General features: G+C 43.2%; 2 protein-coding genes across 5 annotated transcripts; one reads left to right on the top strand and one right to left on the bottom strand.

The window, feature by feature from the left end:
• The first annotated feature begins 61,655 nt into the window (after positions 1-61,655).
• On the top strand, positions 61,656-122,100 carry sema3fb (sema domain, immunoglobulin domain (Ig), short basic domain, secreted, (semaphorin) 3Fb). 4 transcript variants are annotated; one of them, XM_041947110.1, is made up of 19 exons: positions 61,656-62,029; positions 63,969-64,133; positions 98,208-98,368; positions 98,738-98,800; positions 99,344-99,463; positions 100,773-100,862; positions 102,576-102,669; positions 105,536-105,655; positions 105,931-106,070; positions 107,268-107,382; positions 112,950-113,019; positions 113,159-113,303; positions 113,534-113,756; positions 114,901-114,989; positions 115,154-115,195; positions 115,840-115,997; positions 116,413-116,480; positions 116,773-116,906; positions 119,364-122,100. In XM_041947110.1, exons 2-19 carry the CDS (start codon positions 64,016-64,018, stop codon positions 119,814-119,816), a joined length of 2,403 nt encoding a protein of 800 aa, XP_041803044.1. In that variant the 5' UTR covers positions 61,656-62,029; positions 63,969-64,015; the 3' UTR covers positions 119,817-122,100. The 4 variants fall into 4 exon arrangements, with proteins under 4 accessions (XP_041803044.1, XP_041803034.1, XP_041803062.1 ...); XM_041947100.1 differs by having other exon boundaries at positions 116,398-116,480; XM_041947128.1 differs by lacking the exon at positions 100,773-100,862.
• Positions 122,101-131,069: 8,969 nt separating this feature from the next.
• On the bottom strand, positions 131,070-138,577 carry LOC121623542 (caM kinase-like vesicle-associated protein). Its single transcript, XM_041960857.1, has 10 exons — positions 138,483-138,577; positions 138,226-138,357; positions 136,773-136,847; positions 135,439-135,577; positions 134,123-134,243; positions 133,932-134,007; positions 133,592-133,728; positions 133,346-133,424; positions 131,619-131,706; positions 131,070-131,420 (listed from the first exon to the last, which is right to left on the bottom strand). Exons 1-10 carry the CDS (start codon positions 138,575-138,577, stop codon positions 131,070-131,072), a joined length of 1,293 nt encoding a protein of 430 aa, XP_041816791.1.
• Positions 138,578-144,179: the final 5,602 nt, after the last annotated feature.

Raw genomic sequence — 144,179 nt, 5'->3', positions numbered from 1 at the left:
GCTGCCTCTCCAGAGCAAGAGGCTCCGTGCATTCCGGCAGCGACTGGTCATTGAGTCGTTTCCATTGAGGTGGGAGAGCATGGGTCCAGCTCTCTGTCTCCGGACTGATGGATGGCCTGTCTGACTTTATCTGAGCAGGACGGACGCTGCGTTGGCTGGGGCCCAGAGATTGTCACTCCTGACTGCTTTATCGGGCCCTGACTTATAGAGCTGTCATCCTTTTGGAGCAAGGTTCCCAGGCACCTCGTCCAGCCAGCACCCCCCCTCCTGTCTGTCATGCTGCCATCCAGGGGCCTTGGCCTGCCTGCCTGCCTGCTTGACTGGCCTGACGCCTGCTTCCCATTCACCCAGGGACAGATACATTAACAAACTTGTCTAGATTCATCAGCTCCACCCTTGGGTGTTAGGCAGCCTGTTGTAAGAACCTCTCTTTTGCCAAGTAGTATTAACTCCAGATGAGGCGTGGATGTTGTTATTTTAGATACAGATAGGCCCCTAGTGTGGATAAATGACGTTTCTTATGCGACTTTCACAACATGTCGTATCTTCCTCATCTTGTACACACTCAAACACTTTTTAATAGCACTGCTGATAAGTCTCGTTCTCTTGTGTTCACGCTGCAAACCCTGAATAAAAAAAAAGGGAGAAAGATGGCAATTTTTCAAACATCTTCTCAAAGGCTGAGCCCATGTTTGAGCTTGCCATGAAACCACAGCGGAGTTCCTTCCTTATTCTCACTTTGATGAGCCATCGGAGAGCTTGGGGAGAAGCCAAGTGAAGTCTGGGGCCTCTTGCACATTCTGATGTTTTGTTTCTGACAGAGCAGCTTTTGTTCAACTGTCAGAAAGGGAGCGATTCGCAGTGTGTCAGAGTGTGTTTGGTAACCACAAACACACGGCATTTGTTAATTTTCATTTGATTTTAAGGTTATGTAGACATCATTACACGTGTGTTTCATACTGTTTCCATGGGCATCAAGTCAGAAATTATGGGATTTTGAGTGTGTATAGCTTTCCAGTAAGGAGTCCAGTTCACTTCAGCTCAGTTCAGTTACTTAGACATTAGAAAGCTTTTTTCACGTTCCCATTGTCAAAAGATGTGGATGGTCTGTCCTGTGGTTTTGTTGCCCCTTTGTTGAGGCACTTAGCACACTGAAGAGGCGGAGCTAGAGATACAGTTGTCTGTTGATTGGTCAGAAAGAATCAGAGCAATCAAGTCTTCTCTTCATCGACGCTGGGACGCAGGATCCCCACACTCTCCTGTTGTTTTTTGTCTTGCTGCCTGCAGCCTTCTCTCTGAAGACCCTGTAACAACACCGCACACATTCACGAGTACTGTGTGCGGTGGGAACACAAACAGGTCGGGTTTAGGTACATGCAGGTATGGGTTAAGTCCGGGTTTAAAGGGCACTTTACCGAAAGTGTTTGGTTGAAACGTGGCTCAGTCTGTATCTAGTCTGAGTATCATTACAGTGAAATGGTTGACGTGATGAAGTTAAAGGATCAGATAGAAATTATCATCCCCAGATCTCACTTACTCGACTCCTCTCTCAGTGAAATAAATACAACAATGGCGGGGTCACACTTTAAAGATCGATCCATAAAGAACTACTAAATAAATGAATCTCAGTGTTGTGTGTCTCCTAGAGCTAGACTGGGCATGGCCATGTAATTAAATTCAGTGTACTTAAACTGTGTATTTTTCGGTCATTGGTGTGGCTCAAGGGGCTACAGTGTTGGTTGGTTCACCACGTTAGCGGAGACCGAAATATCTCAACAACAGCTGGATGGATTGTCATGAAATTTTGGAGTGTCGTCGTCTCAAGAGCATTAGTCCTATGCCTTTGGTGATCACATGACTTCTCCTCGAGTTCCAACATGAGGTTGATATTTGTGATAGACACATTCATGTGTTCAAATTTACTCCCTATTTAATATATATTGCACAATATTTACTTAATTTGTTTTAGTGTCCTACATCTGAATGCGAAATTCATGCCTTCAAAAATTCGAATCGTTCAACAGTCATAGTGGTCCTCTGAGACAGCAGCCCAGTGATCATCAGTATTTTGCATTAATGCTGACTGTGACCGTCAAAACTGAGACATCAGGGACTTGTTAAGACCACTCAGCGTTTTTCATCCAGATATCAGCTCATCAGAGTGCTTTCAGAATAATTTCCTCAAGAGGCTTCAATGTTAGAGTGCAAATGGCTAAAGGGTGTACCTGGTGTAGTGCAATTGGACAACAAAGCTATTTTTCTGCCACAGATCAGTGAACACAACAGCTGTGCATGCAGCTCGCACCAAAGTCTTTGGTCGTTGTGTATCTTCCACGCGCCATGTACAGCTGATCACTCACTCACAGGTCTACTGCACATGAAAAACACAGTCTGTTTAAACTTATGCATCACTGACACACACGTTAGATCTAAACCAGTGTGTTACTGCTGGTGTGTGTAAGTACAACAGGCTGGAGGATGATCTGAATTCTACTCTCACTTGTCTTCAGTAAACTGGGACCCTTACCATATGTGTGTATGTGTTTACTGTTTTACATCCAACATGCAGTTGCTGGCCAAAGAGTTAAGAGTTGCTTAATTTTAGTTTGATGACGGCTGTTTGTTATCTCTTAGATATTCCAGCTATCTGTCCTTCCATCCATCATAGTCATGGTCACGCGTGTGTTGATCTGTCACTGTGTTGCTCCTTTATCAGATGACACAATGATGTATTTCATATCTAACTTGATGTGTGAACACCTGAGAGCACAAACACAAAAACTGATCCTCATGTCCAGTCCTGTTTGATTATGTGGGTCAATGGGGCACTACATTATCATACATTTATAGATACACTACGACCTTTACTTAAATTTGATACACAACATTAGATTGGATTTTAACCATCAGTAATCAAATACACTGGCAGGACTCCAGCGATAAACCTGCTTACAGGGCTGCGAATGGGGCACAGAATGGGGCCAGTATGTCAGTCAGAGTCATTCCAGGCAAGCTGGAGCCTTTCCTGTAGCCCCCTCGACAGCTCTGCTTTCCATCCAACCTGGATCATATGCCTTTAATAGTGTGTAATCTCTTAAGGGGTGAGATTTATGCCCCCCCTCCTCTCTCTACAGTCGGGGCCAATGATATTTGGGAAGAGTGAGCAAAGGCACTCCTGGAAAAATATGATCAACCCTCAGCGTATTTATGTGAGCTCTATACAAAAATTCAGTATTCAGAAATGGTTCTCAAGTGAAGTAATTTTTCATTGCTCTTTTTCTAGGACCTTCAGATTCTAAATATCACCGTGCAGGTAAGAAAGGTAACCGATGTGGACAGCTTGGCTAAGACCCTGCAGCCTTTGTAACCATTCTCAATAGCTGTATTGTACCAGTTTGTTCCCTGTAATTGTTGCTGTGATGGTTCTGTGAGACTCGGTATTGTGCTAGAGGATGGAATTTGTTTGGAGACTATACACATTTGTTGAACTTATGAAAGAGCAATAAACCCTGTTGATGTACGATATCTCTCCTCAGTGGGTCGATATTGCTCATAATTTTGATAGACTGGCTGGTTTCTCAATAAGCTGCTGTGTCACTGCCGCCCCAGGGCCTACCGGACAAATTAGCTCTGGGAAACCAAGGTCAAATGTAAGCCAAGCGAAGAGTAAACAATCCTTTAGTGTCTGGTTTGCTGATAGGAGGAATGCAAAATGAATGTAGTCCTACCTCCAAACATTGCACTTGACGCGTCATTTCAATTTCACTAATAGTCAACCGGTTTTTAAAAAATGCCACTTTCAAAGACAAAACGGCTAAAGCCCTGCTAGCACTTTTGTGAGACTGTGCCGAAGCACAGCAGTGCTTTGAGCTAAATGCTAATGTCAGCAATGATAACATGCTCACAAAGCTAACATGTAACTGTTTAGCAGGTAAACTCTCTACTTTTCAAGATCTTATTTTAGTGAGTTAGCATGCTAACATTTGCAATTTAGAGCTACACACAAACAGCGGGTGCAGGTCGACGCGAACGTCATCGTTGTGCAGGTTTTTGGTCTTACAACAAAGCGCTGGATGAATGAAAATGTTGGCCTGATGATGGCGGGATCCACGATTCATCCAATAGTTGTTGAGATATTCCAGTGAGGACCAAAGTGGTGGATAGATATACATACAATGCAATACAATGACAGCACATCTACGGAATGCATTATATTGTGAAGATGTTCCTGTTAATTTGTCCACTCCTTCTTTCTGCCACATGCCAATAGCTCTTTTTTCTTGTTGGCAGGGCACCTCATCTCCACGCCGCAGTATCTTTCTTTGATCAAGCTAGGCTCAGCTTTCTCAGTAGAACAAATGAAGCACTTAACACACTAATCCAAGCCAGCCTGTCGCACTCAGCCAGTACAATGTTCCTTGTAATGTCAGCCGACAGCCCATATAAATCACTCCAGGCAAATTTCTGGACCTGCAACATTAACTAGGATATTCCGAGCATCGGCCTGTCCTTAATCGTGTTTCCTTGTGAAATTCTAGCCTTTCTTTATTATAGCTGATACATAAATCAAAGATTTCTTTATCTTGTGAAAGCAACGTAGCCCTGATGAACTGAAAAGTTACTGGATTGATGGTATAGGCAACAGTAAATATAACTCTGCAATGTCTTTGATGTCTCACGTAATGAAACAATGAAGTCCCATGATGAACGACATACACCTCGGGGTTACGCGTTTATCTGGCTGAAATATCGAAGCCATAAGATGACAGTGGCCAGATTGAAATGAACCGACCTTATCCTGTTGTTCTTGGGTTGGGGTCGATCAAGCTGTTAAGCTGCTGCAGGTGTTGTAAGATAAAGGTAAGAAACCATGTTATCATTTTGACTGATTTATCTGTAGGTCCTTTCAAAGAAATAATTAGGATTCACACTGGGAATCATTGCACTAGAATGGTGCCGTCACAGGTGCTTGATAGAACAATTACTATGTGAATAAATCCAGTTTTACTAAATTCAACTGGGTATAGTCACTGGTGAATGCATGTGCCCCCAATAAAGTACAGATACATTAATGTGTCTGTCAGTATTTTCCTCAGCAACTGTTACAATAATGCCTTTTTGTATTTAGGTTATTATAATCTTGTCACATGTAATTTAGACGTTCTCAGCTGGGCAGTTGGCCATTATATATCGAATAAATATTTTCGTGATCAGACTCTGAGGGGATCATCATTTGAAACCTGGGAAACGTTTATATCTCTGCTTTTATTCAGCTTACAGAGACACAATATTGACCTCAGTGAGAATTATTTTTTGCATCCAGTAATAGTGTGAAAAAAGGAAGGAAGTGCCTGCACTACAAGATCATGTACAATTTAAATCTAAGATTTGACTTGAGATGTTGTGATGCGAAGGAATTGCAGCCAGATGTGTGAAACTATGTAAGAATGTGTTGGCTAATGTGAAGTCAGGATTCTTCTCAGGGGAAAATGTTTGACTCTCAATAGTGATGGTGACGTCTTTTAATGTGTGAGTTGAAAATTAAGATTTGTTAGTTAAATGGTGGAGTGTTTTATTTTGAATTATTTTATTAACAGCTGTCTCAACCATTTCCATGCACTGCGATGGTTGTTTCATACTCACCCACCTCAGCTGCAGCCACATTCTACCCTGTTACAACTCTTAAATGGCAGTGACATGCCAGCTCCAGCTCCACACTATAAATATGTAATTTCACAAAGCTGTGGCTGAGTTCAGAGATTCTGGGTCTAAATTTCCATCCAGCGTTCTTTTTTTAATCACGGGCCATTATATCTTGACACTAAGAAATCTGTGAAATGATAATACAGTGCTTAGTGTAAAGGGTAACTAGACACACACCACCTGTTTGTGTGATTCTCTCCAGCAGCATCTTGATGCCCAGGGTCTGTGCCTGTCGTATTGACCCGTGTGACCTGGCGGAGCGCCCAGCCAGACAGTGCCACCTTCTGCCAAGGTGACCTGTCACCACAGGCTTTTACACAGGCCTGTCATAGGTCTTAAGTTGCCCAGGGGAGCAGTAAAAGTGTTAACACCGTGCTCACTTGGCGCAGTGATATTAGGGAAAGGCCTGGTTACAGGAATAGCCACCTGTTCCCTTCTGGTCTGGGATGTTTGCCCCGACTGTCCCCAAGGACCCCTATTCCTACCACAACCACCACAGTTACACACTGAGGGGAACAGCAAAGCAAATCAAACACGCCACTGTGGTCCACAGTAGACTTTAATGTGTAGATTGTGACACAGTGTAAGTGTTTCAGTGCAGTGTGTTAGGCTTCCAACAGAAAACCAGACTTATTTCGAAACCAATATTGATAAAAACCCACTGTTTCAAGAATAAAAGCATTTCAAATTTACTAACATTTAGTTGCTACAGTCAGTCTTTTGCGAAACCCATCCCTCAAATAGAGGATCGTCCAATCATAGCATGGCAACTGTACTTCATATAAGAAGCAGTGTGCATTGAGCCAGCCTATAGTTGGACTGGTATTTAAAGATTTTCAAAGGATATTGTCTTTTTTTAACCTCCAAAAAAAAAAAAAAAAAAAACAAAATCACAAGAGCAAAAATGCATTGAATGTATTAAACTCTGTTGTAAGCTATCATTAACCTGTCTGGCAGACTAGTTTACTGCCCAACATTATCAGGGTAAAGTTAGGCAGGCACAGCAGCAGTAACTCAGGTGACCTCAGCGAACCTTCAGTTAAGAATGTCGTACACACAATGCTGTAATTCTTACTTTTTACACTAAACCGTCCCAACTGGCATCAGGTTAAACCGGCAAAAGCAGATAATGTTTAAGTCTTACGCGCATTAAGAGAAGCCTTCTGTGTTAGTGTTTTCTGTGGCCCGAGCGGCCGGTATCACACTCCTCCACACTCACATTAACACACAGATGCGCTCATCATGTTTCATGAGGACAGCTGCGACAACATACAGATGTTGGCACAACTCCTGGCCACTGAAGCTCCAAGTTAATTGTTTCCATTTACTTTTCAAAATAAAGGCTGTGCGCTGTGTTTATTTTATGCATCTTGGCTGATTCTAACATCGCTAGTGTGTAATGTATATTTAGATATGACCCGACTGATCCGAGACTAAAGCAGGATTTCCTGAGTGCTCTTTTTATTTATTATCTCAGTCTCTTAACTGTGCCATCAAGCTGTTTGTCAGATTCAATTAAGGGTTTATTATGGGCTAATTGTTCTGGCTGTTTTTCCACTTCAGTCATTTATAAATCCAATACTTAATGTGTGCATTTTTCATGAAGGGCAATGCTTTAATCTTTCTGTCATCACTGCTGTTTTCCCTCTATGGGTCTTTCTGGAAAGTATTTTTACGGAGGAAAAGAAAGCACATTTTCTATGCCGCCACTACCTTCTTTCTTTCTTGCTTTCTTTCTTTCCAAACTGTCAGCTACATCTACTAGACTACACCTAAACAACACCTAAATGAATGATGACAAAGGATAGATATTTATCCTGTGCTTCTGTCCTTTCTGTGTGAATAAAATGGATTTCAGGGCTTAGGTGTGAGGAAAAGGGTGCAGTCCGTTTTAGATCCCAGGGTCTGGGGCCAATGTCATCCTCACTGCAGCTGTTGGTGGAGGCCTTCCTTTATAGCCTATTACCTCACCATAACCGGGTTATGAAAATATCATCAGTCTTTATGCATGTGCGTAAGGACAGAGGGTGGCGCTTGACTCAGTGCTAAATTGAGAGTAATGATGGATCTTCATAGTCACAACCAGCTCACTATTTTACTTATATGAGTTGAACAGCGCTGGGTAGTGATTATGTTTTTTGTGAAATCTTTGTATTTTCATTTGTTTTCCTCATTTCAAATTAAACAGTCCGAGCAATGGATTTGCAATTTTTTCTGGTTTAAGGTTTTTTTGGGTGTTTTTCTTCCTTCCATCCTTCACTTTGACATGCATCATTGAAAAATTGATGTCACTCCCGTTTTCTTTTCGCACTCTCATTTTTCCTTCCCCAATATTGGAACACAATGCAGAAATCCTCTGCAGCACTTTCAGAAACAGCTTATTTACAAGAGCAGAAGGTGTAGAAAGTGAGTCTCAAAGGGGGTCCGACCCAGTTGCTCCCTTTACAGAAGTAATTACGTCAAAACAGAGGATTCTTTTCTAAATTAACTTCCACTTTTTCCAGCAGCTGTCGAGGGTAATTATGGCTCTTGAAAAGACGGACTGAGAGGGAAAAGGAGAGAAAGTAAAGGCTCCAGGAGTCATATTTAGACATAAAACAGAGAGGAGTGCGACTGTTATGATATGTGCCTCTTGAAGAACTTGCATCCGTTAGTTATAGTGTGTGTGTGACGGTGCCTTGCTGCTTTTCTCCAAACCTGGAACGAGCCTTTCAGATCTTTTAAAATGCTCCAGATCCTTGCCTCCCTCACTAATTAACGTCAGTAGCATCTCCTCAATTTGTCTCTCTGTTCAGAGCATAACCATCCTGAAACTCAGCCTGAACCTCAAAATTATACACTTAACCTTCACTTTCTCTGTTGGAAGACGTTCAAAACAGCTTTTTTCTTTAAAAAAGAGATTTAGTTTGTGCAGGACCTCAGAGTTCAGGAAAACTAAGAACAAGTGTCAAACCTCTAATGCCCTGTCAGCGGCGACCACATAAACAACATGAACAGGCGCGTGGCCACACGGCACAGTCGAGCATAAATTAGACAGAGGTTGTGATCTGGGGCCCTGAGGCCTGCCAGCCGAGGGAGCGAATGTGTGCTGGTGGGGAGGTGAGTAATAGATTGTCCAAAGGCGGAGAAGGAGGGGGGGTCAGATGATGCTGTAGATGCATGAACGAAGGAGTGTGTGTGTGTGTGTGTGTGTGTGTGTGTGTTTGTGTGTGTGTGGCCATGTATTACTCACGTTGTGGGGACATAAATTTGTTTACACAGTCACATTGTGGAGCCTGGCCTTCCTTAAGGGGACAAAAGGCAAGTCACCACAATGTAAATCATTAAATTTTAGGGTGTAGACTTGGGTTAGGGTTAGGCAAGCAGTGGTTATGGCTGTAGTTAAGGAAAGGTAAGTCACCAGGAAATTAAGTCTATGTAATGCCCCAAAAAGTATGGAAACATGACTCTCTCTCTCTCTCTCTCTCTCTCTCTCTCTCTCTCTGTGTGTGTGTGTGTGTGTGTGTGTGTGTGTATTGAGTAGTTAGCCCATTTGTGCGGCTATGTGTGCGACTGTGTGTGTGTACAGCGTGTCTGACTGTGTGTTTGTGTGGCTTGTTGTTTGAATCAGTGTTTCTCTTTTTGACAGAGCACACTCTGATCTCCTGCATTCTGTGTGAAACAGATGTGACAGAGGTGGACATCAATGAATGTTTCATTTACTCTTCTTCATCCACTGACACACACACACACACACACACACACAAACACACACACACGTCACTCTGCTAGCTGACCCCAGACCCCGTAACTGTCCTCAAACCTGATTCGAGGATCCACTCTTCCTTCACTGTCCTCAAGCTCACTGTTAGAGGGAATGACACTAGCTGCTTGTTCCTTCTGCCCATAAAATGCTCTTTTGCCATTTCCGGTATAAGTATCAGCAGACAGCAAAATAAAAGTCATAATTGTTCATACTTGTGTATCATACTGTCCTAACAAAAGTGGTCTAACTGCATGAAGTTGCAAGAATGTTGTCCCGAGGCAACAAACAAAAAACATAGAGTGCATGAATAAAAACATTTTCTTTAAACAATGAGTCATTGAAACATTCTTTACATTCTCATGCACATGTATATATTTGTTGATTTTTTAGCGTCCAGAAACAATTATCAACAGAATGTGAAGATGCAACAAGTTTGACGCTATGTCAGAGATATCTATGTCGCAGAGATTTCTACGCCAGCGTTTCCTGTCTTGTAATGCCACTTTGTACCTCAAGAGGGGATAGTGAGTCACTGTAGCATGCTCAGTCCAACATGACTGAATGAAGAAGTTGCGCTGACCTGCAGGCGTTTTATAACCTCTTGTCAATCATGTTACTGTCACTGTTAGTCAGTGAATGAACAGGTAAAAGATCATTATCTACACCACCCACTCCCAGCAAGAAAACATTCATCCGCAAAGAAAAGAAGTGACAGAAATAGAAGCAGAATAACTGTTGATGACAGCTCTTGGCGAATGAAAGGATGAAGTTTGATGCTGAACTTGCAACATTTCTTCTAGATGGGTAAGTGAACAGCTTTTAATGCTAACATTGGCTATTTATACAGCTATAGTATATAGTATAATGACACCATTCAGCGTGGCTCTATGATGATAGAGTCTGTTTCAGAAGACCACCCACTCAACAGACTCACTTTTAAGCAGTATGCCTGCGCCGCTGTAATCAGATTGTGGCTATATGATTTCTATGTGCCTCCACAATGTGACATTGTTGGTACATTATGTCACCGACCACATGGAAGCCGACCATGACGACATAATGTAATGTCATCACGGTGGCGTCTCCTAACCAGCATCATGTGAACACAAGTATAATAGTATAACTGGTTCTATTTGATGTCAGGGTGATTGTGTCGGGACAATGAGCTGCTCAAGCGCCTCTTTCCGCTTTTGTTGTGAGAAACAGACTTCAGGGAAATTGGAGTGGATCACAGTCATGCATCCAAGCTGAGCGTTTGTCTGATGCATTCGCTCAAAATGTTTGTTTTCATGGCAATAAGCCTAAATAAAAGATGAGTATCTTTTTCTCATGATCTCATCGCAGTCCAAACTGATTAGACGTCTGTGCTTTCTTCGGTTTCACCCTGGAGACAGAAGGTTACATATTTTAAATGTTAGTGTGCATCTTGATTGCAAAGAGGAAGAATCCAGTCTTTTATCTTTTTGAATGATATGAAGCAGGCATCAGTGTCCGTAAGCGTCTCCATAGTGGTATGACAGTTTTCCCTGTCTGTCTGAGTGTGTTTGTGTTTGTTTATCTAAACCTTTGTCTTTCTGTCTCCTGCTATCATTTCACTCCAGTGTATTACATGACAACGTCTAGTCCACTGGATCTGAGGCGTCCACAGCTGATTAAATGTGTCACCACTTTAGACTACAGATAAAAGTCACAATGAGTAAATAAAATGTTATTTGAAATGTCTGAAGTATGATCCCTGAATAGACATGCCAACACAGATAAGATTTTATTTAGGCAGCCGCACTGTCCAAACATGACTCTCAACTTATGACAAATAAAGTCATGAAAAGATAATAGATTAAATATTAGTCACTTAGGCACAGCTTGGTGCTTTGAGCTAAATGCTAACAACAGCATGCTAAGATGCTCATAATGGCAATGCTAACTTGTTAAAGTTGAACGGGTCCAGGCCTGTGAATATTCTCATTCATCCAGGTCATTGTAAGCTTTAGGGCATTCAATCGTTCGCAACTGGACCTCGTCAGTTTGTCTTAGAAGACGTTTCGCCTCTCATCCGAGCAGGCTTCATCAGTTCGTACGCAACCAGACTAGATAGGACAGCTCTAGTCCAATGCAATGGTGTTAGGTTCAAGTATTTATCCCCTGAGTGAGACCAACCCACAAAAAACAAGAATGGTATCACTCTATTGTGAGAATCCGCCATTTTACGAGCCAACCTTTCATATTCCCGCACCATTTTCAGGGTAGCCAACCCAGTTCAGAAACATGCCTGTGAATATTCTCATTCATCCAGGTCATTGTAAGCTTTAGGGCGTTCAATCGTTCGCAACTGGACCTCGTCAGTTTGTCTTAGAAGACGTTTCGCCTCTCATCCGAGCAGGCTTCATCAGTTCGTAGAATGGTATCAAAAACAACAATGGTATCACTCTATTGTCTCACAATAGAGTGATACCATTCTTGTTTTTTGTGGGTTGGTCTCACTCAGGGGATAAATACTTGAACCTAACATCATTGCATTGGACTAGAGCTGTCCTATCTAGTCTGGTTGCGTACGAACTGATGAAGCCTGCTCGGATGAGAGGCGAAACGTCTTCTAAGACAAACTGACGAGGTCCAGTTGCGAACGATTGAATGCCCTAAAGCTTGAACGGGTCCAGTTTGCCACGTTCACCATCTTAGTTTAGCGTGATGGCATGCTAACATGCTAGCATTTGCTCCTTAATCAGTAAACACAAAGTAGAGATGAGGCTGATAGGAGTGACATTAATAATTATTTCTTCGTAATCTATACCACTGGAGAAATTGAAATTTTGAATTTCTGTGGGCACGCCATGAAGTGACTCCGAGTGAGAAATGCCACACAGCAAGGATAAAAAAGCTCCAGCAGTTGAGCAGCCAAGCAATCATATAGACTCAGTTGGACCTATTGGTGTATGAAATGTCATTTTGTTTGTCCCCTGTAGCCTGTGATTACATACTCAGAGTGAGGCATTGAACAGGACCTGCTTTAAAAAAGGCTTTTTCTAGAGGGGCTCAGCAATTTTCCTTTATTAAGCCTCAAAGTTAGAGAAGAAGAAGGATTGTATTTCCCTTATATTGGGGGAGCAGTGCCAAGCATGACTAACTTTGCATCGTTTGAAGAGTTCCTTCAGTGTGTGCACACAGTATGCATGCACACATGCACGACCTGGCACATGTGCTCTGTATGTGCAGTGAAACATAGACGCTTGCACACACACAAGAAGCAGCGTAGTTTTCTTTCTCACACAGTCTGCACGCACACCCCGAGCACTTGTGTTCTCTTGAAAACCTAATTAGTGTTGTCTAAAAACTGCAGTCACTGCAAGTTAGCGAAAAGTTTTCATATCCATGGTACAAAACAAAAGTCACCTTGACCTTTTCAAACTGACAGGCTGTTTCAGCCGCACCTATTACGTGAAAGGATGCCAGCATTTTCCTGCCATGTTTGGAACAAATCTGCCATGCTCTCATTTATGTGGTATTTTAACTGATATAATGGGAAAAAAATGAGATCTTGCCACTGAGAAAGGATGCATTGAACACTAGATTTAACCCTTGGATTTGATCTTTTAATACAGTACGTTCAATTTTTTCCATTTCAAAGCTGCATCGGGAATGCTTGGGAGGAAAGGAAAATTCAAACCAACACATGAATGATGCTCTCCCACTCCTCCCAGCCCCCCTGCTGGCTAGCTAATACGCTAAGGGTGATTGACAGGATGGAGTCACGCCTTCTGCCTCTCAGACGTCTCCTTGTTAGGATGCATGGGTTTTTGCACATTTCAGTTTAAAATTAATGTATGAGGAATGCAGCGAGTAGCTTTAGCGACATTCTGACATACGATCCTGTTCATTTTTTGCAACCAAACATTGTCCAATTAATGTGAATCCATAAATTATATGTACTGCAGCTTTAACAATATCCTGGTGGATAACCATGGACAGATTTAAACTACAAGTACTGTCTTCATGCCCTTTTACCACTCAACTTGTCCTGTTTAGCACCATACCTATTCTTATTCCATCCCACATGTCCCTTTGTTTCATTCCCTAATGTTGTCCTCCCTGCAGAGGCCAGTCCCAGGAGGTTTGGTTGCTCCACACTCTGTTACCTGCTGACACTAATCTACACTGATAGTCTCCAGCCGCTACAAGACCCAACAGCTAGCTGCAAAAAGCTTTTCAGGTCCCTCTATACGTCCATTTCTTTCCAACTGAGTGGACATAGACAGGGTTGTTACATTCTCCTGCGATGTAGCTTACATGTACTTTTGGAAATTCTCACTGTGTGCATGAGTGCATTGGCAACTAGGGGTGTTTTTCCTGCAGTTTTTTGGTTTTAGAGCACCAATAAACCATTGCAATGGTATCAGATGGATCTTCATGCAAGATATGTGTGAATCAAAATTAGGATTTAGATGTGCATCTGTACGCAATACAGCCAATAAACAACATTACTTGGATGCAGACCCTTGAAACGCACAACTGCTGAACAAAACTCAACAAGGCTCAAAGAGCAGAAGCATGATTTGTGTTTGCACTTGGGACAGCTGACAGCTGGTTATGTTGCAACTCCTTGTCCCCAAATGTCTTTGTTTTAAACTTCCAAGAACGCTCCAAAAACTTTCACGGAAGTAGTAAATATGTCAGCGCACACAAGTGGTACTCACATGCATCAGGGGGAGAGGCCACACTGATCACAGAGCAGAGAACATTGTTGTGAAACAGGAGAGCTTGTAGAGCAAACTGATGTTATGTCATCGCTATTTGGAAAGATCCTGAACGTCTGTTCACAAACACTGTGTCATCCAACTCAGGTCAATTAATCTCTACTTTGTCAAAGATGGCTTGAAAAAGTCCTTTCTGTCATCACTGAGATAACATCAAGTCAGCATGGGAACAAAATGATGATGATCCAGTCATACTGAATTAATCAGTGATGAGTCCAAAGTTCGGTTCATGACCATAACGTTCACTTTTTATTTGTTGCTGTACATGCAGGCTGATGTGATGACAGTCAGAAGTTTGCCAGAGGACCATAACTCTCCATCATCAGCCAATTACATGTCCACATTCCTTGTTTCCTGTTGGGTTCAAGTTTTCTATTTATATTTGAAAAAAAATAAAAAAAACAGTAGTAATGGATGAAGACACATTTCCCCCATTCTTCCATTCCAAATATTTAACTCTGAAATTGTTGAATTAGTGTATATTTTAAGTCAATGCTACGAATTGGGGAGATGTAAACATTTGTGTTTGGATGTTGCTTTTAACTTGATTTTATGGGCCTGTCATGCTGATAGATAGATTTATAATGGGTGCTAGAACTGACTGGCTGTGCTCTGCTGCAGGCTACATGCTAAAGTGCTTCTTACTCTAAATAACAAGACCACAAAAGAATCAAGACATGAAGTGACACTTTGTTTGGTCTTTTGAGGAAAACCAAAATAAAGTGATTTTCAATGCACTATGGCTAAATTCTCCTCTGTCCCCTGTACTAATAGTCAGTTATCAGTTGAACCTGCATCCAAAACCTCTGAATGTGTGCTTCGCAAAACTGTGTGATTGGATTTGAGGAAAGTCTTTATGTACAAAAATGATTCCAAAATATTAGAAAGCTGGAACAAAGCGTGAATGTGTCGGGCATTGGAGCCTAATTTGTCAAAGCGGAGCTCAATCAAGTCAGAGCAGAGGTAGTGCCATGTATGTACCCACTGCTAATAATCAAACGCTCCACCTTTCTTTTCAGCCAAAATATGAAAAAAAAAGGTCCCTTCAACAAGCGGTCCTGGTAATTAAAAATGATTGACAAGCAGCCAGGTTAATCCAGCAATCCCAGCCTTGCATAAAATGTCCCCCTGAGCTGTTTTGGGCCCTGGCTCCGGTCCACCCAGGTCTTGAGCACATGTGGCCTCCAGATGTGGCTTCTGGGATGGATGCGGTCAGGCTCGTGGATGACTCTGTGAAGAGAAGTACTCAGCACAGACACAGTGGTTAAAACACTGACACACTCACATCGCTCATGTGTGTCCCTTAAGGGACAGTCCTATTGGCTAGACCTTGTAGTTTTCTATTCGCAGACACTGTGGACAGTAAGAGGAATGACGTTTGGCCTATCGACCCCTGACAACTGTGAACTGAAGGAATATAACTCATTTGAATGAAACTAATAAAATGTCATGTAATTATACAGATGACACAGTAGACCCTGGATGAAACATCTTTAAAGTCATTATGAGTGATTTGTGCCAAATTGTGAACTCCTCTGGCTAAAAGCAAATTAGTGGGTACTGACATCAAAGGCTTCAAGTAAATCTGTGGCCATAGCTCTTCACTAAACATGACGTTTTTTTATTTAAGGCGCTCCACACAACAGTGGAGCAAATAATGATGCAGTGTAAAGAATAATCAATCTTGTTGCTGTGACAACACGGTATGAGTCTGACCTATGACATTGCATTAGCGTACTGCTAATGTTATACGTTATCTGTAATTGATTATTGCATTTAGTCCCTGCTTGCTAACACAAAACACAGTCTGGAAATCATTCTCGGGCTGTTGCATGGATTGTGGGATGGTTTAAAACTGCAGATATCTTTATTTAACACAGCCAACCAACATTTTAGGGTTTATTTGAAGCCTATGAATATGACAATGCATGTAACTGTAGTAGCAAAATAAAGCTGACACAGCGTCCAGAGTTGTGCAGGCTACTCTATCTGCGTAGTCTTTTAAAAAAATGAACATCAATAGTTAGACCTCCGTGAATCCCTTGCTATACTGTAATTTGCATTGCAGAGGAAAAGTCTTTCTGCAGGCCGACCTGGATATGTACCACTAGTTCCTTCACAGTGATGAACATGTGATGCGTGTGATCCGGCCTGAATGAAGGACAAGTTGTTTTTCTTTTGTTGACAAAATTGATTTCAGACTCACATTCTCAGAGTTTCTAGCTGAATGCTTGCAGTACCACATAACTGCAAAATCCACAGATTTTGACCTTTGTTTCAGCTCATTCCTTTTATTCCTGAAAAACACTTCTCATATGATGCACATGACATCTCGGTATTTTGGGTTTGAAGATTTCACTCCATTTAGTCATCATAGCCTCAAAGGATTTGTGGATACATCATATATATTATATGTTTATATATATTCTGCACAAATGATCGGAGTCAGATCTGTAGGGAGGGCATTTTGTTCACTGGCCTCTCTGGTTTAAACACTACCAAGCTCACACTAAAATACAAGGTAGACCACAATTTAAGTGTGTGTATTGGTGCAGTACATGCTCGCACTGCCTGTGGTCTGGTGGTCAAGGTTTTAGTCATTTGGGAGGTTAGTGGTCACACAGGGATCAGGTTTTGTCAGCATCCAAACTCTTCACAGGTTTATAGGGAAATTATTCGATAAGTTGATGAATCTGCAGCCAAAACCTCTGAATTGGAAGAGTATGGGCTGCTCTCATGATATTTACCTGTGGTTTGCCACAAGAAATGCTCTGCCACCATGAGAGTTTGTGGATTGAGGGTGACAGTATATACTTATGGTTAAATCTTACCAGACAGAGTGGTTAAAAAGAAAAAAACGGGATTGTGAGAGGAAGGAAGCTTTAAAGAATTTCAAAAGGGAATAAGAATTGAATGTTTTGGGAAGCTACTCGGGTATAAAGTCTTGCTGAGAATCCTTTAAAACATTCTTTGCTGTTATATTCCTTTTGGGCCAAGATGAAGGACGTTGCAGGAAGAGAAAACTTTGCTGTCATTCATCCCGGGGATGAGAGCATAAAACGCTGAGGCACTTTCCTCTCATTCAGACTTCAGAGTTTGGACAATTGGACAGCACTCTCAAGTCAGAGTCTGTAGCTCTGTTTGATCATTTCGCGCGGTTTTTGCTCACCCTGAAAAGACTCAGAGACATCCTCGCCACGAGGGTGCATCCGTGTTTCAGAGAGTGCAAATATCTCTGATCTTGACAGCAATCCCCAGAGAACAGGTTTTCATCTCTATTCCTGATAAATCTCTGAACAAAAACAAGAGATTCTGATATTCTTCAAAGGAGGCTGAGAAAAATCTATAACCCGTCTGGGCGGAGCCTTTCATCAATATCACATGAGGATCTCACAGTGTTCTCATGTGAAGCTGGCAGTGGGGTTTTGTTTTTCTACTGCAGCCTCCGCCGACCACAGAAGGCTGGGTTTTTGTGTGGAGCTGTGGGAATGTGGCAGTAGGAGACATAGTGTGGACACAGAAAACAAAGTAGGTCTTGACAGGTTGAAGGTCCTGCACAATGAAGGGATTGTAGGGGTTTGCCAGCAGTTGCAGTTGTTTTAATTGGCTGAAGCTGGACAGCAGTAAGTAGTACTGGTAACGTCTCCTTCAAAGAAATAGATCAAAGTTTTTACCACTACCTGCCTGATGGATGGATAGATGGATGGATGGACCAAAATAGTGAAGAGTCTCCTTCAGATCTATCCTTTCTCTGCTTGTTTAAACACGCTGAATTAGAGTTAACTAATATCAGACACACAACATCAAATAACATCAGATGGCATCACTTTCAGTCTGTATGACCTTTTAGTTCTTAGTTGTTTGCTTGAACTTTGTTTGATGTCTGGGATTTGTCTCCACCCTGCATCCCATAAACATTAGCTGTTTGTGGTCATATAGCAGGGAAGTCAGCACTGTGTTAAAAGAGCGCTCGCTCCCAGTGGCTCCCTGTTGTGTCTGGAAGTGATGCTGATGATGCTGATGAGACCAAGTTGTGTTAATTTTTCCTATAGTGTAAAAATACAGAGTGCAGCAGCTTTAAAAAAAAAAGCCACTTGTTGAGGTTGTTGTCTTTTAAACACGTTGCTGCACTTTAATTAATTAAATTAATTATTTAATTATTATTTTTTTTACAATTACATGGGACATTTTCTAACTTTCCATGTCGCAGTCATACCTGTCGGCCCTCCAGAGGTCAGTGAGGTTCAGACTTGGCAGCCGCACCTGTGCGTCTGTCAGTGCTCTGACCTCTGTGCGGCCCCTCAGGTATACACAAAGACATGCACTGTGTGACCCAGCACACACAGAACAAACAGCTTAATTCAGCTCTACTCGTTCTTCACCTTTTTGTTCTCCTTCCGCGCCTTCGCCCACTTCACAGGAGACACACACCAAAAGGCTGCCATTATCTGGTGGCGGGCTAAATGAGCCATTGCTGACAATGATAAAAATGACAACAAGTCTCTCTTGACAGGAAGCAACAGTCCAGTGGACTAGTTTGGGTCCCGACGGCAGGACATTCTGCTCGGTTGGTCTGGAACTGATACTGTTCAGGGGACAGCGTGGAAGGAAATCCTTGAGCCTTCCAGAAACAAAGTGAGGGAGAGTAGCGTGAAGACCCCTAGAGTCAGATTTGCACTGTGATGGTGGAGATTTATGTTGGAAGAGATCCTTAAGTTTTCCTGCTTCACAACACTTCCTGGCATAATCTTTATGCTCCGGTACGCACATTGTCGCCTTGCAGATTAAGCATGGAAACAATAACAGCGCCTGACCACACATTACATCCTGTATCACTTTCTTGGTAAAGCCTATTGCTCCCTCAGTGTTGTGTCCCGTTAAAGGAGAGGGAGCAGAGTGCTGTTATGGACGAACAGAGCTTGATATGTGCACAAGGTTTCTATGTCTGAGCTGCGTCTTGACCTCTCTGGCTCCCATCAGGCGTCTTTTGGCTTGAGAAGAGGAGGCACGAGGGGACCGGCGCTTCACCCTGGAAGAAATGAAAGAGGCAGAGGTATCAAGTCCCCGCTGACTCCGACCCCTTTACATTGTCACTCATAATGCCCAAAACTTGTATGTCTGTCAAAGGGGCCCCCTCTGCATGTTTTAAATACTTAACAGTCGCTCATTTAAAAACGCATGCAGCACACTGCCGTGCATTCAGATGAACGGGATGGGAGGAACGAGTCTGCTGTCTATCAAACTGAACATTTCCTCTCTCAGTTTGACACATGACAAAGTAACACCTGTGTGATGCAAAACAGACCCCACAGCCTTTTCAGACCGTCAACTATTGAAGCTGTTTGGATTTAACAGTCATATAAAATGCACCTTCAGTGGCACCAAGACTCCTCTGCCCAGTGAGCAAGAATAAGACTGAGTGGAAACCAGTGTATCCAGTTCTACTTAACACATCACATGTGCACACATCATGAGATCTTGACCCTTTGCCAACCTCTACCCCCCTCCTTAGCTACCATGCAGTTTAAAATGATAATGGTGGGAGATTTACCACTCGAAATGTGCAGTCACTTTTGAAGCAATGGATCCTTGATTTCAGACAGCAGCAGACAAACGTCACATTTGTCATCCGTCAGCATCCTGGCCAGTTGATGACCTATGCGGAGCAGCTCCTGTATCACAGGGTAGAGCTAATTAACCCTGCTTTTATAGTATAGCATAGAAATATCAATAAAAATGTTATCCTTTCTACCGTTACTCTGTTTGGATGCTCGCTACAGTAAAGCAGGCTGGATACAAACTTTATTGGTTCTTGCATTCAAATAGTATGATTCATATAGAATAGTCAAATGTAACACAAGTTCAGCTGGAGCTGCTGGACAGAGCTAGTGGAACTCAGAGATGGTGGCATCTTGGCTCAGAAAAGGGTAAAAAGTATTCTGATAACACATGTAATAACTCCACAAAACAATGTTGTAATGATATGCTCCTTTGCCTCGGAAGTAACATTGGGTTAGCTGACTCCTGTAGGTGGTAAGGTACTACGTTTAATAATAAGTAATACTATTAGTACATAAATATTACTTTTACTACAGCCCCATGTGGAGAAATCCGAAGTGTAACAGGTTTAGCGAGGTTTGTTGGAGGGATTGATGAACGGTCAGTTGCTGTTTAGAGGCACAATGCTGAGCAAAGACCTTTAAAACGGTTGTCATGGGTCTCGGTGTGATGAAGTAGCAGTTCTCGGCATTCTGCATGAGTAGCATAGTGAGTCAGGTTAAGTAAATATACTATAAATGGTTCCTGTTCGGTGTCATAGGGTTAGGGTGGTGCAGAGAAGGTATGAATCGAGCCAATGGTCTTGCTGCGTGCGTCCCTGTGTAAACATGGAGTCATTAGCCACTTCCTCCTGTGTCTCTTCTGCATAGCCGTGGCCACTTGACCCTCATAAAAGTGATGAACAGTGTGTCTTGAGATGCTTACTTGTGTTAACACTCCAAAAAAAAAAAAGGTTAGACTTTCCCCTTATGGAGCACCTTTCACTGCTGGCTCACCTCAGATTGACAGAGACATATAATAACTTCTCAAACTCACATGACCTGTCTCTCAGTGCCTCCTCCAGTCAGCATTTAAAAGCTCTCGTGCCGTCTTAAAGTCGTGAACGGGTTTTAGGACGTCTCAGGGCAGAACGGCCCATCGCTCAGTAAACATATGACATTGGTTAATGCGCAGCCAGCATGGTTTCATGGGGTTCACTGTAATGCTACACCACAAGTTGGAGGGCATTAACTCTGCTTGTGTGACTTTAATGGAAACGAGGGAGAGTGGAGCCTCCACCTTCGAGCCTTCGGTGCTCCAGCGTGCTGGCTAACAAGTCTGTTCAAACATTTTCCTTCCTTGCTCACAAAAGACATACGTTTCCCCTCGGTGTCCGCTAACAACGACTTTTATAGATTATAGCTGTCAGGCCGTTCATTGGTTTATATGTTGCGTTGCCTCAGTTTTCTTGCTTTAAAGCCTGTCATGTAGTATAAAGGGATATGTATAAGCATGGGTGGACATGATGTATGTTGTGTATTCAAAAGGGTTTAACTGACCCTTCATTAAGCCCTGACCCCCTTAGTTAGTGTTGCCGGGCCTGTTGTTTATGTATTTCACAATGATGCTCGTGGCAGATTTACCAGTCAAAATTGCTGTATCTCCATGACAATGGGATGCTAAGGCAGCAAGCGTCTCACCTCCGGCCAGCAGTCATACATTTGGTTGGCTGAAATGACAACTGACACTGGTGGAATCATCTCCATGCATCGGTTTAACTTTGTCTCCAGGTGGCTCATAGACCAGAAAATGAATGACTGTAAGTGTTTAAGCATTACACTGGTAAATAAATAGTCTTAAGTATGTATGCATCCACAAGATATTGATAAAAAACGGATGCTAAAGTAAGTGCAGGATAGTGCCGTTTAGGTCTGGTATTATATGGTATTAGTGATAGTATTTATATTAAAATGACTATGACAATGGATTAATTCCAAGACATGGTAATAAAATAGCAGCATTATGACAGGGTGGAGCTCGTTATCCTAAAACGAGAAACAACCTGTTTCTATTCTCATCTCTGATTTCATTGAAAAGACGGGGTGACAAACACTATTGAACCTGGATGGTTGGGGGTTTTGCTTTTTTGTCTCATCACTGATCGATTGATGTATTCAATATCACTGGAGAAAACAAAGGTGTGATCGTGGTTTGAACATTGTCAATGAACTCTGACCTCAGAGTTGCCATATCTGCTTTGTATGATCAGCATTGCTTTACATCATGCATTTCACCCTGCATACCTCTGCCTCGCTGTGCCTCCAAATGCATGCTTGCACGTTTGATGAGAATCTTGTAAATTGATAATTAAAACCATCATCCTGCCTTGTACATCGGAACCATTTTCATTCCCTCATTTGAATTTATCTTTGGGTGGCAGTAGGCCAGCGCGGTGTCAGACAGCCTCCACCATCCGCACCTTAATTGCCATCTATCACTTTAATGGCAGAGTAACTTAACACTAAACAGCATACCCAATAAAGACAAAACCCTCACCTGATCCAGTAAGCAAGCAGTGGTAGGAGGGCTCATTATGGCTCACACGGGGCACAGTGTCATACCACGACTCATAAAGAAACATGGTCGCGGCAGCTGTGGGGGCGGCACAGCTCACTTACACCGGCATTATTTATGCTGGGGGTGTGCAAGGGGGTGGTAGCAGCAGTTTGGTGCCCTGTCTGTCACGCTGCTGGAGGGGTCCAACCTGGGCTCCGTTTTATAAGCCTTTGGTGCCAGGGGCCCCAGCTCACACCGCGTGGGAAAGGAGGATAACCATCAGGTTATGTGGGGGTTCTTTATGGCGCATTGTCCAAAGTAAGAGTGGAGGTTGGAACCCCAGAGACCATGACCTTTGTAACCTCCATATAAACACAGAAAAATACAGTTCAAGTCCACATATTATCAGTAACCACAAACTCAAATCCTCCAACTCTTCTGTTAATTGTACCAGAATAATTTATGTGCTTACTGGACCTCTTGATCATAAGCTTTAGCGCTTGTTGCTCATCTCTCTCCGCTGTCGGATGTACAGAGCCAGGATGTGTGTGTGTTTGTGGTATGAGCGATGCGTCAGCGGGCTTGATGAATCCACATCTTAGAGCCTCAGTTGATTTGTTCCAGTCCACCACTGATTCATCCTTCTCTTGGTGAATGATTCTGTGGTGACCAACACTGAGGCATATCAACCACATATCCGCATTGTCACTACGACTACAACTACTGAAGTTCAGCATCATGAGCAGCAGGTTCGGGTCCGTTTTCTGTTTTTTGTACAGAGCGGGAAAAAATATAATAAATGACAACTTCTGCTGTCAGAGGTATTTGGTCTCCCCACTGCTGGGGAAACAGGAATATCCATTCAAGCAGTGCATTAATGATTAAAAGGACAGGACACTTAAAAAAAACATGTTTAGAAAGCTGCATTAGCGCTGTTGTGTTCAATTTTACAGCTCTGTGACATCCTTGGTCACCTACGACCTTCTTTTTACCCATCTTTCCAAACCTAGTGTACCCTGTCTGATATTTCCAGCTGTGAGGGCTAACCTTGCTCTTTCATCAGCATTTTAACAGCATTTAAAAATTAGCATATCTCTGTGTTTGGCAGACCGTGTCACACCTGAAGTCCTCTTTTTACCTGCAAGTCTCCAACACAGTGTACAGCAGCTGCATATTAGCTTCAATTTTGGCTAATGCACACTGTAAAAGTTGGTGGTGCATGCTGTGTATGTGTGATTATGTCTGTAAGTGAAAAATATTCCAAATTGTACTGGTCCAGTACTTCCTGGTAATTTCCTGTAAGGATCTATAAAGCTTGTAATTGAGTTGTTTTAGTTTCGGGAGTTGTGTTGAAGAACTTAAAGACATATAGAATAAAGTGTTAGGCAGCGTGTCCCAGTGACTGTCATGCTGAATGAAATGAGGTTCACATCTGAACTCCTCATACTTACAGTAACTGATCTACATGCAGTGTGTTATGTTCACAGCAAAAACCTGTGATTTGCACTGGGATGCTAAATGAAGTTAGAAAAGACAGTTTTGCAACAGCAGTGCAAAGTGTGGCTCTAACCAGGAATATTTGTATTTGCCAAGTGATTTTGACCACTTTGTTTTGGTTGTTTTAAGGTACTGAGTGAGAGTTCAATTTCAATATTTGATGCATGACCTGCTGCAGTATTTCCTGCAGCAATGATTAACCAATTATAAACATTCACCCTCTGAGTTAATAGGAAGCTAAAGCAGGGATATGAGACAGAAAATAATTCATGTGGTTACATTAAACGTATAATATGTAACATATCTGCATTACAATGTCCCTTTAAATGACCCATGCTATATATGTTGTTGAGTTGTGTAATTACATTATCCAAAATGTTTCCAACAGCATGAATTGCATAATTTTATTCATGGTTTGTTTCAAGGTGTGTTTCATTTGGTCGCCTGTCAGTGGCGTCATATCCTATATATATCCTATATATATGCCCCTCTAGTTGCCATAACTTCTGGGGAAACATGAGAAAAACAGCAGATGATATGTAAGAGAGGGAGGAAGGAAGTCGACAAACACGGCTAAACGTAACTTGAATAAACTTTAATGCATTACCTCATCTGTGAATGTTTCTGAGTCAAGTCAGATGGATTTTCATCCGCAATGTTGGTTGTTTAACAATGAAGACAACTCCCATCAACCAAAGGTACAAAGAAGTACGAAACCTTAAAGAGTTTAAATCAGCAAAGCGCAACTTCATCTTTACCCATGAACATACATACCATATAAACGTGTGACACTGTTTTTAAGCAGTGATCTATATGAGAAAAAGGACATTTTATTGGTATGTGTAGAGACGACAAGCATAGCTTGTCTTCTAGCTAATGTCTCCTCTTCCAGCAGTTCCATATGTTCACTCCATCAGAGCTGAACATTTGCTCATAGAGGTGCACAGACACAGATAGGTTCCCAGGGTAGAGCATGAGAAAGCCTTTAGCAGGCTGTGTTCATGCACCTGTCAGTACATTGAGGTATTTGTGTGTGTACTGCTGCTGTGCGTATGTGTTCATGTATTCATTGATGCAGTGTGCTGGATGCACAGGTCTAAGACAGGTTGAAGGCTGATGTAGACACACATCTGTTAGATGTTTTTGCAGCTGCTTTTAGAAATACTAATACAACTGTCTTGTAGTAGAGAACATAATCAAGAACATTTATCGTGTGCATTGATATACAGATAAAATAGATCATTGCATTCAGATTCAGAGATTTGTTGCAGTTTACATATACTGGAATTACATTTCTGGATACCTTTTATTGCAGATTTTCAAGATTTATAATTCAAGTCTAAGCGAGCCTCATTCCTTCACCATGGAAAAAATAATTTATAGCTAATCTGCAGATGTGTTTTGGCAGTTTCACATGCCTGCCTATGAGAGCTTTCATTTAAACATGTAACATTGGTGGTTGTAAGAAAATGGCATTGTGTGGCACACTCTCAGTTTTCTGTTGGAATTTTCTGTATTATATTATTTTATCAAATCTTGCTCAATTTTTTTTGAAGTTGCCACACACATGCTTCATTTGTGAGAGTGAAGGAAAAAGCCTTTGTTTCCACAGATGTTTCACATGAGTCCCATCTGCTGATCTATATTACACTATGATAATCCTGCCAACTGCCACTTATCTATTCCTTACGCTAAACAATCAAAGATAACCCTCGAGCTTTTAATTCGTCTGTGTTACATCATGGCGTACATCTGGGACCAGTTGTTTGTGGCACTTGAAGCCTCCCGATGAGTGGATGGAACCTGAGACCATGTACGTTCCCATGAGTTCATGATGTGCTTCATCTCCCCTGCTCCACCATGCTGCTGAGCCCAAACCGCAGCAGATGTTATTGAGTGCACATTTGTAAATATTTACTCTGGTCGGGAGCCTATGAAACTGAGGGAGGTGCACAGTCGATGGCGACGCTGACGGAGCGGCAGATATTGGCCTCTGAATCAGCCTATGTTTTCAATCTCAGAGGTCATGTTGAAAAGGGGCTGCAGCAATACAGCACATTCCAGTTTCTCAAAAGACTTTGAGGAAGTTTAAATCTAAACTATTGGAGGCTGCTATTAGGTTGGTTGCAGAACTGGCAGTAATATGCTCTGAACTCGAGCCCGTAGCTGGAGGGGCTTAAGTGGACGGAGTAATAAGCTTCAGATAAGTACTTTCATAGTGCCCCCTGCAATGATTTCACATTACAGAGTCCCCTGCTGAGCTTTGAGTGGTTGAGATATACTGATATACACTTTATCATAATCTTTCAGCTGATTAGGCTGATTTGAACAGCTAATGTTGGTTTACGACTGTTTAAACGAATGGAAGGGAAACGAATGGAAGGGAAATCTTGGGGAAGCTCAGTAAAAACCTTTATTTAACCTCTCCCAGGAGAGCGTGTAGGAAGCATGTGCTTTAAGAACAAGGAAAGGAAGGGGAAAAGGGGAATTACTTTCAGTCTGATATAAAGTCTGACCTGCTGCCAAGTCATGTATCCCAGGAGAGAGGGGTCAAAATGTGCCTCACTGCTCATAGCCCCCTTCATTCTAATGAAGATGAAACAGGCATGCTGCACTGCAGCCCGCCTGGATGCAAGCCATTACCACAGCTAATTGATAATTACAAGATTAATCAGCAAAAGAGGTACCTTTCAAGAAGTCACTCAAAGGCAGGCTTCTCCATTGTGTGAGCTTAAATACTTGCTGTGTCTGGACTCTGGAACATCGTGCTCTTGTTTGATACACTTTAAAAAATATGCAAAAGCAATGTGCAATATGTCTTGTAAGCTCATGTATACGCAAGCATATGCTTACATGAATGTTGTTTCTGAGAGGAGCATTCTGCATGCCTCAGGAATGTTCAGAGCATTTCTGAAGTGCCTACATAGTGTCAGACATGATATTGCATGTTGTGTCCATGTAGCTGGCAGAATTCCTTTGCTTGCCTACATGAAGCTCCAGAAGGGAATAAAAGCATTAATTATACATTATCTGAATGATTATACAAGCATACGAGATTAGGAAGTGCAGTGATCTTCCATGTTGCAATAACAGCCTGTCGATGTTGGTACAGCACCCCTCATTAGCACCATTCCCACAGCTGGATCTGGGCTAACCAGATAGCCGACATTCACTCTCTAATTAGCTCCTCTGGTACCCCGCATTCCCCTCTCGAAGCTCACCACCGGGCTTCGCTATCAGGGCCTTGCTTTGCTTTGCCATGCAGGGGGTGAGAGATATTGATTGTGCTTCTTTAATGATAAATTCCCTTTGTGCTTCGGAAGCCAGTTAGTGAGGTCTGTAGCACTGGGCAGACCTTTTCTCTCTGAAATGGATTTGGCTAAAGAAAGTGTATCCTTGGAGTTCTGAACCTGGAGAATCAGAGGCACCTCTCTGCATGTTGTCTGGAATAGGCCTTGAGTCTTGAAGCAGAGCAGCACTGTAGGGAGGAGGGTCAATCATTTGCTTGTAGACAGCAGGCAGTAAATTTTTAAAAAAGTATTGGATTTTAATTCCTGAACTCCAAGACTGAGATGTGCATACTAGCACATTTACAGTACCTCTGTCTCCCATTCTTGTCATTGACAGGTGTCCATTCCCTACAAGCTAGAAAGCAATTGTTGGCAGGTCAGACATGACAGGGGCAGCAATGGGCAAGAGAGGGATGATAGGTTGCATAGAGGAAAGGGAATGAAGGGGTTCAGAGGGCATATGGAGGGTCAGGAATTGGCTGCTGTGAACAAGCCTGGGTGAGCAACCCTTTCAGCCAGGGTGTAGGGTGTCTCCACGCAACATGCCAGCGTTTATTTAGCACCAGGCAACAAGTTGTAGGGACACCCGATCTCCTTGCCGGCAGTCGGCTGCTCCTCCTTCAGAAAGGGCCGCCCTGATCTTCATGGCGTCTCCCCGCTCTCTTGTCTGTCTTTCCCTGCATGAAGTCCCCTGTTAGGTGACGTGGGATGCCTCTTATAGCTCACCACTCCAGCGGTCAAGTCGCCACCTCTCCTGTTACACGGGATGGTGGGTACTCTGTCAATGATGGCCCAAGGGCAGATGCAAAGCTCTGTGTAAAGTTGTACGGGGGTTGGGGGGATGGACGGGTCATCAGTTACTCTCCAAGTAAGGCAGTTTGAAAATGCTCCAAAGAAAGGGGAGCCTCCGGTGAGCCTTCCTGTTCTATGTGCTGCTATGTTCTGGACCTGCTTCAGCATATGCAACCAGATCGTGTACATGTGACCATAAAATCAACGCTCTTCAGAGTAACACTGACCTCACATACTGATTATAGAATGTTGTATAGTTTCCAAATGATCTGTGTTTTGTTTTAGACGTTAGTCATTGATTTCTCAACAGCATATTCAATATCTAAGCTGTTCACATTGATGTGGGATGACATAGTTAATTAAAAAAAGTCTCATATTTGTAAAGGGAGAAAGCTGAACCTCTAAATGCTGTTTCCCACCATATAACGTTGATTATAAAGTGGACACAGAGGCTATGTTGGCCAGTCGTCACCCAGAACTTGGACAGGCGTGACCTTTTGGCTCACTCATATCTCATTAGTATGCTAACATTGATTAGAGATTATCTGTGTGGTATTTGAAGGTTTGACTGTAGCATGGTGTTGTTTGGGGCGGCATGTCAGGCACACGCAGAGTCGTGCCTGGTCTAGTTGATTAATGATGGGAAAGGTCAGCCAAACAAGCTCCCTGGCTCTCCATTTCCAGACAGCAACCAGAGGTGTAGGGTTCACTGTTTTCAATCAGCGGTGGATTTATCAGGACTCTGTTATCACCGCTGCATGTTGCAAGTCACAGGACCAGCAGCGAAGCCGTAGGTGTTATCCCTAAATGGACTTTTAAAATGAAATTTGATGACTAAAATGAAACTTGAGTGACCTGATATATTATCTTAAGACTCTCAGGTTGTGATGTATTGCAGTGTTTTGAGTGAAGAACAAATGCACATGTACCACATGTAAAACTATGTCAGCAATAACTTTTATAACTTTTATACAGACATTCACCTTCCCCAGACTTTTCCTCTAGCTGCACCATGAGGTTGATATTTTTAATTGTTAGTATAATATCTCTGTAGCTGTTCAATGTCCCCAGAGGATGAATAATCATGATTTTTCTGATCTCTGGACATTTTCAGCTGGATGGATTGCCATGAAAACTGGATATACCAATCAATCAATTAAAAATGTTCCGCTAAACCCTATTCCACCGGGCGCATAACGTCTGTGTTCCTTCCAACACGTGACAGAGCTGATCCATTTCAGAGGTGTCCCATAACCGTATCTCCTCTGCGCTCCGTGTAGAATATGCACCGAGTCTACATTATTGTCTGACAGGACGTCAGACGCAGGAACAGTGTAGGGAATCTGGTACATTTTCTAAATGAAAAAAACGTGTGCAGACTCCTGATGAGCAATAAATGCAATTAAAACAGACAAAACTGAAACTGTTTAATTACAAAGCCTATTTACTCATGGTTGAAGCACAAATATCAAAGTCAATAAGATCCGGCAAGCAAAATGAAGCTCTCCATGGTGTTTGCAGCCGCGTGGAGGATGGAACAAAAACACGTTGCAGTCACGGAGGCACGCCCGGTGGAATCCCAGGGTAGAATGAGTGACTTTAGTAAACTTTCCATCTTGTCTTGGCTTGTGTCTGTTGATGTGTCTGTTCACGGCGTCATGTCTTGTTATGCACTTCCTGTTTTATTGTGAAACCCTAACTCTCCTCTCGTTTCAGACCCTTGACTTCCTGGTGTCCTTCCCGCCTGTCTGATTGTCTGCCCCGCCCTGATTGTCTTCACCTGTTCATCTTTACCTCGTGTATAAATAGTCCGCGTCGCCCTTTGTCCTGTGCCAGATTGTCTTGTACATTGTGTGCCTCTTGTAATCCCTGTCTAGTGTCTGAAACCAGCATTATTATCTAGCGTACTATTGTTTGCCTTTTTTGAGATCCTCAGTGCCTTTTGTTTTGCGCGTTTTTTGAGAGACTTTTTGTTAATAAATTCAGGCTTCGTGCTCGCCCTTTGTTAAAGTTTTTTGTGTTCTGCATTTGAGTCCTAAACCCTCGAGCCCAACAGGCCTATCACATCTAGCACCATCATCAAATGCTTTGGTTTAAGACCAAACACTTGCAACACTAATGACATTTCCATCAACCTCAGCAGTACTTTGTGTTTGGTGCTAATTAGCCAATGCTAGCATGCTAACCCTGCGAACATCAACATTTTAGTGTTATCCCTGCGAGCGTGTCAGCATGCTAATGTTAGTGTTCAGCTGAGAGCACCGCTGTGCCTAAATATAGACTGTCAAAACATGGCGGCAGCGTACTCTGTCTTCTTGTCAGAAAGCAAGCTTCAGGACTCTTCAGATTGGGGGGGAGGCTAACTTTTTGACATTCTCTCCCATTTCACTCCATGACTGGCCAGCTATGAGAAGGTTAGGACTTCCTCAAGCACTCTTCACTTGTGATGCAACTATTTCTGTCATTTTGTGAACAACTGACTTGACGCTATGAATGTCTTCCAAGAGAGACAGTCAGACAATGTGCACCATTATCCCCATATTTGAATGATACTGCATCTCCCCACAAGGTCGGACAACATGTCACGCAAAATGTATTCAAGTATAACGCGACCCTTCAGGCCCTTTTACACTGAGCAAAATCACAGCTTCAAACGTTGTGGGAGAAATTTGGAACAAACTTTAGTCACCAAGATACTAGATCTTGGTCCTACATCGTACCGTGAGACACGTCCACCAGCGGCCAATTCATCAGAATGCAACATGAAATGACAGAATACTATTTCATAGTTCAAAACAACACACACACACACACACACACACACACACAAACACACACACAAACCAAAATGATGATGGCAAAATTTTCACCGCACCACTATTCACCAAGTATTCATTGCACGACATGCCTCAAACGGATATGGTGCAGTCTGACACTGATTGTGACCAAGGTACTATTAGACACAACTCGTACAGTGTGACATCCAATAAACATGCACAATTGTAGCTGTTGCACAGTCTAAAGGTACCTTTACTCTTGTTGACCAATTTGTTGTCTGTCAATTATCATTAATTATGAGACATCAATAAGGTCTGAAAAATGTATTAAAATAGAAAAAAATACACAAAACATCTTCACCATATGCAACAGCATGAACCAAAGCTTGATCAGTATCGTTTATACTCTGGCTGAAAATATTTAAGAGTAGTTTAGTATATACATGCTGTAATTAGTGCCACATTCTAAGTAAACTCTTAATGATCATATTTTTATATATTTTTTTATTTCCCATGCCTGCAGTGATGGTTGCATAGCAATAATCTTGCACACATGAATGTGTACGTACTAAGAGAAAATAAGAGACAGACATCTAACATCCTCCCAACTTCCAGTACAATTCAAGAGTGCCTTTTCAGTGTTTTTTCTTGCTTAGAAGTGACACTTCATCAGCAGTTTGTTATGAACAACACATTTTCAATCACTAGCCCCATATGAATTCTATTTTCACCTGATAATCTGTTAAGCGACAAGCCATTTGCGGAATTTGAATGGAGACCTGATACGGCGAAGGTCTGTGAAAAATCAAGCGCAAGCAGTTGTCTGATGAAAAGCAGATGTACAGAAACATAACAAAAACTAAGCTGCAGAGATGATGTACAATGTGGCAGAACCCTTGTGGTTGTATGACCCATGTGACTAACATACAGTCATGGCTTCAGAGGCAGGTAACTGAAAGGCTGTGAGTTTACGGGAGGTATGCAGCCTGTGCGTGAGCGGTTTGGTCAGACAGGCTCCATGTGCGAGTGATAAAAGTGTAAAACCATCCAAACAAAAGGCATATGAGATGACATCTCTATCTGTGAGGACCTCAACATTCTCACAGTAATGATAAGGCCAGGCCCCATGTGTGTCTGCAGCAGTGTCTGACAGACTGGGGTCTGTCGCAGCAGAATACACGAGTGAAACGCAAGCAGTTAATAGTAAGAAAATAATAACCACTCTGAAAATACAGGGTCATTTGAAACAGTTAGAGGCCTATCTTTGCTGATTTTCTGCATAATAAAGATTCATTTTTGTGTAACCGTTCGGAGAATGAACATCCCTCTGGAATATAATTGTCCTAATCTTCTCAGGTTATACTGTTGGTGAGGATAAATTATTAATGCTTGTGCTGAAAGCAATGCTGGCCCATGCATTCCCCCACAGAAAGCTATTGAAAGCTGCAGCCAATGGTGTGTAGCCACAGCCCACAAGCAATCATGGAGATCTAAGTCAAATACCCCTATTCACCATCATGGCACAACAAAGGTTTTCCCAGCAGCCACTTGGTATTCCGTGCGGAGAACTTGCGTGAAGATGCCTCGACCCACAGCGGGGTGAAGCCTCCCCTCGTTTATATCAGGCATTGTTTTACATATGTCTGTCCTTTGTTTTGAAGTCCAGAGATTAAGACTCACCAGGAACAAGGGAGGTAATCCTCAAAGCAATACAGGCAATTAAGGTGATTAAAAGATAAGATCAATTTATGAAATATGGTTGTTTGATGGCAGTTATCGCTGGGGATATGAGTGAAGGCTCGGGAGACATGCAGGTAATTAACAGGGCATGATGGGTGTAAACACCGAGCGGTCACAAGGGAGTCACGCTCATATGGAGCCTTGCTTTGTTCATTTACTCACACACGCTGAAATCACAGCGTTTTGACATACTGCAGACCTAAGATATAGAGTGGATTGCTTATTTGCCTTGAGCAGACGCTGTACAAACATTTGCATCTGGTGACAGTGGGCATGCTCAACTGCCGGGGGAGACTGTTCTTGGTAAAGCCTGCTTTCAGTCTGCTGTAGACGGTGGGATGAAGCTGTAGCAGTAAAAGTGCCAGAAGTTTGATTCCCTGCTAGTGTAGCCCAAGAAAGCTGGGTAGGCTTTGTCTGGTGGTCTGTGCAGAAAGATGCAATTACATCCATTGCTTTATTATCAGACAAATCTACAACTCACGGTTTGGCAGCATTAATTAACACCTAATTCAAGGAGTGGTGTGCTGTTTATGTGGCACGGTGGAGAGTAAGTGTGTAGAGGTTGGTTCAGTCGGCTATATGACTGCTCCTGGGTGTCATACTGTCCTACTGGATGCTACCACAGTTGTAGGGTACCTGAGATAGTGCTGTTTGCCAGACAAACTGGTTAGTCCTCATCCTAAAAGCCTTTGAAAACATACGGTTGACGAACAAGTATGTACGTTTCTAAACAGCCACAAAGGGTGATTTTAGAATAATAAATAAGTCCAGTCTTACAAATTTTTATCTTATCACATGCTAGGACGAACTAGCGCTACACTGTACAATGTTTCTTTATTTTTGGGTCTTCTACCTGGATCATCAACTGATGAGGATACTTATGTCTAGCCTCTCAGCAACAGGGGACAGTATTTTTAACATAAACTGTATAAAACATGGATGTAGTCTCTGAGATGTCGCCCACAGGTTTCCGAAGAGCCATTGTGAAGCTCAGGGACAGTGGCCCCAGCTGTCAACATGTTTGTAGTGCCTGGACTCCACCAAACTGCCAGCTAATCCAAAAATGGACAAAGAGGTGGAGCGTGGATGGAGCAGAGGCAGGTCGTGTGAAACCTAGCACAACTTAAGCCTTAATACAAGTTAAACGAGTGGTATAAAAATTCACCCCATACAGCTGTCATGAACCGTGAATTAGCTTTAGAGACCCAAACTGTTTTTAACTAGGCTGTAAACATGTGTATTTCTGCTCTGAAGTTGGGCATTTTAATATGGAGGTCTATGGGGATTGACTCGCTTTTGGAGCCAGCCTCAAGTGGCCATTTGAGGAACTGCAGTGTTGGGCACTTGTGCGTTGGCTTGATTTTCAGCCCTGGAGGTTGCTGCTTGGTTTTTAACCAGCTGATGGAGCAAACACTTCATTAGCTTAATTAGCATGTTATAGCTGATGAATCTGTTAGTGTTAGCTGTCATTTCAACCAACAAAATCATCAATGAGAAATGGTAAGCCTGTTAAGTTATTATCTCCATCAAGGACCCACTGTTTCAAGGACTTTGGTGGTGGAACATTTATCATTCTGAAGTGGCTTTGTGCCATGCAAGAACTGAAAGCTTAAATGTGTAGCAGTAACAGTAATTAATATTTTTTATTAGCTGTAACAACAAACGTCTTTACCTATTAATTTGGTGCTTTACTTGCCTAACCCTAACCATATTTTATTTGCAATGACCGTTCCTGAACCTTAAAAAATACTGCAATTGCAAATCCACAGATAAAAGTGGGAATTTAAATGTGAAATCTGTCATGGGAAATAATCTAGTTCTAGTCTGTTTTTTCATAATGTAATATTGACTGGCAGTAAGGTCGCCCATACACGCTAATGATCCTACTTCACAGAGAACCTCTGGTCTGAGCTGTCCAGTACAAGTCTGAACCAATTATAGAGAAAAGTAGATATGGTTAAAAATCACTTAATCTAAATCTAAACCAAACTTTAAACCCTTATTCTGTTGTGTTGCCAGTACCTCCAGTAATGAAACCCATCGGGTCTACTGGCCTGTTTTAAAACTGTATTAAGAGCAGAAATCAATATTCTAGGTCACAGGTTTATTAGGAATCCTTGTATCACAAGAGCACCAACTGGTTTTAATAAAGTTCAGGCCGAGGCCAAATTCATTCAGTATGGGCTGAAAAGTTCAAGAGCCCCTAATATGGAGATTGGATTCCCTCGCTGTTAACGATTAACATTTCTGAAGTCAAACTTGGGGAAACAGTCCAAGCAAATTTACTCACTGTACACAATCTCTCATCTGATGGAGATATGCTGATTCCAAAGCATATAACACACACACACATGGCTGTATGTGTGCATTGCTTTTGCATCACAGATGAATTTTGCAGTACACACGTGGTAGGTATTTGATTTTCTCCTGCTTTCACAACAATAAATATAAACTGAACATAACGTTACAGTGAATCATGCTAAAACACTGACCTTCCACCTCTCTCTGTTTCATTTAAGGAACTGAGTGAGAGGACATTTTTTTTTCCCACACAGTGGCCACACACACTGACATAATCCTGAAGAGTCAATCGTAAAGAAATCACAAGGCTACGCTGGATATAACCAGCGTAGCCTTGAACACATGATGGAATGACTCAACAGGCCCTGCACGCCAAACTTTGGTTCAGTTTGGTTCAGTTCTTGAAGAACTTGCTCTTCTTGTAGTCTTTCCAGTTTTTCTTATTTGTCAGAGGAAACTGATATTTCTGTGATAAAACAAGCTACATTGTTGAAAAGCATTCAGACCAGAGGCGCGGGCAGCCCAAACTGCCATATACAGAAGAAATGTGAAGCAGCGGAGGTGACTGAACTTTGCATGCAGAGCACTAGCACTAGCGTGCCTTGGATTCAGTCTTGAGTTGTTTTGCCTTCAGAGTACGCCTGACTGATAAGAATGGAGAGATGATAGCCACGATAGCAAGTCCTGTACTCCCAGTTTAGGATTCAGCAACTGCAGCTGAGCTATAGAGGCTGATCTGGGCAGACTGGGAACTTTTACTGCCTCCTCAGCATCAGCCATTAGTATTTCTTCAAGTTAGACCCACGTGGTTAAGTAAGTACAGTCGGCAAACAATGAACCAGAAATTAGTTCTGTCAACGCTATAGCTGTGTAAGAACCGTAGGCGCCAAAGTTATTGTTTCCCATGGCGTGTCCACAAGATATAAATATCTACATAAAGACAAACTGCACAAAGACTATCACGCTGCCATACAATATTAATTTATGGTCCAACAAAACCAGCTCATAACCTCACCAGTGGATATAAGTACGATCCAAGTAAAATAGAAAACAAAGAAAATATATGGTGCAGAAAAATGCAGATGGAGCAGATTTCACCAAACATACACTGAACCAGGCTCACACACACTCACTCCACACATGCTTTTATCAGATCTGACGTTATCTAAAGCAGCAGAACAGTGCAATCAATCATAAAGCACAACTGATGCAGACACTTGAACTCAGCGAGCATTACCGGCTCACTCACCACAGGTGTCGACTGGCTGGAGTTGTTGATGACAGACGGCTGCAGAAGCCTTTGTTTGATGATTTGTGATTTTTCAAAATGCTTACTGAAAGTTATTATTGAGCAGAATGTGTTGTTTGTTATCTCACTTTGCAGTGGCTTTAGTTTGAAAGTTATTGGTTCAGGTTTACAAGGTGATGCACAATGACATCGCTTTCAGAAACCATGTACTGCAGTTAAAGATAGGAAGGTTTAGCTCCCAGCTAAAACTGTGCTTTGACATTGTGTTCATGCCTCTATTTATTCTCATTAGACGTCGGTCAAAACAAAGTCACAGGTGCCCGTGGGTGCCCAAACTGCAGAGCACCTATGGAATCAGCACCTGTATTAAGGTTTTCGGCGAGAATTGTATTTATATGTAATAATATTGTTATAATAATAATAATGATATTAATGCAATAATGTATATTCTTTGACCTGTCTGACTTATTTTGTGTTTCTCGTGCCGACTATCACTTTGGTGAGCATAATGTTAACATTTAGATAAGAATGATGGTTGAACACACAGAAAAAAGACCCAAGTTGAAACAAACAAACAAAAGCAATTCCCCTTCAAAGCATCGGTGGAGCTTGAGAAAGGACCAGAGTCCATGAGGCATCGCATATTCTACACAAACTTAAACAAACTTAAACATGTATGTTTTAGTTTGTTCTGGGAATGTCATGAATTCATCCCTGATTGAAATATGCATTATTTAGTTGAACACCACCATCTAAGCCTTTGCAAATATTTCCAACGCAGAATAGGAGACATGGCGATTTGTTTAGCTTGACCAAAATGGTGTTATCCATGTAGTGAAAGTGGTCTTTGTGTGTGTGTGTGTGTGTGTGTGTGTGTGATCCTTGGGCTTAACAAGTCTCCTCTGCAGGCTGGCAGCAGAGGGGCGGGGGGGGACCAAGGCCTGTCAAAACGCATTCAACTGCCACCAGCTTACTCTGAAATCGGCCAAGCTCTGCTCCACATCCACTGAGTTTAACGCTGGAGACGGCAGCCAAAGGTCAGCGTTTAAAAGGCAGACATCCGCTTTACTGTAATATGATGAACTAAAAAGAATGTGTCCACCTTTTCAGTAAATGTAAAACACAGAAAGCTGCTCTGGCTCCTCTCTGCAGTCACACGGTGTGGAATTCATGCTTATTCCCTCATGAACGTAGGATGCGGCGGTTAACTCATCTGAATGCTCGGTCAGGCCTCCACCATCAGTGCTGCGTTTTGGCACTTTCTCAGGCTTCACTTCTTTAAAATGCTCCACTGAGCCTCTGCTGGGGCGAAGCGATTGGACCTGTGCTCCAGATCACACAATGTTGCCTGTCCTGCAAAGTGTCCATTTATAGGTTGTGGGGCCCCTTATGTTGTCATTCAACCTCTTTTCCTAATCACGCTGTGTTGTTTTGCCAGCGGTAGTGGTTCTCTACATCTGTTTCTGATTCCTCGGGGGAAGCGGGAAAATAAATGCAATTCTATCAGAGAAGATTTAGAGGGAAAGGGTAATTGAGATATGGGGATTTAGGCATCAAATTACTCCTGTAAAGGCATTTATTTCAAGAAAGTGATGAAATGCTTCAACTCATTTTCTCTTCATTTTGATCTATATGTGATGTTCGAAAATTTATTTTGTTTTACTTATTTTTTGCTACACTTACACACACTTACGCTCACAAGAATCACAGATCTACCCTGTCAGTCGTCCCTCTGTTTTTAAAGGACTTCACAGACGTGTTTGGGTTTTGGTCCACTGGTCATTAGAACCAATATGTAATGGAAAATCACAGGTTTGATTCTGCGTCTCTCATTAATCGCTTGGGGGCAGCAGAACAAGCTGTTAACACAGCATTGACATAGCCTCACCTTGTAAAGTTGACTTGGCAGCAAACAGTTGCCTCTTTGCACCTACGTTAAACAGAGCGAAATTAGCTAAAGGGAGACTTTTAGCTCTGTTTTGGTCCCCATCAACTCCTAAGGGAAATATCTGGCTCCTTAGCTGCTAAATGCTCCACAATGTTCACCGGCTAGTTGCTAATGTTGTCTGTCTGCCATTTATTAATGTTGGGCAGGTAGCACACAGTGGGTTTTTTAGAGCTTTATTGCTAAAAGCAGCTGCCTGTTGCTACTGGAAACGAGTTTGATGAGCGTGTCTGTGAGAGTGAACCAAAACAATGAGCTGAAAGATGCTAAAACTCTCAGTATAGAGCTGAGGGGAACTGCAGAGTTTGGAGCAAATTCTATGGATTTGTCAACTTGTAGACCTTTGTCATTTAAACCATATATTATCCCATAAAAGTACGTGCACTGTTTTTTTAGCAACTCAAACTCATCAGGGGTAAACAGTATATTTATCACAGTCACATTCACAGCTTTGTTGAGCTACAGCAGGACAATGAATGTGGGACTGACAAAGTAAACTGCAGTGCCTGTGCTCATGAGGGAACATCCAGTGTAAAGGTGTGGCTTGTAGGTTGATGTGTTCTTTATAGTTTTTTGGACATCAATGGAGCTCCGTGGCACAGAGGAATAAGCTATATCAGGCTTTGGATACACAAAAAAGCTTGTTGGTGGGATCAATTAATTGCTGTTTTTGGTCTTTTCATGAGATTCGTATGAAGTAACATACAAACCTGCTCAGTTAACTGCTGGTTCAAGCTCTCAAAACAATGGTGTAGTTTGTGCTCTTCAAGTTAGGAGTATAACACAGTGTATACAGTGCCACTCCCAGAGGGAGACCTTCGCTTCTGCAGCTAAGTGCTATCTGGACGTTCTCATTCTAAAAATTACTTATGAACTCACTAACAACAGAAATGATGGAGGTCAAGGGTGCTTTGCAACAATCAGCATGAGGGTGACTGGGAATAAAATTAGGTCTTTCTGATGCCGACCCTGTTGTGCATCAGCCAAAGTGATGGTGAAATGTTGTCGCATGCTGAAAACAAGGCAGCTTCCTTCACTGCTTTTGTTTGATCTGGCTCAACTCCTCTTCAGTCACTGACCTTTGACCTGACACCCAGCTGTGAACAACCATGACCTTATTTCTATTTCTGTATTTAATTGTGGGTCCTGCCGATTGAATTCTTTGCTTATAATGTACACTGGGTGGTAACGAGCTTGCTACACTGGTAACATTGTTGCTCATAATTGTACACAGCAGTTGTTGCCCTGCAACACATGCACATCTGTATTTGATGATGTTTTCAAGCTGAGTTCAAGGCAGGGTCACTACAAATTACAGGAAAGGTCATTTCATTTTATTACAGAATGACAACTGGTATTTTAACTGAAGACAGTGAATTACAGCCATGCCTCCCGGAGAGGAGAGAGGGGCATTCCTGGACTAAGATATTATCTTTTCTTGGCCAATAGATATTTTATTTTGAGACCAAGCACTGATTTGAACTAACTACAGCTCTGCTCACATTATTTCAGCAGAAGAAGTGCTGCAGTCCACAGAGACTCCAGCCAGTCACCACAGTATCCTGTGCGGCTTCCCTTGTGGAACAAGTGTGGCTTCTAATTGCACTCAGGAATACTGTATGGGTGAATGAGGGGATTCAATGGAGCAGTGTTAGCTGGTGCCCTCCACTAAACAAGTACATTTTAGATGACATCAGCTTGTTCGTTTTAATTATCCTCTAATCCTCTCTGCTTTGAACAAGGCTCGTGCTAAGCCTGGCGGTAATGGGCTGTCATAAGCGAAAGTAGACAAGGTTCGGGCTTGTTCGGATAATCAACCAGCTGGTGAAGAATGGAAAATCTGGGAGGAGGAAGTGGGCACTTTCTTTTTGTTTCCAATTCCCAATGAGGCCTGCAGACTCAATAATTCTGAGCTTGTTTTCTCAGGGAGGGAGGCTAACGAAGGCGCCGCATGTTATGAAAAATCTGTCCATTCAAGTGTTTTAACAATGTCAGTATATAACAAGCGAGATGCCCCTGCTACCGCTATGAGCTGAAAGATCGATTTAGAAACTGTTTTGGATGTGAAACAAGTGAATGATATCTTTTTTCCCCATTTGATTGAAGAAAAATACTTCAAGATTTTGAGGTCTAGAACAGCTCATTAATTTGACTAGTTGAATGGATTTTAAAGCCAAGATCCTTAAGATTTCAGTTCTGGTTGCCTTTGGAAATGACACATTTTTTAATCACTGGGTGCAGGAAGTGTTCTCTGAGCAGCTACTCTGTCTGTTTACATTGCACTCAAATCCAGAAATGGGCAAAGAGGTGGAGCTGAGGCGGGCTGATTGAACCAAGCAGCTAACTGTCCCTGGTGGCCAGGCCCATAAGTGTGCATAACCAAAACCGTTTTATGCACCAGGCAGTAAACATGTTTATTTCTGCTGTAAAGTTGGGCCTTTTAATATGGGGGTCTATGGGGATTGGCTTGCTTTTGGAGCCAGCCTCAGGTGGCCATTCATGGAACTGCAGTTTTTGGTGCTTCTGCGTTGGCTTCCCCAGAGGTTGCTGCTTGATGCATTTTGTTTTGTTCTTTACACTTTACAGCTGCATTTTTTTTCAATCTGAGTACTGTGAGAAACTATTTAGTGGTGCATTCGTATTCAGATTGTATGTAAACGATTTATTAATTTTAATGTTTGCCCAAGGGTGTAATAGGTTTAATTACAGAGCCTTGCTCAGTTCTGTTGAACAACAGGACAAATGAGCATTACCAATGAGGTAATAAATGTACAACACATTTAAAGAGTTGTGTTTTTAGACGGCTTTACACACTATTGCTTTGTAGCTATGCAGCTGTGCATACTGAAAATGAAACTGGAAATCGCAGGAGGCAGGCTAAGTGAGCGCCTGCTGCAGCACACTGCTTACAGTGTCTTACCTTTGATAGATAATGGAAGCTTTACTTTTAATAAAACAACTTTGTAAGCGTCATGCTGCGTCTGTGACTGGTGAAGAAGAGGGCTTCTAATTTTACTCTGCCAAGGCCTGGGATGAAAGGTACAGTAGCTACGGGGGCTCAAATGTGAAAGCTCTTGTGAATGGGCCATGGTTTAATAAGACTGAATACAATTTACATTTCAGTATTTTAATTTCTATGTTAATTGTACTGTTGGTGAAATTCGGCTGTGTTTGATAAATCTTCACTTATGGAAGCAGGCTGGGTGTACAGATCTCCAAAAGGTGAGTCTGTTGTGTGGATTTTCAACACACGGTAATGCATTCATTACATGTTCTAGCTGACCTCCTATGCACACACACCTGAAGCTCTTAAAGGGATAAAGACTGCAAATATGCTGCATTGACCAAAGAGCCAGAAAAAGTGCACTAAGTAGGAATAGTAGGAATTTGACCTCTTGGAGGTGTTCACCTAAGATGATATTGTAACAGCTGTATTCATCTTCACAGTGACTGTGTGAGGGCTGCTCTTGTTTGAAGTGCGTAAGGTAGAGCCAGTTAGTCTTTGCAGGTCAACGTAATTACAGAGCAGCTTGAAGTCAGAGGCCAGAGAGGTCAGAGGGAAGTGTCTGTTCAGGCCTCAGATTACTACCTGCTCCAGCCTGACTGTGTTCATACTGGTTAACACCTTTACGTTTTACAGTGTCATCATGCAAAAGGCAGCAGTTTTAATTTACACATAAAGGGCTGTTTAGAGTAAAATACCTGGAGATATCTATATTACACAGTGCATCACACAGTTATGAGAGTTTCAAACTTTTTGTATCTATTACAAATCCTCCTTCTGTGGAGAGTGACAGCATTGCCTGAAGTATAAGCGGACAGAACTCCATCAAGTGCCGATACTGCCGCTTCATAATGACTGCAGAGTTCCTCTACAAAGCTATAAAAACAGTGTAGCATCATAACCAGCAGAGAAAGTGGCCTTTACACTTGTACACTAATATCTAGATTCTGTAATGACCTGATCTGCTTGTAATTTAAAATTTAAGTTGTTCCACATCAGTGCAGATCTGCTCCACAGTGCATCTGGAGAGTCTTGCTGTTGATTATTTTGGACAGAGCCCTAATACTCCCCAGTGTTAGAAAATGCTAAAAAAAAAAAGAAAAAGTTTAGTTTTTTTGCACCGTTGCACTTGATGGTTTGGTACTTCTGGGTGCCACTTTGAAGTGAGGTGTCACAGCAGAATCAAGCATCAGAAATACAAGACAGATGTTTTCTTCTTTTCTCTGGAACCTCTAACTACAAGGCTCACAGTCCCGTCCAGCTCACAGCTACGATTTCAAAATACTCGACGCCAAAAGCCACATGAGATCTGCAGAGAGTAGTTATTACGCAGTATTTTCTGTCGTTAAATGTGTGTTTTCATTATGGTCTTGATTTGGAAAACAAACTATAATGAAAACACATTAATTGATGACAGCATATGATGATGATTAACAGTTTAACTATTCAAATCATTTATAAAAAATAGATTTAAAATGTAACAAATGTAACTACCGCTAATGCCAGTATTTTCTTGCATATCCTCCACTTAAAGTCACTGTAAACTGAAAACCATTCTGTTTCTACTGGTGGCCACTGTTCATTCTTGTTAGATTAATCAATGATGTATCTATTTAATACATTACTGCATAAATATTTGATTTCAATTCACAAAATGCAAAGATTATATTTTCCTTGATGATTAGATAAATTCATGCAAGTGCAGATGGTGGTGAGAGTGGTTGGGACGAGGTATAAATAAAAGTTGAAACCTGTGATTTATGTCTACCTCATGTTTTGTGTGGCGGTGCTTGTCAGTTGTCCATGCTGCTGTCCTGCTGTGCGACAGAGCTGCTGCTGCTCCACAGCTGTCTCCTGGCTCTAGGACTCTATGATAAAACACTGGAACATGTGTGGCAACCATGAGGTCAGAGTGTGGGAAAGCATGTCAGTCTGTGTGTGAATGTGTGTGATAGGTCATAACCCTGGACTGCCCCAGATACCATGACAGGATGCATTTTAACACATTCATAAATCATTGCTAGATCAATACAGCACACTTTGTCCTGGCTCTAACACCATTAAATGTTTTCTGAAACATCATGTACTATAAATAGTGCTGTAGAGTTTCTCTGGCCCAGCCAAAGTGCTATTGAAGAAACACGAAAACACAAAAACTGAATGTGTAAAAAGCAAGGCGACATGTGTCACTATTGCGAAGATGTTATGTAGTCTCTTTTTCTGCAGCTTTATCCATGTTAAGCCGAAACCCATAAAAGAAATCGCAGATCTGGGCCTGAGATGAAAGGGGATGTCAGTCAGCATCCGCCACAAGGCTGCCCACCTGCTCCAAATACCACATAACCAGACATTTAATGAGATACCTGACTGGATTAGCAGAGGGATGCTGGAATACTGTATTTCATTAAGGGTCACTGCCGGTTGGCAGATTTCACTCCAGCTCTGGTACTGAGCGGCGGCCGGGCATTGACGCAGCACAATGAGGTGATTATCTGTCACTCCATAACGCTGCCAAATACCAGCAATGTCATGTTGATTGAGCTGCTATCAAATGCCAGGATCTGCGGCTCTGGGGAACAGGTGGTAAATTCTTATCAGAGCTTCAAGGGACCCCTCCCAGGTCCCCCCTGCTTGCAGATGCTTATCTCGTGTAATATGTAACTACTCTTTTATCCTCTTGTGGACTTTTGCTTAATTTGCTGTGCTTACCTGCACAGGAAGGAAACACAGGTCTGCATGTACTACAGGTAAATAATGAGCGTGATCATGTTATTCCAAGTTCAAAAGAATGAAAATGCAATATTTTCACTGCGTTCTGTGCACCGATTCCTTCAAGGCCACACAAAGGGAATTAATCCATAACTTCTATGGCAGTGCCATATCTGCCAAAAAAAAAGCACCAGCTGTAAACACATCTTGTGTGCCTGATTCTGACAGAATTCTCAGTGCGTATTCACATTTTTACATGAAACCAGTCTACATTGGTTATTTAATTAATTTTAAAGGTTGTACAAAGAATATGACAATTCTGCCGGACGTTAGTTGTGTGTATTCTAACAAGTTCACATAGATCTCTTTGGGACATCTAAGGTGCTTCTGCTATAATTTGGGGAAAAAAATGTAACTTTCTTTTCAGCGTTCAGAAGCCAAATAGGTGACAACACAGTGCTGACACACTGTGATGGCTTTAGTTTGCGAGATGAGTAGCTCAGCCTGCAGACATGAACAGGTGCTCCAGACTTTGAGACTTCTCTTTTCCCTCAAACCACAGGAAGGCAAAACTCACTGCTTTTTTTCATGTGATAAGGAGCAGTTGTGCTGTCAGATTTCTTGGAAACAAAGCAGTTTAGTCTTGTTTCTTATTTGGAGTAAAACTACATCAATGAGCAACTGTAACCAAAACAGACTATGTTTTATTATTTGAGCCTTTTGGCTGCACTGATGAGCTCTATAAACTGATGCTTCCCTGGAAGAAAGAATGAATAAATCTCCATATTACAGTAATTCTCTACTGCTGTCTGGTTGAATGTAGAGGTGTTGCAACTTGTTTCATACTGCATCAATCTCAGAGAAACATAAATGAAGAGTCCAATAGTAAAATTAACAGCAAATTTATATATTTTTTGACATCATTACAGTGTGTTGTGCATTGTGAGATTTAGTTCCCACAGACTGGAAGAAAGTTAAAGAAACATGACATTTATATATCCCAGTGAAACAAGATGTCTTGTGTTTCTCATAAAGTGGTTATGAGCTGAATTAGTCTGGATGCTGCCTTGAATAGCTCACCTAACACCATTATTTAATTACTGTATAATACTGTTCATAAAAGATCTCAAATGTAAGTCGTGGTTCTCACACAGCTCTGAATAGGAATGCCATGGATGACGTGTTTTACCCATACTGTGTGTTTCATGTCAGTTTTCATGTCTTCATCTGTAACAGAAACTATGAAATAAGATAAAGACCACGTGTCTTCATATACAGAAAATCCTGCAGAATCTATCCTATCTGCATGTTCCCTTTATCCAATAACACGGCTGACTGAATATAGATCACATTTACCCTTCCATTGCGCCCACATATCTATTAGTATCTCCTTTGCTTCAACACACACACACGTTTAGACATCATGCTCCCGGACATGTCTGCTCACGGTCAGGCTGAATGTTTGGCAGACTGCTGAGATGACAGGGTGGTGAATAATAGCCGTTTATGAGAGAGACGAATCAGCTCTACGAGGCACAAGCAGTAAATTACTATTATCATTCAAAGGGCTATAATGTGGTTATGATAGGACAGACTGTCAGATCTGACGAGTCAGAAGCAAAATGAATCTGTGATTTCAAGTCAAACATGTTTGGAACTGTAGGTATACAGTGTGATTTACAGAGCCGGTCTGTTGGTGTGTATCAAATCAGGCATGTGCATGAGGACATTTATAAATACTCATAAACCCATAAACCCTCTCTGATAGCCTCTTATGTTTACAGAGAGCCACCGGCTATTTATGGGAGCTGTTTCTTCTCACTAGTGAAAGTTTGATTTCTCTTTTAAAGATGCTTTTTCTTACTGTCTTCACTTCACTGTCTTCACAAATGTTTCAGTCATTGATAATTCATATGCGATTCAGTTCAAGTCAGCAAATTACCAATTAAACTAATGACGGTTGTCAAATAGCAGGAAACCTGTTCAATTTTTGAATTTAATTTCTAAATTTGGGTGTGAAAATCGCAATAAAAAAGGCTGCAGGTTTGCTGACCTGCTGATTTTGGCATTGCTCTTACCAACAAATAAAAAGGCAGCAGTGTTGTTCACAATCACCGGTTGCTATGGCACATGACAATGAAAGCGAGGCTGAGCTGAGAGCTGCTGATACTGCTGAAAGTAACATTAGCATGGCTCTGATCTAGCACATGAAAGCGAGACACCCCAGACTTGCCTCACCCAACTGGAGACACTTACATGGTCTAGACACACAATGCTGGCAGAGAATCCCTCCTTTTAACTATGGGGTGGTCACCATGGATACCACATACTCAACACCAATTTCTATTACTCTCCACATTGCTCTGTGTGAAGGCCGCGCTAGCTCAGAAATTCAACTCAAAGCATCAGAAATAAAAGCTTTGACTTCATGCCTGGTGAACTATCTCAGGATGGAGGTCATGATCAAACTGACTCTTATTAACTTCATCTTGTCATGCATGAGCCACGCGCATGGCTTTGAATACAGTGAAAAACTGGAGGCGTAGCTGGATTATGAGGGATTTGAATTTGACTCGATCAGAGACTTTGCTAACCCCGCGGCACACCTTCAGTGTCAGAGTCCACATCCATTCATGAGGTCTCCCACATGAAACACAATCCTGTGCACACACTACAACCTCGAAATGCCTCAATAATTCAAAGCCCAAAGTTTCTCTGCCTGTTTCTCCTCTCTGTTTTTATCAGATATTCCTTTTGCTTGGTTGCTCTCCTGGGAGCAACAGTGCCAGGCTGGAGAATTTCAGTCTGGTTTATTCATTTTCCCCCCCTCCATCTCCATGTCAGTCTGGATCAAACAGTGGCATCTCGTCAGCTCCAAATCACCTCACCTGCATGGTCAAAGTATTTCTTTTTTTGTAAGACTTGGCTTGATAGTTTAGAGTATGTGAGATATAACAATTTGCCTGAGCTTTCTATGTTACATCTGGAGGTCAAAAAGACAATGGAGATGTTGGAGAGTGCTGTGATGAGGTTTGGATTCTGAATATGGCGTCTTTTCGCCCGGCAGGGATGCTCTCTCGGAATATTTCTGAATCACATCAGTCAGCGCAGCCGTTGGGTTGAGTGCAACACCGTCAAAGGTAGGATGGCTTTCAAGCAGCTGTCTCTGCAGCGTAGCAGGCTCCAGTCGCTGGCCACTATCAAGTCAAATTTTGAGTTTAGTTGGTTCTCTTGTTTGAATTTTTTTTTAAGACAGCCTGAATCTGCCATGACTGTGACCAGTCAAACACGTCAAGGCGGCCGGCCGTGTTGTCGGACAAGAACTCCTGTCAGTGCTGGAAATTCAGCAATATTTTCCTTATACGATCTGAAAAGGGCTCTGACATCACCGTGCAGAGTAAAGCTTGTTCAAATGGGTCAAAATCAAAATGCTTGATGCCACACTTTCATGAAGCAATTAAAACAGTTAGATCACTTGTCACTGTTTTACAGGGTAGTAATCTGTATCCTATTACATTCTCTCAACACTGCATCTACATAAACACCTGCTATGTGTTCAACTATTCAGTTCCTTTGAGTGCATGAGCACAAAGCCAGCGGCAGCAGCACAGAGACTGTTTGTTTGTTTTTTTTGGCCTTAGTGTTGCATTTGCACTTTTTGCACTTGTTTTATGTGTGTCAAATGAATGTGTGCTACTGCTGAATAACCAACAGCCCCACTATTAAAGTTATTGATTGATTGAACAAGAGTCTATAGTCACACCATCAGCTCTGTGAGGCTGTACTTAGGCATCCTAACACTTTGAGCTCAGTGCTAACACCCGTAACTCACAATTTCAATATGCAGCATGCTGATGTTTAGCAGGAAAAATTCTGACCATGTTCACCATCTTTGTTTAGTGTGTTTCCTAATAGCCCTAAACCCAACGTACAGCTGAAGCTGTTTAGAGTGTCATAGTTTTACAGGTATTAATAGGTATAAATTATTGGATAATGTGAGGTGAAGTTAATGGGTCACCAAAGTCAATAGGCTTCATCCTCTTGGCACCATGAATGTCTATGCAAAGGTTCATGGCAATCAATGCAATTGACCTGACAAACCAACACATCTCCAGAGCCATGCTACTGGCATGGCTAAAAATAAAAAAAATGTACCTCTTCAAATAAATATCGATGGTATATAGGTAAATTGGGTCCAACTACGTGAAGTTTGGCTATTGGTTCTGTCAGTTACGATAACATAAGATAAGATAAAACTTTATTTATTCCCAGCCAGAGAAATTTGGGCAGTTTGGTTCTGAACAAGCTGTGATGAAGTGTGCACCATGGGCAGAGTCTGGAAATCTGCAGTAAGTGAGGCCACTTGCAGACTGGATGAATTGCACATTTAAACAGCCCCTGTCACACAGTCTTTGTGGGCATATCCCCACAGGGGCCGCAATTCTGAAAATGTCATAGTGGAAGAAGAGAGAAAAAAAAGAAATAAGAGGGACATCCCATTCCCGCACTAATTTTGACTTGACTTCCTCTGCATAACTTCACTTTATTGTCCCTTCCAGTGAAACTCACCTTGCAGCAGCTGTAAAAGAATACAACAAGAGACCCGACACATAAATGCACTTATTATGTAAAAGCCAGCAAACATCAAAAGCAAACAAGCAACACACCTCGAGGCAGGAGGCCACTCAGCAACGGCCGTGGAAGTAAAAGAAAAAAAGGCCCTTGTGCCACAGTGAGCTGCTGTTCCTGGAAAGACACTTTTACTGATCTCTGTGTGTGGCTGTTAGTGATAATAATAATAATAATGCACTGTTTCCTAGTGACAAGCACATTTCCCTGTCAATGGACCGCCAGCAACCTGCCACTGATTGTGATGTAAATACACACAGCAGGAGAGCCTAGAGGTGAGGTACAGGTAGTGCTAAAAAGAATGTGTGTATGCATGTTTCTGTGTGTATGCAATGGGAGCACATCTGTGCGGAGTTGTGTGTGTGTGTGTGTGTGTGTGTGTGTGTGTGTGTGTGTGTGTGTGTGTTTCCATGAATGCGAATCGGAAAAAGTGAGAGATGGAAGAAATGGGTCAAAGAGAGAGAACATGACCTCTGTCAAACATGAGTTGTGTCAGTCACATCAGGCCAGGTCAGAGTTCACTGAGCCGCATCACTACAACCTCTGATGAGGTCTGAAAGTGTTTGTTTGCTCAGGCTGAAAAACGATGGCTGGGTTTGTTTCTGTAAACTCATTCAGTGACTGGGCCACATGTTTTATGTAACAGCACTCATGCGACACATAATTGGGACATGTTTAAAATATCGTGGGTGTCAGTTTAATCTGCATGTTCGATGATAATTAGGCAAAACGCCTGCATCTAACTGAGTTTGCCAACAGTGCGTTAAATTCTGCTTATACCAGAAACATATATGACGACGTGATTTTAGCCATAACAACTTTGGTCCAGACTGAAATAACTTGAATAATAAATGAAGTCCCCAATCAACCTTCACTACATATACCAGTTCACTTCCTTTATTCCCTGCCAGACTGTTGAAGTGTGTTAACTTGTCCTTCGTGTCTTGGTTCTCTGGCTTCTTTAACCTGAAACCAGCCTGTTTTTAGCTTTTTGCTTGATTTTGGATTTGTTTGCCTGTGCTAGACTGCTGCCTTCTGGTTTTGACCTGTGCCTGCCTCCCTATCCCGTAGCCTACTGATTGATTTTCACGTTGAAGTGCACCAGCTCTTCCTCAGAAGTCTGCATTGGGGTCCTTCCCCTGTTATCCTGCTTATACAAGCTGTGACAACAAGTGTTGTTTCCCAGCTGCTGAAAAAGTGAAGGGGGCATGGGGTCGCTATGACCATCAGTTCAGAGTCCTGCCTGCTTTGAGGGAGAAACATCTGCAGTGGAAAACAAAGTGGAGAAAAAAGAAAAAACCTGGAAACAAAAGAAGAGTGCGGTCAAGCCATACCATGCAGTGGAAATGCAGCTTAATACACCATCACAGAGTTGTTGTCAGGGCTGTAGAGTCTTTACTTATTACTCAAGGGATTAAATTATATGCCGGGTTCAATAAATTCTATCAAAACAAATCTTTGTTACTCCCCTCATATAATACGAAATATTATATATATATAATATCATTTCTTTCTGGCTTTTCTTATTGTTAAAACCACCATGCAGTTATTTCACCAGTAGATTTCACCACTAGACTGTACCACATAAAGTACCACATAAAGTGGTACAGTCTAGCCAAAATACGTCCATCTCTTGCACCTCTTTTGTTGTGAGACATTATGTTTAATCTCCCTGTTGCTTATCTCTCCTCTCTAATCTCAGAGCTGTGTGTCACTATCCAGACCTCCATCAGAGAGGTGCTTGCTAATACTTGAGTATGCTGCCAGGCTGCCTGCTGGGATAGGGGGATTATCTGATCACCTGTTCCACACTGCATTCCCTGGCTCTCTGTCTGGGAGAGCTGCAAGCTTTAGTTGCAGGCAGGTAGTGTTTTCCTCTCCAGCCCTCCCTGCATGACATATTCCCCCATTACCTTTTCTCACCTGCTAAGTGGGGACAGTCCTCCATTTACTGACCATTGAGGGTTGCTATTGACACCAGAAATTTGCATGTATCCCTGCAGGTGTTTCTCACGGGAAGGCTTCTTATGCAAAGGTAAGGAGTCCCTCCACGGTCAGAATTGTTCCCCCAGCCCAACAAAAGATCCTTTCTTATGCGAGAGGGAAATAGTCTGTATGCCCTGGAGATATTCACTAACAAATTCCTGTAGTGGGTCATTTCCTACTGTAGTACTTCCAATAAAGACAAGCCAGTGGTATAAACATTTCAGCCAGATGGCAAACTATTACACTGGAGCCATAAGAATAGCACTGTCCTCTATTTATGTCTAAATCAAAGTGATGATCTGAATGTTGCAGTCTAAACTTGGACAGATCTTTTAAATTTGCACCCCAAGACGTGCAAACCACAATCCTCCCTTCAGTGAGAACCAGCACAACAAGCGCAGCCATTAGCTCTAGTCTGTGCTGTTTTGAGCTGTTCATCAATCACGTAATGGATCAGGACAGTCTCTATACACAATGGATTTATTTTTTCCTTTTTGTTTTACTTTTTATGAAGCGTTTATAAAGAGCGCTTTGCCTTTCATCAGCATTGCCTGCAGAGAAGCGACAGCAATAGAACCACCCTTGGAAATAAGTAGTGTTTTTGAGTTTGTTCCATCTGTGGCCTGTTTTAATGACCTGGCAACAGTCCTGCTTGGTGACATGCTTACATTGTCCTCAGAATCCCTTCACACTGTATAAAATAATTTGACATAAACTCCTGAGGCAGTTGCACAAATATGTTTTCCTTATGCAAAACCAAAGAGGCCGCTTTGAACTTCCAAGGAAAGTATTTTCTAACTGTGGGTGAAAGGGTGACTCTCGAGTGTGAGTCATGCTAACGTGCCAAGAGTCTTAGTAAATGTTGTGAACCCGGCTAATGTTTGATGCCAGGGAGCAGATCCATGCTGGAAAACCCTCTTGAGGTGGCACTGCCAATAGGTCATATAAGTAGAGCACAAAGGGTTTCAGGGAGGGATAGAAATCCAGCCAAGCCTAGAAACCAAAACAGTTTGTGGTTCAAAAGGTTCATGCAGAGTACCGTTTGATGAAGTCTGCTCTTGTTTTGAAAGAAGTGAAAGCCAGTGTCGTTTCAAACAGCGCATTACTGACAGTATTGCTGCGTTAATGCTAAATTGAAAACTATTAAAGGACATGACAGATGGTGTTTAGGAGAGTACGGGGGCCTTTTTGGCATGGTCCTTCATGTAACTTGCTCATAAATCATGCTACTAGAGGGCCATCCACTGTGGCACTCAATAATTAGAAGTGCATAAACGCTGATGGCTTTGTCACCTGGAGCCCTGGGTAAAACATCTGTGGCACACGAGCACAGGATGACATCTGATCATGATGTCTTCTCCAGCTGTCTGCTTGGTCGTCCACTCACATCTGAACTAACCCTCACTGACTCCTTTTTATTGTCGTTAATGGAAAAGAATGAAAATCAGCCTCTGATGGAAAACGTACGCTTGGTTGTCATTCAAAGCTTGGTTTATCCAAATTAGGAACAAAAAGAAAATAAAAAAATAATCACTTTTTCCAACTGTAGTGGTATCAGCCCATGCAGATGGTTTAATTTGTAGAGCTTTTGAGATTTCTGTTGCTACACCAATACAATAGAGATGAGATCTCTGTGGGGCTCACAGCTTTCAGAAATTCTATTTAAAAGGTCAGCGTCCACAGAATATTCTGTCAGGTTTAGGCCTGTGTTCTGGGTAGAAAGTAATTCCAGTAGATTGACTGCATTCTTGTGGCTCTTTTCAAGTCTACCGACCACTCAAAGCGCTTTACAACACATAAGACATTCGCACATTCAACATCCTGCCCAAGGACACTTTAACATGCACATTAGAGGAGCCGGGGATTAAATTGCCAACATTATGATTAGCGGACGACCCACTCTACCTCCTGAGCTCCCACAGCGAGCCACGGTGAAAACTGTTCATAGTGAGGGCTGTGGGTTATCTTGAGCACCTGGATCATTGTTTCTTTAAAGACACACAGTTGTTCAATTTCTTAAATGTCATTTTTAATGCTGGAAATCTCAGAATATCTGCTGCAAGCACACACATTCCTGGTAGATGTAAGATTCACACAAATATAAAACATGAAGAACAACTGAGCTTTTTTTGCTATACCTACACCAACACAACGTCTCACACTTTTTAACGCAGTGCTGTTTTAAGTCTGGCACTTGTCACGTCATTATGTGTTTTTAGAAAAGACATTCAGGGTCACACTATGTTCACTTCGGCAGCCACTCCCATGACATCATTCAGTCCCAGTGGCTTTAGTTCACACCCAAACACAATTAAGTATTAATGTATTATAAAGGATTGATCGTGTTTGTGTGAAGTCCGCAAAATTCTATTGTAGTGATTACAGATAAATCCAAACTTGAAACTGTTAAAGTATGGGTATCCTTGAGTGATGTTGACAGTGTTACTCAGTTCCCAAAGAAATTAATTCAATCCAGGCTTTGGCCTTTAGCGCTGCTGGCGCTGTGTAGTCTGCACACTGAGAAGCTGAGCGGCCCAGACATGCAGGACCCACAGACCCTCCAGCACTATGGCAGACAACACAAGTACTTCACATAGAGGTGGATGTACTTAAAATGCACTGTTTTTAAGTCTCTTGTCACCCTCAGAACTCCCATACAGCCACGTGTCTATGCAGTCCAACGCTGCAGTGGAAGATGGTTATAAGATCATTCAGAACATGGCTGTGCAAAGCCTCTCTCCTTCTCCGTCTTTATTGAAGACTTGCTGAGAGATTTATGGGTGATACTGAAATGCCAGTACGTGTGGTTTTTGTTGTTTCCTCAGGCTCACACCTACAGTATCTCAGTCACAGTAGCACAGCAACAACAAGATAACATGAGTCAGCATACTCAGATCTGGCACAAGAAGGGAACAACTGGTTTCGGGATGCCATGTCAGAACAGCTCATCCCCTTTATAACAAGAAGTGAGATTCCATCAAAATTGGGCGGTGTGCACACAAGTCTCCCGCTAATATGTGTGTGAGGCACACCCATGAATATTGGAACTGTAACCATGGTACTGGCATCCTTTGAGCTGGTGAAGAGGAAATCAGCCAACGTCAGCAGGGAAGGGGAAATAAGGAGGGTACTCCAGCATCCTTCCTTTATGATTTCACTGTGTGATGTGATGCATTTCCACAACCATTCTCCTTAATAGGACACATTTCTATTAAACATCTTCAGGAAGAGGAAAACCCATTTTTGGCTCCAAGTAGATGCAGCCCATTCATATCATGCAACCTGACAGTGAGTGCTGTAGTGTGACAGGGACAATACATGTCATGGCAAAGTTGAACTGAAACTAAAAGATTTCTTTGCTGAGAAATCTACATCCTTGGTGTTTGTTTAGATTTGTGTGCTTAACCCGAACCCCAAATACTATTTATCACAACAGAAAATTAAGTTTGATCTATTTTCTATGTTGGTCTTGTCCACTTTGTTCCAGCAGACAGTGTTAATAAGAATATCCCTTCAATTCAAACATGACACAACTGAGGACCCGTGCTGTTGGCCAATTTGAGCACTCCTTATGTTACTCTGTGACTCTGTACGTTGGCATGTGTCATGAGTCAGATCACAGAGTTACATGCAAAGTGCTGATGCACAGCAAGCAGTGTGCAGGAAGTGTCTCAACAAGTGTTGAAATAATGTGAACAAACGTGAATGTGTAGTGGGAAGGAATCAGCGTTAGCTCTGCTTTCTGAGTGGAGTCCAAATGGATGGATGACTTCCTTTAAAGGTTTCTAAAGCTTTGTGAGCTTGTTGTAAAAGGGGAAAAAGTCTTGTATAATGCTTGTAGGCTATATGGAGTTAGCTCTGGGCAGCGGTGCACCATGGAAGTTGACAGCAGGTCTTCTGGCAGAAGCTGGCCAGAGCTTTCCTTTCACCAACTCCCAGAGCGCACGCCTGACCTTTCCTCCAGCCGAATGATCAGGCTCTGCATTCGGGGGGGAAGCAATACTAAGAGCTAGACAGCGGGAGGTTTACCTGGTGAGAAAAGTTAAGCCCTTTATTTGAGGCTTATTGCATTCTGATCTATTGAGGCTGTCGTACTGTAGGAGAAATGAAGAAGTGAAGAGAGCTGTGAGGCCTTTCTCGTTCTGTGATTTTTAAAATATATATGACAGTTGAAAGTGAGTGTAATGTATGCTGCAGTACAAATAGACCCAGAAATGTTAACTATAATAATAAAAAAGTTGCATTTGCATTGTTTACTGGGCTCATATCATCGGTAGAGATTCTGGGGTTGACTTCATGGTGGGATGGGTGAAGGTGTGGGAGAGGAAGGGAGTATCCTGTCCCTGCAGGAACAATACCGCAGTTGTACAAGCCAGTAGTGAGAGTTTGCAGGATTAGCTCCCATAGAGGGTTTAAGATAACCTTTCAGCTCTGGCAGTGGCAACTCCCAACACATCAACCGGGCCAGTTTACATGGTCGGCATGGAAATGGAGACACAGAAAAACAAAAGTGGCACCACACTTTCCCTGGGTGGGTTCACTCCGCTGATTGTTGCATTGAGTATCTATAAGATTCCACTGCCACCTTTGCTTCACTTCTTTTAGGAGGATATCAGTGGACGTGTAGATAAACTAAAGCACAGAAATTTAAACGATGCATGGATTTTTTTCATGGTTATATTGTATTTTCGAATAATTAATGACTATAGTTTACTGGTCACTGAATCACGCAGAGGAATAGTGAACAATGATATATGAAAGAACAGAGAAAGCGTCAGGTTCAGTCTCTTTCAGACACTGTGATGATGCATGCTCGATCAGGCTTGTTAACATGAGATTTGCCCTTCGAGCGATCCACTCTCTGACTGCGCTTCAGTGCTCCTACTATGTTAACAAACAATGTTGACATTCATTTGAACTCATCTGTCCTTGCTAATGATGTCTACAATCAAATCGTGACATGCACCAAAGGTGTAACTGGCTCAGCAGGTTTGAACAGTTTTCACTGTACTTACCACCATTGCTAACACACAGGAGCTCAGTCAGATTAGTGGAAGCTGAATATGGATTGGACCGACGGGGTCGTGACCTCGGCATCCTATCGAAAGGCAGGAAGTGAAAGAAAGCCTAGAGGAAGTATTGTACTCATGCCCAGAATGAGTCCCATGACATCGACAGGAAGCATCCATGAAGCTGAGCAGAGCCAAGTCAATAGCACAATGGATAACAAGCCAGTGAGAGAGAGTGCACGCTCGCTGGAAAGCCTCTTTGCTCGTCAAGTTTCAGGAGGAGCACAGAAGAGTTTAACTTGGTGGAGGAGCATTCATGACATGGACTCGCTGCTTTCCTGTGAGGCAGCCTGTCAACCCAGAGGGAGAGCACAGGCCTGCTGACCGAGGCAGAAAGACTGGTCGTAGTTATTAGTGTGGTGGTTGTGTAATGGGCTATTAGTAAGTGTTTGAGAGTTGTAGTAGCAACTACTGCAGCTGTGGGAACAAAGTGGGTATCATGTGACCTGCTTTTTAATATGATCAGCACAAGATGAGGCAGCACCTCTTTTCAGAACCAGGGAATAAAATGACCATGGCCTGACTCTGCCAGTGAAACAACCTAACTGATCGATGGAGATGAAAATAAATGGTAGAAATAGCTTACATAATATAAACGATACAAAACTATTGACTTCAATTATTCACTTATTTATCTGTACATTGAATATGAAGCTGGAACCAGCAGCGGGTTGTCTTAGCTTAGCATAAAGACAAGAATCAAAGGGAAACAACGAGCCTGGCTATAACCAAAGGGAACAAAATCAGACCACCAGGACCATAAAAGCTCACTGATAAACACATTTTATCTGGTTTGTTTAATCTGTGCAAACGCCAAAAGCCACATGTTGCGATTTTATGATTTATGAAAGTTTATGTGCGGGACTATTTCTGCGCTCGGTGCCAAGTAACCAGCAGAGACTCAGGGAGGTTTGTGCTAACAGACTTTTACACTTTGGCTCTTATAGGGGTAAACTAATGAAACTGAACGTGCTACTTAGCTCTAGAGGTGACGGACGGGGGATTTTTGTTATCTTCAAACTGACTGTTTCCGGTCTTTGTGCTCAGCTAAGCTAACCGGCTGCTGCCACATATCGTACAGGCATGAGAGTGTTATTGATGTTCTCATCTAACTCCGGGCCTGACAATGAATGACTGTCTTTCCTACAATGCAAAATGCTCATTTAAACAAATGCAGATATTTTATTTGATTGGTTTGATTGAACAAATAATGGCTTTATCTTGGGCCACGTTCAGACTTGAAATTGTCTAAGACTTTAATGTAAGGAACAGAGAAAGTCAGTGAGCAGAAACAGTACTGCTGATGGTTGAATACAGCAGTCTTTCAGATTATGAAGGCATGCAGCATCAGGCAACATAGCAGTTAATCTGTTTGGGAAAATGGCCTTTGTCAGAGCCCTTCCCATTTCTCTGAGAATGTTATGGTGAAATTGTCCTGGGATGGTAGTAGGACCTCCCTGATAGCTCGTTTTACAAGTTCTGATACATAATCATGGTACGTGTGAAAATGATTTCTGCCACATGCGTATCTAAACACCTCAGTGGTTCAGTGATGTAATCCGGTTTTTACCTCTCCCAAAGGTCCTAGCAGCACAAAATAAACTCTGTCCCAATTCAGTACCTCCCAGAAAGTCGGTGTGAAGAGGAAGTATGACGCATACTAAGTGTGAATCATATATGACCCACCTAGAGGACTCGGTTGTGTTTCTTTTTTTACAATCAGACCCAGTCTCTGCTGAATGAAATCACCATGCAAACATGGGTGGATGGATTATTTGTTCAAATTTTGCCACTCAACTTTACAGTGACAGCCAAAAAAAGACCCCAGACGGCCAGCCTTGGGAAACAGAGGCGTATTGAGAATCTCAGAGAGGGCTGGCTCTTTCTCCGCGGGCTGATGTCTCGGCTTGTGATTTTATTCAATTACGGAGTATTTACCTTTCACATAATGTCAACACTGATGTAGAACAGCGGTGGGTAGAAATGAACTCACCTGTTCCTCCACACACGTTGTATTGTGTCCAACACACACACACAATTTAAATGACACAGAAATACATATGCACGCACACACACACACACTGTGGCACGAGTTTGTTTATTCAGCTCGGTCAAGACCAGCATGCGTCCCTCGTCCCCTTCCCCATTTGATGTGCGAAAAGTGGAAGGAAATCAAAGCCATTTCCTTCATTCTGGCCGGTGTGGGTTGTGGTTCCCTGGGGCAGGAGGGGCGAGACTGGCAGTAAAGTATGGTTGAGCCTGCGGAGTCTGGGAAGTGTATGGAGCACCACATGTTGCCAAAAACAACAGAGGAAACTGTTGGTCAAAGGCACCAACCGCAGGTAGGGGAAAAGGAAGGAGGTCCAAGCACTGAATTGAAATCGCCGCTGCAAAGAGTTGCATGCTTTCATTCAGTGTGATCAGAGCCTGAAATCCCCTTCTTCTCTCCTCTCCTCCCTCATTTGTTCATTTGCTCGTTAAACTGAGTAACTGACTCACTCACATTCAGTCACTCGCCTCAGGAGATGAGGAAAGTTTGTTCCAAACACAACTTGAATTGTTGAACAAGTTTTATACAATTGAGAGTTTTCCTGTGATCTAGATATGATGCTTTTCTTTTCTCATTTAAATGCTAATAGCTCTGAGGACATCATCGAGCGAGAGTGCTGGGAGCAAAGCTTTTCTCCTATCTGGTGGCAGCACAAGGTGAGCACCTGCCTGCTGAATCTGAAATATTACCAAGACTTCTTGTTGGCACAACAAGGCACTTTTAGCTTTGTTTGAGGGCTTTTTGGATGCGTACGTGCACACAAATATGAGGGTGTGTTTGTGTGTGTGACAGAGTGTGTTAGCTGCAGACATAATACTTTCAGGAATCAGTTCAGATGCCTGGCAATGAGGGAGTCGCAGCCAACGTGAAACAAAGAGCACATTGTGATTTAAATTCACTTTTTTGAGAGAGGGCCAAGGTCTGTCCAGCACCTCAGGTTGTGATCAGAAAGTAAGAAAAATGTGCCTCCTGGTAACACAAAAGTTCTTATTTACATTGTGTCTTCTTAGCTGCCAGCTAGCCACTAGGCCACTAGGCAGTCAGCCTAGACTGAAGTTATTTACTGCTGCTGCTGTATTTTCTTTATTTGAGTATCTCCTTTTCATACTACATTATACTTTTATTCCACGGTTTCAGACATACTCCTATAAAATATAATGCTTGGTTATAGATTAAATTACCCATAAGTATATAAAGAAGTTAAAATTAGCTTCACGTTGCCCTTAAAAGCTACCTGTACAATAACGCATCAGTAATGATGAGCAAAAAATATGATTAATACTTTGATGTTCATATCTGAAGTACATTTATCTGCTTTTATTGTAGTAAAAGTGAAATTTTGAATGTGGGAGTTTCGCTTCACTTAACAGAGAGGCCTATTTTACATACATTTTACATGTAATATAATCCCTTTTACACTGAGTAATATGTAACAAGTGTAGTAAGTAATGACTTGCCCAACATTGGTTGTGATACACATTTGAGTCTGAACAGAGGTAAGAAGGAAAGATGCTCAGGAAGTTGTGAAATAGATGAAAAAAAAAAACTACGGCAGCAGAATAATCTCGTCTCCACATTTTCACCTCAGCAGCCAGAGATAGAAGCTGAAACCTTATATGGTTCAACACAAAGCAGCCTCTACAGAGCATGCAGCAGAACGCCACATCTCTCCACACACACTGAAACCAGGATTGTGTTACTTATGATCTCTTGAACTGTGTAAGAATCACAAATGCTGATATACCATCTGGCATGTGTCGATGCCCTGCAGGCAGAGCCCCACAGAGAGCTCAGTTCACACCTCTCAGCTGGAATGCAGGTTCTCCGGCAGAACATTAAAACAACTTCATACACCACTTACACAGATGTCAACAGCAGCTTTGAGTCGTGCACTGGCAAGATTTTGATCTGAAATATTACAGTTCAGGACCACTTAAGAGCAAGAAGTCCCTCTGGGTAATGTACACATCTCACTATCATGCAGAAAAAATCGACTGCAGCCAATCAGTGCTGGACCGAGTGAGGAATGTGTTGCAATGTGGCTTTGGAGAAGCTGACGGCCGCGCTTCTCACAAATGTGCCGTGTCCATACTGAATGGATAACTTGTCCTGAAGAGGAAGAAGACTACTTGGACTCATCAAACAGATCCTTTTCTTTTTGACTTTTGCCAAGTCACTTCAGAAAAAGAGCCTTTATGTGGGACCAGACTGCAGAGTGAAGGCTACAGAGCCACCGTCATGGCTTCATATGGAAGAAAAGTTGAGCTGGACAGCTTCTTTTGACCCCATTGAGCCGACACCTGAAAACCCGACAAAGTTCCTCTCTAACTCCCTGACGGGCTTAATGGTGAATTGAGTACACGTAATTTAAAGCTCTGGATTGAATGAGCGTCAGATAATGCAGGTATGAAAGGGCACTGAATGGAATATGATTAAAAATGGGAAAATGTTTAATTTTCTCAATGAGCTTTAGAAAACCTTCACAGGCGGTAACTCAGTGACTTTGAAGTGTCCAATCAGTGTTTGAATAGAGCAGCAAATTAAGCATTTTAATCGACATTTTCCATGTACCATCAAACGAATTACATTTCTCACCCTTTTTTTCAAATCAGTGGGTACATAACCAAGATAAGACTTTTAATTTCTGATAAGCTGAATCCAACAATCATTACATTGTCTACACTCTAAGTCACTAAAATTGACTTGGCAGGTCAAATGGAATAAAGTCAATGTAACGCTGTGATAAACTTACATAATGGAACTTTTACCCGGTGAATGGTCTTTATAATACACACTTTTAAAAGTTGAACTTCGGTTGATAAAAAATGAACTTGTGAACATGTAAAAAGGCACAAAAAGGGTTTATTTTAAAGCCACTCACTTGTTGATTGAGAGAGCACATGCAGGCCCTGTTTAAGCCAAATCCTGTTGAGCATTTTCCCTCCACACCTCATGTGTGGGTGGCAGATGGTAGCTCACTGGTTGTCACAGCGATAGAAGATGGAAACACAGGCGACTGATTCAGACACCTCCTTTGTGAAGGACACTGCCACACTACAGCAGCTGTGGAAGGGATAGGAGACCTGAACCGAACATGCAGACAGCCACACAGGAGCTTATTTTTTTCTCTTATCAGTTTGCATCAAAGCATAAGTTGTTAACGTCCTGGTAATTCATATATGCATTAATAGCAACAGCAATGACATAGAAGCAACATGGTTTCATGCTAATTACTAATAGCCAATAAAGACAACTATATTTTCCCTGATTGCAGGTTATGCTGTCACTAAATATTCTTGCCATCATCAACTGAGCTGCATTTCTTTAGCAAATCAATAGATGTTGGGATTTCTAATAACAATATTCAGCTATTAATGCTAATGTGATCAATATCTTTATATAACAATCGAACAAATGATGGCGTGTGATCTGGAAGGTGTGGCTCGTAGTGACAAACCCACAGAGAATTAGCACCAGACTCTGCAGTTCTCTGAGGGTCCACAGTGTATCTTTCGGCTCAGCGTTTTGATTTTCTGGCCCACGATGCGACACCAAGCAGCCCAATCAGAGCCTGAAACCTGGCCAATCATCACAAAAGGGATTATGGTCCAAAAGTGCACCTCTGTGTTTCTGTTTTATTAGCAAAAGTTAAGCAAACCCAAACCACGTTACAATAACGAAAAATGATCTCTGAAGTGTTTTGGATAACATCAGACAGTATTACCTCCAGAGACATGACTCCAAATGAATGCTAATGTTGCTCCATATCTTGTAATTGCTAACACTTTCAATTTGAAACTTATAAACATGTTGTGTTTACAGCTTGTTTCTGTGGCCAGAAAAATCAGGTAATGCAGGTTTAAATGTTTTTCAGCTGTGGCAAATGCAGCTGCACCCGATCACAACTGAAGACATGTTAGTGTAATAGATCACCAACATTTATAACTGCATTATTACCAATATAATAAATGAATTATTAACCTTTGATTAGGTGGATAGTTACACCATATAAACCTATAAAGGTGCCTTATTAGTCATTTTTTGCAATCAGTGTAATAACACAGATAATTTCATAAATGAGTAATAATGACAAGAATAAAACTTCAGTGTTGGATTTGGATGCGCACTGTAGATCCTTTGCTCCAGCATGTTCCTCTGCCAGCATTCAGTGCTGTAAAACGGTGGTAAATCACGTCTCCCCCCGGCTGGCTGATGGGCGGCTCGGCTCAGCGCCGCCCGCCCTGTGGGTGTGTTTAAGGCAAATGGGCCTCTGCATCCACCTGCTCGCGCCCTGCCTCCCTACAGTCAGGAGCGCCCAAGTTTCCCGAGGAGCGCACGCCGCGTGCCCGGACCTCTCTACGCCACAGGGACTTAGTTTCCAACTGCTTTTTCCCACGAGATGTTGAATGTGCTCGTGCGCCGACAGTATCTCCTCGTCTCGCGGTTTCGCACAGGACTGAACTAGAGAAACATTTTCTCATTGCGCTCCGGTGACAACTCCGGGGCCAATAAGCGCGCAGTGTGCGCAGGTAGACGCCGCGCGCCCGCACGGGGACCGTCCACAAGCTGCTCCGGGATTTTCTGTTGCTGTTATTGATCTCAACTTGGACGCGAAAGTGAGCGATCAGTTGGAATTGGTTTGTTCAATGACTTGCGGGGTTGGACCTGAAGTTATATTCGGGAAGCTGTAACAATAAGGTGAGCATTCCTGCGCTGGTGCTTTGTTTTTTATTATTATTGCTTGCTGTTTTCTACTCAAGCTGCTTCATTATTAGTGTTTAAAAGAAAACAAGCGCTACCTGTCTGCACCTGTCTGATTATTGGGAGCGTTTGGTTTTCTCTGAACGAAAACATCTCATCATCATTTGAATTTCCGATAGATCACGACCTCACGTCTTACATGAATCATTATTGCTATTTATTTGATTGCTCCTCAGTTTACCGTGCGCTCTAATACCACACCAGACTGTTTACAGTTCTGTCGCCCATGTGTAGCCAAGGCTGCCAGTCTGTTACACACAGATTTCAGTCTACATCATGTTTCAGCAACACTGAACATTTTTGCACACATTTTGTATTCGTAGTAGTGATGAAAATATATTGATTAGGTTTTATTTGATTTCTATTGTCATATTTTCAGGATTGATATGAGGGAAGGGGTCTTTTTATTTGGCTCAGTTGTTGTCAAATGTGACAAATCACCATCAGTGTTTCCGTAGTGTTGTGGATCCTTCATCTGTCCACTGACCAGCAGGATTCAGGCTCGTGTTACAGCTGTGCTGGCTGAGCAACTTGTGCTTTTGACTGCATGTATAAGTTTTCATGGTTGCATGACGTTTGTCCAACATGTGGCGTTTAGTGACCTGCAGATACAAACAATGAAGAAGAGGACGTGATCTGCTTTCCCTTCTGCGGGCACGAAGCCGTTTGAGCTAATGTGATGGATTAAAGTGGTTTTCTGACACAAAGAGACTCAGGGTAGATGTATGTATCTTTAATGTGAGGGCGCTCTGTGTTTTTCAGCCTCCTCTGTGTCGGTTGGGAGCAGCGCCTTGTTTGATTTCATCTGCTTGTGTGAAGGACTTTGCCTCAGCCTCAGAATAAACAGCTGGATGGTTAACAAATTGTCAGTAAATAGCAGAGGTTTAAACAGCTGCTTATGCTCATAAAGCCACTTCAGCCAAGACTCTTTGGCTCTGCTGACGTCTCCAGAGGTGTGTCTGAGATGGAGAGCTCGTCCAAACGTCCCGCGTTCGTAGCAGAAAGACGGGGAGAAGAGTTTTGTAGACTGTAAGTGTCCGACCTGCGGGGTCACGGTGATGTTCTGGAAACAGAGTGTGGTGACAGAAGTTTCATCTGACCTAATGAGGGGGGATTTGATGGAGAATGAGTAAGGGCCAAGAGGTGACCTGCTGGGCAAGTATTTCTGATGATTTGTGACGTATGTGTGGATCATTGTGGTCGCTCCCGGGTGTCCATCACTCATTAACTCAGACTTTATTGATGACACCGCTGCATTGTTTGGAAGACTTGTTAAACTGTTGCAGTTAGCGTTTGAGTCTGTCATCATTTGTAACCCCTTTAGCAGGCTTTTTAGCAACAAGTTAATGTTTGATTGAGATTGCCCCAATCACAACATTTTTTTTTTGTCTCTGTCAATGTGAGGACGTGGTATAACTCGGCATTAGGTGAACCTATAATTACAGAGCAGCAGATACGTATAGTGTCATGAAACAGGAATGTGTTTTGGGTGCGTGGAGGGGAGCAGGAGGAACGCTTCTCTCACTCGACTCAGCCTGATCGTTCCATCGTTTTGTCACGCAGGCACACACTCTGAAAAACAAACATAATTTTTACCAAATGGAAGTGTGTACACATCTCTCAAAGCTTGGCTCCTCTCCATCCGGACTCATCAGTTTTGCGGAGCTCCCAGAGATCTGGGTGTAATCTCCACACCTCCGTGCTGCGTCGCCAGAACACGCAGGGATGGGGCCCCCGGGAGCCAGTCATCTGACATGTCACATAAATTAATAAATGAGAACAGACTTGATGTGGTGGGCTTTTTTTTTTTTTTTTGCAGTGTCAAGTTGAGAGAGCACCTTCTCACATCTATTTTTTTCTTCACTTGTCCCTGCAGAAATTGTTTTGAAACGCTCTTCGTGTGCTACTGGAGGTTGGTCGACCATGCAGCTGGACGGTCTGTGGACGGTCCACGCCCTCCTGGCACTGTCCAGCTTCGCTCTCGGGAACCCGGTGATCAACGACCCGCTGGCCGCACCCCGCGTCTTCATCTCCTTCAAAGGTAGGAGCCTGGACCTCATCCTCCGCTCTCGTATTCCCACCTGCTTGGTGCTCGGACGTCCTCGTCTTGCTCTCTGCTGGTTTCGTAACTTTGTTTGCTCATTGTATGAATGATGACATGACAGCTGCGTAATTGGAGCGAGTGTGGCTTTGGTAAGTGCTGAGGATTTTTGCAGAGGAAGAACCAGACTCTCATGTTCCACCACATAGGAGACCGCAAACACATCATGCAGCTCTCATTTGCTGCCCCCTCCTCAGACCTCCAGGCACTGTAATACTCACCAGATGCTTCCACTGGCTTATAGTGTACAAACAATTAAAAATGCAAACAATGACTGAGTAGATGCACATATTGAATATATTTTGTGTGTCTTGTTGATACTCATTTACAACAATATACATGATTATTGTTTTAGTTAATCAAATTCAGTGTCTTTATCTTCAATCATCTTTATTATGGAATCCCTAAATTGGAGCCACAAAGAGAGATGGGATAATAAGGAGCATGTAATAACTCCACGGCCATTATGTGATTATTCCCCGGTGAGACAGGCGTGTACTTTAGGGGGCTGTGTTTGTGCATTTCAGCCGCCGTGCAGATTAGGTGAGATGGGTTGCCGGGTTCTGCGGGGTGCAGAGTGAGAGAGGATATTATCAAGAGCAAATTGCCAGGATCAGCCAAGCAGAGCGACGTCCCCAAAGGCCTGTCCTGCTCGGAGATCAAGCCTTTGATTAGAATTCAGAGAAAAGCCGAGGGAGCGAGCGGCAGCGGCCCTGTTTGCTTTGCTTTCCATTTCCCAGCGCTCCCTAGTACAAGTTGACTTAATTAAGTGGACTGGCACAGTTCATTGTTGAAGGCGTTTCGCTGCTTTAATCAAGTAGGATTTAACACATCAGTGAACTCACATCCAGAGCTCAGCAGTTTATTTCATTTTCCGGATATCATTTTAGTCAGTTCCTTACACAAGCGCGGCGTTGTTTTTTCGAAAACTCTGCAAATTGTGTTTTTCTTTTGCTCGATAGGCTTTTCTGAGAGCGCAGTCATTGGGTGCGTTTGTATAGGTGCATGTTTGGAGGGCTGAGCTCACCAGAAATCTGTTAGAAAGCAGCGGACTACAGCCACTATTCTTTGGCTGACAAGCGGGGTGGAAAAAGCTCGGCTCTCCCGCTTACCTGTGTGCGTGTTTGCCTCTCCAGTCAATATGAATTTCACAGTCTACTGCCGCTGCCTCTCTCAGAGGAATGCACCCCCCTCTCCATTCAATATTATGACTCTCTCTTCCTTAATTGCTTTTTGAGAGGCCCATGTAGTCCTTACCTTGGCAAGCTGGCTGCACTTCCCCTGATGCATCATGATGGTGTTAAGTTTTTGCCTGAGCTCTTTGGGAAGGCAGTTTGCCTCTGAGCAGCAACTTTAATGGAGCACAGTATGAAGACAAGTGTGGACAATATGCAGGGTTTTAACGCGAGACTGAGGGAAAGAATGTGTTAATTATCAGTCCCCTGTTTATAATTATTGATCATTATGGCAGCGAGCCACACTGTGAAGAAAAACTGAAATTGCAGCTATAAAGCCAAACATTTCTGTCTCTGCATTGAACTAAACACATGTTCCAAACTCATTAACTTGGTAGTTGAGGAGCGAGGTTGAGAACCATGACCTCCATCTGGGAGGCCCACACTTCCCTATTAAAGCAGGTAGAGTAAATCATGGGATCTAATTGCTTTGCTTTGGCTTCATGTAGTATGCACAGCTTTTATGACAGGGAGGACGCCTTCTGTGGTATTGGAAAATGCCCGCACAGTTTCAAAATGTTCAGCAGATATAGGGTGACAAATAAACATCTCAATTAGATTAAAGTTTGTAAAGACTGAGGGATAAACCTTGGAAGTAGACTTTGTTCAGGCTTATCACGTCTTCTGTGGGAGTAAGCCGAGGAGAAAGGGCAGAGTTAGCAAGAAGAAAGAAGTCTGCCTCAGTTTAGACAGCAAATAGGTGTAATCAATGTCAGATGAGCAAACAGAGTGTTTCATAGAATGAGGAGAGGGAGCGAAACGAATGTGCCATAGATAATCAGTTGACATTTTAAGGCTAGTTGAGACAAGACTGCTGTCGCCAGCAACCCCCAAGAGAGGAATCGTGTTATAAAGTCGACCTGGAACTGCTGGGAATCTGCTCGTTTGAGTTAAGACACACTCGAAGTGACTCCTGGCATGAAATGTAAGAATGCTGTGGGCTTGTAGTAAAGCAAAGAGCCGAATCATAGATTTTCTTTTCTTAAATGTATTTCAATTGGGGCTGTAGCTAACAGTTGCCTTTATTATTGATGAATCTGCCAATTATTCTCTTGATAAATCGATAAATTGTTGTCCTGATGGAATGTCAGGACATAGTGAAACATGTCTGTTATAACGTCCCACAGCTTGAGGCAATGTTTAAATCAGCCATCTGTCCAAAACCCAAATATGTTCATCTTATTGTCATATATGAAACATAAACAGTTCATGAAAACAGTTGCTGACTATTTTTTTTGACGATTGACTAATTGATTAATAGGCTGATCGTTGGCGATCTAGCATTTTTTTGTTAAGCATTTTGTGATGACGTCCTTTGACGATGAAACAATCACAACCTGGCAACTTTATTCAGTTCTGTTAGTTCTCTGGAGCCATATACGTGTTGAATTCACTGACAGTAATATTGTGCACAGGAGCAGAATTGTAGTGTAGCATGATATAGTAAACATTTTATTCAAATGTATTGCCACCAAATCCGCCTGATTTTTTTTTAAGCTGTCCGTCACTGAAGTGAAGCACTGAATTAACATGTGAAAGGATTGTGTGAGAGCATCGCCTCTCCGTGAGACTCCTCAGTCATGCACATGCCTTTGTGGTGTAAATCCATGAAGAGGTCAACTGATTTATAAGTGCAGTTTCTTAGATTGCTGCTTTTGTATCACACTGTGATGCACGGAAAACACATTTTCTGAACGGACAAAGCAGTCCCAGGGGAAGTTTTACAAAAAGTGTAACATTATTGCTGTTGGCCCACATTCCCTCTGTGGCATGTTTGAGTTCATGCATTAAGCAGATCCAAATCTAAATCCATGCTTATGTCTCATAGCGTACATAAACCTCTGCCTCATCTGGGCTGCCACAACTTCATTTACTTAAGTTCATCACCAAACATTGTTGTACTACATGCAACTGCATGCAAAACTGAAGCAAGGCTCTGTCCATGCTTTATGTACAGTTGTTTGTAAGGAAGGTGTACCTGGGTGATTTGAGTGATCTTTAAACAAGGGCTCCTCTCAGTCTGCAGATCAACAGACAGCAGGTAAACACTGATCCAGAATGAACAGAAGCACAGGGTCAAGAATCTCCACGGTCGTAAATTCTCACTTTGAAAAATTCTGCCGATGCAATCTACAGCTGAGGGTGGAGCCACATGGGAATCAACACGGTGCGCCCTCACCATTTCTCACTTGCTGTTAATGAAATATGAAACGGCCGCTCTGACAACTACAGCAACGGAATTATGGCCTCTCAGTAAAAAGGAAAAGTCCTTTAAATGCCATAACAGCGCACAGGATTACAACACACGGCCCCCTCCTCCCACTGAGTACACACAAGGCCAAATCCACAGAGACGACACCAGAATGTGGGTCAAATTTGCCACAATATACAAGCCCACCGCTGCCAGGGCAGGTGGCAGTGAAAGGAAGCAGCTCTGGCTATTCATTATTCCAAATATTTCCCATCCACACGCCCTCCTGTGAAGGGCTAACAGCAGGCTCCTATTTTTACTCCTCAGCAAAGTCTTTAGTCTATATCGGGTGTGAGTGTGTGTGTGGATGGGTGGGTGGGTGGCAGCACAGGGGGTTAGAAACTCCCCTTTGGGGTTAAATGCCAGGCATTCTGGTATGTGTTGGCCCTTGTTATGCAGTAGTTATGTTTTGTGTGTTTTTTGGGCTTTTAATGCAGGAATGAGAACACATGAGGACTGAATCTCAAAGTGCGAGCTAAAGCATCTCAGCAGTGTATCCATACAGTGAAGTCAGCAGCTTGCTATCAGTTCATCTCCGGGCTTGCCCCTTTACTGCCGCCCTGTCACTTATACTGGTAAATGTTTAAACTGCTATTACTGTTGTTCACACAATACACTCCAGTGGCGACTTATTTCTTTGCGCTCTGGAGGCGTACATTAGTGGTCAGAATTATCTCGTGCTCTTATCACGGCTGAGCTGATTGGCTGTGACGTCATGCATTTTTGAGGCCGGAGCCGAGCATTGGCTCAATATTGACTGTTTGAAGGAACTTAATATGGTTTCTTTGGAAGCACTGTGAAGTACATGTGATGTGACTTGTATATTTGCTCAAGGTGATCATCACTAAACCTTCCCGTTTAGCCGCCTCTTTCTCTCTGATTTGCTTTATACCTCAAGCACATTGGCCGTGATATTCCAGTACTGTCGAACCACGTGTAGAAGCCACAAAACCGCTGCCCCGGTAGTCTGGCACCGCTGCTGACGTTTGGCTGTGATCTCTAATTGCTGTTTGTGAGGGCTGAGTCCATATCCCACGGCAGCAAAGTAATAACTGACAAAGCATTGAAAACCGCTATTACTTTGGCCTTGCCCCAGACCTCAGCTTCTCTGCACAGTGGCTAAGCCAGGTTATATTTAGTGTAAAACTCTTCTCCCTTAGCAGGCACACAGCAGTCATTTGTAGCACCGTGGTTAACCATTGAACACAGTCGGCAGGGTGGTGACGGTGCTTTAAGTGCAAACGCAGCTTGGTCCGGCACGACTTGCACTCTGCTGTGATTCAGCTGTCAGGACTGTCACTTTATTGTTAGGTCCTGGTTGGCCATAGGCCATCCTCAACTGTGTAAAACATTTGAAATTTGATTGAGTCGCTGTAGAGAAGACGGTGGTGTGAGGTCTGGTCTGAGCCCAGTGTTCCAGAAACAATGTTAATCCTACTCTATGGTGCACAAGTTGTGATCCCATCTACCTAAAGCATGCGGAGGTGTGTGCTTTTATATCTGGGCGGTGAGCAACAGCAGCTCCACTAACGTCATGGAGTGGAGTTTGTGTCACATTTAAATCCATACGTCACAATATAAAATCCATGCATGGAGCACATGCCTTTACTTGTTTGTCAGTTTATTAGTTTGCAAAGTCTTGTAGCTTCTATCCAACAGTAAGTGGTGAATTCAAAGAATTAAGTGCTGAAATCATGTCAGATTTGAATCTAACCCACCTTGAAATGCATTTATCTCCCTGACAAAGCTGCATTCTGGGCACGTAGTTGTATATCTCAAACTGTCATGGCACCCTTAATTGCATTTCAATCAAAACCAGGCAACAATCGTCCAAAAATGAAATGTGATTGCTGACCGGCTGCAGTCCTCATCCAAACTCGAGGCATGGATGATTATCTGGTCAGAGGTAATCGTTAAATGTATATATGTCCAGTCGCCTCAGATTGACAGGTCAGGAATCAGGATTGATTAACTGTCTGCCTGCGAGCCCCTGTTACCTAAACTATGCCCCCCATTTGGTGGATGACTGAAAGGACCGTGTTTACACTTACTTCTGGACCAGTGGGTACAGTGTTTTCATTGGAGTGCAATGAGGATGATCATGACAGCTGGAGGAAAAAAAGCAGCAGAGGTTTGATCACGAGCACAACACCAGCAGAATTCAATAACTGTGTGTGTTTTATACTGTTCTGACACACTCACTTTTATTTCTCTTTGAACAGACCTCCACTCTCTGCTTGTCGGTATAGAGATTAATCAACACAAATTTCATTTTAGCATGTATTATCTAGAATTAAAAGTAATGTTATGTGGGACAAATCTGTCTCCATAAATCTCTGCAGTCATTGCATCTTTAGCCTAAACTATTAAATCTGTGAGCCATGTGCATCAGTATTATAGCTGACAGCACTGCTCCTATTCTCACTCCTCTCCTTGTCAGGTGTGTGTGTGGGACAGAGGTGTGATATTCCTCAAAAAAGATGAGCACGTTGGCGCCTTTCAGCACATTGCCCCTGATTCCAGCAGTAATCTCGTGTCCGTCTCCGATGGTGCCAGTTTCCCTCTGCAAATAAAATTGCGGTCACAGTGTCATCCCATAGCTGTGTCAGCCAGCCATTAATGCTGTCTGCGCCTCCCACCCAGGGCTGATGCTGCAGCTCCTGGAATATCTGTTTTATTCTCTCCTTCCCACGGTTATTAAACGCACACAAGCCTTTCTTTATGACGGCCGATGAATCGAGTCATTGTATTCGAGTGTTATAGAATATAGGCATTGGCACCTTGCTCTGCTTGATTCTCATGCCATATGGCTGCAAGTTTCTAAAGTGTATCACAGGCAGCTTGGGTGGTCCTAATGTTTGATAATAGAGGAAATAGTATCAGAGCTTGTCTCTGGGTTCTCCAACATCTGGCCGACGGTTGCTGGATATATTGTTGTTTGTGCAGGTGCAGAAGTGTTCGCAGGTAGCAAGGTTCTAATACATCTCCAGGGGATTCTTGTGGGCAGGGGAAACTGAAGGTGACAGAGTGTCGCCTAAATATAGTCTAACTCATCTTTGAATGCCTGGTTTCCTGCCGCAGTTCTGTCTGTCTCCCCTCTCCTACTCATTTCTCTTCCTGTGGCATTGGAATGGCAGTAAATGCACATGGGTGTTTGGTGTTCTCTTTTAGCATCTGCAGGAAGAGGGATACGTTGTGTTGAGAGGGTGGTGTTCCCTCTTTGGTCAGGGTTTCACCTCCTGAGTCGGGTTACGGGCTCTGTCAGTGCCTCGCCTCCAGGGAAACTGAGATCGTCTCTCAAAAAGACTGAGGACCCAGTGTTGTCTGTCCGTCTTGTCTTTCACAGACATGTTGTTGCATCTGTTAAGGACCCCCCCAATCCCTCCCCACCAGACTGGAAAATACCAGCCAAATTGTCCAGATACTGTGAATCACTTTCTCCCCACCGGTGCAGCATCTCCTCCCATGTGTTTTTATTTATGGAACTTCAATTGTACTTTTTTTCCAGCTTTACACAAAAATCGCCAAAACTACAGAATTAGAGCGACCATTAGAGACTATTTTATGTCTATGCAGAATATGGGCAAGCATGTTGAAGCAGTAAATGATCCCACATGGTCAAACCAGGTAATAGGACAGTACTTTGTTATTTCCTGTAATCACAAAACCTGCCGGGGCGAGGTTTTTCTCTCGCTATGGTTGCTGGAGACCATGTCAGTCACATCATCGGAGCCCTGTCAGGTGTGATTAAACTTTATCTAACTTTTCAGTGATGTGGAGAAAACTGTCACTCACCATCATTTGTTATTACATCACCCCCTTTGTTCAGGAAACTGTGAACAGACAATGATGAAGCATTCCCAGGCTCGACATAATGCTCGAACCAAACAAGTGGCCGGGCTCAGTCTGCGACTTGGTATGTAGCGCAACTGCCAAGCTTCAAGGTTGGTCCTGTTTCTAGGTGGCATAATTAAGACTTCCTGTGGGATTTTGTGTCTTTTCTCACCTGTGAAAACAGGGCATTAGTGGAGACTGGATGAACAGGTTGGGGACTCAGACTGGCTTTGTCTCTGTCACGCTGCTGGGGCTGAACACTGTATATTCTTAGCGCTAGTGTTTCTGTTCTGGCAGATTAAGGTGTCAGGTGGAATAATGGTCCAGACGGATTAGACGTGTTTGTGGATCCAGCTCCAAACCTGCGCCCAAGTTTCATAAAGGGTTTAGAATGTTATCTACTGCGATATCGTTTCTAAATTAGCAGAAAAGAAGAGTCAGTGGAGGGGGGGTAAGAAAATATAAGAGAAAAATGAACTCAGTCGCCATTACTTCACTTCATGCTTCTATGTCTTGTTGCCTGTCAGATTGTGTTATTTTAGATCAGCAGACAAAGAATTGTGCTTTATATTTTGGCGCATGAAAACATGGATGACATTCAAGTTTTAGTCATGTTCTGTCTGGGCTTCAGCAGTTCCCTTGTAGCCCCCCTATCAAAGTATTCAGCCCCTGTACAACTCATCCAGAACACTGCAAACTGCCTTTCTCTTCAACCTCCGCAAATTCTCCCGCATGAAATCCCTCCTTCCACTGGTTATCTGCAGGTGTATGTATCATATTCAAAGCCCAGTGCTGGCATAAGAGCTTTAGCCTTTGAAGGGATCTGCAACCCTATTCTTCCAGCCCTGCACACCACACCACCCCCTCCCTGCTCTGCGTTAAGGTACAAGAAGCCTGCTCTTTGCTACAATAGCCAAGTCATCACTTGTTCACTCTTGTTCCTTCCTTCTGGCTTCCAGATTGTTACAGCACTCCAGTCTGAACAGCAGAGTCACTCCCTTTCTGTGGTTAGAGGCTTTGAAGTCAGCATCTCAAGAAGTACCTCATATCACCCTTGAATCTCTGACTCGAGTTCACTCTGAACTCTTTTGCTTGTTGCTCTGCAAAGACTTTTTTTTTTACTATGATCCTAGAGCTGAAGTTATTCCTTTATTATCTTGCCTGTAATCATTTGTACTAAAATGGCAAAAGGAAAGGATCTAAGTGGCTTTGATAGAATGTCCATGTGTTGGTTGACAGGAGCTTCAGTCACAAAGACTGCTCAGCTGGCTACTGTTTCAGTGGAGACAGTGACTAAAGTGAGGTTAGGACAACTGAAAATCAATACAATTTTGTTTTCTGAAACACTTCTATCCTGATGGGAGTGGTCTCTTTCAGAATGGTTTGATGAGCATGAAAATGGTGTAAATCGTGTGCTATGGCCTTTACAGTCACCAGACCTTAACTCAGCTGAGCCCCTATGGGAGATTTGGACCAACGCTCTCCACCACCATCATCAAAACACCAAATGAGGGAGTATCTTTCGAAGAATGGTCTTCCATCCCTCCAGTAGAGTTCTACAGATGTGTAGATTCAATACCAAGGTGTGTTGAAGCTGTTCTGGTGGCATGTGGTGGTCTAACACCTTACTAAGACAATTTACGTTGTTTTTTCCTTTACTTTTCCATCTGTCAGTATGGCCCCATGGATAATCAAGCTCTCATGATTTTGAGAGCTCTTGATTTAAGATTGATTTTGATCGACTGTAGTTGTACATTGCTTTGGACAAGTGAATAAATGTAAATTAAAGATTGGGGCCCACTAATGTTGTTTATGGCTGCGTCATCATTACATAGGCCTCTTTTATGTGGATAGCGTACTTCCTGCCCAATAGGAGCGCCAGTGAAGGTTTGCTTAAACCCTGTATCCATGCATGTGCAGATCCCTGAAGACATTAAGTATATGAGAGTTTCTCAGAAAGGTCAAGTGGGAGGGTGTGACCCTGACCGGGCAGGTCAAGGCCACTGCCTCCCTCTGATCTACAACCTCAACATAATTTCTCACCGTCTGTCAGTGGGAGATCGAGTTTCAGATGTGTCTCGCTGCTTCAGAGTTGAGGCTTTGGCCCTCTAATGTGACCTATCCTCTTTGAGGTCTACAGTAAATATACCATGACCGAGACATTGAACCGTGCTGTAACCTCAGAATGAGGTGGAAATATTACAGATCACGCACAATTAATAGTTGCATTTTACAAGTTGGGCCAAATGTTGTGCAGGACAATCAGTTTGTTTGTAGCTGAGGCAGAAATATTGGACATATTGGATATTCATGAGCTGTGTATTAAGCCCTGCAAAAATGGAGTGGTCGCAATGCGTTTGTTTCCAGTTTCCAACATTTGAACGTTTTCTGTTACAGACATCTTGGTATATCTTTGAAAGAGACGATATGGTATTTTAAAAGTGAAGCAGAACTTGCATCATGTACAACATGCTACTATGCAACTCTCTGTCTGCAGCTTGGTCTCCATGTACAGTGTGTCTGGGCGCTGCTAATCAATAGTTAATCAGGGCAGTTGGTTCATTGACTCAGTTGGTTACATATCAGATCAAAAGGTGAAACAGAGACCGATCGGAGCCAGATATGGTGTAATTGGCTTTATGTTAAAGTTCAGACAATCTTGACCCACATGATAACACACAGACACAGTGCAGCAATTTCTACTCAATGAAACATAAAGAATCAAAATTCACCAGATGCTGTTCTCTATTTTAGAGCAAAATGTACTCAATATCCTGCCGTACTCATCTGTTTTTTTTAGAAAGTGAGGGGAAATGTAGTTTTCAGTCTACATTTCGAACACAGAAACTGGATGCTACACTGATCATCGCTGCAGAGTGCACTCGAGCATGCTAAGAGTAAATTGCAGTCAGCATTTCACTCAACCCTCTCATCCAATCCTTTCAGCATGTTTGTCCCTGCTTCCCACCTCCTCATCTGCTCAGTGATGAGGTCATATACTATTCCACTTTTGTAAGGGGAAATGAGGCTGTTTGGAAGACACACTGAAGAGTTTAGCTCATAAGAGCACTCAGGCATATTACAATGCATGCACTTTGATGCCTTTGTCGTGGCGTGGTTTTGAAATGCTGATTTGGAGATTTCCCTATTGCTGCCTCCTGCCTGTTGGTGGAGTAGGTGTTAATTGCAATGTGTGGGGATGGACTCTCATTCACATCCATTGAGGCCGGGCCGGGGCCAGCGGTGACCCCCCGACAGGCCGTTTTTGTCAACGACCCATCCTTTCAAGCCCCCCTCCTGTGGCGGTGCCTCCTCTTGATTGGTGAAGGAGTGAAAAAAGAGGAACCCTGGCATGCAGCTCCCCTTGTTGTTGTTGTTGTTGTTTGGCGTCGCCCACACACTCTTCCCCCTGTGAAGGTCCTATAGCTGCAGGGGTGTTTGTGTAGGTTTGCCTCTTATTCACAGAAGTTCATTCACATTCTGGGAGACCTGGGGGTGGGCGTCAAACTGGCATCAGGCCTTTTTTGTCAATGAATGCGGCACACAGCATCCCGCAGGCCTTTCTCTGTGCTGCCTATAGATTCCTCAGTCCAGGTCCAAGGAGCACCACTGTGGAGCCGCAAAAGGAGGACAGCGGTTTAGAATGGAGGTGAAAAATGAGGTGCTCGGATGGAAGGAAAATGAAAGTCAAGAGGAGCGGAGGCCATTGTTTACATCCTCCACTCCAACCTGGCATGCCGCCAAACCAGTAGAGGCTGAGGTGTTGCAATATGGAAGCACGAGGATTATGAGTATCAGGAATAATGTTTGTGAAACTTTTTTTTAATGCCCTAATGTCGCTCACTTTATTCAATCGCTCACCCCCCCCCCCCCCCCCCCCCCCCTCTTTGATCCTCTGATCTCCCTGCTTGTCTGAGCGGGATGTACATGCTCTTGAGCTCTGCGAGTCCTCTCATTGTTTTGTAAATCTGAAGATGAGAAGGGGTGGCGTTACTGTGTGCGCTAAATCCCTGTTTGACTTCTTAACTCAGTTGCTTGTTTTCCTGCTTAGCCCTTCAATGGAGGGTTAATGAATACTTTATTGCCACTTTACTGTGTGGATCTTAGTGGCCGTGTTTAATCTCCCCCCGGGGACGTCCTGTGGCGTTTCCCAGAGTTTCGGAGCAGCCTACTTTGCATTTCCTTTCTGTGAGAAGACAAACGCGCCTAGAGTCCAAGATGAACCAATCTGACAGAGGGAGGGTGAGGCAGAGAAGAGGGGACAGAGAGAGGGAGGAAGAGAGGCAGGCAGGGTGCAGGGTAGGATTTCACTCCTACTTCTTTCCCTCCAAGCTCTGAATCAGTCCAGAGTCTCTCTCGTGGGCTACAGTGTGGATCAAGTTTTACCCCCACTTGTCCTCTCCCACCTTCGCAGTTTTGACATGCTTATGTTTTACCTTCCAGGGTGGAAATAACAGCCAGACAGCCAGGGTGCTCAGTGAGGAATGGAGTTGCAGAAAGTGTCGAAGTTTGTTGGATGAGCTTTCCAGGGCAGAAAGTTGCACACGCAGAAAGTCCTGACAGTAACTGTGCACTGTCGGACGCGTCCATATTCTGTCACTTAGCTGGAGGTGAGCGCCACTGGTGTGTAATCAGGCTGCCAGCCATACATTTGTCACCATCATGGTTGTATTTCTGCTGCCCTCACTGCTAGAACAAACTTCCCAGCTCCACCTCAGGTGGGTAATGACTGATATCATCACCCACCTTTGCAGTGTTTCTCCTCTTCAGCTCGTAACTCTGTCAGATGGAGCTTGGTAATGCAGCTCAACTGTGACCAGTGTTTGCTATTTTAAAGCCTCTAATTAAGTCTGTTAACCTCCCATTTTTCCGACATAATGCACGACCACAGAGGGGTTTCAGGGGGTCCCGGTGGCCACCTCTGTCACGTGTTAGACCCAGTGGTGAACGATGGCTTTTTAATGGAGGCCTCCCAGTACAAAAAAAAGGCCCTCGCTAGTGGAACCGACCCAAGGGAATATTTAAAAGGCTGGCAAAAAGAGCAGCAATGAATAGCAGCTCTTCCTGTTTTCTTAAATGTGGATGCAGCATTGAGTAAAGGTAATTGATCGGAACTAATTAGCAGTGGAGAGATAAATGATGGTTAGGTGAGATGCGGCGCTTTTAATGACGCACCGTGGGCAAGGAATGCGCTGTGGAATTAACTCTTCAGGGAGTGTGTTGAGGCTGTGAGCCCACGGTAAAGCTCAGTCATGTGTTTGTGTTTGTGGGTTAATCTCCAAGGCACTTTAGGACTCGCTGGCTGCACCGGAGCATGTGGGAATAATTCGTAAATCAAGTGAATTTTCCGGCATGGCTTTTGAGTTTTTTGAGGTACGATCCAAAAGATTTTTTCATCGTTGAAATATGACACTAGAAATAAAATTTGCTGTTGGGGAAGAGTCTGTTTTTGCGTGTGCTTTTTCAGGGATGTGGCAGGTGCTTCCAGATTAAATTCAGACACTTGTTGCGTGGGACAATGTATAAATCTGCTGGTAGTAGTCATCAGGTTTGACAATGCTACTGTGGTGCTAATCATCCCATGCACTGTCTCTAACTAGCAGGAACGCATTTTGTTTTGTTTCAAGATGAGGATGAAGACTGCATTAAAAAGCTTCCAGAACTCAGAGGTAATTACATGACTATTTTGATTTGCATGGTTGAAGGAAAAAGAGGAGTGTCGTCTGTCTGGAGCTAGCAGCGCAAGAAACCCACTGAAATTAAATCAACAAGGGAGCATAAACCGTGGCATTTTGAAATCATATGCTGTTTGAGTTGCATAATATCAGCTTGCTGTTTTCACCTTGTCAAAACATGGTAGGAAGAAAAACCTCTCTAGAATCCAAGATCCAAGTTGCATTCAGTTCTAAAATAGCTTCACTGCACAGACAGCAGAATTGCTGATGGATGCAGTGATGACTCTTTTCACAGCTGAGGCCGACCTCTGCCTCTTCATCCTTCTTAGTTTAACACATCCCCAGCTCTCTCTCTTAGCAACATGCCTCAGCTGTTTGGCAATGGCTGCCTCTTGAGATGTCAAGAAAATTCACTTTCGTGCATTAACAAGAGGGGAAGTCTGAACTAGCTCTGAAAAGAGCTGTCATGACCCCGGACAATCACTGACACACCTGATAGTTTACCTGTCAAACAGTTTCCTCTCCTTTTAAATTCTCCTTTATAATTGAAGTTTATTGTGATGGATGCTTTCATGTGATAATAAATGTGTGCTGATGCGCCTGTGGACATTATCATTTTTTTGTTAATGTTTTGTGTGTCTAACATAACTGTGACCAATCTCTTGCAAAGCATTCCTTTTTAAATGGTATGTCCTCTGGAGATATACAAGACTATGCCAGTACACCATTAAATCTTTATCCTCTCTAATGTGGCACACAGTTGGTTTAATCAGAAATCAGGACTGGCAAATGATGAACGTCATGAAGGGAGGCACTGCTGTTAAATGCTCTATTTCAGTGGAGCTGGAAGCTGTAGCCTTGGTTCAGATTTCATCCTGCACATGGCTGTTAGGAAATAAAAAGGCCTTGAGGTTGAATGTGATAAATATCTTCTGAAAAAACGCGCCCTTGCTGGCAATACATCATTGTTAACCTCACTGGGCCATGGAGTGAGCGGATATTTATTTATGACTTATATCTCCTTCATGTCAAGAGAACTACTTGGAAAAACTGCTGCTATAAAAGCTCTGTATATCATCTTGGGAATATAGCGTAAAGGGAAATACAGTAATGTGCACATGTAGAAATGTCTTTTAACTCATTGTCTGCATCATAATACTACAATGAATGTTCCCAGATCTCTTTCTTTCTGTGGCACATAGCAGCTCACCCACATTATGTTGCTGCCAAACCAAGTGTGGTTTATGCAAACGGTGAAATGGATAATACTGTGTACTGCAAGTCCTAAAACGATCATTCCAAAAAGGCATGTCTCACTCGCTTAACTGCAAATTGCATGGACTTTACTGCTCACCATAACCCAAACCACAATGTAGTTTTATTTTTTTTTTATTTTTGAATGTGTTTGTCATGCTGTAACTGCGTGACATCCACCAACATCAGCGGGGGTGAAAAATCAACTTGAAACTTTTTCACGTGAGCTTTAGTTTTATAGTTTATAGTTTAGTTTTGTTCAAAACTATTGTTGAGAGTTATGAATTAACTTCTGACCAGCAGCATTTTACAGCAAGGCCAGTCAGTTCACATGTAAAAGTCTGTTTGCGTCCTTGGTGCAGAAGTTGACGGTTGTATAATCATCTTTCATTGTTTCAGCAAGTTTGTAAAATGCAAGTAGATTTTCATATTGAAGTGTATGAAAACCTACATCAAAAGCAAAAAGGCTGACAGTTATCTAACACACATGATTTGTAAATGTGCTAAAATATGCGAGTGCACTGGTGTGACCCTTTGGTGTTGATGCACACAATTAATCTCCCACTGTTCTCAGTGGTGATACGCTGCAGTTAATCACACATTATTCCCAAATATTTTCTTTGCAGTGAACTCTGTGGCGGAGCTACGAGCCATACTTCTCTGATAAATGCTCCACATTCTCCAGATAAACTTGCCTGGGGAAGCAGATCACTCTCTCCTCGCACAGAGGTTCCAGAGGAGCGCTGTTTTGACTTGTCTCGCTTAATTGCTGTGTCAATTAAAATATTTTTCAGAAACATCATGCGGGCGGGACTGGAGCCGGGAGGACCGCGAGAGGCTCTGTCTTGTTCACAGCTGTGCATCGCCTGCAGTGTTGATGCAGAGAGAGTGAGAGAAAGTGAGGTTGCTGGGGAGCTGAAGTGGTGTGCAGCCAAACACAAGCATTAGGCGTGTTTTCCTGTCCAAATCAGATTAACATATAGTTCTGAGATAGCAGTAACCGAGAGGCACCTTAATCAAGATGTGAATGCAAAGTGTGTAAAGCGTGAGATAAGCCCGGCTGTGTGCGGTTGATTTAGGGAGTCGAGGTCTGCTGTCAAGTAAGATGAAGTCACTTAAACACAAGGAAAGCATGTGGCAGTCGCCTTTACTATCTAACTTTAAGGCTGCTTATTGAATGTTATGCAAAGGTTATCGCCATAGTTTTCTGTGTATATACTGCGCGTCAGCGGGGCCAATGATAACATGCCTTATTAACTGCTTGTGCATTGGAGCTGAGTATTGTTCCGTTTGGCAAAGTGTAGAAAGTGTAATGATGTCTTCCGGGACAAGAAGGACTCGATCCATGACAGGTTTCAGACCAAATTGACGGTTAATTGCTGAATGCTGCGAGGCCACGAAGGAGTGTGAGAATGAGGCCGTTTCCTCCACGGCCGAGTCTGCTGGGTGTCTGGTGCTTCACAGAGCCTACAGCTGGATTCAAATGTGTTTGTAAGAGGCCAGGCTGATGTGCACCTCATAAAAAGTACTAATTGTGTCTCTGGCTGTAATACAATGCATGAGGCAAGTCAGCAGCACACATCCAGCAAAGCCCTTGGCCCTGCCAGCCTTCTGCGATCACCATTCCCTATCACAGTGAATGAAACGACATAAATAAATGACAGCCTGGGATATTGAGGAAATGGAAGCTCTTTGTTCTTGTCAATGTGATGTTTTTATCTAGTGGACATGTGTTTATATTTGTTTGGGTGAAAACCAATGAATTTTCCTGCCTCGGTTGGACAATAAAGCTTATTCTATCCAATTTATTCTAACTCGGCTCAACTTTTGCACCATCCTCTAGAAACTCTCTGCCGGCCACTTAAAGACGTCCAAGCACATGTTCCTGCCGTATTCTACCATTAACCTCATTATAACTAAGAAGGAAGATGAACTTAATGATTAGTTATAAGATGCTTCTTAATGGAATGATAAACCACTGTTGTGTTTGGCAACTGATAAGCCTCCACACTCATGCATCTATCACTCAAACTGAGCTTCTGAGATCATATGTAATCTTCCACATACCTGTAGCAACGCGCCCCCACCAATACAGACCATTGCATTTTTTCTGAACATGATGCTGCATTTGGTCTGAACACCCACCAAGGTCTTAGCTCCAAAGAGGAGCCCTCAAGGTCCATCCAAGCAGAACATTGCCTCAAACTAAGATTGCGCAAAGGTAACTGCAATTATCTCAGTTACAGTTGACTCGCACTGAAAAAACTTCTGCGCCTGGGATGTCTCCTTCCACGCTGGCTTCTTGTCTCTACCATCTAGGAATTCACTCGGAACAAAAGATGCTTTTTGGCCACTTTGCAATCTTAACTTCCGACCTCTCCCGTAGCTCATTACCCGCTGCCAGAGCTGCTCAAGAGGAGGGCTGCAGGGTCACAGCGTAGGATATCCTGCCTGTCCGTCAAATGTCAGGGCTGTCAGGTGTGTCCCGCTGTTACAGACTTAAACGTAAGTGGGAAAGACTGACTCGTCATTAAAATCTCACAGGGAGGCTGAGTTTTGATTCCTGCCGAAGCTCAGTATATATCCACAGCTGTCAAGCTGTCTGTACGCCTGCTGCCATGTGTGGATGTCACCTCAGGCACGACTGAGTCGAGAGAGACAGCTTTCCTCTGGGTTAATGAGGAAAGGGATGTTGATGGGGGGTGGGAGGGCAGAGATGAGGAGTTGTGTGTGTGTGTGTGTGTGGGGGGGGGGGGGGGGTGTGATCGGCTCTACTATTCTAAAAGCGTTTTCTTTATGTAAACCCAGTGCTGACCCCGGCTCATATGGGATTAATATTGTGAGCAGTGGATGCATGCAGAGTTTATGCACACACAGTAGATGCACCGCAGGGTTTAGAGTGTTTTTTAAGGAAATGCATGCTGGGGCTGCACCACTCTTCCTCTCAGTCCAGTGACCCTGAAGGAATATGGTATTGAAAACACACATCATACAGTCTACGGTGTTTGTAGTTGCAGCTCTCTGACTTTGTTCACCGAAAATGCCTGCAGTGGCCAACAGGGAAAGCAGGCGAAGTGAGCCTGCGGAGGGACGTGTAGTACAGTGTTGTATTTGTTTTCTCCACATAGACTTTCTAGTCTAGTCTAGTCTCCTCCCCGTCCACTTGCGTTGTGCTTTCATGCCAGCCTCAAAAGTTATAAATGACTGTGGATTTGTGAGCCTTTCATGGGTTTGTGTAGGGGAGTCCCTTTGTGAGCTTCAAATGTTTGGGGTCAAAGCAAGGCTATCATGCACCCAGAAGAACCATAGATGTGTGAAGTGCAAGTTTGTTATTGAAATGATAAAAGGAAGTCCTGGAGGGATAGTATATCATCCCACTCCAAAAAACAACAGAATGGTTGTCAGAGGGAGTGTGGACCTGCCAAATAGGAAGAGTGAGTGTTCAGAAAGATACATGAAGCTCTTTATTCCCCACCTGGTCGCAGTGCAACACTACTGGTAAGCAGCAGCACTGACCTCTAAGTGCACTCAGTCTCTGGAAGAGATTGCAGCCTGTGACAGACCATGATGCCGCCCCATTAGCTGAGATAAGGCAGGCAGGGATTGAGAAGCTGAGATCAATGAGTCATTACGGGGAGTGCAGAGCTCTGGCCACAAACGCCGCCAGAGCGGCATGCTTATAGTCGTGGCTTACGCAGCCCAGCAATCCCTCAGCCGCTTCCCACCAACCTGCAGTGAGGCCATCCTGGTAGAAAAACCCAGCAGGATTTTCTCTGGATTAACGGTTGATTCCATGTCAAATATGCTATCCAGGAATAATGAGACAGGGCATCAACCTTTTCACCTGACACTTTCTAAGCAGCCAGCAGGTTTATTACCTTGACGTGGTTTACTTTAATTCCCATTTATGGATTCTGCTTTTCTGTGGAATGCAGCAGCTACACGTAAGGCTTCTTTCTGAAAAGAGGGTTTAGCTTCTGTTGAGAGGAAAACTGGCTGGTAAAAGACAGACACGTAACAGGTGTTCTCACCCGACTGAGAGCACCTTTAAAAGCTTTTAAAGGATTCGCATTCTGGTTTATTGCAACTCAAGTGTGCACCAATAACTCTGGTGATAATCTGTCATTGCACAGAAAACCGTGAGTGTGGAGTAGGTCAAAGTACAAGCAGGAAGCTGGTAAGATGTGATGGATGGTTATAATAATTTTACCCTTTCCTTTCTTTTTTCTTTTCCAGATAAGTTTGACTGACCAGGTGGTTTGTTCACAACCTGTCTGATCATCTGACTTCTTGTGTTTGCCCATTTTTTTCTTTTTAGCTCCCTGATTTCACTTAACTCAGTGACTACAGTGCCTTCGTAACTGACAGAAATGAGACTCATTATTTGTAATAAGTAAATGATCCATCAATCTGTGCGCAGCGGCCTTATCAGGCTCCACCTCTGGCTCTCATAATGGCTTTGGCTCATTCGTTCAGTGCTCATAATGAACACAAAATTTAGGATGCGCTCTGAACAGTGATGTCACCGTGAGCAGACAATTGTTTGCCACTTGTTTGTGGTCATCGTGCGTGACCGATAACGCTATCCGTACAAGCTGGTCTGTCGACGGCGAAAGAGATGCAGGATCAAGTGTGTCTCCTTATTGTAGAGTGTGTTGGTGCAGTTTGATGGGTTTTGTGCTGAGACCCCTCCCTCATCCCATTCTCCTGCACTGGCTGCCCATTTAAAAATCCCTGTAGGCTCATGCTCCTGTAACAGCCACTCCTCTGTGTTACTCTCTGACTACTTTTTTGGCTGATATTGATCAAACTTGAAAGGGGAGCCCTTAAGTGAATGTGTAAAAAGTCCTGCTAATCAATGATTGACAGTTGGTATTCCCCTCATCAAGGTCACTTTGCCAATTTCAGCGTGTAGAAGAGCTGCGGGGCAACCAAGTGATGAGTGAGAAAGAGGGTTTGTTTTGTCTCTTCGGATTTTGCTGCACCAGAGGGAGGTCGAGCCGAGAGAACGACTTTCAATCACAGTAGTACTTAAGCTCCAAGAGCAGGACAGAGCACGGCTGAAAGGAGAAACGAGAAAAATCGATCGTTGTGCCACCAGCGTATCTGCACCCCACTAGACATAATGCTGCTGGGATGTGCCGCCTTTACAGCTAATTGAACTGGCACACGACCACAGTGCAGTTTTGTGCAGTTAAATGCGGTCAGAATGAGTAAATCACACTTTCCACTGTGTTATTCTTAGCCATTTGATTCCTGTAATGTATACACATAGTTGAAGAGACGACATATAGCCCTGTAGTTAGAGGTCAGCCACGACAACCTGTGGAGTGACGTTTCACCTCAAAAACGTACTACATGTTATGTCGAACCACTAAATACTTCTTGACGAGCACATTTCCTCTTAATGTGTTGAAATAAAAGCTGGTGACTAAGTAAGACTGTGCTGTGCTTTCAGCGAAAGGTAAGACCCTTCAATTTCACCACTTCTGAGCGTCTTATTTCAGATTAAATGTCCGTATTGCTGCTGGTGCAGACAGGCAGCAGAGTTTTGTTTGCAGAGGTCCCACCTCTTCACATTAATTCTGTTTGGCTGGGAGCGCGAGGGGAGACGGAGAAGCCTCCTCTGATTTCGAAAGCACATTGCTTGAGTTTGGGAAAGAAATGAAGTGTTTATGGTGGGGCAAAAAGAGGCCATGCTGAGGGGGTTTGAAAGGAAGAGGACGAGGATGCTTTGGCTGCGTGTCTCCCTTTTTCTCTCTGAGGGCTGAGGTTTGGGTCAACGCTGCCAAAGCAAACACCTCCATATTCCACCTCAGAGGAACCAATACGAACCTTTCACACGCGTCTTGCTTTCTCCTGCTCTGTATCTTCCATCTGGACTTACCTCATTTCTGCTGGTTTTGCATGTGCAGAGGCGCTGCCGTAATGGATACAAATTGAAAGTGTCCATTGTTGCATCTAATGATTGTGTTTGAATTTCTCCAGCTGTCGCATGTCTGAACCATCATGAGTCACACGTCCTGTGTGGGAGGTGCTTAAACTTGCGTGTGTATATGTGCATGCTATGCATATTATCTGTATGTGTGTGTGAGAGGCAGAGGGGATGAGGTCCAAGAAGTCATGCACACACACATACACACACGCACACACACACCTCTCACCCACTCTGTCTGCTTCTCTCTTTATCCATCTCCTGCAGTTATCAGGCTGATTTTATCAGCCTGTTAGCTGCAGGGAGATTACCAGTGACAAACTGGGATGGCTAAATCGGCTTGGTAAACTCGCTGACCCTGCGAACCACCACCCCCCGTGCCACTATCTCCTTAACACCACCTTACATGGGCGTAGAGCATGGTCTGCCAAAATAACAGCCTTGACACGGATAAAACTTGGAGGAACAATCCAGGTGAAGACTAAAGTAAAACGATAAGGCTGACATATGCACTCCCATAGTGCAAATTACTTTGCTCCATAGAGTAAATTAAATGGACTTTGCTGATTAACAGAAGAATTGAAACACAATCTTGGGTTAGAGTTATGGACAACAACAGGTATTTATTTCTAAATCTAAATTCTAAATCTCTCATACACTTTTCTGTTTTACATCAACCAAAACAGAACCACTGAAAAGACCCAGAAACATAAATTGGTCAGCTGGGGACAGCCTCTCCAACCAGATTGATTCCTCACGTCTTAAGGGAACCTATTATCTTGTTCTGACTCAGAAAGAGGATAAGAGTGCAGAGCCTTAGAAGGCCCTTTAAAACGACCGTGGTTTACGAACAGCAGGCTTAAAGCATCAGAGAGCACGGTGGAGTCAGGGACTTGTGCTCCTCACTGTCGTGTGACCTCCAAACAGGTCTCCTTCAGTGGCTGCAGAGCTTCAGAAGGAGTTACGCTATGATTACTCTTTTGTGTTTATAGCTGTTCTGAACGGCCATGCTGGAGGGTGGAGGGCTTTCTCAGCTCCACACAGCTGGTACACCACAGCATGAAGTGGGCATGAATGTTGGATTGTTAGTTTTGGAAATTTTTGGATGTAGCTCCCCCCTCCCAACCCCCACACCAGCGTGACGTTGGAAAGCACTACTGAAGAAGCACATTGGCAGCTTTAGCTCTGTGACCCTCCATTCCCATGGGGGCATGTGTTAGAGGTGCAGACCATTTTGGGCTTCCCCTGGCTGGCGGGCCCAGCGATGCAGCGGCACACAAAGCTGTTTAGAAAAGGCTAATCACCTTCTTTTCAGATGAGCGCCCTTTGAATAGAGAAAGTAAGTGATGAGGCAAAATGCGATGACGTTGCTGACATACGCGTGGAAAAATGGGATTTGTCCGCTAATCCCACTTCCTGTCCGCAAGGCCTGGGAATCAGGGATGCATCGGAACTCAACTGATCACCTCCGTTCAAAGAAGGGATGAACGAGAGGGATGTCCCATCAGCTTCCTGCTTCCGTCCATCATCCGCCTCTTGTTAGGTGTGGCTGATGATAGGCCAGAGAAACTCTTCATGGCTTTTCCTGTCCCCGACCCACAACATCTCCTTCACCCTGTCCCCCAACAAACAGGGATATAAGCGCTGAGGTGGCACGGCATGCACTAACGCAGGGTGAAGGAGCAGCGGGAGCCTGGTGGGAGGAAGAGACCTGGTGCAGCGTCACAATGGCTGCTGTCACAATCTATCCTGCCTTCCTGTCATTCTCAGCAAGAGCAGGAAGAACAACTGGCCTCCCACACTGTGACCCCTCACTGCTCCAACAAATAAGGCTTTCATAACCACAGGGCGTGATAGTGGGTCACTGGTGTTGCATACATTAGGTTGCCATATCCTGTGTCTGTTCAGTTGTAAATCTTCCACTGACCTGTCAGGATGCACCTGAAAGACACAAGGATGTATTGTCGCTTTGAGACATTTTCAGCGCTGCCTGACATAGTTTTCTCAGTGGTGGACTCAAGCTGTCAAGTAAGCCCTTTTCTTTAAATTCACTTTGTCCAAGGAGATGTTGCTCCACAGACGCAAGTAAAACCATCACTGACCTTCCTTCTTTGGATGGAAGCTACGTGGAGCCTGCAGAGGATACAGAATCGTTTTACCGGAGCACAGGGTAGCAAACAGTTGACATGAAATAATAACAAAAAAGAAAATTCAAAACCTAAGGTGGGAGTCAGGCTGTGGCAGCTTAAACCTCCATTTTTGATGCCTTTTGATGCAATTTGTCGTGTCTGGCAGCTGACATCAGCATAAGATGTTCTCTGTCGTACCCGAAATATATCGCAAAGATCAACGTTGTTATGACAGACGGAGTCATTCATGATGAAAAGTAAATATTTTTCTATGGAAAGCCCTGAGCAGAGTCTTACAAAAATGACAGATGCACTGTACATTCAGCTATTAAAAAATCACTTTGGTGCTGAGTTTGACAACAGATTTTGTACGTTTGAATGCATTTGAGCGTAGAGGCTGAATATGTGGCATTAAGCGCTGCGAGACAGTTAATTCATTCAGCTTTAATGGGCTTCTGTCTTTCCACCATATCTGTTCTACTTCTGTTTTTGGTTAAGCACAGCAGGGTTCAGTATTTTTTCTTTCGACATTCCCACAGAGCCCGAGTTAAAGACCTCTCCATTTTCACTAGCTTCAACCTTTTTTTAGAGAGAGGGAGACTGAGAGAGATCCATCTTCATTACAGCAAGGCCATGCTGGTCTTACAGCTGACATAGCTCCCAGGTGCTGCACCCCCTGGAGCCAGACAGCAGAACCAGAGATGGTAGAGCGTGTCCAGTATGTGGGGATTACAGGCTGACACAGAGCTGAGACACACCAGGTTAAGATAAGAGAGGTTAAAGGTAGCAGGAGTCCTTTGCTCAGGCCTTTGTGTTTCGTCTTTGTGGCTGCTCCCTCAAAATTCTGCTAATTCTTCAGTGCTGGCCCTTTGTTCTGCTGACACAAACACTTGAATGCATGCATCCCTGCTGCCTCCTGTGACCTCTGTACTAAATCAGCATTAAAATGAATTTGCCATGCTAAATGTACACTGGAAACCAGAAGGTATTCACATTACTGTAGCTAGACAGACACCATATAGGAGTGATTCATTGGTTCACAAGGTGCAGTAATTCACAGTGTTGGTGCATGTGGATCTCTGTTGAGATGGAGCTCAGGGCTGGGAAGTTTTATAGCGATGGCAGAGAGGTTACAACCCTGAGCCAGGCTGGACATGCAGTCTCCCTCTCCCTCTTTCTGTCCTTTACCCCTGCTGAACGAGGGCTCATTGCGATTCTGGACAGGCCATGCAGTAATGCCACTTTACCCCAGGCAATCTCTGTTTCCTGATTCCATTCAGGCTGAGGAGAGATAACCCTGACCCTGAGCTAATCCCAGATTAAACCAGAACATAAAGCACTGCCACTGTAGCCCGGCGACCTCTGACCTCCTCACGTCTCATGGCCCGGGCTGCCGCAGCCCTGCTGACCGGGGCTTGCAGAAGCAGCATTTGTACCATTTAAAATGATCTAAAGAGCTCAGATTGCTTTAGATGGAGGCAGAAACTAGTACCACACCGTTAAAATCCCCTGTGACTCAAAAATGCAATTGATTCATAACAAGCGTTGGTATGTAGAGCTTTCAGAAGAACTGCAGGAATTGACATGTGGGATGGGAATTGGGCAAGATGTGTCACCGTTGAGCTGGAGACTGTTAATAAAACACATGTCAGTTAAAACAGAGCCATGTTTGTGCAGATGTGTGCGATTAGATCAAGACTCTCATGGGAGGATCTCCTTCCCTTCTACTTCTCCACATTTCACATCCTCCTCAGCTGGATCTCCACCTTTTTACGTTTCTGCTAGATTCAGGAAGAAAGGTGTTCATTTCTTTGGAGAGAGAGCGCTAACAGTGCACATTATTGGCTTTCAATGTATTAAGGGCTCTAGTTTGAGGCCCAAACAAGGGGAGGATTAAAAGAAGAGACACTGATGTTATTTGGGATTTAAGTTTTGGACATACATTTCTCATTGCCTATTGTTTGTGTTGTTCGACCGCTTCTGTACCAGAGCACATCTGTCTGGTGTTACAAGAGTTTGCATGAAAAAGGAGACAACCACCCCCACAACCACCCCCACACCCTCTCTGCCTGTCCGTCAACATGCTGGGCTTGGCAGGCAGCAGGAGAGGGGCTTAGGTGATGGGAGCCAGAGGCCCTGTGATAAGGCCATCTCTCTGCATGAGAGCTCATCAGAGCTGACAGTGCATACAAATTGGTGCCATTAGCAAGGGTCTGGGGCAGGGAAGAGGGGCACTACAGTGGCTCCTAATTATAGAGCGGGTGTGCCCCCCAGGTCGAAGGGGAGTGGGCGGGTGCCGGGGGTGCAATGGTAACGAGGTGGCGACTGTGGTAAACAGTGAGGTGTCATGTCTCACAGAGCATGCTGTGTGGTGCTTAATGATGTGCGATACGGGAGCACTTTGAATGCGTTTCCATTATGACGGATCACATTCAACATGTGTTGAGACAAGAGAGAGTCACACCTATTCCCTGGTGAGGAAGCTCACAGCAACAGAATACAAACAACATGCCAAGAATAGCTAAAGAGCTTCACTTTATTGGGGTTTAACGGCGGGTAAAGCCGGCATGGAGTCAAATCACTGATATTCTAAATTCAGATCCTAATTTAATGTAGTGTCAGAGAGGAGATTTGATGCGTTTATCATCATTTTGTTTTAGGGATTCATTTGACACTGTCAAAACATGTGGGGTCTCGATGTTGAATCAGGTGTCTGCAGTGTGACTGATGGACTACAGCCTGTGAGTGCACAGAATGCACCAAAGTGCTTTCCAGATGGTCAAATACAGTCTGAAACCCCCTCCCATAATACCTTACTGACACTGGAGTTCGCAGCTACTTCTGACAATTTCTGTAACTTTCCAATCAGACAATCATGCTGACAGAGGTGAGAAGGTGCGAAGGATTCAAATGTCTTTTTTCATTTTTCACACAACTGCTTCGTACGTACAAAAGAGTGTAATGCCGTGAATGCTTTGGAGGAAAGTGTCACCACTCAACCAATGGCTGGACAGAAGAGGGGAGGCCACACATGAGTTGCACCTAAAAATAAGACAAACTAAATTCAACAAAACCAAATAGGGCAGAAGCTAGTGGAGAGAGGAGGGCTGACCATCATGTTATGTAGCCAGACCAGGTGAGCTCAACTTACTCTGCAATCAACACTTGATCAACGCATGTGTTGATGCTTTGTGTGTACGGGGCAGGTTTTTGTACAGGCATGCTGCCATGTCTGTGTTTTCTTTCCTAACAGCAGGCTGCAGAGCCTGCCTCCCCTCCGAAGATGCAGACACACACACACAAACACAGAGGATTCAGCGAAGCCTGACCACGTCGCTGAGAGCACATCACAAAAGATTACCATTCCTTTGTGGGCCAGGCTCTTTGACATTACCAGTGGGTCAGATCATATCTCTGGATCCCGTGCCCTTGCATATTTGTTATCTGCTGAATGACGCGTCCTATCTGATGTGACACAGTGGCCGAGCCTCTGACCGCTTTTATTATCCTTCGTCCCACAGAGTGACTAAGCCAAGGCGAGCAGCTGCTGCGTTCGCATGCTGTTATCGTTCCTTTTCATTTAGCAGCGCAGCTAACCTCATACGCGCTCTCCAGTAATCACACAGGCATTCTTCAACAACTGTGTCACTTCTCTACTGGCTTTGAAGCGTGCAGCACGCACAAACCCAAATCACCCCAGCGAACGTTTGACATGAAGACAAGTTGTGTTGAAAGGAGCTGTTGAAGCAGAGTGAAGGAAGGTGCTGTGGGCCCAGAGAGTGGCTGATTAGAAGTGACGCTGCTAACAAGATAGCAGCGCAGGTGTCAGTTCAGCCCCCCAGCGATCACTCACTCGTCCATACGCAGGAGAGGGCTCTTTAATCTCTGTCGTCATGATTGTGAGCTCAGTGATCACCCGTATATCGGGCACTTTCTTATCCAGCAGATACAGGAAATTACTGTGAAAAAGTTTTGTCAGATTAAGATAAGAGAGAAAACCACAGCTGCTCTCAGATACAGGCATCTGGATATAAGCCAACTCCACTGTACTGTGTGAAATCAGTAAAATCTTGGACTTCTTTTAATAATCAAACTGTACTCAAAGAGCTCATCAGACAAGCTAATTTTGTGAGATGTGCACACAAACAGTGGTGCGCAAGAAGATGCATTTTTGTGCCCTTTTTTCGCGGCTTTGTCCGGACACTTTGAAGGAAGGTGCTAATTAATTTACAACCAACAGTTAAATACCACACAGCAAGTCAGTCACTCGCTTTAACTAAGTAGTAATTTTCCCATCGGATTCAAATCAGACCAAAGCATCACCCACAGAAAAGCCAAAAATATTCTGCGACTGAGAATGATTGGCATGTTTCTAATAGATAAGTAAACAGAAATCTGTTGAAGCAACAGTAATTGTAGAAGGCCATGTTACAGCATGACGAAGACAGATTGACACAAACCAACAACAACAACAAACAATCTCAACTGTGCTCGAGAGAACAAATGCACCTCTGTGCACGTACATGGCAGCAGACGCTTCCTAAATATTAGGACTACGTTAATGGGAAAGCCTTCCATAAGGTAATGCATGCCGTGTCTCTTAAAGCTGTGGCACTGTCGCCGGTGGCGTCTCAGCTCATTACTGCTCACTGTTAAAAGTCGACCCAGCTGCCAACTAGGTGACCTTGCAATTTTCAAAAAAAACGTCTCTGAAGCTGCTCTGTGCAGAGCTCAATCATTGCTGCTGAAATGAAGTGCGCCTTCTGATGATTAATAAGAAGTTTTCCTCCTCTTCACTGACAGCATTCAAAATATTTGGCCAGGATTCCCAACAAGTGCTGCCTTTGATGTGTGAGAGCATGCCACCGCTCCCGCCCCCTCTTAAACACCCCAATTATCACTCCCGCCACTCCGGTGTGTGTGAACGAACACACCTCTTTCTGGCGGGTTGGAAAGTGCCTCAGGTAGTGCAGCTTGTTTATGATGTGCCAGGGGCTAAAGCGGTATTTCTGTCGCTTTATTACACAACCTTAGACGACTGAATTAAACCCTATTGAACACAAGATTTTTCAATTTAGTGTTATTTCAGTCGAAAGGATCATGGCTTGAGTTCCAGCTTCAGTGGCTCACTGTGCCTCAGCTGTGGACAGAAGGATGGGCTGAAGCAGTGGCTGCAGTTTCTAATTATTATGGGGAAAACCACACGCCCGTGAATTGAGAAGGTGATTGCAGCACACTTCGCTCCTCATTGCTCATCGCTCCCTTTCTGTTCAACTCACAGCAAACTTTTGTCTCTTCCCACCACCATCCCCCATCCTCTGTACCTTCAGTTCTCTGCAGGGAGCAGTGCAGGCTTCAAGCAACAACATGCTCTGTCATTGGCAGTGGCCTGCACTTTTAATTTACCCAATTTGAAACCAGGGAAATATGCAGTGGGGTGGAACACCCATATCAGTCTCATGTTTCGAGTGTGCGCTGTGCTGTCAAGTGGCAGGAAGTGTATTTACTCCCTCTTAATTCTCTCCACCTCTCTCTCTCTCTTCCCGATGTTTTGTTTAAACACACAGTCCGGAGGTTTCCATGATCCAATCACTTCCCTGATGTTTCTTGTGAGTTTGCCAGGAAAGTTACGAGTGGGGTGGGCTGTGTACTGTTCAGTCACGCTGCATGCAGTAATCGCTCTTTAATGAGAGGAAGTTCTGATCTTACCGGCAGAGTAGGATGCATTAACAGCCGAACGTGATACATAAGATCCCGTCTCCCCGTTCCCTTGTGTGACAGCATGGTGGGAAATCATTTCATATAAGACAGCATTAACCAGTGCGCTTTCTTATTTCTGGGGATGCGATCTTGAGAGTGCACTGCATGCCAGCGAACCTCTCCTGTCCAAACATATTTCCAAAGTAAACTCGGCCCGTTGGCTATTAATTTAAGATGGAGAGATATGCTATAACATGCAGGCCTGCAGCCCCTGAGCTCACCGTCAGCAGCCAAGTATTCTCTCAGGAGGAGGAGGGCTGGCTCAGTCTGACAGTGAGGCATTTCTCTCTTTTCTGTGCTTCTGTACCTCATTTACCCAGGCAAGCTGACAAAAACACATTCTCATTTCTAATGGTCCAAGCAAGGGGCTGCAATCATGTGGTGGGACACATCCAGTGCTCTCCAGTACAACCACTGGATTGTACTCCAGGCCACTGACCGGCTCCACTGCAGTAGCTGCTCACAGAAGTCAAACATGCATGTGTGACGTTAACACAGGAAGACAATGTTGCATTTACCAAACCAGAATTTACGGGAACTCAGGTACTCAGCCACAGCAACCTGTTTTCAGTCTCCGAAAATGAAACTAATGAATGCAATAAAAATATATTGGCCAATAAATAAAATAAACCATCTGTGCACTTTTTGCTATTTGGCTCCTTGTTTCAGTGTTGGCCCAGCGTCAGTGCTACTGGAAAGACTTCCCTACTCAGCAACTCAGCATTTTTTTCCATGCGAAGACCATATTTGTAGTTGAGATTCTGCAGTTGTTCGCGTAGGCAGAGAGATAAAACAGGCAGCCTCAGAAACTCAGACTTGGAGGTGTTGATGTGGTGCAGGTAGTGATGCTGTTTGAGATGTTTTAGGTGTGGTGTGTGGAAGGATACATAATCTTTTTATGGGTTTAAGGGTTAAGGTTAGAGTTTTCCCTGGATGTATCTGTACATGTATGCCAAAGACCATCTATTAGCATTAAAAGCTGGTACAGAGAATCCATGTTTCTAATGTTATGCATCAGATAATGAGGTGAGTTGTGGGCCAGTGAATTTGACTTAAACACTGAATAAACTGGGATTGGCTCCAGGCCCCCATCACTGGGCAAAGAACAATAAAGATAATGGATGAATGCTGCCTATCAACTCAATAAAACATGTAACATGCTAATCAATAGTGCAGATGTGCTTGTTGAAATGGACCATGTTATCGCTTGGTTTTGTCATGTTATTGATGAATGGCTCAGCACATTAATGAGCAGAATTGATGTGAGGGTTTTATTTTTATTCAGGGAGGGTCATGTTACGTATTCCAGGTGTCAAATGAACACACAACTGAACATTATTGTCAGTGGAAGACATATTCAGGTCCTTTACTAAAGTGAAAGTACCAATACCATAATTTGTAAATACAATAATTTACAGTCCTGCATTTTAAATGCCTTTGTAGTAGAAGTACGGGCGTTTAATTAGATAATTTTTACCTAAAATATCAATAAGGAAAGATTATATACAGCATGAATAGATTGTTGAAGGTAGTTTTATAGAATTAAGTAGCTTATTGCAGTGGTTCCCAACCAAGGAGTCAGACCCCCTCCACAACATAAATCTTAGGTGTTGTGAGCTGATTAATGGGGTGAGAAAAAAGAAAGGTTTTTCCGATTTGGGAAAACTGGATAATTTTGCTCTTTGGGTTCCTGAGCAGTTATTTGAACGAAACCAAGAGGTTTAGACAGGAAATCCCTCTTTGGTGGAAGCACCAACATCTCTTAGACATCTGAAATGTGACAAGGGGCTTTTTTGTATGGGGGCACACGCCAAGAAAACTGGGAAACACTGGCTTAATCTTTGCCAGTGCAGCTGTAGTTTAGCTTATCATGTGCTGTTTTATGTAAAGTCATAATCAATAAAGTGAATACAGCTGTGAAATTCATGTAGTGGAGTAATAAGTAACAAAACTGTGAGTATATGTAAGTGTAAAGAAGGAACAATACTACAAGTAAGTCAAAACAGTAAAGTGTTGTGCATAAGTACAGTACGTGAGTAACTGTACTTAGTTACTTTGCACCACTGATTAATGTTTCAGGCACATGAGGAGAGCTGTGCACCTGCGTGTCTCAGTCTGTCTCCCACAACAAGTAGCTGGCTCCGATGCAGACACTAAAGGACACTAGAACGTTTCCAGGACTCATCTTACTCAGCTCCCTGTTCTCAAACACTGGCAGAAAGCGTCCTTGCAGTACGAGCAGAGTGTTGAGTTGTGGGAACCGGCAGCGGGCTGCGTCAGCCAGCAGCACCTCGAGATGCCGGGAGAGAGGAGAGGATTGTCTGTGTTCAGCAGACTGAAGAGGGCGGACCGGATTGGCCCTCTCTCATGGACTGAGAGGTCAGAGCTCTCTCCTGTGCAATCACTTAACGTTCTGTGTACCGCTACATGTACACTAGACTGAAAACGAGAAAAAAAAACAGGTCAAACACACTGACCTCTTCTTATTTCCGTGCAAATGTGGCTACTAGTGTACAAAGTGAGTGAATGAGCAAGAGTAAAGCCAGAGACATTGAGTGTGAGGATCAGGTTGCCTCACCGGCTTACTTTCACCTCTAATAGAGCCATTGCCATTCCACGGAGGGAAGTGGTGCGTTCCCCGAAACAAAGCGCCCGCTGTGTGTGTGCAGACCCCCCAGAGTGAACCTAAACCACGCACTCAGTAATGGGCTACTTTAGGAGTTTATCTGGCTTTAATAGACATACTCGTACACTGCTCCCTGCCTCTAAATCTCCAGGATAAGTCTGCGTGTGCGGAAAATGCTGTCATGCCCTAATGTGGCTGACAAAGAGCACGGTAGTTCAGCCTTTCCTGCTCAAATCGTAATCTCTGAGTGTGTAGTTGTGTGTTGCCGGGGAAGCAGCGGGTCGAGCAGGCAGCTGAATGCATCTGAGCTCAATGATATGTGGCTTTTTGAAGAGGCGGGGATCTTTTTGCAAATTGAATGGTCATTTGAAACTTAGCTTGCTCCCAGCCTCTTCAAATGTGTTATTAATATAGGAAAGCATGCTTCTGCTACCCTCTAACACAAACCTACAAATTCCTTTTCAATGGAGGCACCACAGGAGCCGCTCCCCGGCATCAGCCTTGACCTGGCACATAGCAGCACAGTCTCCCTGCATGTCTTTCCAAGCTGATTGTGACTGAGTGTTTGCCTGGCACCAGTCTCAGTCCAGGGACCTGCTGGGCTTATTTCCACAGGCGGCCTGACCTCCCGAGCAGTGTAGCAGCCGAGCGCAGTCTGCTGCCATTATGCGTCCTCGATCAACATTTCATAGGAGCACAATGCCTGATGTGCCCCTGCCTGAGGCGAGAGTTGACTTTGGGATTGAATTGAGAAAGGCTGACAGAGTGGGGGATGATGTCCAATAGCTAGAATGACTTCACACTTTTTTTTAAAAAATCAGATTTCTTACTCTGTCTTTTCTTTCTTTTGTTCACTCATGGTGAGAGGTGTCAGAAGGCCCAGTTGGGCTTTAGCATGAGCTCCATATGTGAATCCTGTGCAGCATTACTCCTGCAGAGCCTTAGAAAGTCTAAAGATACTTCAGTTCTACAACAACACCATCATCGGACAGGTGTAGCTCTCTGTGGTGAAGTGTGCATTACAATTATACAACCCTGATTCAAAAAAAAGGTTGCGATGCTGTGTAAAATGTAAATAAACATAGAAAGTAATCATGTGCAAACTAACCCTGTTCACCATCAACAGTTTTACAAAGTGTTCCTGAGTCCATGTAGTAACATCTTTTATACAATCACATGTTCACAAAGTGTTGAACCTCACTCCATCCTGGCTTGTGAGCGACTGAGCCTTTGCAGAATGCTCCTTTCATACCCAATCATGGTACTATCACCTGTTACCAATCAACCTGTTTACCTGTGGAATGATCCAAACAGGTGTTTCCCAGTCTTTTGTTGCTCCAGTCCCTACGTGTTTGAAACGTATCGCTGCATCAAGTTCAGAATAAGCAAATATTTAGAAAGAGCAATGAAGGGGATGAGGCAAAAATACACAGCAAACAATCACATTCTGAAGAATGCGGGTTGCATGGAAGATATTCTATCAGGGTTTTTGCTGTGATGTAGAATTTGGACATCTTGTGAATCTTCATGTTCATGTCATGCATTCAAATTAGACTACCTGTGCATTATCATCTGATTTTGAGATCAGATGACACGTGTGTTGCTCTCTCTTTAGGGTGTGTTGTTACTATGTTCACATTCCCCCTTCAGCTGACAGATGGTCCCATCCAGTTCCTCTGACAGCAAACAAACACTGAGGCATTGCTGACAACCTGCCTCAGGAAGGGCTTGGACTGGCCTCCGGAATGTGTGTGTGTGTGTGTGTGTGTGTGTACAATGCGCTCTTATCCGGTGTGTTTCACTCCAGCCGCACACACACACACACACAAACACAGCTAGAGTGTATGGGGACTCATCATTCAACTTAAGTCTCCAACACAAATAATCACAGGGTCCGACCACATGTTGCAGCTCCTCTGCTGGGGGCTCTGACAGCTGTCAATCTCTGCGCTGACCTGTAAACATTCCTCTGGTGGGCACAGTTATTAAATCAAACTGTACAAATATAGCAAATCTAATGCTATTAATCTTTGCTTATTGACGTAACCCCGTGTTAAATTTAGATCTGGCTGGAAAGACTGCTAATATCAGATTCCATAGGGAGTCTGTTTAAAAAGGTCTCTTGATGGTGTTTATTTTAAGGCCCGATGGTGGACATGTTGATTGCTTTGCATGCTTCGGTGTCCAGCGCTCTTCTGCGCAGCCACCTAACAACCCTGCAGGAATGTTTCTTAGTCACTTCAAACATACTGAACATGACTTCACATACAGATCCTGCACGTGTTTATTTATCAGCTGCCTGACACATTTTCAAATCCTGGAATTATTCTTATTTTTGTAAGTCTGGGTGTTGCTTTTTTGGTGTGACACCCCTCATTGACTTCTGCTGTCACACTTCTTTCCTTTTATGATACACTTGCACAGCTGTGTTCTGATATGTCATTTGTAAACAGTCGAGCAGAGCTAACTGTATTTGACAGTTTATCGTCTGGTTTCCCTTCACCACATTTCTGGATGCTGAGTCAACACAAAAGAACTTGGGGTAACCTCAAAGTGTGGTTCGCTGTTTCAGCTTTCTGTGGTCTGTTGGTCGTGGAATAAAGCTAAACAGTGAAACGGGACTTTCCTGCTGTTTGAGTGAAACCTCTGTGTTTGTCCGGCAATATGTGAATGCCACCCTCTCATGCCTCTCCCCTATAGATTGTGGAGGAGCGTGTTTGTCTATGGTGTGGCATGGGGCCTTCTGCTGCCTTAGCAGCGGCCTCTGCGCCCTGCCTGCACGTGGCGGCTGAACCGAGAAGAACATATCAAGCAAACACTCAAACACAGAGCTGTAGGAAGATTGGGTTACTCTCGACATGAGAGGACATGTTGACTGCATTGTTTTACAAAAGCGCACACTCCTCTGACCTTCTGTCCTGCCCGTGATGTTGCAGTTTAAATCCACCTAAACTCAGTATATCCTTCTTAGCCTACTTTACATGTGGTAACATCATATCCATATGCCAAACTATTGTCTGTCTTGTCTGACTTCCGACTGGAAGTCGCAGACAGCCAATGATGAGAGACTTTCAAAATCTTCTGATCCACTCGGGCGGTTTTAAGCCATCAACACAGTGTGACAGACTCTCAGTAGCACTTGTGTCTCATGTGTGGTGTTAAGTTACAGACGTGTTGGTGGAAAACCATCAGATAACTCCACACGGGCGTGCAGGAGTGGCACGAGGAATGTGTCAGTTGTGCATGCATGTGTGTGTGAAAATGTGCATGTGCACCACAGCTGTCTTTAATGGGTGTATTTCTGTTCCCCCACAGAGCTGAGATCCACCGGTACTGCTCATCACTTCGCCTACCTCCTCAACACGTCCGACTACAGGATCCTGCGTATGGATGAGGACCACGACCGCATGTACGTTGGCAGCAAGGACCACATCCTGTCCCTGGACCTCCATGACATCAACAAGGACCCACATATCGTAAGACCATTCCCATGCCCTGCCTCCCCTCACTGCAAACTCTGGCCCCTCAAATGGGCTGTTACACTGGGATGAAGCAAGCGCCTTCACCTCAGCATTACAACAGCTGCCCCCCAGGGCAAAATATTCTGCTCTGTTGCCCCGGCAGCAGCCATTTTGGTTAGCTCACATCTAGTTTTTGTTGGAGTGCACTTTTTCTAGTATCGGGTCATTAAAACACTGTAATTGGGTTATGACAATCCCAATAGGACTAATATTAGCCCGGTTGGATATCCCTTTTGCAATTTTAGCCCAGAAATCTCATAAATGCCAGTGGTGTATAACGAGTTGGATTATAACTATACAATGTCCTCTGTTCCACCCTGGCAGATCCACTGGCCAGTGTCCGAGCGAAGAAGGATGGAGTGCCTCGTGAGCGGGAAGGACGCCAACGTAAGTACGCGTGTTGACAGCACTCATAACCTCAGCAGGGCTGTTCAGCAGAGGTGATTTCCATCAAGATGATGAAGAAGAAAATTTGTTTTTCTAATGCATGGTATTAAAGGCATAGCTCCCTCCATTGTCCACATTGCTTTTAATGTGAGATTAGATTAGATAAGACTTTATTGATCTCACAATGGAGGAATTCACTAGCTCACATCTAGTTTTTGTTGGAGTGCACTGTAAACCTGTAAAAGTGGCACTCACCTGAGGGCTTTGGACTTGGCTCAGTGAAACCACTGGTTCCCTTCTGTCTAGCCAAGGAGACAGGAATGGAGTGGAGCAGAGGAGCCCAGTCAATCTCACCTTCCTCCTCTCTGCCAGGCCAGGGTGGGGAGCACAGCAGCGCTGGCTGACTGTTTGATATATTGTCAAGTCACCTAGACTTGAGCATTCAGTAAATCTACATGAGTAGACTGGTAAAATTTGGCTATGGATGGCTTTTCATTGAGATGTTTATTGCTATTAAACTGACTGCGTTCTTTGTGTCTCCAGGAAGAGTGTGCAAACTTCATCCGTCTGATCGAGCCGTGGAACCGCACTCAGCTGTACGTCTGCGGGACAGGAGCTTATAATCCAGTCTGTACCTTTGTCAACCGCGGACGCAAACCTCAGGTTAGGATTAAAGACTCGAGGAATGTGCGAGCAACGATGGTGATCTCTCAGTACATCAATTTAGCAAACAGCTCTCTCCACCTGCAACATGAATGGCATTCCTCGGCCTCTCCTTTTTCTTTCTGTCACCCAAGTTCTTGCTCTCCATCCACCTTACGCTAGGTTCCCTTTACGACGATTTTCCTCCATCATTAAGGCTGCTCGTGGTACCATGTCTCAGCATCTGGCAAAGCAGCCAGCACGGCTTCTCCAGCACACAGCTGTCATCCCCAGTGAGCTGTTAAAACTACTCTGTTTAGTCTCAAGCTTTAATGGGACCTCTTGAATTTCCCAAACCAAGCCAGGCATCACTACCTCGCCATACTCCCCTTTAACACCTCACTCTTCTTTAAATATCACACTTGTTCCCTAATGATGACCAAGGGACTTTTTTTTAAAAGGCATAAATAAAAAGTAGATTTCCCATCAGACTCTCCCTTGAGATACACAGTACGGTGCAGAGAACGGCAGACACGGCTTGCAAGAGTCTCTTTGGTTCCTACATGACCCTTCACTAACGAAGGGCTTCCATCCATTCGCTCACCTGCCCATCCACCCCTTCATGCATCCATCCAGGCCACCCGCCAGCCTCCGCCATGTGAGACGTTGGGTAATTGGAAGTGGGAGCTCCCATTATGGGGTGCCAGTGGAATGTTCCAGTTCTAGTCCATTAATGAGAAGGTTGTTTTTTCTCCGTCACATTGAACAGACAGGTCTGAGTCGCCCTGGGCCGGGGAGTTAACTGTGATAGCAAAAACACGACATGATACACTCCACGCAGATGCATGCATGCACATATCCTGACACACATAAGGAAACTTGCTTTGTTATTATTAATTCAACGCTCAGATGGACTGTCATCTGATTCCACCTCTGCAGTGTATATTCTTCAGCTCTCCAGGGCTGTCAGGAGGAGACTTGTAGCTTTTGTAAACTGCAATAGCCAAATGTTTTACTTTGGCTGCAGCTTTGAGGGAAATGTATGCAGCATACTGTGAGCGCCTTTATTGACTCACCCACAGGATAGAGAACTATTGTTGCCTTTTCCACCATCTGGTCAAATAAAGCTACACACGTTCCCTTAACAATCTAGCACACTCGCATATTTTTTCCACGTACACTTGCTTTATATTCATTTGAATAGCGTTGGTTTCCCCCCGTCCTGGAAGTCAGGACGGATTCGAGCGATGCAAATGGAGGTCGGGAAGGTCCTTGATCCTTCCTCATCAGTGGCGTAACATCCAGACTGTGTTGCTGTCTCCTGTTTTAGACGTCCATGTATCTGCAGATGGCCCAGGCCAGAGGAAGGGCTAGCCGCGCAGCTGAACCCAGCGCGGTGCACGAGACACTTGGACTTAAGGTGCGATGTGGGCCCTGTCTGCACCGCAGCCCTGCATACTGCCTGGGCTCGTGGTCACCAGCAGCACGCTCCCTCTCTTTGTGTCTGAGCTCATTTTGTCAACACCATCTTTAACTTGGCCATCGTTTATCTCCATAACATTTGGCATGCATCTTTTCCCGTCCCATGCACAATCTCAAAGTGTTGTGTAATTTGGAATTGCATTTCATTTCATGTGATATTGTTTCTCCCGTATTTCATCTATGTTTTTTTTTTGTGTAAGCCTCATTGTCTCAGCACCCTTTCATATCCGTCATTGTCCTTTTTGTGCTTTGCATTTTGTACTAAATGTCATATTTTGCATGAGAGCTGGGTTATCAACTGGAAATGGCTTTTCAGGCTGCAAAAAAATATCTGTTGACTTTTTCTCGGCACAAATTTAATCAAACAGGCTTTCACTGCTGTTCAATGCATGGCATATTCATTCTTAATTTAGCATATATTTAACATTTATTTAACAACAGATACTTGAATCATTCATCCCGCTTATCTGAGGCAACGCAGGATGTTCCACCCATCAGTCCTCCACCCCACTGAGCCCTCCACCTTCTGTAGGAATGTGGTGCAGTCGCTCCCACAGAGGCGGCAGGACTAGTCAGCATCTGACCCACTCCCACAGCAGGCTCTGTTAGCCCAGAGCAAACACCAGCCATCTGTAGCCAACTAGCTGTGCTGTATAGGAAATAAAAGAGCCACATACTTGAACATGTCTCCAATGTTTGAGCTCTCCAAGCACTTTAAAACACAGAAAGAGACTTTTGAAGGACATAAGGGCTTTAGGTGAAGTGGGACACTTTGAAAAAAAAAATGTTCTGGTCCAGGTTTTTTTTTTCAATATGTTGCAACTTTTCTGAAGGGTCATATTTTACGGCAGGGTTGTAAAAACATGTTCAGGGCACAGTTTCCCACTGGTACACATAAATGTTTGTGACCTTTTTTACACGTCAACATCTGGCATGGCTGGGAGTGAGCTGCCAGCACTTTCTTATTTGCACGAGTGGTGATTTTAATCAAAGATGAGTAGGGAATTGCACCAGCGTGTGTGTATGATCTGATGAAGTGAGTTTGGCACAGTGCCAAATTCTCTCCCCTGCTTTAGCGCTGATGGACAATGACAGAGATGTCTCCATCTCTGTACCCGTTGGTGCAACATGCTCTGGTCTGTGAGGCGGAGCTACAGGACGTGTCATTGCATGCCACTGATTCATTTTCCCCGACTCTCATGCGCAAATTCCTGCCAATCACCTTTCAGTGCTTGCGTGCGGGGATGCCACGAGCAGTGAGCATCAGTCATCCAGCCTCCATCCCAGCTTTGTTTTCACTGTGCTGGATTACAGGTGTCAGCAGTAGGCCTGCACAGCCATAGGCACCGAGAGGCTGAGAGAAATTTGGCAGGCAGCTTATTATGCCGAGAGAAGCAGCCCACGACACATTGTTTTCCGCAGCAGAGTGGCATAGAGATGGATTAGAAATTCCTTGCTTTCCCCGCATGTATTTTTCTGTATGAACGCACGCTCATTATTCTAATACTTCATCCCCCATCAGGCCGCATGGGTCCCACAGGAGTCAGAGGGAGCACATTCGCTGCCTCATTTTCCCTACACATGGGAATCACAGTGACAAGATGAAGAGCGCTGAATTTATTGCCATCTCCATATGATTTTTCCATTTCAGGAAGAAATCTTCCATTTGGAGCCGGGCAAAGTGGAATCCGGGAAGGGAAAGTGCTCCTATGACCCGAAGCTCAACAGCGTGTCAGCTTTGATCAGTGAGTGTCATCTGGGTTTGGTCACATGAGGGTGTAGGCACGGGTACAGCCTGGCCCAGCGGCCTTCAGAGCAATGGCAGTGTCATCCCATATGGATTCTTCATCTTCATCTCCTGTTTCTTTATATGGCCTTCTGTCTGCTCACAATTTGTATTTTTGGAACGCTTTGTTAACAGAAAATATTTATCGTCTAACATCGAGGATGAAGTCAGGATGGTCGGGCCAAGTGTCCATTCCATCCTGTCCTATTTCCCACAGTGAGCTGCACAGCCTAATCAGCCTAATCATTGTACCCTAAGGAATGTTGCCTTGTTAGGGGGAATATGGCCACAATAATATGTGCTATTAATATGTGAATCCCTCGTTGGGGAATTTCACTGTGACTTCCAATCAAAACATGTGTTGGGAAAACATTTCAGCGCTTATATCACCATTTGAAATTAAAATGGTCTTTATTCCCATCTTTACATGGACCCTGAAGTATTTGCATGCGTTAATGGACGAGATCATTTACTTGCAAACCATCATACAGACGGGTGACAAACTAAAGGCAAAACCAGAATAAAAGCAAACGAGCTCAGACTCTTCCATTACGGGAATGAAGGGCCACTGAATGGTTTGATGGGAATGAAAATGACGTGAATCTCATGCTTTTCCTGCTGTTGCCAGATCTGAACCTTGTGGAACACCTGGGAGTTTTGGGATCGTCACGTTAGACAGCATGCACCACCACCTTCATCAGAACATTAAATGAGGGGATGTTTTTTGAAAAGATAGGTGCTAATTCCTCCAGTAGAGTTCCAGTTGCAGAATCGATGCCAAGGAAGCTGCTATGGTGGTTACTTGCTAAGACACTTTTTTCCCTTTAGTTTTCCACCCATTTGTATACACTCTTTGCATAATGTGTTATAATTTTTAAGTCATTGTATCAAAATATCAAAAATAAATACATTTATTTTAGTGGGGCTAGCTTCCCACTTTTATTCACTCTATCCATCCTGTCGTGGTGAACGTGTAACACGGTTCGGTGGGGCGACTGTAGCTTCTCATCTTTTCATCTGTTGTAGCGTTCATGAAGGCAGTGTCCTCTGTCGCTTTGCCCAAGGTCACGTAGTCAGGTCCAGACCACACAGTTGCCACCAGTGAAAGGCGATCTTCTCTCTGTGGGGTGAGACAGCGGGTGTAAATCACTGGCACTGCTTTCCCACATTAGCGCAGTGCCAGCTGACCAGTGTGGAACCAGTACTGTCATCCAAGATGGATTTGCCCCCCACTTCCACCAGTTAGCATCATACAAGGGACTCTGTAGTTAGTGTTGATAAGGATTAAGAACCCTGTACCACAACAATAGATTCACCATTGACCACTGTCTGTTCAGCTCTCCACCACATTAGACATCCCGCCATCCGTGGACATTTTAATGATATATCATCAATCTCCATGTAGCGCTGCCAAGGACCATGACATTGGATATAATGGTGTTAGGACACTGTTTTTTGTTTCCTCTGCTACACCTCCCGCTGTGTCCTCACTCCATCTCTGAGAGCTCTGACAGTCACACCTGCTCACCAGTGGGGCCCTTACAGCAGCTGGAGAACCAACACCTTGCCTTCCTGTGGCTTAACAAGGCTGCTGTGTACATTTGTCAGCCTGCACACATGGATGTGCTCATATTTTATGTCTTTTTGGAGTGTGTGTGAATGCTGTTTCAGGAAGTTTGAGCACCGGTTTCGGTAACAATTCATTTTACGCGTCCCATAATTTCTTACTAGTTTCCTCGGACGTTTCCTGGAAAGAACAACATAAGTTGGAACTAATTGCAAGGAAAATAGGGGCGGTAAATAAAGTGAATGCATTTATTTTAACTTTTATAAGAAGAAAACAAGAAAATAAAAAGCAGAATATATTATAGTGGCTTAATAGTTGGGAGGGGTTTACAAGCAGTTGGTTTCCGACGGAATATCCTTGACAGAAGAGCTAAAATCATGACAGGAGAACAATGACAGACACATTTCACCTAAATTGACTATACTTGATAAATATTATTATTGTGTGCAGTTTACATTTACAGTACAAATTAAGAATTACACTTCAGCAAAACTAGCTGGTAAAAAAAGGTTGCGCAACCAATGAATTTGGATTAGGGGAATTAAGTGTAAGGGATGGATCTGTCTTGTCTTTATCTGCTCTAATGTAAGTTGCAAATGTTGGCATGTCCAACTATCTGTCGCACTACCTGCAGAAGTAACGTAGCAGGCAAACGGCATATAACTGGCTAACTACATTGATTAGGGCTGTCACAGGCTTTGTTAGAAATAGCTGTTTAAATAAGTGGCAGTCATCTCCTCAGCAGACAAAATCCAGCAGCTGGCTCAAAATAAGAAGTCTGCTCTTGTTTACTTCTTTCATTGTAAACTGCATCATGTGCCGTGCTAGAATGAAAAGCTTGCCAGGCAGCGACAAGGAGGATGGAGGCCTGGCGGATATTCAGTTGAACGCTGTTTCCATTTTTTCTGTAATTAGTAAGAAATTCCCTGGTACAGTTACATTATCAGTTCCTCACGAGGGAATTTTAAGATGCAATATGAACCATGAAGAAAGGTATCATCCTGCTCTGTAGCCTTTCGATGATTGACCACTTAAGTTACAGTACGATCCACTTACCATCCCCTTTGTCTCTAAATGAAGACAAATGTGTCATTTGTTATGCTGAGCCCCTGTTTTGTGGAGTAAAGAGTTCTGAGTTATTGGGTTCTAAATATACATTTGGAAATACAAGCCTTGGTGTTTTGTGCCAAGGGTGGTGCTGGAATAATGTCAGAGTCAAGGAATTTCACTAAACTGGACTGTTTTCTCTCTCTCTCAGATGGTGAACTGTATGCTGGGGTCTATGTTGACTTTATGGGAACAGACTCTGCTATTTTCCGGACTTTGGGGACAAAGACTGCCATGCGGACAGATCAGTACAACTCCAGATGGTTAAATGGTAACTGTCCTATTTAGCCTGGAAATGATACACAGGGCTTTTATCCAGCCTGTTAGCCGTCCTGCATGATTTTTTAACATATGATCCAAACAGGGTTCCAAAGATGTTGGTGTTTGCATATGTTTACAGCCCTTCAGCAAGTGATAAACAGGAAATGCTGACAGTTTAGACAAGGTTTCAGCCAGAGATTTCAAATGGTTTATAAAGGATTTCAGCCAGATGTTTCCCCAAACTCATCCTCCGCCCAAACATCTCACCACCTCTTCCCTCCACAGACCCCACTTTCATCCACGTACACCTCATCCCCGACAGCGCGGAGAGGAATGACGACAAGCTGTACTTCTTCTTCCGGGAGAAGTCCTCCGAGATGGGCCAGAGTCCTGTGACCCAGTCCCGGATAGGACGCATCTGCTTGGTGTGTACACAGTGAGAGGCGTGTTTGTTTTGCGGCGTAAACATAATGAAAAGAAAACCTGCGTCGATATGAAGAACAGGCTGGAGGCTCCCGAGGCGAGTCACCCACTGTGTTCGAATGTTTACGGGCGCAGAACTAGTGTTTGGCCAACGCTGATGTGCTGGAATCCACATGTGTCTTTAACCTCCCTGTCTACAATGCGTCCCTCTGTCTGTGAGACTGCCCTCTGCCCTCTGACCCTGTGATCCTCTGACCTCCTCTCCCTGGTAGTCCTAAAACACTTGAAGCTTTTAGTGTACATTACAGCGAAGAACTAACTGCCTTAAAAAAAACCTATCTCTCAGAGTCCCTCTCTATTAAACACCAGCATGCCCTAGAAATACAAAGTGAGCTAAGCAACAGCAGCAAATAACAACAAATGTTTCTGGAAAGCTTATAGGGCATGTAACAGTGTTTATACGGTGTGAGTCTGAGTCTATGTGTCCCTCATGGGTTTGCGTGCATGTCGGAGCACTGCAGTGGGTGCATGAGCACGGGTATGAGTGAGAAAATGTGGCGTACGTGTGCTCGTCGCCTCAGCTGTTGTATTTATTTGAGGGGGTCAGGCGCTGACCCGGCACACAAACACTCATCCCCGTCTCAGTGGGCTCTGCTGCGGCCTCCAGAGACCGCCCGTCGTTCTTACTTCGACACACATCTGGATACTCTTACCGCCATTCTCCGCACGCTGCACACCACCAAAAATACACCATATATTGTAATTGCGCTGTAATTTAAAAAAAATATTTCAACTCCCAGAATGGGAATCATCAGGGGTGCATGAAGGCTGTGAAGCCTACAACCAGCCTTTAGAGCGAAATATTAAAATATACACACGTCCTCATTAAAGTGCAACATCCTCTGAAGATGCTGATTATGGAGGAGGACTCTAAAGCACATACTGGTCTTAGCTCTTTCTTACTGGGGTAGATTCTGGCCTCGCTCCACCACAGATGGAAGAGTCTAAATAGGAGGAGACAGTGTTTACCGTCTCATCCACCCCTCCCTCCTTTTAGCTTCCTGGCTTTGCAAAGCAACATGTACTGTATAGTGTGTGTGGGTGGCTCCACCTGGGTTTGTTTTCAGTGGGAAGACAGTGGAGGATGTGAGTCTGAGTGATGGAGGAACTGTTCTGTGTCTCCACCCTCTCAAACACAGAATGATGATGGAGGCCACTGCTGTCTGGTTAACAAGTGGAGCACCTTCCTGAAGGCCAGGCTCATCTGCTCGGTGCCAGGGGCCGACGGCATGGAGACGCACTTTGACGAGCTCCGTGAGTACAAAGACCTTGAGATTATGCTGTGGTTCCTTTCACTCTTTTCAGATGAAGTGTTAATCTCGAGGTTACTCGGTGGGGGTGGAGGGTGTTGGATGGACCCTTTCAATCAAACATGCTGTCAGCCAAGCGATGTCTTCTGTCCTCTGATTTTCCTGTAGGTGGTGGTCTGTCTGGTGGTCTAATGCCAGATTACATCCTACACATCTAGGGCTGCAATTGACGATTATTTTTATTATTGGGTTAGGGTCTGCAGATTACTTTCTCTATTAATTGAGTAATCATTTGGTTTGCTAAATGCCAGAAAACAATAAAAAAAACATTTTTATTTCCCAGCACCCTAAGTTAACATCTTCAAATTGCTCGTGTTATCTGACTGAACAGTCTTGAACCCAAAAATATTTAGTTTGCTGCCATATATGACAAAGAAAAGCATTCTCACATTGGCTTTATTGGCCAAGTGTGTGTGCACGTACAAGGAATTTGACTTTTAAACATTGCACTCAATGTACATAGAAAAAAAGACTGAACAATAAGTTGAGTCGTGCAAAAATATAATATTAGGTGTTTAGAACAGCAAATGTGAAAGCTTATACATAAACACAGTAGATTTGGAAAAATTATTGCATCGATCTGTGAAATTCCAAAAATCTTTTCCAAAACGATTAGTATTTCTATTACCGCCTGTAAAAGTTTTTTTTATTTGCCGACAACTTGTGTTACACTCAGTTTTGTGAAAGAAACTGAATCCGTCCTTTGTGCAGTTAATCATTTTGACAGTAGGTATCAAATGGCAAAGGAAAAAGACAAAAATGACATGACTAGATTTATTTCAGACATATTCACTTTCAGGTTGCTGTCATGTGTGATCACATCTGAAATACTAAGTAGAGAACAGTCTACTGTAATTTCTACTGCAGCACCTGCCAAGAGTGTACTTGTGCAAACACACTCCAGACCTCAGTCCTTGGCCCATATGGCAGCCCACTCCCATCATATGGCCCGTACAGCGTACTGTAATGGGAATGACACACATAATCCCACCGCTGTAGTTGTCATTTTCTCTGAAGACGTCTTAAACAAAAGTGTCTGTTTTTGTGCCTGTGTGTGTGGCAAGATGGCGGCCAGATCAGATCACCACGCAGGAATGTCTGTGACTGTGAGACCAGGAGCCTCTCACAGGTTTAAATAGAGCCACGGAGTGATAGTGGACTGATGCGTGAGGCTACTGTTGCTCTTGAACTAATCTCAGGAATGAAAAGTGCCATGCCTGTTGAATCCGAGGACAGCCTTTTGTGTCTTTATCTGGCTGACACATCCCCTGCTTTTATCTCGATCTGCCTGCAGTTCTAAAAGCAGCATTTTGTTGTTACAGGTGACACTTATTTTAACCCTCTTTGAACAACTGAAAAAGTGACACACACTCGAAAACTCGGTGGGCTTTTTGTGTGTGTGCGGCGGTTCTGTGTGGGATCGGGCTCACTTCGCCTTTACGAATGAGGGCGCCGTCTTCACTGGTCAGGCCAGCGCTGACACGGACGGGCCGTGCAGAACGGTCCTGTGTGAGAGTCGTCAGCGTCTGATGGTGATTTTAAGGATGTTGCTCGAATAAGGCTGTAAATGTGTCGTGCCTGCTGAATGACCAAGCATGGGCATGACAAGGTAGACATGCCCATAGAGAAGGAAAGAAAGCAAGTGTCAGTTTGCAGAGCAGCCATCCCTGCCAAGGACTCTTAAAGGGGACAGTAAATTGGCTATGACTGAGTTTCATGCTAATGACTTCACATTCACTGTCTCGTCTGAATGTTTATAAAGCTGTCTAGCTGGAGAGTTTGTCTTTAGAGAGAAAGTGGAGATTTTAGGGTTTCACAAGGGCAAATTGGTCTTTAACTATTGCACACTGAATGTACATTGAATGCAGGTCATTAATGGAATAGATGGATGCCTTTTTGCTGAGAGTTAGATAAGAAGACTGACATTACTGGATGTTCAGTATGACGCTGCAGCCAGGAGACAAAATCCACCTACCAGTACGTCTAAGGCTCACTTGACTCGAGCTAATAGAGTGTTATATGTGGTTTGTTGAAAGCGTAAAAAGGACAATGCTTGCTAAGAAATTAGTGGAGACTCCAGGAAGTCACAGCACACAACCTTTGAAATATTTCCACATATAACCCCCTCCATAAAAACACTTATTTCATTTCTTACACTTCACTTGTTATGGGCTTAAACAGCACTAGAACGTGAATGTTTTGCCTTTGGACTGAGCTACGCTAACTATTTCCCTGCTTCCAGTATTTATTCTAAGATAAGCTAACTGGCTGCTGGCTGTGGCTTCATATTTACTGTACAGATATGAGAGTGGTATTAATCCTCTCATCAAACTCCTGGAGAGAGAGCTAATACACATATTCCCAAAATGTCAAACTACTTCTTCCAGGGTCTACATACATATGGCATGTAGGAAGACTGTTTAGAGCCAAGTCAAGATGCTTGAGTGAGATGATTCTTAAACTTTCCCACTTTCTTTCAGGGTTTTAATAAAACAACTCTACATTAGTGAGAAGTTTGTTGAAATGTCCAGACCAGCTGTATTCGTAGAAAGGCACTACGGCGAAGCACGTCGGAGACTTGGGGAGTTTGTACAGTTGGAATATGCAGCACTTATTGGCTCTGCATGACAGCTTTGTACCAAAATGACCCACGCTGATTTAAAACACAGTGTTGAAATGCTTTTTTACTCAGTAACATACAGAAATAGAAAGACTCTCCTGCATTTTAGATGTCTATAATCAATAGCTAGAGAGAGCAAGAGAAAAGAGACAAATGGAGAAACGCAAAACATCTTGAAAAAAAAATCCAAAGACTGATCAAGTAGAAAATGAAATCTTTTTTGAGGGTGTAGGGTATATAGTGGCTGAGAGTTTACTGCCATAAAAACATCGGAAATGGTTGTGGAATCTGGATCCTTTCCTAGCTGTTATTAACACACAAGATCCCCTGGAGCTAAGTCATCACTGCCCTGTCAGGACAGCTTTTATTGCAAATCACAAAGCTTTTTCTCTGTGTTGTTCTGAAGCCTTGATCTGTTCTTAGCGACTGTTCATGACGGCTCTGTCTTGGCCTCAGTGGTATCTTGTCGGCATATACTCGCACTTGCGTGTTCTTGCGTGCAAATTGGCCATTTCTGCAGTACAGCAGCTGTATGTCATGACAAGGATCATCTGCTGTGTGACACCAATGGCAGCCTGTCGTGCCGCATCCATGCTAACCCATGACCGTTCCACTGCTCTGGTCGTGGCAGCTGTGGAAATGGCTTGATGGTGTGTGTGTGTGTGCGTTTGTGCGTGCGTGTATGGGTGTGACTTTGGGGAATTTGGTAGCTACTGACAAAGAGGGATACCACGTGTGCTATCTCTCAGCTTTATCCTTTTCTCCAGGAATGAGCTCACGGCTGCAGATAGAGTAGTCCCCAGAGGAAGACTCGACTGTACAGACTCACGAATGTGAACATGACCAGAGCCCAGCAGCTCAGATTCAGACACAATGCTCACCCTCTCCATGCATCATTCCATCTGCATAGCAGCCTGACAGCTAATTTCTCATGCTGGTCTATGTGGGACTAAAAGTGCATAAATCTGAATTGGCACACTTTCTTTTTTATGCATCAATCAGTTTCCCCCCTTGTTTGCCCACTTTCTGCGCTCTAACAGTCATATTTTTAACTTGATCCCACCGTCTCTCGCTTGTTGACTCTGTTGCCAGTCATGTCTTCACACTGCGATCGTGTCCCTGCACAAAAAGGTTGGGAGCACATCCTCATTCTATGCTGAAAGTCCTCGTCCTATTGTTGGCAGTGAGCATGCCTCCTGGGGCTAGTATTTAGGTCAGGTACCGAACAAGAGAGAGAGACTTATCACCCATCACATGGTTAGCTCCTCTTTATTTGTTGCTGTGGACCTTTCCTCGCTATCAACAAAAGGATCATCTAAATCAGGCAGTATCCAATGTCAGAGCCCTGTAGGACAGAGTATGTGAGCGCTCATGATTTAGAGACTTCCACAATTGGCTTAAGAGTATATGATGCAGTTCTCCTTGGGGAGAGAAGAGATATTTCCTTTCCCTCGAAGTGGAAGACATGAACTATGGATGCAGGAAGAGGACAATCTCACCGTATCGTGTTTAAATGTTCTGTCTTCCTCGGATCAGTCTCGGGTGGTTCGGCAATCACGTTGTTCCAGTCTAGACAGCAGAAAAGCAGACTGTTTGATTTTACTGCCCCTCTGTTAAATATCATGGCTCTGGTGCTTGGATTGAATTGCTTCGTTTAGGATTGTTAGGCCTCTCAAGGTTTAGTTTCAGCGTGTTATCTTGTCAATAAAACCTTCACCTTACATGTCCTTCCTGAGGCCGTTGTTCAGTTTCCTCTTGCACAAAGTCGATCGCTGCGGTTTTACGGCTTCTGTTTCCATCAGCAGGATGTTAGAAAGGCAGGAGGGCTGGATGGATGGATGAGACTCACATTTTTGTCTTTTTTGTGACTAGATTAGACTAGATTCAGCTTTATTGTCACTGCACAGAATACAACTACTGAGACAATGAAATGCAGCTTAGCATCAAACCAGAAGTGCAAAACGTAGTAAAGCAGAGTAATGCACAACCTTACCTCGTATTATTACTATTGGAATGTTTAACATGCTTTTATCTTATTTATCTACAATAGCAGTGTAACTCTAGTAATGCCAATGTCAGTTTGACAGTTCTTCAATTTTTTGTTGTAGTTTTTAGTAAAATATGCAGATAGCAATAGCCAATAGCCAGGAAATTTGTTTTGCACATTCATGCCCCCCTCAGGATGAATTGTAGTCGTCAATGGGACAACACTTTAGTCCAATACTTTTTGACCAAAATTGATAAAATCCCCATTAGCCTCAGCTATACTTTGTGATTAGTGCTAGTCACTAAATGCTGTGCTAGCACGCTAAATTAAGATTACCATTTAAAAAATGTAATTATCATTTTAAAATGGTAAACATTATACCCTCTAGGCAACATGTTAGCATTGTCATTATGAGCATGTTAGCATGCTTACATTATCATTTAGCTCAAAGCACTGCTGTGCCAGTGGCAGGCTGTAGGCTGTTAGTCTTGTTATGAATTACCGTGGACAAGCTGAAGGCAGTTACTCACGCAGACTCACACAAACACGTAATAAGCAGCACAAAAATTCCCACATGAACCCGTGACCTTTATTCTTATGGTGCAATTATGGATTTCAGGGACTCTCGCAGAAGCATGAAGACAAAACACAAGATCCCACTTTGCTCATTATCCAAATCCAGTAGTGGATTCTATGTGTTTTCAACAGAGATGAAGGTTCACCTTCTTTGTTCGTGCATCAGTCCTTCTGGGGACGTCTAGCCTGAAGGTCTCTCTGGCTGAGACAGGTTGGATCGACTGAAAGCTGTGTAAATATTAGTAAAGAAGAGTGCTTGTGCTGTGGAGCGTAATGTCTCCGTCACCCCATCTGTTTGTACTATGTGATTTTCTCTTTTCTCTTACAGGAGACGTTTACATACAGCCAACACAAGATACAAAAAATCCTGTGATATATGGAGTCTTCTCTGTCTCTGGGTTAGTGTCCTATTAACAGATATTGTCTATGCATCATGTGTAACTGGCCCTGTTTTGAAATAACTTGATTTTGGGTTTTTTTTTTTTGTGAGATAAATTTGACCTTTTTTCTTTCTCCTCCTTTGCTTTCTCTTCACAGCTCCGTGTTCAAAGGTTCAGCAGTTTGTGTCTACTCCATGGCCGACATCCGCATGGTCTTCAATGGGCCTTTTGCTCACAAGGAGGGTCCCAATTACCAGTGGGTGGCCTACACTGGAAAGATCCCCTACCCTCGGCCCGGCACGGTGAGTTTCAACTGGCTCCACACAAGAATCCCAGAGCGAGCTGGCATCACAACGATTCCTCTCTGACTCAAAAACCAGAAACCATCTGAACAAGATGCAGGCATCAGCATAAGCAAACTCATAATATGACTGTAAAACCTTCTCACATCTGCTTTTTAAATGTGATTATGTCAATTTTCTGTGGGTTTTGATCCAAGCTCAGAATGTTCATGCTTCTTTTTCTCTTTCAGTGCCCTGGAGGTACGTTCACCCCCAACATGAAGTCCACTAAAGACTACCCAGATGAAGTGATTAACTTCATGAGGAATCACCCTGCCATGTACAATGCTGTGTACCCGGTACACAAGCGCCCCCTGGTGGTTCGGACCAACGTGGACTACGAGTTCACCACCATCACTGTGGACCAGGTGACAGCTGCAGATGGCAACTATGAAGTGCTCTTCTTAGGAACGGGTGAGTGTTTCATAAACTTTAGATTTGATTTGATTTGATTTGATAGAAATCAGAAAAGAAGGCAAATGTCTGCTCTTCTCTGCTATTTAAAATTGTCACCTATTGGGGTTATTTTTAAGTAGCTGAGGTGCAGATGAAGTCAGTCTGAACCCATGAAGGGTCTGATCCGAGTCAGAATGGAGAAGGACAGTGTCGGCAGGAAGTTGAATAATGGAGAAAAAATCCCCCCATGGAAATAAATCCCATGTAAGTGGAGGGCTTGTCTCCCCTGCAGTCCTTTATTATCAGGAGAAAAGCATTCTTGCCTTTGAGGGTGGGTGGAAATTTAACCAATCAAAGGGTTTGTACATGCTCTGTTCACGTGAAGTAAACAACAGGAGACTTGTACCTGGAGGGCAGGGGTGGATCAACAGATCTGCAGGAGGGACAGAAACGAAACAGGGGGTAAGAAGAAGCGGGGGTTTACAGTTTGGACATCCATCACCTTAATCTTGCCCACCGGTGTGAGAGAGATTTTCTGTTTGTCTACATGCCTTGAACTTTTAATAAGGCCTCAGTATGACAGCAGCAGCCACAACACAGCATGCAGCCCTCACATGTTGCATGTGACGCCTCTTAACCGGCTTCTTTGTTCATGTAGCATTACGAGAAGGAGACTAATGGGTTTGTGTGCGGCGGTGGCCACAGCGGAGGAATGCACGTCCTTTCAGCTGCTGTCAGAGGCAGCCATTCAGCCCTGCACTGGGGCTCAATGCAGAAGTCATAATAAATCTCAGGTATCCTGCTCGCAGGAATGCCGAACGCTTTACAGAAATCAAACATGCCAGGGAAGGCTGGGGGGTATCTAGATGAATGGGTCAGGGCAAGAAGGGAGCTGAGGATGACAGAAGAGGTTTTTCATGGTGGCGGCAGTGAGTACACTAAGTGGAGCAGAGCTTCACGTCACTGAGTACAGGTTGAACTGGAGAAGGGCTACGTAACAGAGGTGAAGAGTACAGTGGAGCCTGTTGATATGAGGATTATCCCTTGTTGGAGGTTGCTGAGAGAATAAAATGGGAATCCAAGGGGCTGTTGACAGGTGGAGGGGTGTGAGGTTGCAGGTGTGTTGCTGACAGGTGTGTGTGTGTGTGTGTGTGCTCCACAGACAAGGGAACAGTTCAGAAAGTCATCGTTCTGCCCCGAGATGACCTGCAGACTGAGGAGCTGGTCTTGGAGGAGGTGGAGGTTTTCAAGGTGAGCTTTTATTTGTCACTCTCTTTGCACTCCCTTCTTTGTCCTCAGTTTTGCTCGCCCTTTTGTCGTAATTTTCTCGTCCTCTGTTGTTTCCATGTAAACACATTTTCATCCGCTGCAAAGATAAAACACTGCGCTCACAATAAATTATTTTCTCTATCAAGGTCCCGACTCCGATTACAACAATGAAGATCTCATCCAAAAGAGTAAGCATGTCCTTCGCTCACATAAAGAAAAAACAAACCATCTTCCAAAGATATGCAATTAAATTAATGCAGTTTGCAAAGGTCACAAGTCTGAAGGAAACAATGAAGAGAGAAATGTGGAAAAGACACTAAACGTTTAGTGTTGTCTGGCCTGTCCTGCATGGTGTGACATCAGTCCACAGACAGGGAGTTTGTGTTACACGCAGCCTGCCAGACTGATGAATTTCAAACAGCTGATCATAAAATTATGATGGCAACCTGAGAGAGATGAGCTCAGTGTTCTCCCAGATGCTCCAGAGCCTGCTGCTGTTTCAGCGCAGTGCAGGACTAGATTTTACACTTATTATTGCTTCCATTATTATTACATCCATCTGGGTCTGTGAAGTGTTTGCATGAAGCAAATCATGGCCGTAAAGATTTCAATCTTTCGCTCTTTCTGCATTTGTTCGACCTAAAAACTCGTTGACAGCTTAAAATTTCAATATTGGCCAGTATTTGCCTCCATATACTGTATTTGGCTCTGCTAAGTGCTGCTGTCCTAAACAACCTCAGTATGTTTTCTCTTTCCCGTATTTCAGTGTCAGTATCAAAGTGCTCTCCAGTGTTGTGTATAACGCCATTTTCCATCCTCTTCTCCTCAACAGCAACAGCTGTATGTGTCATCTGTGGTCGGGCTGACCCAGTTGGCTCTTCACCGGTGCGATGTGTACGGTGAGGCCTGTGCTGACTGCTGCCTGGCCAGAGACCCTTACTGCGCCTGGGACGGCAAGTCCTGCTCCCGTTACTCCGCCTCGCAGAAGAGGTGAGCACCAGCAGCAGCGTTAGCACGAGCTAGACTAACCTCATCACTAACTGACTGACCGACTCAGTTTGTGTGTTGAACGATGCTGAAATTAGACTGCCTGGATGGCTGAATGGCTGTTTAATGGCAATGTAATGTGTTTTAGTAGTATAGTCGTCATAGTCTTTGGGTAAACTGTGGTTGACACTCCACTATTAACTCATATACTTGTGGTATTATAAGTTTAACCAATAAATGATGTAAATTTGCATCCCTTTAATGACGCAATAACATATTGGGAGGGCGGTTTGTGGTTTGTGTTGTTAAATTTGATACTGTAATGGTTTAATTTATTGTTGAATGGCTTTGGCTGGCTTGCAGTTGCTTTATGCTTTTCTTCTCTCCTTATTCGGCAACACTGGTCTGACCCCTTTAGACGTAGCCGGAGGCAGGACGTCAAGTACGGGAACCCCATCCGCCAATGCCGAGGCTTCAACTCCAACGGTAAGACGCCCGTTCTTCAGCCTCCTGAGCTCTCTTTTCTGCTTCTATTTGTGTATTAATGAACTCAGAGGGTTGAAAATAACGACACGTCTCATTATTGCTGCTGGAACAGCTTAGTTTTCGCTGTTATGGGCTGTATTGACTGTATTCTGGCAGTTTTATGGTAATCTGGGAGAGCTGTATCGCTAAAAGAGCTTTGATTTGCCACAACTGAGATTTTGGTTGTAAGGAGCTCATGGTAATGAGTGTTTTGGTTGCCATGGAAATCCCTGTCTCTCTCTCTGCCCTGCAGCCAATAAGAACACTCTGGAGATGGTGCAGTACGGAGTCGAGGGAAGCAGTACCTTCCTGGAGTGTCAGGCCCGCTCTCCACATGCTGTCATCAAATGGCATCTTCAGAGAGATAACAGCGACCGCAGGAAAGAAGTGAGCTGCCACAGTGTATTTCTCAAAGATGCTGGTTAAACAAGCTTATTGTATTTGTGGGTAAATGCATATTCATCCAATATAAAGCACTATCTAAACTTCCAGAAGTGTTGAATTGACTTGGACTTCACTGACATGGGTTAGTAGCAGATGAGTATTTCCACAGATGAACATGGAAAATGTCTCTTGGACACATCCCTGTGAGGGTGAAGTCCGCTCTACAACCGCAGCATTTCAGTTTATTTTGCTACGCTGTTGTCATGGAGAGATGGAGATTTATATGCAGTATGACACATTTGAAAAATGACCCCCGTGTAATTCTTTTTGGATTATCTGTTAACACAATTAAACGATTCAGGCTCTGGTTGACTGACGCCTGATTTCTCACACAGAGCTCCGACTGTCCTCGGGCCCACGGGAAGGACACATAACGGGGACGTGTGAAAAAGCTCTCTGCTATGATAGATAACCCTGAGGCACTAGTTAAAGTTTTATTGTGAAGCTATGTAGTGTTGCTGCCTCTCTTTTATTGACTATTCTGTTGGATGGTCTGTTTTCCCACAGGCAGAGCTGACTTTGGTGCTGCACATCTGATTCTGAGCTAAAAAGCTGTTATTCACCTGTTCAGTGTGCTGGATCTGGATGTACAGAAAGAGATGGACGAATAGTTACTGTTGACAGTTACTGTTTGATTATAGTTGAGCTGACTGACCTTTTTAAAGGTTCTACATATGAGATTCTGAACGTTAATATAGCAGCGAACAACTTAGATATATAAACTGCTTGCTCCCCCCTAGAAGAAGAGAGTGACCTCCCACACAGCAGGGTTAAAGTGAGAGTGCAGCTCGAAGCGTTCACCTGAAGGCACTCCCATTCAGTTGAAACCATCAAACCTGAGCTACCTAAAGCATATTTTACTTGTTAGATTTGTTAGCAAGTTAATAATAATATTATGAAGGATTTAGGTCACGCAGCAGATCAAAGACAGAGCTCCTTATAAAGCTGAATACGTTACTAATGTACCGCAGAGGAGAACAGGGTGTAGAGAATATTTGCACTCTGAATGAAGTGTGTTGCATGATGATCTGCAAGGTAAAATTACTAATTTTAACAGAGTCTGGTGGCTTGATGAGAGCAATATAACGTCTGTTTCTGATCATTTGGAGGTTTGATTTGGTCTGAGATGCTGCTGCTCTGGTGCGACATGTAGTGGCAGTGAATGTGGCATATAGAACCTGTATGGATGCTAATCCAGCGTGCCAAGATTGTGGCGATGTAAAGGAACTTACAAGGAGGGGTGAATCGAGGACAGCTGGTCTGGATTGTAGAAACTTCAAATAGTTTCACCTCTCATCCAAGGGGCCTCTTCAGTTCTAACTGAGAGGCAGGGTCCCAGGTGTTTAACCCCTTGTTATTACAGTCATTGAAACCACATGGCTATGTGACCTCATTAACCCTCCTATTGTCTTCGGGTCAATTTTGACCCGTTTTCAAGTGTTTGCATATCATATAGTAGATGGGAAGACAATACGAGGGTTGTCACCCAAGGCCAACTGTGAAAAGTTGGGTGAAGAAGCCCCTTGGGCGGAAGGTGAAATGTTTTCACGTGTCTACAGCCAAGTCCAGTTGCCTTAGATGACTGAGAATCATCACAGCTTGGAGGTGTAGATAGTTTTAAATTGCATATTCATTCAGCCAGGTTCATTCACACCAACGTTTCAGCAGTTTTCACTAGATTTGTCGGACAGCTCAGGATGACCCACAGCGGGTGTTTTGGTGTCATGATGTGATACTGAAGCCTGACATGACTTCCTGTTAGGGACCGTCTTGTTTTTTTGTTTTTTTTTTAGTTCAAATTAAATGTATTTTTATCTGCACCTCACTGGACCAATGGCCCATATATTAATCAATAGTCTTCCCTTTTTCTAACATAGTCGCTTTAGAATATTTTTCATCTGGACCTCCTCCCATTAAATACACAACCTCCAGTTTATAGAAAAGTCATGCAATATGACTTGTTACTACCCATAGTCAGAACCCCCCGCTCTGTAGGTAGCAGTCACATCTTTTATTTAGACTCACTTCAGACATTGTTTTTTTAATCAGGCTTAAATACAAATTTTGCTTTATTATTTGATTAATTGAGGTACATGGTTAAGATATTATGTTAGGAAAGTTATTTTGTATATTTTCCAGGCAGCTAAATGGGTACGGTTATATATGGTAGTATACATTGCTCAAAAAAAAATTCAGCACAGAAAATTAAAGAAAACAAGATCTAGATGGTTTCTGTGTAAGCCACAACCACGTCCAGTATAAATCCATACAGATACAAACACAGATATTTTGGAGAATTAAACAGATAGTAATAGTAGCTTTATATTGTTCCCTAATATGTTCCCACACAGTGCCACAGTAGAGGTGTTACATCAACTGTTCTTCACTCTGTCTCTGCAGATGCGTTCTGACGGTCGGGTTTTGAAGACAGAGCAAGGTCTACTCCTGCGGTCTCTGCAGCCATCTGACTCTGGCATGTACCAATGTACGGCCACCGAGAAGAACTTCAAACACTCGCTGGTCAAGCTGCAGCTGGTGGTGCTGTCGAGCCGGGCCGTTAACAACGTGCTGGTGGAGGGCGGAGGAGGGCTGGTGCCGTCTGCTCTCCACTCCAGCAGCACCCAGTGGACCCCCAGTGCAGGCCAGTACAAGGACCTGCTGACCATCCTGAGCCAGCCAGAGATGACCCTGATCAATCAGTACTGCCAGGACTACTGGCAGTTTGGAGACCCGCTGATGGGTGCCCTCAAGGCCAAAGACCTGAAGGAGCTCAAGGAGCAAAAGAAGCCCCGCAACCGCCGGCATCATGGGGATGGGGAGGAGATAGAGGAGCAGGAGGAGGTAGAGACATGAGGAGCCCAGCTTTGTGTCTGAAACACCCTCCACCACCCTTTCCCCCAACCCTGTGAAAACTGGGAGAGACTCATTGAGAGTAGCAACGTGAAAAAAAATCCACAAACCGGAAAAAAGAGCAAACTGAGAAAACATAGGCTTACAAACAAAACCCCACTTACATCCTCTCAAACAGTAAGATATATGATACACAGTATTTATTGTAGGTTGTATATAGTATCATTCTGTGGATTTCTTTGTACTTATAGAAAAAAACATGCTCTTTGTGTATAGGTACCTTTGGGGCAAACATATTGTTATTATTGATGTTGTTAATTTTATTGTTGCTGTTACTGTCATTACAAAACTCATCTGTCAGCATCGTATGACCTTGGCGACTGTTTGGAATGTGTTATCAGGCATGTAAGCTGTTAGGAGCGAGCTCCGAGAAGCTCCCTGGAACGGGGGAAATGAGATGTTGATGAGGGGTGATGGGATCTCTGTTGTTTCGTGCTTGCTTTGACTCGATGCCAGGACTCTTTTATTTCTGGACACTCCAGGAGCGCCTGTGATGCAACCTCCTCGTGACACATGGGGGCAGAGACTTAATATTGCAAGGGGACCATCGACACATGGTCCCAGTTGTCGTGGGGAAACGGTCTTTTCTCAATGGGAACCCAGATGTTCAGATTACTGTTCAAATATTCGCACTGGTATATTTGGGCCTCTTCATAGGAAGCTTTGTTTTTTTTCTTCTATTTCCCTCCTGATTGGAGGATTGATTGTAAAATGATGCAGCATCATTGCTACAGTGCGCCTCAGCCCAGATACTAATTGTGACTATTTAAATCCCAATTCTACTTGCGAGTAACCTGCAGCTTCTTCTGGCCATGAACTCAAGTTTAACAAAGACACATAGGCGAAAGGACGAGCATCAGACCAGTTTTGAGATCTGTTGGCAAACATCCTTTGAACTGAGACTGAGGTGCAATAAAGGGTCAAGGTTCCGCACAGAGGGCATTATTCTTTTACTTTTAAGGGACATTGGCAGGGGCCAAACACAACAAGCACACTTGGGCAACTTAGAGCTGACTTCTGTAAAAAAACAAATCCAGTTTATGAGGAAAGAGGCGCCTAGATCAGGCAGCAGTTGTTAGCTCTGAGCACACGAGACATCTTTTGTTCGTTCTTCCTTTGACATTCATACGTGGAAAAAAATAATTGCCCATATACACAACAGAGCATTGTATCAATGTTGTGACACTAACCAAAATATTGGGAAGCTGGCTTTCATTGTGTGCATGAACCTGTATTTGTACTGTAATTCTGATAAGATACTGTGTGGTCGTTTTTTTCTGTTTTTCATCTCTCGGGGTGTACAGTGTGGTCTCTGAGGGACATTCTCAGCACAGGAACATGTGGAAAACAAATGCTTTAAAGATGCCCTCATTTCAAATATACCCTGTATAAAGCATGATGCATCTTTTCATTGACAAAGATGTAGATTTTATCAAAGCATTAAGTGAAATGATCTCGGGTATGTGTTTGGATAGCACATAATATGAGAAAGTATCATCGTACAATAGCTTATTAATTATGTAGACAGAGACTGATGATGAGGGCTGTTATTAAAAGACAGGTGATAGTTCTATTGATTAGAATTTTTATGCTCACCCCTAGTACACTGTGCTATTAAAACACTTGTCCAGGAAGTTGAATTAATGGCATTTTTATGTATAAGAATATCTGACCTGAAGAAAAACAAGGTGCAAATTAATTTTCATATCATTCTGACATTTTGAGGCATTTAATCCACTTCGTCTAGCTTGTATTCAGCCTTGCTGAATGCCTCTGGGAAGATGCATCCATAATTCATACAGGGGGTATCTGTATCTGCTCCTCAGTTTGGGATGCCTGCATTCCCAGGATCTATCGCAGCTCTTGACTGTCTCCTTCAAATGAGACCAGGGCTTATACAGCAAAAAACGCAAAGAAAGGTTGTACAATTTGTTGGTATTTTTAAAAACGTGTCTGTAGTTTTTGAGTGTTTTTGTTTGTTTTGTATTTTTGCATCATCAGACTTTATGGAAAAAACGAAAAAAAAAACTAAATGCACAGAGGTGATGTTATTGTAATGACTTGTGTAAATTACTCTATCTTCCCTTTCCATTGTTGTTGCTGACTAATAAATTAAAGCTCTATATTTTATAAGAATGGAATGCTCCCCCCCTTCATTGTGAATGGCTTGATACTGGATGTTTTCCATGTTCTGCCCAGAACCCTCTGGATCCTTGGAATAAAGTTGTACCTGTTAAAGAGATATGTATGCACATTTGTATAAAACATACACACTGCATTTGTGTTTGTAATGAAATTATGGGAAGGTAAAACACCTGCAATGAAAAGACACAGGAGGAGAGTTGCTCTCCCTCTGGACCTGGTAGCTGAGCATTATGTGAGTTCGGTTAATACGTTGAGAGGATTCTTGATCAGTTCTTGAAGGTTCATTAACGGAGATTTTAAGTGTTAAATAGTGCTGGATAATCAGAACAGACCTCTGGGAAATCGATTGGGTTGTAAATCAATGCTAATTTCTCAACAAGCTGGCCAGAGGCACACAGTCTGCCTTTGACGAATCACTATAAACACCCCATCTCATATTTTCAACAACTCAGCTCAGTTACACAGTGTAACAAGCCTGACAAAACAGAGTTATTGTGCGTCATGGTGTCTCTGTCTCCCTGATTGTACTTTTACATACTAACCTCATTTATATCATTCATACCGTAAGCTGAGCTAAATGCCAGTCAGCAGGCCTTTTTCATGGAGGACATTTGGACATGCCACAGTAGGAAATCCACAGGTGTAGATAATTAACTGATGGCTGCACTCTATTGACATGCTTCAGCGGCTCTTACTGAATTACTGTTACCACCTGTGCTTGTCCAAGTCCAGATGTGTGTTGTGAGAGGCGCATAGCTCAGTCACTCTCAGACAACAGGGTTCAACTGCAGACCTCAACTGCTGGGGACCCCAGCTCTGCCAGTCAATTGGAAGAATGTGTGGTCCACAATCATGAGGTGGGTCAGCTCTCTTCCGGTTTTCAGAAAACTGCATTGAACCAGATTTTTAAGCAGCATCAATGTGATGATGTTTGTGACGTAGAAAACATTAGGTAAATATTCTTTGTGTGATAAGGCTACAACCCTGATTCCAAAAATAGTCCCAAAAAAAACATAAATGAAACAGAATGCTTTCTGACATATACTCCACTGAAAACAGCACTAAGAAAATATATTTAGGGTTTGACCTCATCAACTTTATTGATTTCAGCTTTCACTGAATTTGATGCAGTAACACGTTTCGAACAACTAAAGACTGGGAAAGTTGTGGAACGCTCCAAAAACACCTGTTTGGATCATTCCACAGGTAAACAGGTTGATTGGTAACAGGTGATAGGATCATGATTGGGTATGAAAGGAGCATCCTGGAAAGGCTCAGTCGTTCACAAGCGAGGATGAAGCGAGGTTCACCACTTTGTGAACACATGATTGTATGAAAGATGTTAATACATGGGCTCAGGAACACATTAGAAAATCACTGTCAGTCACCTTCAGTTCGCCTTCAAATGATTGGATTCTGTTTTTATGTGTTACACAGCATCCCAACTTTTGTGGAATCAGGCTTGTACCTAAATAAACACTGCCTGGCTGACGGTGGGTAAAGTGCAGGTTATGTTAGGTTGAAGAAGTTCAGCACTACGTATAAAACCATATTAAACATATCCTCTTGAATAAAACTGAGAACCTTTCTTGTGTTGTCTCTGTTGCCCCCTTTGCTGCTGTAACACTGCCGTTTCCCCCTGTGGGATAATTAAAGGATTATCTTATCTTAGAAAAGTCAATGTACGCCTTTGGTCACTGAGGTCAGTAACAGTTTAACATGACTAGTTTCCCCTTCAAGTGTCTGAAACATATCTGAGAAGCACAGCTATGATTGAACACTTTATCTCTCTTACAGTCAATGGGGTATTATGGCCTACAGTTTTGACTCAGAGTTCATCTACTGACCATGAATCTCTATGTTTCCAACTTCCAGCTGTATTGTTTCAATCCCATAATGAGTCATAAGGAATGTGTGATGGGATTACATGAAGGCAAGCTGGGCTCACAGCACCCGAGGGTAACAGGCTGCTGTCAGGTCAGAGAAGTGCGCTTCAGTCAAACCCTCAGCGTTTCTTCACCTCATAAAAGCCTTAATGGTGGAGCTGACCCCTGATCAGCCCAAGAGTGACTCACATTCTCCCACAACAATCTAGGTCAGGAGCAGAGTGGCAGAGAAGAGGAGAGAAAGAGAAGGAAAAGGCTAACCTCATGTCAAAAAGGTATCTAGTGCTAAAGGTTTTATATTAACGGGATTAACAGACTATCTTGACTAAATTTTTTTTTCCTCTGACCTGTAGTGCTGTTTGTTTTGCTGCGAGTTACAGAGTCCTTGAATATCAGCTGTAGGAATATCTGCTTTCTCTCAGATATGATCTCCAGTTTTTCAACATATTTTTTGGCACTTTGAGCAACACGAGCCAAGTGCCATCTAGTTTCATTGTATTCGAGAGAATGCACATAACTCTATAGCCGATATCTCCAGAAATCGCCAATTCATGCCAAAACAATGGAGAAATAGAACAACAAGGTAAGAGGAAAAAATAAGTATTTTTGATTTTGGAGGGAACTGCCCCTTTAAGAGGTAATGACATTTTGAGATTTTTCCCTAATCTTTGCTTTTTAATGTCCAAAATAATTTACCTCTTCAGTCCTCTAAATATTTTTTTAATGAAATCGTCTTCAATTGAACTCACTATTTTATAGATATCTGCTCTGTAAGTAATGAATACCTGCAAGGGGTCGCAATTAGTCATAACACATGATTTCCTATCAGTAGATACATTCAAAGAAGGCTGGAACCAGTGCTCCCTGGCATACCTGTGTTAGAGTCTGTGTTAGAGCCTCAAAATCAATGAAATTTTAATGAATTTCAACAAACAAAACGCCACTGGATTGGCTGATAAAGACCACCAATCCCATGAAGGTTGTTAATAGTTAATGTACAGTATAATGTAATGTAATGTATTAGTGGTAAAATGCTACACATGGCACCTTCAAGCATAAATAGTTGGCCACTATAGCATGCTGTAACGAGCTGGGATTTGAATAAGTAACAAGCAATGAATATTTGCTCAACTGTCGGACCGACTCAGATGGTTCATAATTCATGCAAGTTAAAACATAATGAGCAAACTGAAAGAAGCAGTGATGCAAAACATGCTGTCTTCTTGTTTTAGCTGCATGCATTATGAATAACAACAGATCAGAGTGCAGATAACATTTGTTCCTTGTTTGCATGTGTTCTCTTCTTGTATTTGACTTAGACGTCACAAATGTGCACTACATACTTTTGTTACATAGGCCGCCCTTGTTTGGTGAATATGTTCTTCATTCAGTGTGCATCTCCAAAAGGCTGTCCCACAAAGAGCGCTTCATCGATAATATATCGTAAAATGTGGAGATGAGAACATGTCTGGAGACACCTTTTCACCCAGCATGGGTTTGTTTCAGGACAAGCCAGACAATAGATCAGATGACTTTGAAAACCTCTGTGGGGCATTCCAGACATCAGATGACATCTGGGCTTCAGAGAACTCTTTTGTCCCCCTTTTCATTCCGCCCCATAGACAGGACTCTGTTCCCTTTGCTTATCTGATCTCTACCCAGGAGCAGCAGTGCAGACGAGGGGAGTCAGGGTGGGAGTTTGACAGTTCGAACACAGACGACACCAATATTCAGGGTCAGCCTCGCCCACAGTGGCTGTTAAAATTACATCAGTATCATCACCACATCACTTCAAGTCCACCCACCTCCGCCTCTGAATCAGAAACTGGCCTAAAACCAAGAAGCTGATCCACACTTTGGAAATTCAAAGCTGCCCAAACCAAAGGTTGACCCACCAGAGTCTGCTCAGACATGTCTGTGCACCATTCCTCACAGCACAACAGAGATGTATTTCTGTGGGGCATTATCTCCACAGTGGCGTATCACATGACATAAAGCCAAGCCATGGCATCACTAGAATCATTCACTTGACTTTCAGATGTAGAGTCCGTCTCTGTCTTATCGCTGAGTCCGATCTGGTTCTGGGTGGCTCAGGGGCAGTCAGGGCATTCTCTGGTTATCTGCTCCGTCTCTCTCAGAGTGGGAGCTGCCGGACACTTACTGCATTGTTGGAGCAGAGAGACTCAGAGGTTGGATAGTGAGAGACAGACGTTTGGCATGCCATGAAGCTGGTTCTTTGTTCACAGGCATCCTTCTAAAGACCTACAGACTTGGCAACTGTTGAAAACTAAACTCAGTCCATTAAAGACTTGATGAGCTGATTTTCATTTAATGCCTCAACCAGGGATTTGTCAAAAAATAGACTGAAGAACTTAGCTCTTACAGCGACCGGGTGTTTTGTTTCTTGCATCACGCCACATTCTGACCTTGATGAACTCTCAGTTCTAACGGTGTCAGACTCTCTCATGCAGTAACCACATGCAGATGAAACTCTGGGGACAGCGTGGAATAAGTACTGTCGACCACTGTATCCTCGAGAGTGGAGCAGAGAAAAGAGGGAGCAACATCGCTCTCTGCTGCTTCTACGCAGTAGAACACAGTCAAACAGTAGTTCTGCTTAAACTGCATTACATGGTGTCAACCAGCAGATGGCAGGATGTAACAGCATCTGCTGGACTGTTCATATGGAACAAATAAGCTTTGTCTATTGAGAAAAAACCTGCAAAGCATACAAAATCTCCATTCTAAAATGCACAGACCCAAACAAATGAACAAATTATGACAGTTTGTACTATGATGTTGTATTGCTTGCAATTTGTTATGCATGTTGCACGGAAATAGCCAGTACTGGAAGAAGTACTCAGAAATTTTACTTCAGGAAAAATACTCAATTACAAGTAAAGGTCCTATATTCAAATCAGTACAGCGAACTGTACTTGAAAAAGTATTTAGAAGTGCTCTTTTTGCAGAAAAATCGCTTAAGTGACTGATACATTATGACGTATTCTATCCTCATTATCAGGTTAACCCTGATCCAGCCAGGTGCGAGTAGCATTTCACTGTCGTGGCCGGCTGAGGTGGAGTCACTCACTTACCTACCTGATATAGTTCAGTCGTGGTTCCCAGCTCAGGGCTTGTCCCCTCCAAAAGGTCACCAGAGAGATTTGAGGATCTTGAGATGATTTAATGAGGCAGCACAACAGAAAAAAAAAAATCAACTTTTTTGTAAGGGGCCACAAGCCAAATGCTGTGGTGTACAATATGGATATCCACACGTACATTACAAGATGTGTGCTTAAACTTAAGAAAACGTATTTAGTCAAGCTCCACTGGAAATACTGTTTATACACTATAACATTTTATTCAGCTATCAGATCCTTCAAAAGGATCTTGTTTTTGCTTTTATACTGCACAGCTAAACCACAGTTTACTGTAATTGTACTTTATCATCAAAATAAACCTCATGTAACTAACCTGTCTCAAAACGTAATTACTGCAGGTTGATTTTGGGATTGTTGCTTTTGGATTTTTGGCATTTGTCAGTACTAGTGAAGCTCTGTTCTACACATAAGTCACAGTAAATTAGCGAATAAACTGCATATTCAATGCCATGTGTTTTCTGTAGGGCCTCAGTGGCATACAGAGGAGCTGTGATTGATCACTCTTTAGCCTCTAAGCCGTGTCAATAAATCAATGCTACACACTGCATTCACTCATTACTACCATAATTCTTCACTTGGAATATTGTGATCAGTGCTGAATCTGATGCCTGACAGAGTTGCCTAAAAGATGTGTTAAACCCAATGAGTTCTTGCCTCCTGTTGCTCAAGTACTTCTGATTTGATTGCACCACGTAACTCAGTCCACAATGTGCAGAAATTATTTTAGCTACTGTTGTAGTTTAGTGAGTATGGAGGTTTGGTTTTGCCCATATATTGGTATTCCTTGCAAAATTCTCTTCTCCTCTCGGCAAGGACAGACTCTGATCACTAGCATTTCATCTCTACGTTGCTAGTTGAGACGAACAGGAAACTGACACTTCTCTCAACCCACCACACTTAATGAAGTCATCCAATGACACACAGAGATGAGAGTTAGGATCCCCCTGAGCCCCGATGAGCGTATGGATGGCTGCATGCCTTGTACAATGGAATGGAAAAGAGAAAATCTCCCCAGAGGAAGCCTATTGAAACCCCAGAGGGCCTAGAAAGTGAGCTCTCTGCATTATTATTCCAATGCGATGCAATTCAAGTATCCCGGAAAGTCTCACCAAATGGCACTGCTGGGATTTTTCAAACATGAGTTCACAGCCCACCAGGATGGGCGCTAAGCTTGTGCTAATTGAGAGCGTGTAACACAGATGCTCTCCTCCGGGTTGGGGGGAAAGCAGAGTGTCATGACGCAGGCTGTTTCCCACATTTTCTCGAAATAATCCTGCAGAACGTTCATAGAGCCGTCACGTCGGAAAGATGCTATGGCCTCTCTGTCTACTGACTGTCTACGCAGATGAGAAATGATGAGGATCACAGATGAATTAACAGAGGAATTAGAATTTTTATTACCATCAAAGTCATCAACTCAGTCAAGGAGTACGGTACAGAGCTCACAAATGCCAGACAGGACCTACAGGTGACCACTGGTCCTGGCAGACGTCACATCTACAAATACACCTGTTTAGTGCATGGCAAAATGAACAGACAGGGAATAATAAATACAGTGAGAAATGTATTGGAAAAAAGCATTGCTTTAAACTGTGTAACAGTATTGAAACAGTATTTATTTGCCATCTAAACAAAGAGAACAGACTACATGAAATAATCTATTCACATAAAAAAATCTCTTATATTCTGTTTAAGCCTCTCATTGAAATCTAAATATTTATCTTAAACAATGTAAGAAATAATATCGTGGTATCGTCTGAATGACTGGTGTGTCTACCAATCTACCGTAGCACAAATTAAAAGGAGACACATGTTTAGATAAAAGATCCTGCAGCAATAAGAAGTCAAACATTTCTACTTTTCTTTGATTCTACGGGTAATAAATGTAATCGGTTTTCTCCACAGCCCCTTTTTGTCTGAAACGGACATTTTCATATAAAGTCACAGGTGTTCACAGTAAATACACTTAACAACAGACTGGGTGGAGTCAGACAGAGCGACTGTGCACGAGCCATAACACGTTATACTTCAATTATGTCATCTAATAATCGTAATGACAATGTGGCTGCTGTCGTTACTCGACCAGAGAATGAAAGCCCATGGTTCAGTGTGTGTCAGCTCAGGAATTTACGCGGGCACTCACAGGCCAGAGGAGCAAATATGGTTTTATTGCCCACCACTACCACACACACTCACACACACACAGACACATGCACACTTATCTGACAGCAGCCTTGTGTTGGGTTAGTGGCCCTGATGGGGCTGACAGCTGGCAAGGACTATAGACTTGTACTTACAGGTACACAAACTGTATTGAAAGGACACCAGGAATCACAGTTTCTGCAGCCTGTCGAATATTGCTCAATTTCCTCTAGAGTGGTTACAGAGAACTCCTTCTGTAGCTCATTATTAATGCTCGAGGGGACCAGTGACAGGAAAGGATAGATCGTTATTACTGTTGATCAAGTATAAGCTGAAAAATCTATGGAATAAACAAATGACTGAAAGAGTTGGAAAAAAAACAAGGCAAAACAGATATGAAAATAAAAAATAATATATACAAGATCATAAATAAATAAACAATATGTTCAGAAATGTCCAACAGATGACTCTTACATTTTTTCAGTACAATACAGGTCAGCAAAGCTGAGTTGGTGAAGATGACCCCAGTTACCACAAAGTCAAAATGATGCATGTCTTCCCTTGACAGCCGCATGTGGTCAGCTAATGCACATTTTGTTTAACACTTACAACCAAATATTAAGACATATATGGCATTTAAGTTAATATCCTACCACAAAGGACACAATTAAACCAAAGTAGATATAAATAGACTGAGATCTGGCAAAAAAAAAACAAAAAAACAACAACAGCAATTTCAATGACATGATGGATAAAGACGTCATGAGGTGACATTTCTAAAAAAGGAAAGCTACAAATTAATTTGGATGCATAGAACTGCTATGTAATGAAAACTTTTTTTTTCATCCACTTACAATGACAGCAGGGGCACTAAATGAACAGTAGTAATAGACAGCATAATGTGTAGTGTGCTTTTGAAAGGAACATTTGCCTCGACGGCTTGTGGCAAGAGGCGAGGGTGCTGTGGCCTACGATTAGACAGGGTTGGCAGTAGCGCATCTTTATCCACCGAGTGGCTGTAAATGTGAAATGAACAGCAAAAAGTGAGAATGCATGCTGTTTTGGCTACTTCTACAAAGGTCTCTATATACAGAATCTTTACACTTACAGCTATGAGGTTCTGTCCTGAGCAGGAAGTTAGCAAAGGAACATGGTGTTTGTGTGTGTGTGCTTATGTGTGAAGCTGCCTAGTTCAAAATACAGTACTGGGCATAACGACTCCCAGCCACCAATCTCAGCGCTGTTCAACGCACAACAACTGGTTAGTGTAGACAGTGACAGGTGAGGAAGATAATCATGTTTCCCCTGCGACAGGAAAATATGATCGTCTCCATGTGAGAGGACCAGCACTTACTGAGTCTTATGGTACAAGGTCAAAATTTCAGAGGCAAAACTTTTCTACTGATTCTAAGAACAAATACTGTAATTGCAAGACTGGCAGAGAGAAGTTTCCCAAGTTGGCTCGTTAAAAAGGAATCAAAGCCATTTTTAGCACAATAATGTCTCCCTGTATTCTCTTATCACTAAGAGAAGAATCAGAAAGAAGACTTTAGCCGTAAGCCACAGTTTGACAGCAAATCTGTTTTTGCCCCTAAAACTTGAGTGTGCGGAGATCAACGTGGTTTATATAATCTGACATAAAACACCGGAGGGTCAGTGAAAAAAGACACAATATATGTGAAAAGAAAGCCAATGCAAGGCAGCACTCGGGAAAGGTAGCACACAGCCTCCATGAGATGATACTAATGCTGCAAGTGAGAGAGAAGCAGAGTCAGTGTCACCATGCTAGCAGCTAATGTACAGTGTGCAGGAGTTGGTGGGGACTGCAGAGGTCACACAGGGCAGGGTGGGGCCGAGGGGGCCTAGCCCTGCTCGTCCCCGGCCTCGGTGGCCGCGTGGAGAGCGGCCGAAGCTTCTCCGTTACAGCGCGACGCGGGCTCTGCCTCCTGCGGCGCCGGGCTCGGCTGCTGCGGCTCCGCGGCCGGGGCTGCCACCCCGGCTCCGGCCTCGGGCCCCGGTTGGCTTATCTCCGCTCCTGTGACGGCAGCGGGCGCCCCCTCAGGTGTCGCGGCAGATGAAGGCGCGGAGGGGTCAGCGGCAGCCTGGGGAGCTGCGCCGTCTGCTGGGGCCCCGGCTGCAGGGCTGGTTGCCCTTGACTCACTCTGCTCAGGTGCTCTCAGTCTCTTCATGATGGTGGTGACACGCACAGCTTTCTGTAGGAGGAGGGACAACAAACTGAACTCAGACAGGTACTGCAACCCGAAAGCTTGCTCAGAGAACATCAACTCTCATCGGACTGTTTTATCTCTTACACCGTACTTCACTTCTATACCTCCCTGTTCCAGGGCCACACAGCTACTGCTGAACTTTGAGAAGAAGAGCTTCCTGGAAGAGACAACAAAAGGGCTTACCTTCCATTTAGCTCTGGCAAAGTTCTTCTCTATTTGTGCACACACATTCTCCTTGATGTTCTTATCTGAAGCTGCACCGCCGGAGATCCTGTTGTACAAAATGGGAAAAACACAACTTCACAACAGAGCTTTATGCTTCCCCTATCTTTGGTTGCCACAGGCTACTGCACACAGTATTACTCAATTTGTTGTTCATTTTACTGGCTGGCAAACTTTTGCAGGGACTGTTTAACCATTACGGATTATTCTGATCATTTCTCTGGGACATTCAGGCTCGTTCAGTGACAATCGATTTGCGCTCAAAATGTGTAGTTTACTGGAAGCGGCTTTGTCAGACGCACCTCGGCAGTGCCAACAGTCGAACTGTGACAGTGACCCATGAAAGCCTTTTTAACAATTATAAATATCTTCAAACAGACGAAATTCAACAACCAAGAAAAAAAAAAGGGAGATAAAGCAAAATGAGGTGAGTAATATTTTTCCAGGGAATCCCGGGAACTGCACTGCATTTTTAAGATGCACCTCAGCTACTCAGTCAATATTGGTCATATTTCAAGCAACACTAAATACAACCAGGAGAAATATGCATAAACCTATGGCTTCCCAACCTGACTGCTTTATTGTATTATTTGCTGGTATTAATAATTATCTAGGCAATGCCATTTATGTTAACCTTGTTAGCAGTATTATGTTCATTCTAACGTTTACAACATAAGAATGACCATAATACATGCACACAGAGCTGTTCCATATGTTTCAAGTAAGTAAATTGTAGGCCTACATATTTTCTAAACATGTTCCAATATGTTCCAAATGTTTTCCAAAAAGAAAGAAAGAAAGAAAGAAAGAAAGAAAGAGAGGAAATAGTTTGGATGGGTATTCCCACGAATCCCATTTCCTGCTGTACACTACCTGCTCAGTACCACACAGCACACAGATAGCTGGTGAACATAGTGGAGCAGTTAAAGAGGCAGATACTTCCCTCAGGAGTTGGTAGAGACCAAAAACAGAGCTAAAAGAGAGTCAGAGCAACTACTTGCTAAAAAGCTCACCACATCACATCAATTTAATAGTTGATGATATGTCGATGTGTTCACAACTTCCACTGCCCCCAAGTGGCCAAAAAAATTGTTATTTCAGTGTTACCATGCTAACAATTGCTATTTTTTAGACTTAACACTGAACGTCATGGGAGTGCAGTTTTTGAGGTATTTGGTCATGAACCAAAGAATTGAACAAAGTGAAATTTTGACACAATGGTGTCAAACAGTAACTACAGTTTACGTATCACCATGTTGGGAACATAAATGTCTGCCCCAAATTAAATCAGTCCAACCAATATTTGTCAGGACATTTCCACCTGCTGGTGCCACTAAAGTAAAGGACATTGGATCACCAAAGTCAGCAGAATGCATTGTCTGGGAACCATGAACCTCTGTACTAAATGTACAGTACTACGTCAGACTGCTAATGTGGCAACCAGTTTTGGTTTTTGTTAAGTACATGAATATTGTTGCTGTAGTGACTTGCAGCCTAATAAATACAGAGCACTAATTAAGAACAGTGATTCATCTGTTAAAGTTATCTCTGACGTCTCTCAATGTGATCAATCTAAAACAAGACAGAAAGTCTTCTCTTCCGCAGCTGTTGTGATCACATTATTACAATCTGATCGCACTGCTCTGGTTTGAATGGTCGGCACAATAATTCAGAGCTCTGCTGCCTACCATTCATGGTTTATAGCCTCCTGGGCTGTCAGTCTCTGGTCTTGATCCACCTCCATCAGACGTGCAACCAGACTCTTAGCTGTCAGGGAAAAATCACACAGATGACACTCAACAAAAAAGGGTCTGTTCTCCTGATTGATGGCAACATTAACATGACACATGTTTGACCACTCAAGAGGTGAGAAGGGAGAAGATCTCTCGGATTGAATGACCTCCTCCACACTGCTAACTTTATCCTAAAAGTACCTGAATCAGAGATGTCATCCCAGTACGGAGAGTCGAACTCATAATCTCCTGCCAGGATCTTTCGGAACAGGTTCTTGTCATGGTTTTCATAATCATCGTCATCAGTTTCATCATAGAAAGGAGGGTTGCCTGACAGCCTGAGGCAGCAGAGGGAAAAAAAGAGCATCAAAAAACATCTACGTGCCACACTTAAACAAGGCCAGTGATGTAATATCACACAATGTACAGTCCTATTATCATCAAAATGATTCAATATTCCACCCTGTGACTTTAAAGCAGGTGTATGCATATCTTCCGCTGTGAATGATAATCTCTCTTTATGTGATAATTCACGACTTACAGTATGTACATGATGACACCTGTTGCCCAGCAGTCCACTGGCCTGCCATACCGCTGTCTTCCAACCACCTCTGGAGCTGCACGAGAGCACAGAAACTCCATCAAAATCTCTGCCGCTGCCACGCCACACTCACCACTGACCTGCCTGAACAGCAATGTCTTATCTGCCACTCGGTGCATGTATATTCTCACCCAGGTACTCCGGTGTCCCGCAGGGGTCCTTGATTAGTCCGTTCTCCAACTTAGCAAGATGGAAGTCACTGATGACTATTTTAGAGTGCTTCAGGCGGTTGTAATAAACCAAGTTCTCCAACTAAAGAAAAGCATAAAACAATGACATCAGTTAATCTACTATTCATGCTGAACTTCTTTCTTTTTCATCATTAATCGTCTAGTGAAAGTCTAAGAGGTTGAATTTCAGTTGTGAGAGAATTTTATGACAGAAATATAATGAAGAGAGTGAAAACATCTAAAAGTTTAATTATCCAGTGCGGATTAAAATGAGTCAAATCAAACGAGAGGCAGTCAGTTTAATTTTGTCCTTTTACTATAAATTAAAGCTAAATGCCTCCACCATGTTTGACGTACTTCCACTTAATAAATGCACTGATTTTCTTTCAGCTGACGGCCCGAAAGAGAGACTGAGGTGGAGAAGCTAATCAAGCTGTTATTAGTAATAGCAATCATTTAGCACCCACCTTGTTGTTTTTTTTATTGGTTTGTTGTGTTGATTCTGCATTCAAACAACACTAATCATGGCACAGATATCACTCAAGTGCACCCTGCCCAGTGCATCGCAGCGCTACAGTCACATTTCTGGCATTTTGGAAGCGGAAACTGGAAACGGCCGGCATCAGAAAGAATATCTTATCATGTCTTAAGTAGGTAGGTAGACTACCTACTTTCACCCCCTTTAAGCAAAGGACTGTCTCCTTCCACACTGGCAGTTTAAAGGCTCCTGTGGAGAGCTTTCCTCAGATTAATTTTATTGTTGTCGGTTACATGCAGAGCTTCAATGAATACAGCAACTCAAGTAATGCGACGAAGCACATCTCTCCATAAAAATCTGAAACAGGCGAATTTGAATAAGCAAAATTTTGGTCCAGCTCGTACAAGCTCTGCCAGCCAACAGCACACTGTAGGCAGCCACCACAACGTGACACCGGCTTTGCTCTGCTGATCTAGACCAATCTAGACCTAATTTTAATGGAGCAGAGGCTTGTGGATTCTACTGAGGTTTATTATTGGAGCAGCTGATATCGGCACAGACAAGTAAACCAACATTTCATTGAAAAGTTTACAACCATTTCAGCAACTTTTGATTTCTTTACTTTCAGCACATAACTAGAATAGGATCTCCTGGGCATATTTAAAAAGTGGAATCCATTCCATAGACTGCAGTTTTATTTCTTGTGTTGAAAGTGAGATGGCACCACAGTAATGGTGCTGCTACCGGGATTAGTCTAAATCTTCTATATGCCTCTACTCTCACTACTGTTGCATGTTACCTTGAGGTTTCTGTGAACAATACGCAGGGAGTGGAGGTAGGCGACAGCCTCCAACACCTGGCGCACCACGTTGCTGGTGTCTCGCTCTGAGTAGTAACCTTGGTCCAGGATCCAGTCAAACACCTCTCTGCCTGTTGCACTGTGGAAAAAGAAGAACCATAATGTGTAACAAGTTATGAATTTGACTTCATCTCAGAATTAGAAGATTTGCAGCGTGTGACTACAATGTTATTGGTTTAAATCTGACTGGGAACTTTTCTGTCTAACCTGAGCACCAGATGGTTTGTTGCACAGAACCATCTGGGAATTCGTCCATGGAAACTGTTTGGAAAAGGGCAGGCACTTTCAAAATATACTTGGCAGGTGCCTGGATGAACCATCTGTCTATCACCATCTATCATGGGCTAACTCTAACCAATCAGATCAGATGACCATATGACGTAGCAGGAGAGTGAACCTCTTGCTGAAGCCCATTGAGAGATGAAAAAAGGGCTTTCAGTGCCAGTCCTTATTCTTCTTTCAATGAAGAAATCATCTCTGGTTCTGTTCTATAGCAGCAGCTACGCTGATCTCTTTAGGAGCCCCCATTGTTGTTTTAAAATGTTGCTGACGTCACATCTAAGCCACGTCCACCTATAGCTACCAGTCGTCAGTATAGGACCCTGATTGGTCCAAAAAACTGTGGTTCGGCCACAAGCACATAACTTGAAGCCTGGCTAGATGGATTCTCAGCTCACGTGATCTCATGTGATCTCGTGAATCCAGCTGCTGTTATCCTCCATTCTCTACCCATGTTTCCACCTGCTCTCTACTGTCAACTATTCAGGGAAAGGCAACAATATAATAATAATAATCTGGTGGTTTGAAAATTATAATTTTACATTGCATATTTTATGCATATATTGAAATGTTTTTGTTCCAATAATAAACATTTTTTAAAAGATTGGAATGCACACCACACCTGCTATAGAAAAATGGTTTTAATCAGTTCCCCATAGATGTTTCTCTGGTGTCTTATCGTTTTCTTTCTTACCAGAATTCCCAAGCCCACTAATCAAGTGTACTTGAAGGATGAGACGAGTATCGCACATTTCGCATATCCATATCCAAATGTATCATATTCCCCAAGAACACATGCTGATGAGAATGGAGCAGCTAGCAAGCAATCATATCTGAATACCAAATGAGTGGAGTTCAGAGCTGTTCTCATATCTACCAGGTCTCAGGCTACAGCAGCTCATTTCCCACGAGCGTATCATCAACACATACAGTTCAGCCGACAAGTAGACAAGCAGGGAGCATTTCCTCCTGGATCATCAGACATCTCAACTCACAGTTCGAGGAAGAGGAAGTATTCTTTTTTGGTCTCGAAGACGTCCACCAGTTGGAGAATGTTGGAATGCTTCACCCTGAGGTGATGTGTCAAAAACACAAGACAGAGAGAGAAACACAAAGAGAGAGAGGGAGAATGATATCAGGACTCATATAGGAGACGATCATTCATGCAGTTGGAGGAAAAAATGGAAAAATCTGCTTTCATGCTCATCAATATCACACTACAGTAGGCCCACAGAGGGAACTGAATGTTGAACTTCCTGTCCGGCTGCCCATCCATAGATAACCACATTTATGTAATCTGGTACTTCCACATGGAAATAAAGACAGCGATGCAGCAGCGTGGTGCTGAGCAGGCGACCATGCCTTCGACAACCACGGCACCAGATGGGAAACTTCATGGTGGATTTGGCCAATAAAGCTACAGTGTTTGAGGCTACACGGTGTTGTTCTTTCCTGTCAATCGTCCCGGAAGTACAGAAAATATTCCTGTTCCTATTTCTGAAAATTCAGATTTGGGACATTTATGCATCATTATCAATCTGCGTCACCACTGACAGGTGGTGTTGTTGCATAACTGTAATTAACATGTTACATCAGGAGCCAAGGAAAAGCACTGCATTATGGGATTTTTAGCAAAAAGTAGTGCACGTCCTTGCTCCATTGTAGGGATTTCTACAAGCACACATATACACATCTTGAATTTAAAACTTTAAAAGTGAAATAAAGTGGCTAACAGTGGCTAATGTAGTCTGGTGAGGGACCAAGAGGGGTAAAGTTCACAAACTCACAAGTGAACTGCAGGCATCGGCCCACAGCTACAATAAACGCTGCCTTTGTTTCCTTCTGCAGCATCAGTCTATTAACTGAAGTATTACTAGTATACACATTTGATGCTTACCATAAAAATTCCATCCAGACGTATTTTAAGACAAAAATATTCTGCTTGTGAAAGGAATTCATCAGATATGGTTTTTCCACAAAAAGATCAAATATTCTTAAAATTACATCTACTGTGGTTCGTCATTAAAAGATCCACAATCTATGAATATGCAAATATTGTTCATTTCAAGACAGCACTTGATGTTTTGCCAGCAATTATTCCCAGCCTTTGACAATGCCATCACATTTGATTAGGCTGATGATTAGCTTTTACTGGAAAATTAGACAATCACAGAGAAAGTATGTCTCAAATACAACAGCTCTTCGAAACAGTGGCAGCGTGTGATCATTCAGAAATGAGGTTTTTTGATAAAGGAAGCGCTGAGATGTGTTTTTGGTTTTGTTCATCTTCTCAAATATCGTTTTTCTGAGTGAAATTAGTATTTAGGAAGACTGAATAATGAAAACAAAAAACCAAAGAAGCTGACAGTCTCATCACAAAAGTGATTATGATCTATTTAACACGGACATTCAGACTCCAGAGAGCATTAACCACATTGAAGAACTTACATCTTTAAGATGAGGATCTCATTTTTCGCAGCCTTGCGGACTTTCCTTCCATCCTTTTTCAGGAACTTTTTACACGTGTACATTTTCATTGTAGTTTTGTCCTTGGCCCTGAATATCTCACAGAACTCCTCCCTGAAGAGAAGCATTGACGGGGATGTAAACATCGATCATGTGGATTTCTTGAGAAAAGATATGTTTTCATTCAAATGTCTATATAGATGATGTCCTGCTTCTCAAGAAGCTGGAGAAATACTCACGATTTAACAATCTGACCCAGGTCATATTTGTCTGTCACGTCCGAAGGATTGTTATAATCCTTCTTTTCCCCGATTGTTAAACAGCCAAATGGCATGGCCACTCCTGACCTGCGGTGAGACAAGAGACACAGAAGAGGGAGAGATGGAAATGAAAACAAAGACAGAGGAGACACTTTCTTCAGTCTGTCCTCTCTTGCTGTCCTGGGGTCCCACCTAGCTGATCATGCTCTTCAGTTTGGCGTCACACTGTGCTGTATTATTACTTCGGATGATGACTTGGCTGAAAATGTGGCCCTCCCTCAGTCATAAAGAATTACTTCAATAATGCTGAGAAAGCCTTTCAAAAGTGTGAGAGCTAAAGAGCCACCAGTGGCAGTATCAATGCAGCAGATTGTTTCACTTACTGTAACTGAGCCTTTCATGATCATGCATTAATAAAGAGCAGAGCCATCGTGGGATCTGCTGCACATGCTCAGCTTTATGCTAATATCTAACTTCTAGAAAACAGGGAGGGGAATGTTTTTGTAATGAAGTGTGGACTGAATGTACCAGTGCTTCTCTGTGGGGTGAAAGTCACAAACCATAGGGGTCTGGGGGCAGAAGGAGCAGCTGCTAATGCGGTCTGAGAGGCCAGCGAGGCAACCGCAGCAACAAGTGAAGCATTTCCAATCAAGAAAGGGAGCCAGCAATTACTGGCACAGCACCTCAGAACTCAGAGAAGAATTAAAGTACTTTACTAGTTCTGCATCAACAGCCTCTCTGTGGCTCTCTCAAACAGCATGGAGTGAAAATTGAGACCAGCCGTTGCAACTTTACTGCAGGTATATTTAAATATATATATATACAAATATATATTTGTTTGGAGTTATTATTTTTGTGCTGTACAGTCAGAGACACTATTAAACAAGTAGAAAATTAGCAGTTTTTGGAGTGTGAAACAATAAAACATTCATCCTCCCCTGCAGTTATGACAGTGTGTGTGTGTGTGCGCGTGTGCATGTATATATATTTATATATATACATTTACTTTTTGATAAAAATCCCTTAAAAGCATCCCTTTATTATTTGTAACCAAAAAGCAGGACACGTCACAGTACAGTACTCCACAGAACAAACTATGTGATGATGACATTGTTTCCAAAGCTTCATTTTCAGCTCTGTGTGACAGTGGGGTTAAGGGTTACAGTGTATGTACAAATCTCAAAATTCTTGAAATGTTGTCCGTTTCTGTGCCACAATTCTCCACTTTTAGATACAATCAAGCGGTCTGGCTAACAGAATGAAACACAGAAAGAGTGAGACCGACAACTGGGCCGACTCCAGGAAGCTGCCTGATCATCATCTGGGTTGGGAAACATGAATAAAATCCTCGATTATGGCATGTGTCATTTTATATTACTGTATCGATTTCGATGTACAGCATTAATGTGCAGTATAATATAATATTGCACATTTTCTGGAAATGCAATTAAGGAGCCTCTAAATCTAATAATGCATATGAAGCAGTCCTGCTCATTGATTTGCAATACTGCCCACAATACAACAAGTCAGTGTGTGATTAAATGTTCTTCTGGTTCAAATCCCTGGACAGATTCATGAAATCTGGAGGGTTAACAGTTGTTACCTCTACCACTGATGTGTCCTTTATCAAGGCAGTATACTTCTTATTACCCCAGTAATGCTGCTCAGGGCCCTATAGTACAACACTGCAGCCTTACTGAGTAGCTTTGAACTGCTGGGAATATTCTGTACGTGGAGCTGCTTGAATGTAAAGCAGGAAAGTGCTGAAAAACAACCGCACGGCACAATTTCTCCAGATGAAGAAAGTGTAAAAAGTATTTATTTCCTTGCCACACAGCATCCATCTGTGCCAACAGTCTGCTCTGTGATGGATGTCCACATGTAAATGAGCACAGAAAGCATGAGAAGTATAGCGTCATGTGTAAGAATGGCAATCTGTTCGCTGTAGCCGCGTGAAACGTCTCGTAATCCAATCTAAAGGAACAGAGCTGGCTGAAACAACCGAGAGAAACCTGCGCTCTCTCTGAATTTGTGTGTTGTGCAGTCAGTGTGAGGGGTTGACCTTTCCCGGCTACCCTCCTCTCTCTTTCACTCACAATGTACTGTGCACGTCTCTCGTGGCAAATGCTTTGGCTCAGTTAACCTATGCTGCAAAGAAGGATGTTCTGCAGGGCCGTTGGCTTAAGTGGAGGTAATTCTGAGTAAGTCTGGCAGATGCAAGGCATTAGGAAGCATGTCAGGAAAAATCAAGATTATGCTAGAAAACATTTAAATTCTCCAAGTAGCTGAAACAGTCCACAAGAGAGTCGTTGCATTGCAGAGAGGGAAAAAAGCTCGAGAAAAAGAGAGCGAAATAGCAATTCTGATGCTGATGAAATCTAATAAATCTAATGAAGAAATCCAGCTAATAAACAGAGCCTTTGTGGTTTTGGAAAAGCTTTCTAGGCGCAGGCATGGACAGACACAATCCAAAGGCAAATTAGTTCAGCAAAAAACCTAAGTACTCAAAGTATCTCGGCCAGCCTCTCCCATTTTCCCCCAAGTGTGACTTGCTATAATGGATGAAGAATTTGTGAAGCATTTCGAGTGAGAGCAGGATGCTGGCTGTATCATATAACAGAGGCTGCGTAATGGGCCCATTTGGACTGACCACCATCAGCAACATTCAAGCATTATCACCCCATATTCTGACTGTTATCTGCCCCTCAGGAGCACCAATCGATGGCTCGCAATGCTTTATGGCCCAGTGTGAGACCTGGGTCTGCCGGCTGGGCTGCGCTCGGGCCGCTCTGCTATCACCGCGGATTTTCTGCAGATGCAGTGAAGACTTAGAGGACGGAAGATGGATGGTGATAAAGATCTGGGGCTTATTAGGCGAGCGCAGCGCCTTCTCCAGCCAGGCGAGCCGTTGAGCAAATGAGGTTTTTCTTGTGCCTGTTGAAATCAATGTGAAACTCTTGTGTCTGGGTGAAGTTTAGGATTAGGTTAAATGCAGCGCTTATGTGCACTGTGTCAAGACTTTTTAACGCAGTAAGGGGGATTATTGTACCTGCTGCTATGGTGTAATGACGGGCTACGCCTAGGGCAAACGGCTGGTATCTTTTCGCTACGGTAAGCCTTTAGGTATGTGAGGGAGCACTAATCCCACCATGAAATTTTTCAGAGACGGACAAATGTTTCCTCGTTTTTGGAAATCTTTCACTCGCTGTTTAGTTTTCAACTCTGTCTCTCTTTCAGCCTTCCTGCATCCTCTCCCTGTGGCTCAGCAGCCACTTAATGAGGATGCACAGTAAAGATCAGACCCCATGCATCACACTTGTGCTGACTGTGGGCCACTACAGATTTACTGAAGTGAGCCAAAGCACTGCTGAGCCTCAACAGTTATGTGCAAACTGTATTTTACATAGCATTCACATGAGCTAAATCAAAAATATGATCAAATAAAATATGCTGTAGTACATAATTTTGATGGATGATCAATTTTCAAGACATGATCCAAAGGTACGCGTAACGAAAACAAACTAAATACATTACACATTTCACACACACACATCCAAAAAGAGGACATCGGGGTGGACGGTTGGATAAAGGTTGGTTAAAGCAAAGGACTTTGACATGGAGACAAAGCCTAACAACCTCACTGAGACACTAGGTTAAGGTTGAGGAAAGATCCAGGTTTGTGGTAGAGACTGAAGAAGTCAGTCAAGTCAACTCAAAGGGCAAACAAACTCAATAAATGTTCCAATATCAATTTTTCCTCATTATGCTTGAATAAACAATAATCTGAGCTGTAGTACGTTTCCATCAAAACACTTTCTGTGTTAAATCAGTTGTATATGAATGTTGGGTGGCAATTTAATAACATGAATGGAAGAAAAAAGGATAATTAGCACCAAAAACTGTCCATTTTATACATGTTTGGTCTCTGAATAAATCTTTATAATATATATCACATATATAAATCCTGATTGATGGATAATAGCATGAAGGCACTCTTAATAGTTGCCTGTATAAATCACATCATTTAATTTAAAGCTGCACTAATCAATATTTTTATATTAGCAATGTGTGGTGTATTCCTCGCAGTGACAAACCATTACTATTTGAATCATTGTTTTGTTTCTTCTGGTTTGGTTCTTCTGGCTCACTCTCACCATCCACCCAGTTTCCAGCTGCGGCAGGCAAATGTTTTTAGCGAGAAACTTGAATAAACCTACTATTCTCCACTTTCTCTGCCCTGACTGGCAGACAGACAATGTTAGCGGCTACCTGGTGAACACAGACGAGCATTTAGTATCTAAAGAGGCAGATATTTCCCTCAGGAGTTGGTTTAGGCCCAAACAATATTAGAAATATTGCACTTATATCCATCAGGCAGCGAGAAACATGACTTCAAATGAACGCTAATATTGCTCTGTATCTGCTGAATGTGTACGTAAGCAATTGTTGCTAACTTTTTTTGAACGTTTTATTTATTCATTTTCTCCAATACAATAAAGTAACAACAGACAAAGGAGAATTAAAAAAAACAAGTAAATAGACCCCCGGAGCGCAAAACAGAGATAAAAACAGCAAAGCTAAACTGCAGTATTAGTATAAAGTCCATTTGAACATTTTAATGCCAGAACCTCATGTATCAGTGGGCTGTTTCTGTCACGGATAATTAGATGCATATTTTGGGGGAAAACAAAGACTTGGAGCCAAAGTGGTTTAATATTCTAAACTGCAAAAACTGCATTCACAAATCTATTGCTAAAGGTTCTTATGGGATCTTCTGGGGATAAAGCTAAGCAGGAAATGGTATTATTTATTGGTAAAAACTGTCAAGCATAAATTTGAAGTGAACATTTTCCCACAGCGCCGTTCTGTGTTGATTCCCCTGAGCGCACTCCCTTCTTGACTGTTTTGGACAAACTAGTATTTCCGTTTTGACACGGCTCAGCTCAGCCATCTAAAATATCATCTCTCCCCTCTCCGTCTCTCAGTCTTTCCCTCCCGCCCTGGGGAATGGTTGGAGCCACAGCCCCACAAGGACAGACTCTCCAACTATTAGGAAATAAACATCCTTGACATTCATTTTCTTTCATCCCGGCCGATCTCGTGGGATTGCCCAAGAGACTGCGATAGCACTCTGCCTTCAGCTGAAAGGAGATGATAAGGTCAACACAGATGGGCATGGCGACAATTGTGTAGTCTTAACAGAGAGCAGTGCGAGAAAGATGCTCAAATGGTTGCCTCCTGCTATCTCTTCCTGTGAAAAAAGCTGCTATTGCAAGTAAACAGCGCAAGAAATTATGCTTTTTAAACTGGAAGCAAACATAAGGACTGGGGGAAGACAGAAAACAAGAAAACCAGTTCAGCGTTCAGCTCTGTCTTGATGTGAAAGAGCTTAACTTAATTTACCACTGACAGGAAACTAGGGTCAAATAATAGAGCTTTTAAATAATACCGAGGCTGCAGTCACACTTTGAGTCTACAAACCAGGATGTTTAATGTAACAGGTTCAACCAGGGAAACCAGACAGTGAAGCAGCCAAACTGTGACCGAAGAACTATGTTCAGTCTGCAGACAGATGCAGGCAGTCACCTTTTTCTTCAAACCAGACTCATTCATTAATCACATTCATTTGAAATTCTAGATAGAGGTTCGCTCTGACTGTTAATGACATTTTCTAGT

Source organism: Chelmon rostratus, chromosome 2 (genome assembly GCF_017976325.1).
Source record: "Chelmon rostratus isolate fCheRos1 chromosome 2, fCheRos1.pri, whole genome shotgun sequence".
NCBI lineage: Eukaryota > Metazoa > Chordata > Actinopteri > Chaetodontiformes > Chaetodontidae > Chelmon > Chelmon rostratus.
This window is presented reverse-complemented; position numbering and strand designations above follow the sequence as displayed.

Bases quoted from the DNA above. Each gene is read 5' to 3' on its own strand.
- sema3fb (XM_041947100.1), top strand. From the start codon at position 64,016: ATGCAGCTGGACGGTCTGTGGACGGTCCACGCCCTCCTGGCACTGTCC. The intron at 98,369-98,737 runs GTAAGACCATTC...CCACCCTGGCAG, and splicing joins TCAACAAGGACCCACATATC to ATCCACTGGCCAGTGTCCGA. The intron at 102,670-105,535 runs GTGAGTGTCATC...TCTCTCTCTCAG, and splicing joins CAGCGTGTCAGCTTTGATCA to ATGGTGAACTGTATGCTGGG.
- LOC121623542 (XM_041960857.1), bottom strand. From the start codon at position 138,577: ATGCCATTTGGCTGTTTAACAATCGGGGAAAAGAAGGATTATAACAAT. The intron at 135,578-136,772 runs GTGAGTTGAGAT...CTTTTTCCACAG, and splicing joins TACTTCCTCTTCCTCGAACT to TGCAACAGGCAGAGAGGTGT. The intron at 133,729-133,931 runs GTAAGTCGTGAA...CTGCTGCCTCAG, and splicing joins GGTGTCATCATGTACATACT to GCTGTCAGGCAACCCTCCTT.